Raw genomic sequence first — 144,179 nt, forward strand, 5'->3', positions numbered from 1 at the left:
TGTGAGCATTGGATAAAAGTTGCAATAGTGCAGATTAACTGTAGTAAATGTTTATAAACTGTGATCAGCCAGACCTCATTGAACTGTTTTAAAGAAGATCAGATCATCGGGATTCCATTATGGGTGCAGGTCATTTTATTTTAGTTTGACTGCGTCTCCCTTGCCATGGCTAACTGAATTTGAAAGTCTTAATTTCCCCAACTCTGAAGGCAGGATACACCTGGACACAAGACGTCTCAGTAGATCTATCCTGAATACATATTTTAAATTGCTTAATTTTGACATCTTTGAAAGGATCATCATCATTAGTAGGGTAAGATAAATGGCTTTGCCTAACAACAGCATTTCAGTAAGACCTGTCATTTCTAGCCTCTGATTGCCATTAAATACTTCATGTCTAAATTATATATAATTATGCCTGAAATGTCTTAACTTTTCATCATCACAGACTTTCCTTTCAATTTTTAAACAAGCTAAATTTATACAGCCGTTTTAAATTGATGTATGTTGAAAAAAGGGGAGATAATTTATTCCAAATGCTGTACTGATTACATTCCACAACCCCTATACAGCTTATATTTTCAATATGCATATCAAGTGCCTTCTGGAATGTGTTAGGAATATATATTTGAAACCACACGAGGCACATTACTTGTTTTCCCTACAGTCTGGAATTCAGTTTCTCTGGATCTCTGGATCTTTGGATATTGAGTAAAGCGTAACTTATTTTGAATAACATTGTGAGAAGGAATTGGATTGTGGTGGCAGTAGAAGATGCCTGAAAACTGTTAAAAAAACCAAAAAACATTTGCACAAGGTGTTGGTGTTGAATGTACTTCTCTTTGTGTGTGTGTGTGTGTGTGCATGTTTATATCTTACCAAGGGTTGTCATTCTGTTCTGACTCCACTGCTACCTGGCACTCTTGGCCTGTAGTTCCTGTAATTCAGACACATTTAATAGAAGCATTGAAGTCATGCTTGCTTACCATGAGCACTCTGTTTGTATTTCACAGTCTTTATAGCTGCCAGTTGTTAACTTGTCAGACTGGGTCACACAATTTCAGCAGGTACACATTTGTCATGCCCCCGCCATGTGTTGAGGGATCTGCGTTCCGCTGAACAATTTTCAACTTTAATGCATATTTTAATGTCTGAGTAACTGATGGACAAATCACTCCTCCCAACCAGGACTTATTCAGACCAAACATTGTAGTGATTTATATGATGAAAAAAGCAACTGTAAAGTGTGAAATATAGAGGATAGTAGTGGAACACGTGAAAATAATAATGTTGAAAGCTGCAATGTCCTGCAACAATCATGTTACATTTATTCTGTGTACGCTCCTTAATCAGAAACAAGACCTCGTTGGCATTCTGGTTTGTTTACATGCCCAACGGAAGCTTCAGACAGGTAAACATCGACTCATTTGTAACCTCAGTGAACTAAGCAAACATGGAAATTATGACTATAATACATAATTTTCAAACATGTATAGGGCATGACAGCCTTTGCCAACTCTCTCTGTCTATACAGTATATACATAGAGTAGGTGGTGCTAGAGCTGATCAGGAAGGCTGTTCAGTACTAGCTCTCCAGATTCAAAGCAGCTCAAAGCCAAGTCAAGTCAGATTTAGAGAAAATGATCATAACTCAATGAATCAGGATGATTGCAATGATTAAATGCTGAATGCAAAAAGTTTATACAACTGTATGCCATTTTATAGTTTTTGAAAGGTCTTGTGCAAGTGCTGCAATTTAAAAAGGGTGCTGTTTATCCTAAGATAAAGCAGTGTGATGTCTGTAATGGCTCTAGCAATTGCTGTTGTAGATTAAAGTTCACTCAGTAAAGCCACACCGCTACATGTGCTTGTCTACAGGGCAAGGTTGTTAGATGCTTCCTGCTAGGAAGCTGTGTCCTGTGTTAAGTGCTGATATTTGTCCTGATTAAAGGAGGCAGTACACTTATGAAGACAAAAGGCCAGATTAGCCACAGTGCATTTTGCTTTAGTCTACCATTTAGTTCCCAAAGGAACTGATTGTATTTCAGCAGTGAAAACAAACTGTGCTGTCACAATGCTAAATCATGCTGATAAGTTGTTGTTTTTGTTTTTTTTTAACTTTGCTTTAGAAAGAAAATGGTACTTAATATGCTTAATGTGCCACCATCTTGCAGCAGACTTAATTGTACTTTTCTTACCCATATAAATTGTACAATTTATATGGGTAAGAAAAAAAAATACTGAACAATTTAAAAGAACTAAAGTGACAGAAATAAATAGAAATAAATAGAAACCTATTTATAACTTAAGTACTTCAGACCTTGTAATATCCAGAATTTACTATAAACTGTTTTTTGTTTCTTTGTATGAATCAGATGATATTTTTAATGACCCCTGCCGCCGTGTTACTCATAATTAGGGATTCTGTTCTATGTTAATTTCCCTTTTCTGGGTTTATTTTGAGCAATTCCACAGCTTTTTGCAGTTGGCCACAAATATTTGTTCATTTGGCCTTTTATATTTTATACCATCTAAATAGTAAATTGACCAGTTCTTTCTGGTATTGCCTAAGAGTACTCTTGAGAACAACTCAAATTGTATTTGTTTATTTAGCAGACGCCTTTATCCAAAGCAATTTATAGAGACTAAGATGTGTGAACTATGCATCAGCTGTAGAGTCACTTACAACAATGTCTCATCCGAAAAACGAAGCACAAGGAGGTTAAGAGACTGCCTCAGGGTCACACAATGAGTCAGTGGCTGAGCCGAGATGTGAATCGGCGACCTCCTGGTTGCAAGCCCTTTTCTTTAACCACTGGACCACACAGCCTTGGAAAGTGTTATTAAACTGGAAAGAGTGGCTGTTAAAATTAATTTCTGCTTGACTTTATTCTTAGATGTAAATATTTGGGGTTTGCAAAACAATCGGCACGTGCGAGAGTTTCTGTATTTGCTTCAGGGCATCGCGTTTAGCAAGAACATTTCTTACATTCCACCAACAGTGACTTATACCAATACTATTAATGCTATGCACTTGGACAGAAACTGTTTTTTATAAACTCCTTACTCTCCACACTGGAATGCATCATTCAGTGCAAACTTCAGCATCAGTCTTCCTGCCACGGAACACACTATCATGTACCCATGTACCTATCAGTCAGTCTATCTATCATGTATCCATGTTCCACATCTTTCTTTTTGATAGTTCTAACTGTATTCTGTCTCCACCTGTCTTTTTCATTCAAAACTGGGTTGACAGCTTACAAAAGCAGTTTGATTACAGCTGGATTGTTTTACTTATGTCTTCTTGTTTTCCAGAAAAAATGGAAAAACACCATTGGGATGCCACTGCAATACCAATGTAGTACTAGAAACCACAGCAGAAAATCTTCTATATGCCATGAATTATGAGTGACCAAAAGACATGCAGTATCCCTCCACATTGTACAGTAAGATGCATTTAGAATCTTTTTCAGGTCATGCTTTATTTTCAGTTAACTTTTTAGTTTATTATCCATTAACAACTCGTTTACTACATTATGTTACGGTTAGCTAGTACAGTATATAGTTGCATATTTTTTAACTTATAAAAAGGTCAGCTTAAAATGTTCAGCAAACATGTATCCACTCCAAGTCAATGGAGTTACATTTGTTTAAAGACCTGGCGTTATATTGTAATATTTTTTTAATTAGTTCATAAAGACTTATTGTCAAAATGTTTGTCATATAATAAAAGTGTCTTTTAATTTATAACATCGTATATAAGCTAAATGATTACTATATATTTACTATTAACACAAAAACGTTTGTTAATATGTTAGTTAAATAGATAACTAAAAAACATTTCCCTTTAAAATGAAGCTTGACCCTTTTCCAAACCATACTGCAAAAAGTAACCAGACAGCAGACTCACTGTCGCAGTGTATTGTCAGTAGCAATATTATAAAGAAATAGCATAACATATGATTTAAATCTAAACACTAGGCCTATAGATTCAGCTTGTTGTTTTCATTGTAATGACAAAACCATACAAATGAAATTGTAGTTTCCTAGCATTGGCAACACAATAGATTTTCAAAACGGAATGTCCCAGTGGTCAACTGATGTAAGGTAGTGGCTGATCAGTGGATGAAAGTTCTGAGGTTTTGAATCCGCTGAACTAGCTGTTCTGCAGCTTCCTATTATTGCATTGCACAGGGGCATCAGTCAGCACCTCGGGCTGCCAGGCAGGAGGCCCCTGGGTCTGTGAATCAAGGAGATCCTTCTTTCAAGTAACATATACAGTATCAGGCTCAGCCACATGAAAAGTTACAAGTGCAGAACAAAGGATTAGGTGTGGGGAGAGGGGAATAATGTGCATGTAATGATCCGAATCATGGCTAGCAGCTATCATTACTGTCACTCTGTACACCTGCAAGGGAGTCAGGGCTCAGCTTAACTCTGAACAAAGAAAAATATCAGGGATATTAAAGAGTGACTTTTAAAGCTGCAGAGACCATGAGGTCATTGCTTGCAGCAGGTGCAGGGGAATTAAGCAAAGTTAATTCAAGCTCAATCTCTGAGTAGTCAAAGCCAGTATGCCGCAGTATGCTTGGGTGACTAGTCCTGTTTGATAACACCACACTGCCTTCAATACACTTAAACTGCTGCTTTATCTATCATGTTGGTCACAAATACTTCAGATTTGTTCACTAATGTTAAACTGCCAACTGCTTTGGCAAATGGGTGAGTTTAAACTAGACAGCAAATGTACATTGAAGAAAACTATAGTATATGCCTATCTGACTGAGTTTCTTAATAGTTTTACCCTCTGATTATTGAGCATATTGAAGTTATAGATGATTTTACTTAGGAGCTTGACCCAGAGGTCGCATAATGAGGTTTAGTGCAGGATTTTTAGGGTAAAACCATAGTAAACAGCCTTGAAAGCACAGTAGTGGGATGTTCATCTTGAAATAATTAACATCTATATTCTTTTTATTTCTACTTTCAAAGAGATATTCTTTTGTATAAAAAATTATGAATGCTCATCACAAAAGGCACAAGCTTGTGATTATAATTTTCCCTTTGTGGTGTGTAGGCAGTGCTTGATGCTGGCAATTGAAACAAAACAGGAATTCGGTTGGTCTTGGCTGCTACCCTTTGACTTGTGATAAGATCAGACCTTTTTTATTATAAGGTGCTGAAGGACAGAGATTGAGGGTAATGGTGATTAACCGAGAGCCTGAAAACAGCTGCTCTCAACACAGTCTGGACTCCATTTCTCCAGATGAATCAATGGTGTTTAAAGGTAGTATTAGTTCTTGGAGACTGAAAGGAGAATAAAGCAGATCTACATCACTTAATTTCTCCCCTCCCAAATGACTAAGGTCATTCCTACGAGCTGGAGAACAACCGTTTGAAGTGAGATTTGGTCTTTTATTCCTTAAATCCTGGAGGGAGTCAGATAAAAAGGGTGGTTTAAAGCTGGTTTCACTGTCCTCATGCCATTGCAGACATGCTGTTCAAAGTTGGCCGGTTCTAATTATGAGATTAAATAAAGATACGGTATGTTTATTTTAGTCGAACAAAGGTTTACTGTGAGCTGTCAATATTCATGACATTTTCACTTATTATTTGAACTGACTTTTGCTTTAGAGGAAACAGTCCATAACAATATGTATTGGTCTTATATCCCCCCATGTGATAGTAAAATATATAACCCAATTGTGAGGAAACTTGGTCAGGACATTCATAGCACAAGTTAATGGGAGAATCTGGATCTAGGCATATGCTGAAGTCCCTATATGGCTACTTTTTTCATGCTGCTGATATCTCAAACATGGCATGGGCGTATGTTACTAACATATTCATATGTTAATAAGAAATCCTTTTAAGCTCCGTTCAGATTAACAACAAGTATAACATGTTTATTTTTATGACTTGTAAACAAATAAGTAACTTATTAGAAAATGATCCCTACTCCAAGTCCAAAGTTTTATTGCAAAGCTTTTAATCATTTTTTAAAATGTATTGTACAATTAAAATTAAAATAGTAAATGATACACTTTTTCATGATGTTCTGCAAGATAATACAAACCATCATTCACCCTGAGTGTTGTAAACACATGACAGGCCTGTACATGTTACTTAGCAGGCCAATTCCAGCTTGTAAAGTGTTATGCCTTCTCTTCAATAAACAGCTGATTGTACAACATTGCAGACTGTTTATGCTCTAGTGAATGTTGTTATCTTTGGTTAAGGGGGGTTAAGGGTGGAATGACCTGCATTCTAATCTAAGTTACATTCATCACTGTTAAAATGATGTGATATTTGTTGTTTATGCTGTTTCTTTTCAGTCTGAACCTTCTCTGGCACAGGCAAAGTCTATTGCAAACAGGCCTCTTGCCTGTAACCCCAGTGGGCTTGGTTACTAATTTAGTACCTGGTTGGAATAAATATCTGGATTGGAATGGATCCGAAGGGCCAGAGTTGGGAATCACTGCCCTTGTGTGTCTCTTGTACCTAGGGAAAAACAATTCAATTTTACCCATTTCCATGTCCCCTTAAAAATGTTTTGTTCAGCTTTTCATATTTGTTACATTTTGAAACATCTGTTTATCCTACTGGAATAAAGACTCAGAACTTTCAAAAAGTTTTGTAAAATATTAAGAGATACCCTACTTTTAGAATTCTTACATGGCCCTATTGTATTTAATAATACGTACCCTTATTCATGTAATGAGTAAAAAAAAATTGGCCACCGTCTCCTAGATTAAACTGTTTTTGACACACAATGAATACATGTTATAGATTGTGTGGATGTTTAATACATTCCACCCACATGACAACACTGTTAGAGGGAGCCAAGCATTGTTTTGTAATGTGGTATGTGTTATAAAGGCCACAATAGGATTGAATTCAGTTTCAATGTAAACTGAATTAATAATAGTGCTATTAAAGCCTTGTCATGTGGGAGCTTACAAGTTATGGAGAGCTATGTTTTTAGGGATGTATTGTGTTTTTTTTGGTTTTCTATATATCATTAGCCACATACACCACTGAATGTAACTAGGCCAATGGTTGAAGAATAAGTGGTTAGATATATTTGATCTAAACTGAATCTTCAATAATTTTAATTCAAGTAGCTTAGATGTGGTGGTTGAATGCATTTCGGTTTGGTGCCACAACCCTACAGGGAGTTTCACTCATGATAAGAATGTGGTTAGTCTTCCAAATTTAATCATACAGGTTCAAGCTGGTAGGGGGAGTCTAGGTATTACCCTCCTTTGAGGTCTTTAGAGGCAATTCAAAACATATAACATATTGAATATAGGGTGTCCACCCATCCCTAATTGGGCGGGACAGTCACGAAATGTAAAGATCAAGTCCCAGTCCCAGGATTAATGCCTCCGGGACAGCATTTGACCCGAATTCCTAGACACAGTGCAATCTTACAGTTTAGCGCCACAGTCAAACCATAGCACCCCCCCACCACTTGCTCGCTTGCTCTTTGGGGGAAACAGTAACAACACCTTTTAAAAAAAAAAAAAAAAAAAAAAAAAAAAAAAGGTAAAGGTAAAGGTAAATATACCCCAGCATAACAAATGGCAGCTGTCCCATTTTTGCATTTTGAAAAGGTGGTCACCGTAATTGAAGAATTTGTATTTTTTAGCCATGTGTATTGCACCTTTGTATTTGAGGCAATAAGAAGTTCAGTAATATATTTGGAAACTACGCAGAATTAACAGAAAAAGTCTGTATTTTTATTTGAAAATAATACGTTTATAAGGCAGATATTTAAGCGCAGCTCTGTTCAGAGGGAGTTTTAAAACAAGGCAAAAGTGGATCACCATATTAAACAAGTGCATGCACATACAGATGGTTCCCATAATCGCACAGTACCTGAAAGGTTAGATATTTTGGAAATTCAGAGTTTACTGCCAAAAGCAATCTGAAACAAACAAACAAAAATAGAGGCACAGGACGTGGATGGGTGCAACCCAGGGAGCTTTATTTCTCTGGAAAAACCCTTTTACAATTCACCAGCCTGAAGAAAAATTACAGGCTGAAATTGCACACTCCTTAAAAAAAACAAAAACAAAACAGGTTACGCTTCATACATTTCTGTCATAAGAAACAACTTCAAACTGTACATCAAGCTTTTTACAAAGCACATGGGACTTCTCCTACAATGTTCTTTCACATTAACCTCAAATTTACACAATATACATAAGCAAATGCTACATTCGTATTTCATTAAGACCTCACAAATCCATCATTAGTAATTTAAAAAAAGTCTTAAGACATTAGAGTTTAAGAGGTCCAAGTTTTAAAACTTAGTTGGCTTTAAAAACAGTCCAAACCTGTTGTTTAGCAACATTTAAGAGCTAGTACCGCCATTTCTTGATAAGTGTAACAGTGTGCTATGCAATGCGTAAGGGCATTCCGACGGAGCAGCCATTTTGTTCATCAGTTTTTCGCCAGCTCTGTCCTTCCGCCGGATGCGTTTCTTCAGCTCCCTATTCCAGTAACGCCCAATCAGAAACCGGTTCAGTTCAGCCAAAGCACCACACAGCTTCAACGCCACGCGCCTCGCTTCTTCAGTCCGTTTCGATTTCACATGGATTTTGCCCTTTGTCTCTCGCCTCTTTGTATATTTTTTGGAAGTCTTTGAAACGAGGGGCGCAGCCCAGTCTGGCCTCCCCAAAATGCATGCTCCCCGTGAAGAGGAAGTCCCCGTTTCCGGGGTTCACCCCGCACTCCAGTGGTGTCCTGATCTGACCCAGCCAGCGCCGGCTCTTCCCTGCGGTGCGGAAGATTTTGCTCTTCTGTCTGTACAACTTGCTCACAGACACTCCTATTGTCGACTCCCGCAGCTCAGAGTCGTGCGTCACGCCTCTGATGGTGCCTCTTGCCGCTAAAAGGAAAAAATGTAAGCAATTGTCAAAAAAATAAATAAATAAAAATCTCATCATATTCACTTATTTACCTTTAAATCTATTAAATATTCTCAGCAGGACTCCTTGCATGGAAGTTATTACAAATTTTTGAGGCCTAGAATGCATTTAAAGTGGAAGTATGTGTCCTTGTACTGTGTGTTTCAGGTTTCAAAACTCAAGCTTATTGGAGGTTGTTCACTCATATGAATATAACACAGTATGTCAAGGGCTGTGAACTGTCCGAGACCAGATTCAAAGGTCCGATGGGTCTGACAGAATCCAAAAGAAGCAATGCCAAACAAATATCTGGTGTTCTTACTACTGAAGCACTCTTGATCACCAATACAGAAACAACAAGGAGACAAAAAACACGACAAACAGAGGATCCGAATTCAGAGGATTCACATTTGCATTACTTTCAAGACTGCTACTAGTACATACTTTGGTTTTGTGGCTTTTTCTTTATTGTAAGCCAGCAACAAAAAACAAAACCACAGCCCCAAAGCCACTGTACCGAAATAGCTGAATTAAGATAGAAAAAAACAATAGCTCCAAGAATTCAATGAGCCTGTCCAGACCAGTAATGATTCTTAAACCTTCTCTTTATATGAAGACCCTATTGAAAACTGTCCCTTTGACCTTTTTGCTAGCTGGCTACTTAAGACATCAAGGGGAAAATAGCATGTAATTTGCCATGGGAAACCTTTGAACTCCTGTTCCTCTTATCCCTGTTGCTAAGTCCATTCTCCCTAGGTGGTGAAAAATGAACTAATTACAATCTCATAAGATCTGCCCCCATTTATTTCATCCCCCCACTTAATTGGTGTGACCGTTGATGCTGCTGCGTACTGCTTGTTTACAGTGGCTCGGGTAGATTTCCTGTTTCCTGCCGACTAGCCTTTCTACCTAAACTGGAGTAGGATGGGTAACCTGACAATAACAACAAGAGCCACAAGACATTTATTTACTTTTACACTTCAGGACAGCCACATTAGAAATAAGCTTAAGACTAGACAGCTTAGTCTTAAAGTTGTAGACCCTTCTAAATGGCTTTCTTTACAATAAAACAAATACCTATAGTTTTATATATGGTTTGGTTTACCTTTTCACAGCTCTCGTGGAATTTTTGATGTTTGTTCCCTGTCCCTTTGTTCGGAGGTGATGCAAAGCACAGTTTTTTTTTTTTATATCCCCAAACATACTTTATTAACAGTATAGGAATTACAGCAGTGAAATGGTAAAACTTGAGGGGTCCACCATCATGTTTTCGTGCATATTTCAGGGACCATATAATATAAAAAATATAGAAAGTCTCTTACCAAAGTCACTAGTGCAGACAGCCAAGAGAATCTCTGTATCACTGCATGGGCGACAAGGAGCTGGTGAGGGGGAAAAAAAAATGTAATCAATATTTTTATTGAATCATTTCAAAAAGGAAAACTTGATTTTTGACAGGACCTTATCTTGTTCAATTCCAGAAAAGTGCATAATGTATACTGGAAAATGATTAATTAACCCTTTAGTTTGAGAACAATTAATAATTTAGTTGCATTTTCTAAATGTAAGTGAAGGCTGAAATTCCTTCCAAAGTGTCTTCACCTCTAACTCACACTTAAACCAATGTACATCACACATCAACCTGCGTCTGCTGATGGCCCCCGTGTACAGGTGTCTGATTGCGAGAGTTGGTGTGATGACAAGAAAACACCAGAATTGAAATTCAGCTATTCTGTTTAAACAAAGCACAGCAGTTTATGGGTTTGAGTTGACAAAACTACAGCTTGCTTTAAGGTAATGCACCTCAGTTTGGTTTGTTACTTCTTCTTTAAAATATTTTAATATTGTGAAATTGGAAAGGTCTCTGCTTAACTAGTCAGCGCACAGTACAGGAGTCCAAGCAGCCAGCTCATCCAGAGTAGGCCCTCAGTAACTGGAATGAATTTGGGGGGAATTTGAGACTGTCAGACAAGGCACTGGCTACATAAGCTTCTTGTGCCCCAACACAGGCAAATCTGTCCCTGTACACTCCCCACAGCCCTGTCAGTCTGCAGGGTGTTTATTTATTACTGCCCTGCAGGCTAACAGACTGTGGCAACCTCCAGGCATTAGTCTCCTGGAGGGCCCCCTGTACAGTGCGGCCCAGACAGTTCCCCTCACAAAGCCACCATTGTCCGAGTCTGCTGCCTGGCTATTCAGGAATTCCTCACCACAGACCTGGGCCGGCAGTACCCTGAGGTAACCTAAAGCAACTGACTGCGCACAGTGAGCAGTGGTTCAGAAAGCTGGCCCCGTTCAACCCCTCTGCTCTCTCCACACTAAGATGCAATTACATCATTTCCCGTGGGACAGCAGCAGCAGTCATGTTCCAGCTGCTTTGAGTGATTTGCCCTCTGAACTCGGCATTACTAGCCAGAGGATGGAGACATTCACAGTAGGCCACACTTGTTAGCAGACAGCCTGTTTACAGACTGTATAAGGATGTTGCGGGAGGACTGCTTTGTGCCAGCATACCAGGAGAGTGGCGGATAGAGTGGTGATCTCTTTCCAGCCCCTTTCCAACACTCTCATTCAGCACCTGTGTGGCAGTTTCTATTATTCCATTGCTTGTCAGTTCTGTGGATGGGGTTTTCTATGTGATTTGAGGGATGTGGCACATTTCAGCCACACAGTGCGACAGGAAGCAGGCATTCGAGACGAGGAATCACCCTTCACGGTACCTGACTCAAAAACAAATGCCTTCAGTCAGTAAAAGGACGTCTTTATATGTGTTTAGTTACCATACACATCCAAATCTCTGCTGTGCCAAATTCAATTAGCCCTACGAGAATCAGCTTAGTGAGCAAGACACACAATTGCTCCAAGTATCCTGCAGCCTTATGCACACACAGTCTTTATTCCAGTTAAAATGGGGGGGGGGGGGGGGGGGGTAATTACTGTTCAACAACTTTGTGGTCTCAAAATATCGCAATACCAACATGCAAACCATCCACTTTAAAGCAATGACCACTTATCTGAAAGGATCATTCTAATGTTCCAAAAAAAAACCTAATTGTTTGTTTTTATTATTTCCAAAATATTGGATTTCCCTTCTTTCAGAAAAATGTGCCAAAAAATAAATAAAAACAGGAGGCCAAATCAATCTCTGCACTGGAAAAAAAAATATTCAGATATTCAGAAAACACCAAAAGGATGGTATTTAAAAAAAAAAAAAAAAAGTACAATTTTCCATTTTTCAGATAACTCAGGCACCGCAAGCATCCCCTGATCCCCACACTTAGGGATCAAAGGGCTGCCTTACAGCACACTTGATAATCCTCTGAAAGGGACACTTAACTGTACTGTCACTTCTAAGCTCTTATCACCAGCTATGCATATATTATGCAGCTTCCTTTACTTTGGTACCCCATTCACACCTACAGCAAAGTGGTATTAAAATACAGCACTGCTTTCCACTTGTTATATTTCAGCTGATGTTAGCTAGTGGTATATGGAAGGAGGCCAGATGGGCATACTCATGTATTGGTTTGTTAAATTGCTTTTAAGCTTTTAAATACATTAGTAGGACTTTAATTAGCCAACATATACCATTACAAAGGGCTAATATAATATAAAAAATCAAACTGCAATACAGGAACATGTGTTTGTCATTATGTACTGTCATTCAATTGTATTCTTTTGTCTGCAGTGTTTTTACACTGTTGTGGAATGACCCTTTGGTAATTAAATGGCAGTTGCCACTGAAAACACAATTGACTGTAATGGCTTCAATGGTTACCATTACAAAAAATATAAATTTTGGTCTGTCTTTGCCCGAACCATGATGATGAGTTAAAAACTAATATAAAAACTGTTGTCAGAAAAGGCAACTTTGATTGACAGAAATACATCATTAACTGAGGTTCTGTCTTTCAAAATTCAGACTGTGTTGCTGCACAGACACACTAATTGGAGCAACCAGAGTAATTACTACATTTCACAATCAAGACTGCTGCTTTCTCTCCGCAAACAAACCAGCAATTGTCCCCAAAGCATGGTTCATAGATTTAGCAAGATAAGTCATTTCTAGGGAGAGTGGGGAAGGGTTAGTACTGTAGAAGGACTAACCAACTCCAAGGGCAGAGCTAAAGAGAGCTGAGGAATTCTACTGGAATAAAGTGTCTGTACACAAAGAAAAACCCTCAGCAGAACAACAAGGTCAGCTCAGAGCCGAAGGTGAGGGCCACCCTTTATGGTTTATTAGTTTCGACGGCCCGCTGGGATGAAAACTCAGCACATTCAGGATTAGCTCAGTTTAAAAATGAAATTGTGCACCAAGACCTCTTTTCTGTTCTTCTATCGCCGTTTCTTTACAATTACGACTCCATTTCCACATCGGCTATTAGAGAAGAGCAAGGGGAGAACAAAAGACATGGACATCAAAGGGGGCCTAGACACACAGCTGTGAGCCTGGGGCTAAGCGAGGGCCAGTTTGGACAACAGACAGGGAGGGAACGAGACACTAGTTAAAGGCCACTGCAAACGAGCGAAGGATTTTAGAACACCTCTGTCTAGAGGAGAGACCTGAGACAGGAACAAAGTTAGAGAACCAGCTGTAGCAAATATTATTATGCTTTTAAAATAAGAGGTATTTTGCTTTGCCCAAGGATGAAATTAAACCCTGGTCTTAGAAGCTGAATGTCACAAAGCAGACCTTAAATAGTGCACAATAATTAGTTTGTAAGTTAGCATCCAGATATTTGGCCTAGGTACAAAGCAAAAAAAAACAAAAAACTTTACTTAACAGATTTAAAGCCCATTTTCTAGTTTAATTTTATTAATCCATAGCAAAATGAGTGGTAGTTATCTAAGTAACACATGTCAAAGTGGTACACAGATACAAGATAAGACCTACAAAGCTATGCAAAATATATCCTTATACAAAAGAATAATTCCTTGGATTAGTTCCAAAGCATGTGCATTGCAGTAATTTTTATACAAGCCTGATGGGAAAACAATTAGGAAATGAGACAGAACGATGAAAAGCTCCAAAGCAGCAAAACCTGCATCTCAAAAGAGCCACCTGTGTCTCCCTCTATCCCCTCGGCAGGCAGGCAGGCACTTCGCACAAACAGCTGGGACAACGTCAGAGGGGAATGGAACACACAGTCACTGAATGCAAACTGCTGTGCGACTCAGAGTTACCAGTGTGAAGGACACATTCACTCAACTGTTCCTTTTCAAAGACAAAGTCTTGGAGTTTATCCAGAAAAACACATTCAACACAACTCCACTACTTTCCAAACGTGTCTCTTATCGGTAAAAAAAATTTAAAATAAATCTGACTAGTAACTTCCCTTAGGGTTTAATATGTTTAAAGCACTATCTGAAGAAGCAATCATGATAAAACATGATGTATTACTGTACCTTAACTAGAAGCCTGCACACATTTGCTTAGTTAATCCCCATTTATCCCCATTTACCTTAGCATAACAAATTCACTGGGGTACCAAAACAGGAAACTGAAACGGTTTACCACAAGAGCGACTTTCCTATGCTTTTGGAAAGGTACTCACCTGTTATTCTTTTATAGCACCCTGGTAATAGGTCTGCAGTTATAGGACTTGTAAAAAGAGATACATAGATTTCAGTTTATAGACTTGTAAGAAGTAGTAGTCTGTATTGTATGCACATCCCAGTATACCCATAAAAACTACTGCCGCAGGGCCAGGTTTTTGTAAGGACTACTAGCTGTGGTCAAATTACAATGAGTTGCTGAAGGGCACTATAGACATTGCAAGGTCCAATGGAAGACAAGTTTTGAAAACCTGCAATTAAGTGACAGCTTCACAAAGGGAGATAGTTAGGACTAGATGCTATGTAACTATATACAGCTTCTAAGGGAACAGCGTCACTAGAACACTCATTATTCACAATAGGGGGGATTTTAATTTGGTGTTGGTGTGTGAAAATACTGTTTAGCATTGTTTATCCATATAATGTTTTTGAAGCAATTATGCAGAAAATGTGATTCATCTTTTTTCCCCAGCTTTGAAAATAACCTCTGCATCTACCCAACACAAAAATCCAAAACGCACACATGTACGCTCCTGAAATTGCAATGGAGTATTTTTTTCACCAAAACTGCTTTTTTTTTAGCAGGGCAATCAAGCAATTTATAACAAGAATCGATCACCACAATAGCCTCCGAGCTACCCCTGGCAACTTCATTACCAACTTCCGGACTTTGTTTAAAGAGTGTTGCTCAGCTTAGACCCCCACTGCACCTGAATAGACAGCAGGCAGGTACACCCCCCACCCGCCACCCCCCGCGCACAGTTGACAATGACGGAACCAACGCATGACTTCATTAAAAAAGAGATTTGTTTCTGTTTGCTTGCAGGCAGCTCTCCACAGCTAGAAAACTACACAACAGGGACCACTTTTGTTTCACTGAAAAGCAGTTTCAATTTGTTACCTGTTGTTACATTGTTAAATTGTATGGATTTCATTCAGCGTTTGTGTGTTTAACTGAAGAACTAAAGGACATCCGGGAACCAGGGACGGAGACTGAACCCCAGTGGTCCTTTAAGCAAAACAAAGACACTTTTAAATGAGTGCTTAAAGACAACATGCACATATGGCACACACAATATCTGCTTGTTACATTACAATACATATGCACTAAAATAGAATTCCTTGCCGCCTGTTTATCCCAGTTAAGGCCTTCTATGCACTGTACTTTGTTGACAGCTGTAGTAACACAATCTTCCACCCACCCGTTGAAGCCTGTTTCACACCATGTCAGGCACAAGTGTTCAAGAACACAATTAGTACAATCAGCTACTTACCAGAAAGAGTGTGCAAATCAGAACCAGGCCTCTGGTTCACTAGTTCATACTGGAAGGCAGTAATCTTCCTGCTAATGTCTTGCTGTAGGGTTGCCTCTATAAACAGGGAGCCCTCATCCATCCCGTAGCAATAAACCTGGTTAGGGCTATAGTCTTGCTCCCGGATTAATAACTTCAGGTCCCCAGATTTTTCTAAATAAATATTAGCTCCTTTGGAGTCCTTCAGTGGCTTGATGCACACAGTCAAGTACTTGTAGGCCGCTGTTAGGGTGTTGGGTCTCAGGTTGACGATTAAGGCTCCCGTTGGGTAGAGCCACTCCAAGTTCCCTTCTGAACAGCGGAGGTAGACTTGCTCCACGTCCCTCGTGTGCGATTCGTGTGTCAGCCCACTGAAAGAAATGACAGGAACATTGGTAGTAAACAGGTACAGCATGAGGATTATCAAGAAAGTACCAGACTCCCACATGCATCTTATGTTTTTTAAAATAACAATGACAATTTAGTCTCACTATTGCAGAATCCTACTTTAAATATATAAAGGTAGAAATGTGTGTGTGTGTGTGTAATTATATATATATATATATATATATATATATATATATATATATATATATATATATATATATATATATATATATATATATATATATATATCCCTAAAAATATATACAGGTCTATTCAGTTCAGAATCAGGTCTGTCAGTGGTGGTCTAGCTGCATCAGTGTACAGACAATAAAAGCACCACCTAGTGGACACTACAGGTGGCGTTAAACATTCCTCTGCATTTTCTTTTCTTTTTAGGCCCTGATGTTAAACACACACACCTGTACAAATGTAGAACTGGTAGTTAAAACCCAGAATGACTGGTTACTCAAAGTAAAACACTTTATTACATCATCATTCCTATAGCCGTTACAGCTAGTACATGTAATTTTCAGCCAGGAGACAATCTGTTTGCTGACAACTACAGTGAACTGAACTCAAGTTGTTATATAATGCAGCACAATAAAAGTTCCCTGCTGATTCACCCTTTTAAATTTCCTGAAACAGGACTTCATTGCCAATCTCAAACCAAATCCTTTTGACTAGAGCCAAGACATTATTTATTTTGGAAACTTGACAGAGGTAAGTGGGGCAGTCAGTTTTACTGTCTAATATATATATATATATATATATATATATATATATATATATATATATATATATATAACTGGTTTACTTCATCGTTGACAGTCCAGTTTGTTTACATCCTCAACGCTGCTTGTCAATACATCAGACCACGTGTAAAATTGGTATGCTGATATTCTTTGCTGGAGGTTTTAAATACACGTATGTAGACAATGAACTGTTCGCTGAACCCGTGGTGCTCGTATGTAAATGAGTAACAGACACACAATGACTGTACCAATGTTATTTCCTGCTTGATTTGATAACAATCTTCTAGAAAAAGCGTGATTTCAAAGAAATGAGAAATACATCAATGGAAACAATTTTGCTCCACTCAGTGAAAATAATTTCCCCTCCGTTTTCGTGTAATTCAGGGCAGGATACTAATCGGTTAAATGACAGGATTTAATTTGAATTCAGTGCAAATGTTCACTTTGGATTATATTTAAAACAGGGCTATTTCGATTTTCGTAATGTACATGTTTGTTTGTTTTTTTAGAGTTAAGTGGTTTGTACTTTATCAATTGCTTGCTTATTTAAAATACAGTGCTATTAAATCAATAACACACTAAATAATCTAATTTAACTTATTTTTGACACTGAATTTCCAAGCGATGTGTGTTCGGGTTGTACACAAAACGTACAGGGGTTTCAAAATATCACCGAAACAGCAAACTCCCCTAGGCATTTACAGTAAGAGATCTGAGTCTTAGCAGGGTAAATGCCCCAACCATTTAGGCTAACTGACCACAATGTACCCGATCCACTCAAATACGTCATGTGTTTCTTAATTGGGTATTTACAATATGATTTATAAACAATACTTTAAAAACTCGCATGTAAAAATGCCAAGGGCAACAGATTTATATTTTTACTTCAAATCAAAAGTAGTACATCTGCCGTTTTATAATGGCATGCAAAGTCCAGCCCAAAACGAACTACTGGAAATTATTCCGATGTGACGGTTGGGTGGGCGCTAATTCTTTTCGGAAGACGCTACGTGCATTTAATAAACGAATAAACTGGAAGTAATTAACTTGCTTAGATGCCTTTAAGGCTAATAGGTTCTTAATTAAGTAAGCATGGAAATTGAATTACCCATTTATCCCGCTAGATGGTGATTACACCAAGCAGGCGCTGTCCCGGTGAGGCTTTGTTAAGCGGTGCTGCTGCCCGTCTACACTTGGCAGCGGGACGTGGAAATTAAAATATGATGACTCAACGGCCAGTCTTTTACAATGATCTGAATACAGAGCATCATTCAGAATGTTTATTTCAGAAATTTAGCAGTAGCGTTTCAGGGAAATCATGAGGTAGTTTTTGTTCTAGAGTACGCATTGCCATACTGCGTTCTTTCAGCGAAAGACATCAGTGTGGAGTAGTGGTTAGGGCTCTGGACTCTTGACCGGAAGGTTGTGGGTTCAATCCCCAGTGGGGGACACTGCTGTTGTACCCTTGAGCAAGGTACTTTACCTAGATTGCTCCAGTAAAAAACACCCAACTGTAAAAATGGGTAATTGTATGTAAAATAATGTGATGTCTGTATAATGTGATATCTTGTAACAATTGTAAGTCGCCCTGGATAAGGGCGTCTGCTAAGAAATAAATAATAATAATAATAATAATAAGCAACAATAAAGTTATAAAAGAGATTTAAACACTGCACAAACACACTGTTACCACAACCTATTGCCTTCAATTATGTTAAAACTAGTGTAAAGAAACGACATGCTGTAAAGAAAACTGCGGGTAAACTTAACAGACTATTCCCTAAAGAATGTAAAATAAACCAGCAGTTACAAGGCGGTTGATTTGCAGGTGTTTAAATGCTGCAGTGAATCGGGATACGCAAAGCAACCTCCAATTTAGTAAAACCTGTTACTTGGGTGTTGGGTTACACACCGTCCGATACCAAGACGGCCGACTTCAAACGCCCAAATTGGCATTGTATTTTAATGCGCAGACAATTTGCTAATCTCATCCATATACCCTGGTAGTAACCTATTTAAAACATGTAGGAGACTAATTCCAGCACGCGTTGCGCGTTCGTTATCACATTTAGACACTTGAGAGTATTTTTAATCAATCTTACCACCGTTGCCTTTTGCTCTGTTAATAAATAAATAAATGTGTATAACACAGGGCCTAAATGAAACCGATATGTTATAGGGCAGCAGTGTGGAGTAGTGGTTAGGGCTCTGGACTCTGGACCGGAGGGTCGTCGGTTCAATCCCAGTGGGGGACACTGCTGTTGTACCCTTGAGCAAGGTACTTTACCTAGATTGCTCCAGTAAAAACCCAGCTGTATAAATGGGTAATTGTATGTAAAATAATGTGATATCTGTATAATGTGAAATAATGTATAATGTGATATCTTGTAACAATTGTAAGTCGCCCTGAATAAGGGCGTCTGCTAAGAAATAAATAATAATATAAAGGGTTTGAGTTTGACAATAGACAGTTGAAACAGTAACGCTTTATAATCTATCTATATGAGAATATTAAATAAATAAATAAAATATGAATATCTGATGCCGTAAAATTAGACATATACATTTGTAATACTTTACACACAACTACAGTCGCCTATTCTATAACTACTTATTAGGAGGGTAATTACCGACACCTAATTTTACTAAACTTGCTTTTAATTGAAAACAACCTTTACAGACTTTACATTACACAGGACCCAGTTATAAGCAGCAGCAGAACTGAGCACACCATCATTCTAAGTAGATGTGTTCATTCTAACACAATGAGCAAATAAAAATCATCGTGTCAATTCTTCTTTTTATAATAACATCCTTACCTTCCTCTCCAACTGCACTGATCACTGGAATACTGCGAAGCCGCAACTCGGCACAGCAGCAAAACTGCGATTAAATCTGTCAGAAACGGAGTTAGCATTTTATCTTCCACTTGCTAACTTTCAACGCCGCTCTGTATTTAAGATTCCCCAAGCAACAATTCTGCAGTTAATGTATTTTTTTTATTTTTTAATTCACCGCTACATTGTAATTTAAACTCTACAATTATCTTCAATGCAGGAACAAGTAAACCCCAAAGAGACCGGACCCGTGTCTGTGGCTCTAACAGTAATCCATTCCCCTCTTTCTCAGGGTCGCATTCAGTCAAAGTGAAGCGGTACTAAATTGTAAGGAAAGTTTTACTCAAGTTTGACTCCACGTCATGGCTTTGCAGTCCAGCTGAGTAACAACTTGCTGTCCCAAACCACGCCTCCTCTCTGACGCGTTGCATACTAGACCTCGGTACAGGAGTGCGATATTACTATCGAAACTATCAAAACAGCTTGCAGGCTTTTTGCAGGCTTTTTGGGATTCATTCTCAAATCCACAGATCTTAAATTCTCAGTGCTTTCACTGAATGAATATATATATATATATATATATATATATATATATATATATATATATATATATATATATATATATATATATATATATATATATATATATTTACGATGCATCTTTCAAAATCCGGATTCTAAAATCCGTATTAAAGCTGGCGTGATCAAATAGCTTAAAATATTTGTTAGACATTTAAAAACTATGATGTCTCAGAATTCCATGTTGAAAACATCAGCCATAATTTTATAACTGCTATTTGTGAAACAAAACACAATTTTGCCAAAGTAATGGGGCCCCGGCAGCTGTAGTCGGTGTAGTATTATTTAATTTCAAGTACAAAAGTGGTCTTGCTCGCGCATGCCTAAACAACTTCTGCTAAGAGCTGGCAAGTGCCCATTCAAAGCTGGTACGTTATCTTTTACGTGTTTGTAAATGTAATTGATCACATTTTCCAGTCTTTTAAATCGTTGTTAATTAAAATTAATGGTAAATGTACCACTGTTTAACAATAGGAAAACACCCATCAAATCACAAATCTGACAGCGTACCACTTTCAATGTGACAATGTATCGCTATCCGACATTACACGGACCAAGTTTTGGTACACGTACCAGATTCTGACGACGTACCACTTTATAACACTACACCTGTGCTAGCAGGAACCAGCCTGTTTGGTTTATACGCAGATAAGATAATTTATCCAGGAAATGTATTTTAAATTTAACAGTATTTTGAGGCGCTGCAGATTTAATGCTACAAACCTACAATAATTGGCGCGTGTGTTCTAACATGTTGTCAGGCTCCTAAAATTTATCACGAAAACAGTGACTTTTGTTTCTTTACTACTAGATTTCAGTAAACTCGTGCTAACTCAAGTTCTATTGCATTTTGCAGCCGTGCATAATCACGACGACCTGATTAACAGTACATTCTCCCTCTGAAGTGGCCAGAAACTAATTGTTTTCTCAAGGGGGCGGGACTTAGCGTCTTACAGGGCACGAGTTGCGGAAGCCTGGTGCGTTGTAACTTGTCTCTACAGAAGTGGTATTAAAGCGTGCTTTTTGGAAAAATATATATTGAGTTCTCTGCATTGCCAAGTATGTAAATATAGATATACTCAATGCAGTCTCGTTGTTGCTAGCTTGTCTACAGTCGAAGCAGTTATTGTGCTGTAGCCTCTATGTTATTTACATTTGTTAAAATATATATTTTTAAACACAAGAAAAAAAAAATGCACGGGAACTAGGTGCAGCAACAGACTGCTCTTCCTGATAAGCGACGAGCAGCATTCTCCGTCTGAAAGCACAGTGAAACCCCGGACAGCGCTAGGATGTAGTCGGGAAGGAGATTGCAAAATTGACGTGGTGTGTTTATGTATATTTATATTGAACATTAATGGAGGATATTTTTGTAGCTACAGGGTAGGTTTTGCAATAGAAAAAAAAAAGACCTGGCCTTAGATTGCAGAAAATGTATGAATTATCTGTGAAAGATGCACATCATTTAAAGACGGTTTAAAATTAAATACCACAAGCACTTGAAAGTGGCAGAACCTTAGTTTTTTAATTCATTATATAATGCATCTTATATCAGCAGTTTATTAATCTTGCAATTTTCTTTTTAATTAAGCTTTTACACCTATGTGGCAAATGTGAGGTACTATGAGTTTTCCCCCCAAGTTAGTCAAATGAAATAAATACAGTGTATGCATTTCTGATGTCAGATATTTAGTTCCTTTGCATGGGGGGGAAGGCCATGTAATACATTTTTTGCAGACCAAACGGGAATATGGGAGAATTGCAATTTTGTATTTTTATATGTAATCAAATAAAATGTCATCAAAGTCTGTTTTTATTTTTTAATTTAAACACAAAAGAGTTTCAGGTCATTTCAAATGCTTTCCTCGGCTTTAAAACTAAAATAAACCTCTGTTGCTTGCTCCTTTTTTGAGAAGCCACCATAGCAACCAAAAGGCTTTCTTTTGACAGCCAACAAACAAGCCGTTAAAGACTGACCCTTTCTTCTTGATAACGTGCTGCTGTAGTACCTAAGGGGTAATAATGCGGCCAGTCCATTTTAAAGAGACACTGGAAAGACATTGCTAATACAGTTTAAAGCTGGCATGGCAGGGCATCCTCTGAGCAATGAGTTCATATATTGTGACCTTCTTTTCCACAGTCCATTATACTGCCAGTCCACAGTGCTTCCAGTTGGTTGGAGGAATGTCTCCAATCAGTTCTTGAACAAGATTTCTCTGAGAACATGGAACTGTCCATTTTCAGTGATGCTAGTAAGGTATGGTTCATATTCCTTTTTGCTTTTTTTTGTGTAATGTGTGCATATAAACCACATATTCAATATATAATGGTACTCCTGCTCCTTAAATATTTCACACAGAAGTAAGGTGTTTTGAACCCGTGTTACATCACAGACTGGTACTTCAGGTTTCCCAAAGTAATACCCTTCATTAGGTGTCAGAACACCCAGTGACCTACGACGTTGTCACTGCTCCACTGTAGCTGCCTACTACAAAACAGGCTCATCATGATTTACAGCTTTACTGGGGTTAATGAAGTATAACACTTCTAAAGGTAGCATTAGAGGCCATGTCACAGACAGAATATCATTATTTTGGTATGCCATATTGAAAGTTACAATAGGGTTGTCAATATACCCAGAGTAGCTTAATGTCTCATCCAAGTCATTGTACCCAGTACTGGCCAAGTGCCAACTTGCTTAGCTTTTTGATAAAGTGGAATAGCTGTTAACTACTAGTTATTTGCACAGTCTTTGCTAACTAGGGATCTTTTAATGTCAAGAATGCTCTTAAGTTGTGTTTTTTTATGTTTATCTGTGCCTGCTTTCCACATAATGTATCTAACGATAGCAGTTCTTAATGTTCTGTGTATTGTACTAACTAATTGTTAGGTATGCTAACCCTTGGAAGAACAGTACTATGTTCTGTGTTGTGATGACTATTTGTTTATACTAACCTTTAGCTGCAGTACTTTCTGCTCTGTGACTTTAATTGATAACACAGATGTACTTTTGTTCATTTGTTTATCCTTCATAAAGGAATATTTTAGGTTTACTTTCTATTTAGGTTATTTTCACTTGGAGAATCATTTTTTATTTATTTTTTCCAACTTGGAGAGTGAAGCTTTCCATCGCTCACATAGTACCAAACCTTGACCATATTGGATCTTTTCGTATAGACTGAACCAACATTTTGAATCATTAGGAAGATACCATTACCTTTATCTCTATAAAACAAGCCAATGATAATTGAAAACAAATAAAAACATTACAATAGAATAAAAACAAGTACAGTTTTAAAACCATGCACATGTTTTTTCACCTGAAGTGGACATTTTCTAGTAATGAACTGCAGGGTTATGGAATGGGTTAACCAAATAATTACAGTCGATCTCACAGAGGTAGTTAAATGGGCTGCATTTGTTTTTACCTCAGGATGACTCTGGTTCTATTTTTGAAAAATGGACACCCAGACTCGAAAAAACGGAGCAATCGCCATAGTAACCAGTGGACACAATTCCATTCAACCAAAAGGAGGTTAGTGCCTCTCCAGTTTCATCTTCTATTACCATAACTGTGTCCTGTCAAAAAGAAGCCTTCACAGGCCACAGCAATGCTAAATAAACACATTCAAATACTAGGCCTAACACTTGACTTTGAGGTGCATTCAATGAAAACACATTACTGTTCTGTGGTGAAATTCAATCAAGGTTTCCAGAGGGCATGGCTGTGTTCAGTTAGGGGCATATTAGAATGTTTAAGTGTGTGGTGAGGGCATGTCCTCCTATGTCTAGAAGTTTTATTAAAAAATGTAAAGTTTGTACATTTTTGTAAGACTCTCAGGTTTTTTTTGGTTTTTTTAAATATAAATGTAGTTGTCGGCAATGGTTTTTTACCCCGGTTTTTCTCCCCAATTTGGAATGCCCAATTATTATTTGTATCCTGGTTCACCGCTGCAACCCCCCGGCGACTCGGGGAAACGGAGGCTGGAACACGCGTCCTCCAAAACGTGTTCCTGCCAATCCGTCATTTTTCACACTGCGGATCTCCATAGCGAGGCCACCAGACGGAGGACAACACAGATCTGATGGCTCCACTGCAGAACCGCAGGCGCCCTATCGGCCACAGGGGTCTGTTTTGCAAAAGGCTCCTATTATTCATCACTTTTAAAACTCCTAATATCGTCTCTCTGTCAAAATCAGTCATATTTACTGTCTTGTCTATCTTGACTGAAATTGATAAAGAAGATGCTGCTTACAATCCTTAACCCTTTAATTAGAGAGCTGCTGTATAAACCGTTTGATAGAAAGACAAATCCTGAATTTGCTGTAACCCCTTTTTAAAAAAATGGTCTCTTTAAATCCCTTTCGGCTTTGTTTTGAAAGAAAAGTCAGCAAATAAAACTACGGCAAGCTACCCATGCTACAGTGCTCATATAGTGAAAGAATGTTAATAACTTATCAAAGGCTTAGAATTTGCATTTGGTAGCCATGACAGTATTCCGTTTTCACAAAGAAGGCTTTTTTGGAATACAAAAAAGAAAACCTGGCTCAGCAAATGAGAAAAAGTTTAGGTCTGATTTCTTTCGCCATTTTAATATGCTACTTATTATGGGAACCGTGTTACAGATTAAATGTTATCCACTGAATTTTATTTCACTTCATATACAGATTATTGAAAAGTCCATTTTAATAACATAGCTAACAGTGACTTAGTATACATAACCTTCTGGTGAAAACCTGCACCCGGTTGCATAAGAGCAATATGCAGCTGTAAAAATAAATTGTAACAAGAATTTAATGGAAACTTCTTTACCAGAAGTAACCTTTTGGAGCGACAAAATTGCAACCTTACTGAAATGGAAACTTTGTAAAGCACCTTATTAAAATCACTCAAATAACACAAGCCTGTTGCTTCTAGTGCTGCCTGTTGTATTTTAATAAAATAATCACTTTGACCCTTATACTGGGTTTTAAAAAATCAAAATATTTAACAAAGCTCCCTGAGCCTTGGTAATCCACCCCCAGGTAGTACGTACCTGAACGTATTACATATTCCTGTTTGTGTTTAATATACAACCAGTCAGAGCAGCAATAGAAAAATCCCACTTCAAGCCAGCTTTGAACCATTAGATGCATCAATGGTGGTCTGCTTTGTAGAAACATCAGGAGTTGTACTTGTGAGTTGGTCATGTTGTAATAAGCCATCATAAAGCTGCAACTGGTCACCAAGTCATCAGTAACATGGAAATGCTTAACATTTGGACCTCCTTCTGGAAACAGAGCTTCTGTATTAGCATTTAATGATCAATGACTTTGCCGTGTATTGCTCCTACTCTGGAATCTGAGTCTATGAATGTAAACCAGAAATCTTAATAAATAAGATGGAGTTGGTGGTTTTCCAAGTGATGTAAGCACCTTCTCAAAGTCTCACTTTCAGTGTGTTTTTAAATGTCTTATTTTTAAAATCTACTGTACAAATGATAGGTGAATCTCTCGGGGGCCTGTAGTTTAGTGCTTTTGTCAGCCAGTCTGTTTCTTTCTTATCATTCTTGTGTGCCTTTGGATTAAATTGCACCGACACAATGGGAGGCATAAAAAATGTTAAGGGGCCATGTTTCAAAGTGTGCACAGTTCCAGAGGGCTTGTGTCAGATGTCACAGATACTCAACAGATACGGCTGTTTGTGTACTGCAAGTGACATCTGTGAAGAGGCTTGCTAAATATTCTGAATGAGACTGGACAGCTTTTGACGGCCGGTCTCTTTGAAGACAAACACACCTATCAAAGCTGCTTGAGTTGAGATAGACCGATATTGGTTTTGATGCAGTACCTTTTTATTTGTTTGACATTTAAACATGTAATGGTAGTGGTAAGAGGCATGTTTAACAATGCTGTTGCTTTACAAGCATCATTTCTTTTTGAGGAGCAGAAGCTATATTAAAAAGTGTGTATTTCATACTGTACAAGACTTCATTCTCTCATTGACCTGAATTAAAAATACATCAAATACTACACAATAGTACTTTAACATTATTTAGAGGGGTCCATTTTTGACAGAACTATCAAGTAGTTTTTTTTTTTCATGTTGATCTTGGACATATATGACACAGTTAAGTAGTTTTGCAAAATTAATGTAAATGTTTGTTATTGTTGTTGTCAGTGGGTAAAATACAAAACAATTAACAAATAGTCATCCATGTTTAAGAAACGTATACAAAAAATGTGACCAGCATTTCTCAACCTCTTCTGCCATTACTACATATTTGACCATTTAGTGTTTTATATTTCTGGGTGAAAAGAATTAGCAAGATATTTTGGGAAATCACAGCTGACACACTGTCACGTTTTAAGCGCCAGTAGACAAGTCGACTGCTAAACACAGAGAAGTTGTGTTGGGATATTGTTAGGGTTCTGGCTGGGCATAATCAGCTTGGTTTTAGATCAGTTGTGCTGTGCACGTCTGCTAAACATGTAAGTTAAGGGAGACAGATAAGTCTGGCATGTCAACCTGCCAAGACGCGGTACGTAGTGGCAGTACAGTACCTTCTCTGCATTTCAGAACAACGTCAACATCTTTAGTTTATAAGGTGCCTTTCATGTCTTTGCAAAGTATATTGCAGTAATAGTGGAAAAGAATAAAGCAATTGTTCTTAAACTGTAGGTTGTGACCCCCAGGGGGGTCACAGAGCGGTTGGACATATGCAACAAATCTATGAAACCCTTCTCTACTAAGAATATATTTTAATGAAAATATTGGATATATATCTATGTCAATGCATTATTATTATTATTATTATTATTATTATTATTATTATTATTATTATTTGAGCAAAAGAAAAAACAACAGAACACACATAAACCTGTACATTCGTTTTTATATTAGAAAGCTTGCATTGAATCGCACAGTCACATGAGATTGCAGATTTCAGAGAGATTACACATGCAGTGTCGTGACATGCCACAAGGACTTTTTTTTTTTTTTTTTTATAAATTTAGTCGTTGCCAATTATTTTTATTATTTTCTCCCCAGTTTGGAAATGGCCAATTATTTTTTGGCTCAGCTCACTGCTACCACCCCTGCGCTTACTCGGGAGGGCGAAGATGAACACACGCTGTCCTCCGAAGCGTGTACCGTTAGCCAACTGCTTTTTTTTCACACTGCGGACTCCTGCGTTGTCCTTCTACAGCGTCGGAGGACAACGCAGCTCTTGGGCAGCTTGCAGGCGCCCAGCCAGACTATAGGGGTCGCTGGTGCGCGGTGAGCCGAGGACACCCTGGCCGACCTAACCCTCCCTCCCCCCAGGTGGTGCTCGGCCAATTGAGCGCCGCCCCCTGGAAGCTCCCGTCCTCGGTCGGCAAAGGAATAGCCTGGACTCTTAACTCGCAACGTCCAGACTATAGAGCGCATCCTGCACTTCACGTGGAGTGCCTTTACTCGATGCGCCACTCGGGAGCCCCACAAGGACTTTTTGTAGGAAATTCGAAGATCTTGTGATGATTGCTTGAGGTTTATTTTCATAACCAAACCCATATTCCCATCATAACATCATAACATTAATTTCTTACAATATCCCAGGGGGAAGGGAGTGGTGAGTGTCTTGGTGGATTAATGAGTCATGGCCCGTAACCTCATCAGAGTTGTGCCATCCCATTTACTGAATTAGTTCATTAGCATTAGGATTCTGAGTATGAATAAGTTTTTCAGACACATGAAAAAACTGTATTTGTAAGTTATAGGTTAATACGTTCATATGCTATAATTATTATAAGACAGAATGCTGACGACAAACAAAAATGCAGCGTTTTAAGATTATTTTTCTTTATGAAGTAAACTTTTTAGGCAGTAATGGTCACATTTATAAAGGTCTGTCAACTTACATATGGCTTTGAATATAAACCTTCAAAACTTTTTTTTTTTTTTTTTTAACATTGATTTAAAATGCAGCAAATTGCATTTTGGCCTAAAGATGTGGCTTAAATAAAACTAACAAGCACATCCCCAATTAAACTGTATCTAGTCCAATCTTGTATTAATGCTTCACGGGAATTTGAGTAAACAATGAAATACAAAGCTTATCACTATGATAGAATAATATGTTAAACCTAAGCCATGGTGAGTTCTGATCTCGGACTGATTTGGCTTTTGAAAGCCTCTGTATTAATCTTCAGCATCTTGTCCAGTATAGATGAAAATAGGCATAAGAGCTTCTTATCAGATGTCCATAAACATGAACCACAGTGATTAAAGCATATTTTAAAAACTCTTCAAATGTACTTGTATATTGTATACTTCTTGATTTCTGGGGTAATACAGAATCTTAGAGTAGCAGAATGTTGGCAATTGTGTGATCACATAATCAAGCATTGGCCATTTTAATTGACATTTTTAATCTATTATTTCCTGCTTAGGTTATAACCTGGATAACTAGAAATGGAGAGTTTTGGTTCTGATTTAATATTGCATTGCCAAGATAAACTTCACAAAGGTACCTGTAAGAGACACTCTTCTGGAGAGATCCGGTGCCATTGACGACATGGCATTCTTTTTTAATTTTAATCTGGTAATATAGTTCACTTTACTTACTTCATGAAACAGATACAGTATGTCCCTATAAAGTTAGAACAAAAAAACAACAAAGTGCTAGCTTGTTTTCTCAAATAACACGGGTCAGTGCTTCAGGAAGGCTTCAGGTACCTTTTTAAAAGCTTTGTGATTTGCAAATTCCCAACCGTTACTCTACCTTTTTTTCAATTAGGCACACAGCACTGTTTTTGCGTTGTTTGCGTAACCTCCATAACTTGTTATTCTTGGCAGGCTGGGTCCACATTAACTACCAACCAGTAAAAGAAAGGCGCCTATTAAAGATAAAATACGACCTCTTAGAATTGATTAGCCTCAGAAATGAAAAGGCCAGGCTGGCCTGCTTTCTCTCAGCATTCTTGTTGGTATGCTATTAAAATTTAACCATTTCAAATCTGTTATTTCAGTATTGCATGTTCTACTCACAGGTGCTCTGAATTAACCCTTCGTGACTGAAATCGGAGCTGCCTTGTGGCTGGTTTAATGTTTAATTTCCAGTTAAAGTGGAATATTCCCTGTTGAAGTAGCTTTGATTGCAAGAGGAAAACAGAAACAAATCCAGCAATATTATATTGAACACAGAAGCAGCTTGAATCCCTATTAAAATGACACATGACTTGAATTGAACGAGGAAGGCTGTTCAGTCCCAGCACTTAGGGTTCTCCTGACAAGCTCAACTGTGGTGTAAAATGGTGATAACTCAATATGGGAGCAACAGAACCACTCCGAATGATCACAAAGACCATACAATAACACAGGGAAGTATAAAAAAAAGACATTTGAAGATATTTAAGATAAGGGTAATGGTGGGAGGATTAAACATTTGCTGTTTTAAATCTTTTATTGATGGTCCCTCATCTGAATAATGCATGAATTGTTTTGATGTGTGCAGTGCTTGTTAGTTTGCACTGTTTATGCCTGCGCTCGCTACTGTTTGCAGGACAATGACCCTCCTCTCCTCCTGTGAGAGGGATCACACACACTGGCCCTACTAAACCAGCTAAGTGTGAAGTTTTTAAGAGCTTGCAACCAGCTGGTGGTGGTCCTGAAGGTCTAGTTCTTACAAACGAAGGATCCGTTGAAGAGTAGCTGAGGAATGCCATGTCACTGGCGGACAGTTTTCAAGTGTGTCTGTTACTCCCCCTGGGGTATCATAAATAACAGAACAAGTCCAAATATTTATTCGAAGCCTTTTTCATGTAGCAGTCTTTGACCGATAGGAAGACACCCTATTCAACAGATCATGTGCATTGGATTCTGAGAGATTGCTCCACTTATTTATTTAGTCACTATATCCTAAACAAGAAGCGATGCTTCTCCTGACCTCTGCATTTCTTTTACATCTACCAATAAAGTATTTTTTTTTTATTATTATTTTTTTTTTTATTAGAACTGTGTTTCATCATACAAACATGTAAAGTGTCATCATACTTTTGAGTTCATTTTCTTTACTCTTTTCTTTGGCTCTCAGTTTTCTTTCTCTTATTTTCAGTTTGGCAGGCAAAATAAAATGCACAGCACTTTAATATAAAAAATACAAAAAACGATTGACTTACTCTTTAATGTTGCCTTAAATGTAGCAAGTCTTTAATAGTATCGTATTTTTTTTTTCTTCTATTTCCAAGATCCTGAGACCACCCATGATCTGTGTAGTTGTGTATAGTGCTGATGTTATTTGCGCCATCATTACTTTGACTACTGTGTCTAAACTAATAAGATTCAACAGATTCAACTGTCACTCGGCTTCCCGTTCATATTGCACAGGATTTTACCTGAGGGAGGGGGTTGTTTTACCACTGATAGAGCACTGCAATGTATTTTCAGACCATGTAAAGGCATGCATCAGGTTTGTTGTACTTGTTCTGTAGTTCTGTGTTATGTAGGATTTGTTTTATTTGCTCATTTATGTGCTGTAATAAAGGATGTCCTGTTTGGCAGGCTTATGTTTAGATCATGTGTTTTGTTTTTTTTTCATTCGTAATGAAAACGTGTAGTATCTTCTGTGAATGTGAAATAATAAAATAACAATAAAGTACAGTACATACGATATGCAGCCCAAAATGTATATATAGTTTCATGAGCACAAATAAATCACAGGCAAACAACGCTGAATAAAGCATTAACCAAAATGTTTTTGTACTTGACTTTGATGCTTGTAGATTTACCCCAGAATTCATTGTGTGTTTAAAGTTAAACACGATAAGATAAAAAAAAAACAAAAAAAACTGACCAACATTTGAAAGGTGGTAAGAGAATTAACATAAGTAAAGAACAAAAAGGGGAAAGAGTAAGGAAATGATTGAGATTGTTTGTTTTAGGAAAGGCACGTTAACAAGGTTTAGAGGCATTGCAGTGTTTATTTGTAAAATCCTCAACTAGTGAACTCAGCAGGAGACTAATGGTTTCTTTGCCTTCTAGGCAGCCCATCCAGCAATAACCATTAATTATCATAAACTGAGCCCCCTTCGGGCCTGCCTGCCCGCCTGCCTGCCTCCAGCAGTGGGGATCGTTTACAAGTGCACGTGCAGGCCGAGTGCCTGCCTGTTGGGAAGGTGATGCAGTTCATAGGCCTACTACTGACAGGAATCATCTGGCCCTGCTTAGGGAGAGGGTGGAAGGTGGAGGGGGTCAGAAAGCCTCACTCTGAATACAACAGGGCCTCTTTCTTTCCAACATCTTCCAGTAAACGCAGTGCTGTTAATTGGCAGGGCTGTGTGCAGCCTAATGGAAAACATAGCTTCTAATTAGCAAATACCTGCACATTTTTATCATTTGTCGTGCCCCTTCCCCCCTGTATAATTTGATCTCTCTTTTGGTGAGGAGCCTTTTGTTTTAAAGCCAGGAGATGGCAAAGTTTTTTGGTTTTATTTTGTGTTAAAAATAAGATCATACGTTGTGGGTGTTTCGTTCAATTAAAAAGTGTTTAAAGCTATAGAAGTTAAAGATAAGTAACATCAGGTTACTGTGAAAAAAGGTTGGCAGGGGCTTGTGGGTTTCACCAATTGGTTATCAATGATTATGTATTGCTATAAGGCATTTTTAGACAGTGGTAAACATTTTACTGACAGTAGGTTAATGCAAATACTTACATACATGTGGTGTAATATGAATATAAATGCTATACTGTAATTGGGGTAATCACCACTGCTGACATTGTCTTTTTCCGAAAGCAGTTGTTTATATAAAATAGCATAATCGACAGTTAGAAAAGCAAATGCCCTTTTTCCGCACAATTGCTATGCGGGTTTCTTGAATTATAGTAATTTGATAAAAAAAAAAATGTAGTGCAATCATAGCTGAAGCGTTGGCTAATTGATCTTGGCATTGTGTGCTATAAAAAGTGCCATTCATAACAAACCGCTGTGTGTCACAACTGCAAGGCTGTGGGTCAGGGTAATCAGGGGGGTTTATTACAAGGAATTCGATATTCTAGCACTGCCCTGTGGTTCTATAATGGAGTCTTCTCTGTACAAACAACTGAGTCATGAACAAAAAGAGTGTTCTTGGCGAAATTCTAATTGTTAACATTGGTATGCTACAGGAGAACAAAACTGGAGATGGCCATAACAGGGTGTAAATTAGTTCTTTTAATTGTGATATTTTGTTTTAATTGATTTATCTTTACATATTAATGGCAGACTAATTGACTGAAGTCCCATTTATTGTAAGGAAGTGTATCCCAGTTTTCATGGAGATGCTAGATTCCGTTTAAGCCTTTAAACTGTAACATAATATTTAACATAAAATAACTAAGCACTTTTGTATAATGCACTACGACACTGATGTGGACACAAGACTGCTTGCACGCTTTTATGTGTACATGGAAAAATGTATATAATATATGGTTGACATCTATATTTGACATGCATGATCCTGTAAAACGTTTATAAAAAAAAAAAACCAAAAAACTAGCGTGATTATATCTAGAACCCTATGTCCTAATGTCCAGCTCACATACTGAAATATTAACTGCTGAGGCGAGAAACTCGGTAACCTGTGCACATTTTGTTCCCTCGGTGCAAAAAACTGAATGGAATTATGGAACGAGAGGGGCTGTAGCTGTTTGGATATAGTTTTTAAAGATTGAACCCATCAGAATTTCCGTGTTACAATGCAGGTGTATTATTTATAAGAGTCACATTTCAATTTAAATTGGAAGGGGCACAAGTCTTATGCAGTAAATATGCACTGAATGCATTGTTAATGTTCCAAATCCTGTCATTCTGGAGCAGGCCCAAGCTTTAGTTAGTATACTTTCTTATCATATGGTGAACCAACAGTTCATTATAGACTCTTAACTCCCTATTTCCACACAATTATGACCTTGAGAAGCTTCTGGTTCTCAAGAATAAAGAGAGCACTCATTATTTCTTGATACCCATTTTTATCTTTAACTTTGGAACCAGTCATCATTAAGGAGTTAGACTCAATTTCAAGAGTCTCTTTGTTTTGGTTTCACTGATAAAGTGTGGCGTAGGCCTTGGGTGCCGAGGCCCTGCTGTAATCCCAGACATACTCCCCCGTGCGCTCACATCCTTGCCTGCTGAAACCCAGTCTGTTTCTTTTCAGTGTTCTATAGAAAACATAAAGCTGTAGTTTGTTAAACAAAGTCATTTTTTTTTTTTTTACTTGAACCATTTGTTTCATAATTGGAGGCAGTATGATCCAGTGGTTAAAGAAAAGGACTTGTAACCAGGAGGTCCCTGGTTCAAATCTCGGCTCACTCACTAACTCATTGTGTGACCCTGAGCAAGTCACTTAACCTCCTTGTGTCTTTTGGATGAGACGTTGTTGTAAGTGACTCAGCAGCTGATGCATAGTTCACACACCCTAGTCTCTGTAAGTCATCTTGGATAAAGGTGTCTGCTAAATAAACAAATAATATATATTGTTTTTCAATTTGTCCTACCACCACACAATAAATCAACTACCCGCTGCACACGGAAAGTCTAAAAGTGAAAAAATCTAAAATGATTTTGCAGGATGGTGTGATGATGCCAAAGAGGGTGAGGCTGCAGTATGAAGCTTCTCTAGAACGCCCAACTTGTGTAAGTCTATATTTCAACTCCAGGTTGATTTTACACATTAGAGGAGTCAATTCAATGTCACTGTTGTTCTTTTTATTTTAAAGCTATGGCATACAGCCCTATTGTGAGAGCAGTCAACATTTTAGAGAAGAATAGTTTGAACTGTAAAAACTGTGTAGTACATTATTTTTAAAAGCACATTGATTTAAAAGGGGGCCCAGATTCACATCAAGTTCACATCTGATTGGATTTGATGATGCCGCTTCCCATTAGATTATTGACTCCCCTAGGTTATGCCTTTGTAACCTATGGGAATGCCAGAGCCACTCCATTGCTCCCTGTGGAATACAGGGACAGTCAGGACTCAGTCCCACTCTGACTTTGTTCCTTTACCAGGTGAACCACTCTGTGACCCCATAAAATCTTTTTATTACGGGGTACATTGGTAAAAATATAAAGATCATTCGCTATCTCTTTGTGTGTGCATGGTGGGTTTAAAGAGCAACCTGTGAACCGCATCCTTTTTGTTGCAGCTAGTTTTGTGAAGAAATTATTCAAATCCACTGCCAACTTTGGGAGCTTCCACTGAGGTTTCCATTGGTGCTGGTTGCTGCCGAGCCCAGCTGAAGACACTGCTTCTCAGGAAGGATTTTTTTTTTTTATTTTACAGGGAGACAAACCAAAGTACTCCCTTAGTCTAATCAAACCAGAACTGCAGAGTTAGTAACTCCCAAAAGAAGCAGCTGTAAGGGAGATTTACATTCACTCCCGTGTTCCTTTACTGTGCTGTCCTCAACAGTCATCTATTTCTCAGCTTGCTGTTTGCAATGATTAGTGTTAGTTTTAACTGCGGGTGTCACACAGCACCAAACTACATTAACACACCAGTTGTGTGAAGCCACCCTGCTCTTGGGCTGTTTAAAAGCTTCCCAGAGGACAATTTATACATTTCCAAGCATCTACTTCCTCAGATTAAACCTTAGGACACTAATGCAGCACATCTTGGAGGCATTCCAAAAGCCATTTAGAACAACGTGGCTTCTCTTCTGGGTAATGTTTAGAAACCTTCAGCTTGAAGGTTAGTTCCTGTAGGACTTCTTCTGTGTAATTGGTGGTACTCCAAGGACCAAATGTCTGTCTAATCATTTGAAACCGTACTTAGGCAGGCAGCACGGCTATTGTTTTGTATTGTTATTGGGGTTTTTTTTTCTTGAAAGGATATTACAGAACAAGAGCATGCTAAACAAAAGGTGGTGTTTAGGATTTCATGTTTCTTATACAAGGAAAAATAAAATAGAAAAAAAAAATAAGGATTTGGTGAGAAATGGCAGATGAAACGACACAGCAGACATATAAAAGCAAATGAAGAATTATAAACATTTAAAATACACAACTAACTAACTAATAAAATAACAACACATAATACACAAACACCATAGAACAGCCACAAAACAGCCAGTGTCCTTTCCCGACGTTCTTATATGATCTCTGCTGCTCACACAGGCAGGGTAGATGAATCCGTAGCAACCCTTAATCAGAGGCAGCAGAAACAGGTGTGTGATGACCCAGTGAGGCGCTATGACGCGCAGAGAACACTTGCAATGATGTTGTTATTGTTTGAATGAGAATTGAAAAGAAACAAAACAAATAATAAAAAATACTCTTATTGCCACCTGTTACCCCAGAACAGCCAGTGTCATTGCCAGATGTTCTTACATAATTACACAAAATACATTCATGTTACAAAACATAGAAACAGGCGACTTGAGAGTACTAAGACCTTAATTGTTGTTGTTTTCTGGCAGTTCAGTGTTAAAAAATGTTTTTATTCCTTTAAAAAAATAGGTGTTACTGTAGTATTTTATTTTTTTTTAATAATTTCCTGGACACCAGGATAGAAATCCTGCTCTCCTAAAGGGTTCGTATTGTGTACTCCAGTCAAACATCTTTGTTTCAGTCTGCCAAAGTGTTGATACAGAAGCAGCTGAATTTCATAAACTTTAGACCTAATGTTTCTGTAACAGCGTTTTTTTTTTAGCAATAAGAATGACAATTGTAAAATAAAAAAAACGGACTCTTCCTGTTTTAAAACTTTTATTACACTTCTTAGCAAAACCTCTTAAAAATGACACTCTGTTTAGAAAAGGGGCCCCGAAATTTGTAAAACCCGAATGGTGTAAAACTCCCAGAGCCCAACGCAGAGGATGTGAAGTGGTGCAGTTTTCCCACCATTTGAATAAACTAATAAAGGAGAATATAAGGACCCCAAGTGATCCATTCTCAGATGACCCTCAGAGCCAATAACAAATTGGATTGAGGCCCACAGAATGGAGTGTCCTGACCCACGCATGAGCTGGATAAATTGTATTTATCCATAATTACAGTAGAAAACTAAAACAAAATAGACAGTGAAACCCATTATACGGTTAAGTTTATCACAAACTAGCTTTCAAGTCCACACATGCCCCTTATTTTCGTGTAAGTCTAATAAAAATATTAAGTAAGACCGTTGTAAAGCCACAGGCAATCGACTTTAAATGAGGGTTGAGTATTGAACTGATTACAATTGAAACCATATTGCAACTTTTGTCTTGACAATGTGTTATACTGATACAAAGCCTTGATGAATTGCATTGTTTACATTCACTCTGGGATTTCTTAAAGGAAGTAAATGCAGTAGTTTAGTTTTAAACACCTGATTGATAATGTTATGTGCAGAATACAAAAACGTAGGAGATTGATTTGGCACCAGAAAACATGTCTAAACTAGCAGAAACTTGGTAGGGTAAACACATTATCTGTGTTTGGTATTTTCTGTCATTGAAAGAACAGTGCTTTAAATGTGTGTATAGAATTGTGCAAATGTTATTTTAAGACTGTGAAAGGTTAGCAGATGTTTTGTACTTAAACTATAAGTTTTCCAGCAAGAGAGACTAAACCCCTTGCTATTTCTCTAGTATATATAAGATTTTCTTTATTAAATAAGCGTTTTACAGTAATTACATTACATTAATCTACAAAGGGTTGATGACCTTAAGATCTGGATTTTGCTACACTGGGATTATTGTGCTATTTATTAAAGCACAAAGGGACCCTTCAGGGGAACAGCTAACTAAATTAAGTATGATTTTGTCAGGTTGTCATTCATCCAAAATAGTGTTAACTAAGTCAAGCTGGTCTTGTGCACAAGCACAGTGCAGCCATAGGTCAAGACAAACAAGGTCGCAGCATCTGGAGATGTTATAGGAACTGCTTCAAACTTGATACTTTTAATTGGCGCATCTATTTCCCCAAAAAATAGTTCTGTTGCGATGCTGTCTTGTTGCGTTTGGTATCTTATTATTATTATTATTATTATTATTATTATTATTATTATTATTATTATTATTATTATTATTATTATTTATTTCTAAGCAGATGCCCTTACGACTTACAATTGTTACAAAATATCACAGTACGAAGTATCACATTACAAAATATCACATTACAGATAAGAGCAGTAAAGTACAATAAAATCATAGCAAAATAAGAGCTGAAAAATAGAGGTTACAGTAAATAATTACATGTAAGAGCAGGTTCGACTAAGAGCAGTTAACTTATAGTAAAAATATTTGCTTATACAAGTGAAGTCCAGAGCGATTCATCAATCAGTGAGTGTTTAATTGAGACTTGCAAAAGTAATCCAAAAGTTACCTTACTTGAATGCACCCAACAAAAGTATAGTACAGGCGTAAATCTCAAAAAATAGATGGAAAGCAGGTAGAAATAGACATTTGTGGAGTTCAGCATTGCAGAGAAAGTGAGAGTCTATTTCTAATTGAGGCTTCCAAAATAAAAGCCATGTTGATCAATAACAGATTAATCAATTAATTGCTACATTCCTAGCAATCACATCTAAAGTAAACCCATATGCATATGAGCCTATTAAAAATTGGCAGCATTTGAAGGCTCTTTTTAACTTTTGTTATACTTAAATATAAAACATCAATAATAAATACAATTAAATATTTTTTTTACTCAAATGCAAAAACACCCAAACACATTGTCAGCTGTTAATAAAAGCCTACAGTGCCACAAGTACATTTTATTCAATGTTTACATTGTTTAAAACATTTTTCACTGATATTGGTAACGTGCCTCTGATAACAAAATATTGGCATCGAAAAGAGGTCATTTAAGAAAGCAAAGATCTAGTAAACAGATTACCAGCTACAGGGAGGAAAGTGTATTTGGAAATTGGACATGTGCCAGTATCCAAAATGCATTCATAGGTCTTTCAGCAGTTTAATTGAAGAAGATTGTGATAACCAAGGCTTTACGATCCATTTCCATAACATAGTGCAACATTGTAGATAAAAATAAATCAATAAAAGTGATGCTTCCTGTTACTTATTGCTTCATATGCTGTAGGTCATGAGGTCAAATTGATTGAACTATGGGTATTTCTGAACATGTCGTAACTGTGGGTGCCTTCTTTACCAGCTGCAGCCTCATTATTCAAATATTTCAAGTGAGTTTGTACATCGTTTTATGTAGGCAGCACAGATTACGAACTCAGAGGTGTGCTTAACGCTGTCATGCATGACATATTAAAAATAGCTGACAAAAGTAGTTTTGGACACTTAATAAATATGTATTTCTCCATTGCTTTGTAGGGGGGAAAAAATTGCGTCCTCATATATGGTCATCATGCATTTGTGTTTTCCTTATGTCCCTGTAGAAAGACTAGCCTTCCCCATATGAGTCTGCCATGCATGAAAAGGTTACAATATTTTTTACACCTTGTCGTAAGTATCATTTGACCTACTATTTGATCTAGGTTTTTTATTATTATTATTATTTTTTTTTCTGTGCTTTTCATGGCAATTAAAAAAAAAAATCATCAGAAAGGTGTCAAATAAATTGCCAGGAAACACACTTAAAGGTAACTAGAAGAAACTTGTTGCAATGAAAGTGATTATTTTAGAAATCTATACGATGTTAGCTGTCATTCTCAATGGTGCTGCATTATTTAAGGGTCGTTATTTAGATCTAGCATTCAGCTAAATTCACTGCTGGCTCTGGACCTCTGACTTCCTTGTGTTTAATTTCCTCATTTCAAACTATACTGTACTGTACTAAACACTATGCTATATGCTCCACCGAAATGATTGCAATCATCATTACAATTGAAAGCAGTTTAAGTTATTCTTAAAAATCCATGCACGGTAAGATTTTTTCTGTTCAGGCTGTGTGTGACTAGTCAGTGCCAATTGCAGTCAATAATAGAGTCCAGTATTCAGTTTCCTAGTTGATTTCTATTACAGACTTTGTCTTCAAGTTCTCCTTGCCGACCTTTTCCATCAGATGGGACCATTTTCACTCTTCTCCTCATTGTGAATGAAAACATTACACACCTGAGACTTTTAACAGTGACCGTCTATCTCCTATCTATTTATATTACTGTGTGGTTCAATTGCACTGCTTTTAGTGCTCTAGAAATTACTTTAGCTGCAAGTTGCGACTGGTATTTTAAGAGCAGGTGTGTCTCATTGTGGCAGATTTTTTGGTCTTCATGAAGACAGAGCTTTTTTTAGGTAGCAGTTTCAAGCAAAGATCACAGGCTCTTGGAAGAAAAAGTACAACATGTGCTCATTATGCAAAGATGCCTTGCACATCAAAACTGCAAGGATTACAAATGATCAAAACTATGAGGCAACAACAGCAGCAGCAGCAACAATGCTAGGTCAAAGCAGTCTTTGGGAGGTCCAGGTTTGGGCAGTGGTTTGTGGTTCTTAGTCCATAGTCCATGGAGCTGCTGGCATTGCACACTGATGCAAAACAATCTATACTGTTATGGGTCCAAATGACTAAGATCCAAAGGGTCACTGTACTAGCCTTTCACTTCTGGAAGCCTGTGTGCCAACTAACACAGCCACCAGTGAGCAGTAGTTTGTATATTAAAAGGTTGGGCATGGGTACTGCTCTCATATCCCCAAGAAGTACTGAGGATCAGTGGGAAGCTACTTAGGTGCTCATTTTGCTATCCGTGCTCTGTGGAGAAATAAGTGTCTCAAGTGTCCAGGTCACCCAAGATCTTCCATGAGATTCAGAATTCAAACTATGCAAATGTTAGATAATAATCAAAATACACTGAATCACATTTGTTTTGTTCAAACTGGTCTTTTAATCGGAAACGCCCTGTTTTCGACATTTTAGATATGCTTCATTCACCTGTGCTTCAGGCATAACCATACTGTTAGGATTAGATAGCTGAAGCACTGCAAGCAACGTCTCCCTGATAAAGTTATAGGAAACCTGTCATACAGGACTTGCATGCTCTCACAATGTCTGGATCAACGTGTTGTTCTATTTTATTCCCCTTGTGTTCTCTTTGCAAATTCCAATTTCTGGTGAAGAGGTCTGATGCAGGTTATCTGGGATAATGGGCTGTTTTATAACCAATCAGTCTGCGTTAGTGTCTTCTTCCCATATGTATATAATTAATCATATTTTAAAAGTCACAATATATGTAAACCACGAAAGAAAATTATAAGTTTGTGTGATAAAAGGAGGAGTGAATGTGGAGAGGTATTGCCAATAAACTGTTAGTGATCCATGTATTTGAGTAAAATGCTATTCAGTTGAATCTTTCATTACCATTTCTAGTAAAGAAATAGAAATTTGTAATCACCTAACACTGTAGTTAACTACACATTCCAGTCAGTTTCATTTTAATTTTTGTTCTCTAAAGGGAAGTTGGAGGCACTATTTATAATTTATATTACTTCTTATATTACTTGGAGGTATGCAATGTTCATACCATTACTATATAAGAAAATCCATGCACAGTTACATAGACTCTGCTTAGCATACAGTATGTTGGATAGGGGATCCTCAACTGCTTAGGGCTCTTCTTGTTTTGTGCATTTCATGCAGATTTAGTCCTTGTTTTAAGGATCGTCTGGGTTAGATTCTGAAAGCTATTTACTCCAAATCATCATTAGCATGGTTCTTTCAGAAAGGCAAAATGCACACAGTAAAATTAACAAACCAGAAATAAACAACCCAGACTAAGGGTTCTAAGTAAGTTGTCCTCAGTTGTTGTTGTTTTGTATTCGTTTTAGAATTATTGTAATTGGCATTTGGATTAAAAAGCTTTGAGAATCTAGACCATTGTATCTGTTTGATTCTCACTGATGCAAAACATAAATACACACTTTTGTTGTTTTGGGAGTAAAGTAAAAAAAAAAAATGAACATATGATTTCAATGTGGCTGGACACAGGGGAGCTGTATAAAAAAAGACTCCCAGATTTTTGACAAATTCAGTCCTGCTCTTTATGCTTAAACTTTAAGGGTGCATGATGAATTGCTTAAAATCAAAGTTTAGCTATCAAGGGAATAGTTTAATATCAAACCAAGACAAAAATGTGGTTTCACATTTCAGAGGATAATTTTATCCATTTGCCAACACCAACCCAGAACTTCTGAAATGGGAATGAAATATGCAAAATGAAGAATTATTCGGACACACAGGGCTTTATTGTAATCTCGGTAATGGCACAACCAACTCATCCACTAGAAGTGTGCTCTAAATATTCAGAATAAAGCTATAATAATACTTAACTCATTTCAAAACTAAAAATAAATGATGAAGGCATTAGCCAATACTTTTTTTCTGTTTTGTAGTTTGAAGTTTGAAGTTGGGAGAAGTAAAAAGGAAACAGGAAAGTGTTTTTGTTGGAAACCTATCTGCAGAACTTGTCGAGAGAGAACAGATTTAGAGTGTTCGTACCCAGTGTATTGTGCTCTGAAGGGACTATTAACATAAAGGTAAGTGAAAAGGGGAGCACACTGACTCAAGAAGTCTGGACAATAAGCATGCATTACATGTTGGCACAAAGGTTAAAGGGGACCACACACTCCCCTACTGTTAAATCAACACCTTATTTTCCTGCAGAACAAAAAATAAATCTGTGGGGTATTTTTCTATGTATGAACTTGTCCTCTTTACCTCCTCTGAGGGACTGAACTGTTGCTTAACCCAAAGCCTTTCCTTGTGCTGCTGTATGACGTTTTGTGAAGCTTTTGCTACAGTATTCTAACAGGACGCTAAATATTGGTTTTGTACAGACATGACATGGCTGTGCACATGCATTTGGTAGTTTTGGCAGTGAACCGCGACAAGATGTAGTTCTTAATGTTTAATAAAGACAGCTCTTAATAGAGATTAAACCATTAATCTAACTTTTGCTGATTTAACTTTTTTTCTTCTTTGACTTGAGGAAACATGACTGAAGGTCAGTGAATGTACAACTTTGGTTATATATTTTCAGTTGGATGGGATAAAGCCACTTTTTTCAAGAAGCTGATTAAACATTTGCTTTGGTAAACACGCTAGTCCTGAGGTGTAACTCTTTCTGTGCAAAAGGGAGCAGCATTTCAAAAGTGGGTAAAACATCACATTACAAAAATAACTTTTTAGGTTAAAGGTTTAGTAGAAAACAGTGTTGTTTTAGGAACCTACAGCCTTAATGAATCCTGCAGAGTCAATTCTTACAAGACGTCATTGCTCTTAATGTAAATGTATACCAAGGTGCACTAACATCTGACTGACTGAGCTATTGAAGGCTATATCTTGGCTGAACTATTTGTCCAGATTTGATGAATATATGCATAGGAATTTTTTTATGAAATGCTATATCCAGTGGATGTCGGTTTAGGTGACCTGTACATATACACCCTTGTCCAGACTAAGGGTTGCTGCATTGCTGAACTGAACTCGATTGAACAGACACACCATCTGTTTTGGGAGCTTGCTGTCTGGTTATGTTGTCCACTGGCACATAACGCTGTAGGTGCTACAATTCCAGAACAGAGTGTCCTATTATGTGCCCCGTCCATTGCCTTCAACCAATATTTGTTCTGGTCGATTTCGAGGCTGACTGAAGTTGTAGTGACTTGGCGTCAGGTTTTCATTGTGCATTTTTCCCACACTAGCCAGCCAGCCAGCCTGTAACCACCTGGATTGTCTCTGACTCTGGTGCTGGATTAGAGTTGAGACTGTAGTCTGTCTGCAGAGAAGAGTTAACACAAGCAGGGTTGCAAGTAAGCTCTGCCTAGGCATAATCCATACTTGCAATGATTTAGATTGCTAGGATTGTAATATATGCAAGTGTATGACATTGCCAGAGCTGTCCTTAGAATAAAGGGGGATTCAACCATAAAATCCAACACCCGCAGTATTTACCCCTTCTATAGTGACTCACTTTCCAGTGTTTTAAATGAAGGGCTACTATTACAAACCATGCTGCTAATGCTTTGCTAATGTACATTGGAGTACAATGCAATTTTGTTTTTAGCATTGAATATATGGTAATACATTTATAGTGGCTTGCTAAGCAATTAGTTCCAAATACACTTGCCCAGAATGACCCAATCTGAATATTTTGCAGAGTCATCTGATTTGGAATAGTCAAGCAGACAGGCATATTATACTGTCTGAATCAATTTTGCAATGCCTTCCATCTTTGTATTTTTTTTAAGGAATCTATAAATAGACACAGTTATGCAGAGAAGTTCATATTAGCAAGACAAATAAAGCCACCAACATCTGTGCGCCTGGCACGCGAGGTTCGTCTATAAAAGAGATAGCTACACAGGCACAGATGGCATCCTGAAGTGGGTTCAAAACTTGATTTCCTTTGTGCTAATAAAAGACTTGTCTGAATTAAAACATGTTGCTGCTTGTTCAAAGTCCCAGTTAAAGTACAGCTCTGGCCGAATGTTTTGCGTCACCCTATAGAACTAATATGAACTAATTTTGCTTCATAAAGTGGAGTGAAACCTGCTGATTAATATTACGTTAACATACTGAATTACATACCGCTTTGCAGTTTTCCATATACTTAATGAAAAACTGCCAAAAAAATAAATAAAAAAATGACATTTTGAAATCTAACATGGAATACTGTACTACTATGGCTTCCAGTAGACTTTTGCAATATCATTTTGTAATCTTTGATTACATGATGATAAATAAAATATCTAAATTATGTTTATATTTTTATTATGTCTCAATCCTAAAGTTCTAGGTGATGCAAAACATTTGGCAATAGCTGTATACAGTAGTTTCTTTAAAAAGGTTACCCAACAGTGGCATCATTTTTGTGCTAATAGAGATCGAATAGATTAATAATGACAATTGAAATTGTGTGGGCTGATTGATTTCTTCCCTGATGGATCAGTAGTTACTTTGTAGATGTTTGCCATTGTTTGTGTGACACAGTGGTCCTTATATTCCCTGCTGCAGTCTCAGATAAAGATGCTTAATATACCGCACAGACAATCATGTGACACGTCATGTGGCTACTGTGGCTACTGTAATAAAGTGGCAAGATGTGTGGTAACAAAATGGGCTTCAGTATGTTTAATTTCAGGGTAGTAATGCAAATGGAGGTTGTTCAAATGTACTGTACACAGATGCTCATGAATTATCCAGTACAGATAATGTTAAAAAACACTGTTATAAAGTGTAATAGGTCACCCAGTATCTATCCGTAACTGGGTTAAACTGGCAGAAGTAGTACAATTTGAAAATAACTGACAATTTCTCACAAAAAAACTAAGTAAAATCGTGAATAGGAAAAAAATAAAAACAATATTTGTGTAGTAATACTAAAAATCTTTTTTTTTTTAAATGAAATGACAAACATTTTGACTATGTTATCAAGTGGTTTTATTAGTTACAGCGCCTTTATTAATTTGTGCAACAGTTAATAGGAAAATTATGGATTAGTCAAGGTAAAAATGTCAAAAAGCATGGCAATCATACTGAAACAATCACATGTTTTGTGGTAAGGAAATTGCCTTCATTTCTACTTTATTTCTACATTTCTATAAAAACACAGCAACAACAATTAAAAATGTTTTTAAACTGGGTCCCTATGGGTTCACTAAATTAGTAAAAATACACTTCAGGGTTCATATCTTTAACATTAACCATAAAGATCTCTTGATTGATATGGTTATTTTGAGAAGGCCTCACTGTGACCCGGTTTTCCTGTTGACCCAGTGAACTTGTCTTTTGCGATGTCCTGGAACAAGGGGAACTGTCTGTGTCAGGGTGCCAGTTAACACAGGAGTGTTGAGGAGACGGCCTGTTATTTGATGTCTGCTTTCAAAGCCAGGCAGCCTCTGGGAAATATTTTGATTAAACTTGCATTAGTCTGTATTAGCCAGGGCGGACAAATAAACAAAAACATGATTCCTTTTGAAATCGTTACACAAAAAACAAACAAACAAAAAAAAAACATGGAAATAAAATAGGATAAGGAAATTATTTTTAATAAAAAACATATCTGGTCGAATTATGCGTAAAAACTGGAAAGATGATTACAGACATGTCTGAGGACCCCTTGCGGTTTGCTGTACGTTATTAAAAACTGTTTTTACTAGGTCCTGTTTTTGGTTTGGTTGGTTTACTTTTAAAATACTCTCTTTTTTTTAAAGTAGGTCTTGTGCTGTGAAATTTATAATGCATGACATAAAATAATATGTATGTTATGTCACTGTTCGTTATGCAGCACCCATCCCCTAAGAATTACAGTCAAATAGATTACAAAAAAGTAAATAAGTAACAAATTGGGAAGTATAAGTAGGAAAAAGACAAGTTTCTAGATTTTGGATATATAGGTCATATATATCCGTCAGACATCCCACCTATCAATCCACCAGAATACCAAAATCGGTTATTGGGCAAATTAACCAATAACATTGAATGGGCATGAATGCAATTCAAGCCCACTAAATCAAGGAGCATCTCTATAATTAAAGGCAAAGTAGTCGATAAAACATTCTTCATTAATGGTGAGGCAATACCAACAATGTCTGAGAAGCCAGTGAAGAGTCTTGGGAGATGGTACGACGGGGATCTAAAGGACACAGTTCGTGAGGGAGAAGTTAGACAACAAGCAGTGGAAAGGTTGAAGAGCATAGACAGCTGCGCTCTACCAGGCAAACTAAAACTCTGGTGCTTTCAGTTTGGTCTGCTGCCGAGGTTGCTGTGGCCACTGACTGTGTACGAGGTTTCTTTGACAACAGTAGAGAAGCTGGAAGCTCAGTTCATACATCAGGAAATGGTTTGGGAGTTCCACGCTGCCTCAGCAGAGTGGGACTTTATGGTAAAGGAATACTGCAGCTACCAGTCTCCGCTCTAACCGAGGAGTTTAAGTGCGCCAAGGTCAGACGGGAAATGACATTAGTAGAGTCACGCGACAAATGCGTAAGGGAGGCAGCACCTGAGTTGAAAACTGGAAGAAAGTGGGTGGCAAAGAAAGCTGTGGAAGATGCAAAGGCTGCCCTTCGAATTAGTGATATCATGGGGCAAGTTCAGCATGGAAGAGGGGGTCTTGGTCTCAGTTCAGCTCCTCCTACATGGCACAAGGCAGCCCCAGCTCAAAGGAGGAAGCTGGTAGTCAACGAGGTGCAAAAGCAGGAGGAGAGGATGAGGTGTATAAAGGCCATTTCCCAGGCCAAGCAGGGAGAATGGATGAGATGGGAGAGTGTGGAACAACGCAAGATTGGCTGGCAAGACCTATGGTCAATGGAACAGAGCAGGATCAGTTTCCTCATCAGGTCAACATATGATGTTCTCCCATCACCACAGAACCTAAACCTCTGGGTAGGAGAGGATCCCACATGTCCTTTGTGTTCATCACCTGCAACATTAAGGCACATTTTGACAGGATGTAAGGTGGCTCTTAGCCAAGGACGGTTTACTTGGCACCAGGTGCTGCAATGTTTGGCCTTAGCATTGGAAGACAAGCGTAACATGACCAATAAGTTGCCACCTGTTCCATCAAAACATTACACACAAAAGACAACATTCCTCCACCCAGGAGAGCAACCACCAAGAAAAGGTGTTAAAACCAATCCCTGCCCAGGACAACTGGAAGCTGCTAGAGACTGGAAAATGCTGGCAGATGTTGGTCAACGGCTTATTTTTCCACCTGAGATTGCCACCACTAACCTTTGACCAGATATTGTCTTGTGGTCTGGATCAGCACGCCTTGTTCACCTGGTAGAGTTAACAGTGCCATGGGAGGATGCTGTAGATGAGGCGTATGAGAGGAAGAAACTTCGGTATGCTCAACTAGCCACTGAAGCGGAACAGCGAGGATGGAGAGTCCGGGTTTACCCAGTGGAAGTGGGTTGTCGAGGATTTGTGGCACACTCTACAACCCGGTTTCTCAGAGACGTCGGATTCAGTGGCCAAGAGTTGCGTCGCACAGTGAAGAACTTATCTGAAGCAGCAGAGAGGAGCAGCAACTGGCTGTGGTTGAGACGGAAAGATTCTGGCCGGGGATCTCAAGCACAATAGAAAGAAAGAAACACTGATGTACAGGTAAGTAAGATGGGCTGAGTTGAGTGGGGGACGGAGGGGGGTGATGCTGGGACGCCAGAATCACTGTCGAGCCCTCTTGAGGTGTCGTGGGCTAGTGGACGAAATAATGAGGATGGAAGGTGCCCACTTGAAGACCCCAGAGATGTACCCTACTTAGCTCAATCCAGACGGTTGTCATGCTGATGCGCTGGGGAGGCCGCACTGTGGTTGATCCCCGGAGCCAGCATCGCAGCCGTTGTGTGTGCTGATGCACCAGGGAGGCAAAATAAGCTGATCCCTGGAGCCAGCATTACACTTCAGCCATTAACACCAGACAGAAGGATATCTACATCATCATATGGAAGGAAACGTAAATGGATGGAGACACATATGGATCACATTAGTTTACTGTAAAGCTACGTCTTAGTTGGTGCTTATCTTGGTGAGAGCCGAGTTCAAATCAGCATGAAGTTTTAACATCTACTCTCGTGTAATGGAAATAATAATAATAATAATAATAATAATAATAATAATAATACAGAATTGACAGCAATTGTCTCTGCACTGCAAATCTCAAAAGAAACCAGAGCAGAAACTAATCAAATCTCATCATGGTGAGTCATACAGTCATGGGAGCGCAGGTTCACGTCCTGACTGTGCGAAGTGGGTGTTAAAGAGGAAACTGGCTTGCTCATGGGATCGGAGGACACCTTTTGAACCTTCAGTTCTCCTGAGCTGTGTGGGGAACTGCTGCAGTGAGGGGAAAAAAATAATTGGGCATTCTAAATTAAATAAATAAATAAATAAATAGCTTACAAGGCAGTTATCAAAGCATTTTAATTTGTTTGTTTTTTGTAGATTATTGGTTGCCAGGTCAGGAGGGAGCCTGAAGGATCCACTGAGCGCTACACCCGATGGATGAATGGACTGACTCAATCACAGCTTCTGACGCAGGTAAGGCACCATTTCAGTGTGTCACCGCTGTGGTGAATTGATGAGACTGATAAAGAATGCATTGCGACATACAAGCTTCCTTGCCTATACTAGTGTTTGCCATGTACAAACCAAAAGGTATAGATTATATGGATAATCCCAGAGGGGTTGAGGGGATTTATAATATAAATATCTATGGAGAAGGTAGATCGTCTAAGAAAATAAAATATGTTTATGGTGATGTTATATAAATCGGCAATAAAAAGTAATAGAAAACCTGAAAAAATATTCCACAAATATGTATTCTTCCCGGAATGCATGTGGAGTGAGCAAAAAAATAATAATAATAATTGGCTCTGGTATTTCCTGAAAGAGGAAATCCAACATGTCTTTCCCTCGCTGTTTTAGTGCTACTTGCTTTGCAAACTGATACACACAGATAGTATAACACTCTCTTCGCTGTGATTCACTCCTCACTTATAAAGTTGTCCATGGTTTGGTCCTCCCTGTTCAAAGGAACTTCTTGCAGTCTCATACTGTAGTTTGAGTTAAACCAATGATGTGCTCTTGAAAATCCGATTTGGGCGTTTAGCAGTCGTGCCCCTTTTGTATGGAACTCACCTCAAAGTTCTGAAACAGGTGATGTTTTCGTCATGGTAGAGTTATAGCTTGGTAGTGCTGCACAGAACGATAATCCGATTATTCGGATTGAGCTGACAATCAGATGAGGGTCATTGTTGTCTATTGGGCTAATTTACCATTCAAAAAGAAACAGCTGCTTGGATTTGTGGTGATTGCTGCTTTTCTTAGACTGTGGACAACAGGAATCATCAGCTCCAAGGAGGAGGTTTTTCAGTTGTTTCACTTGGAATGGTAAATTAGCCCCGTCAACACCAGTGACCCTCATCTGTGGTGAGCTTAGCCGAATAATGGAATAACCGGTTTGTGCAGCTCTAGTGTTTAACTAGTTTTTTTGAAAAGCGTATTTTGCTGCTCAGTCTTCTGTTCACTGGTATAGTTTATGGCTGTAAATTGACAGATGTGGATATTCTTTAATAGTAACCACCTTCAGCCATTGGTTTCTGACTTCACTACGACTACACCTAAACAGAGTTAGAAACCAACTTACTGCATGGGGCATGTTACAGCAAAATACAAATACAAATAGAAAACTGACCTTGTTTAGTTTTCCATATTATACAATGCCATAATTGGCATTATTTTTCCTTAGTGGGATGGTACCGAATTGAAGTTTTGGCATCGGGGAGTCTGTTTGCCTTACGTCAGCCTCAGTTTCAAACTGAAGCAGCAACTTTGGCAAAAACAAACCCTGATTAGCAAGAACACAGCTCAGCTGGCAGAAAAGGAATTGAATTGGCAGAGGCCAATAATGACTCACTGTGGTGAATACTTAAATACTAAGGCAAAACATTTTGAAATGTTCTTCATTTCCGCCTAAAAATTCTATTTTTGGGTTACTATTTTTTTTATAGAAATATGTAAGGCTTACCTCTTTTCTGTGTGTAAGGCAGTCATGACTTTGAAATGGAGTGTAATGTATATACTAGTTTGCTTAACGTAATTCAGTGACTGAATCATTAAAGTGACCTGTTGTCAATGATTCATGGTCTTGCATTAACATACTTGGTGCCCAAAACTATACAGATTGCAGTTCACATGCCAATGTTCAATCAGTCAAGTCAGTTTCAGTGAATTTATGTCAATGCAGCCTTGGGGCATTTTGTAGATGGATTGTAGATGTATCTGCGTGAAGTATTACAACTAATGCAGTATTCCCAGCTTGGTTAGAACTTAAATACATGTAGTTTCTGCATTGTTTGCATTTAATAATGGCTATAACTGATTATCAGTAGCAGTTGTACTGTACGTGTATGCAAACGATCCTGGAGTCTTCCCTTTGCCTATATTTCCTGTAGAGTAAATGGACCATTCCCTGCTCAACAGTAAGAAGTCTGTCCGTTTCCACTCCCTCAAAATGCTTTGGTTGACCATCAGAGCACTAGCGTGACCGTTTTAAACTGTCCTATCAACAATGAGATTGCACAAAGATTGTATGCCTGTTTTATAGCTGCCACCAACACTGCTTTCTGCAAATATTGTACAGTTTGCATTGCAGCAAAATAAGTCTGCAGACGTTTACCATTTAAGCCATCAGTGCTTACAACAAGTAGCTTAAAGTATGCATAGAACTGACTTTCATGTTTTTACCTCTGTGACTGGATATTCCAAGTGATTGTACAATAAGCAGGGACAAAATGGTGGCCATGCTCAGAAGCAGTAGCCCCCTTAGTTGGAAAGTAAGTGCATTTTATAAATGAAAGTTCCGTTCCATATCTGTGCAGTTCACTCATCCCCTGGAACCGGGTAGGTGCCCACTGCAATTCGAGGGCAGTGTGCAGCCACCTCTAGAACAGCAAACACATATTACACGGTCACAGCTCTCCACATGGGCCGGAAAGCCAGGCAGCCGCAGTCCACCAGGAAGGAAGTGTCCCACATCTGGCTGACTGATGTAGCGTTTGGTCATGTGCCACATGCACACGGTTTTTCGGATGTGGGCGGATTTAACCCCATGCACGCTGCCCACAGTTTTATTGCAACATTGTTTCTTTTTCATGATGACTGACAAGTAATATGCCCACCTCCACTCCAGCTATCTCTGAGTTATTTAGGTAGAATCCTCATCTCTGAGGGACTAAACAGACAGCTAGATTCTAGATTGTGGTATTGGTATTGGTATAGCGCCATTAAACAAATAAATAATACAGATTCATAAAGCTGGGTTAAAACCACCTCTTATTAGAGGTGACAGTGCAAACCTGGATGTTAAACATAAATCAGCAAGTACAAAAACTACACTTTGAGATAAGGACCCAGCAAGCCAGCCAATGATGACACATATACATGTTTACTGAAGTAAATTGTTGTCTTTTCGCGAGTAATGTTTTCGTGTAGCTAAGCACCCCGAATAGACTCAGGAAACGGGGGCAGGATGCATGCGGCATATGTGCTGCACTGCAGTGACTTGAACCGAGCAGATCGTTTATTTAAAGATTTGTACAGGGTTTGTACTCGGCTCTTGTTTGCGCCGTCAAACGCAATTATAGTTGCACTGATGCAGTCAGTGAAAAATTACATGAGGTAAATTAATAGGACTGGGGTTTAACTATCTAATGTAAACTAAGTCAATAAACTCCCTTCTTTCCTGTATAGCTATTTCTTGTTCTTTTCAGTAGCTGCGATGCTTACAGCCAGAAAAACCCAATACAAATACACATATTCCCATAAAAAAGCATTAGCTACCTTGAAAATAATCATTCAAAAATAATATGTTAATACAAAAAAAAGGACTAATTCCTTATCTTAACATCGTGTGTACACAGCCTACAACTCAGTCACATCTTGGAATGACTCTACAAACTACTTAAGGAAACTAGCTAAAGTTTGTTTTTCCATTGATGCAGCTGTGTACAGCTGTTCTCTATGCAGCCTTTGAAAGGGTTAAAAAGTTTTGGCATGCTCACACAATGCATGCTGCCTCAGTGTGTCTGTGCAAGGCCAGCTAGAGTAAGCAGGTAGCATACACGCATCTGAACTTTACAAGCTGAACTTTTCCTGAATCTGCTCACGCTCACTGGCCAAAGCTATGGCTTCAACACAGCTGCTTTGTTTTTCCTTGGAGTATAAAATCAGCTCTTTATGCTGCGATTTATGTATCCCTTGATTTCTGCTGTTCAAACCGAGGCTGCACGACAAAAAAATCTCTTTCGCCCACTGGCTGCCTTCTTCCAGATCATAAAATGTCCCCCTCTATATTTTCTTTGGAATTGGAAAAAAAAAATCGGATCGCCCCCAGATCTCGCCTTGAGTTTGGGCTGCTCCCTGAGAACAATGAAGGTCTTTCTGAAGCAGTGGTGGTAGATCAATGGATTTTTTGAGACCTCCAGGAAGAAAGACATTTTTCTTCGCCTTCTGTCATATGTCGTGTATTTAGTTTTGTTTTTTCACAGTGCTGCTGAACTGATGCCAATTTGTTTTAGAGCCCGGTGACACAGCTGTGTGTTCTCCTGGCCTGCTTCTCCGCACGTGGGTAGATAAAAGTAGCCATTTCCTGTTCGCCTGGAGTGTGCGAGATTAACACAATGGTTTATTGTGGCCTGGTGGTATCTAGATAGTTAAAAAAAACTGACAGATAAAGTGTAAATATGTAGGAAGAGGGGACAATGACAGAGGGGACAGTATTTTCATACTGTGTTGGTATTAAAACTGAGTTTATTGGGACACGAATCAATAAAAATAATAAACTGTAACTTAATTTTTATATATCCGTTTAAACTTACTGACATTTTTTCAGACTCGTTCGATTGACATGCTGTTCTAGCTTATATTGAGACACATATATATTCTATTCTTCAAGGTAATAAGTTTGTACTATAATGGTATCACAATGATTTTTTCAGACGTTTATATATGGGCTAATCTAATCTCCCAAAGCAGTTTAAAAAAAAAAAAAAAAAAGTCCCTATTCCTTTAAAACTGTACTTACCATTTCCTGTTGATGCAATATAGTGCTTTAACAGTACGCCAGTCACCTTACTTTGTAATTATTCATATTTCATAAGTCTCCACTTTCCCTATGGTCTGTGGTCTGCAGGGGCTGCAGATCGACCCATTCCTTCTGTCTTGAGACCCACAGTGACAGGGGATTTCCCAGCCAATTGCGTGTTTGGGAACTGCGAGATTCACTGCGTCTCTGTGTTCTGGTTTCGAGAGGAGGGATTTTTATAAAAAGCAGTGGGGCCAAACCCACAGCTTTCTGATCTCCAAACCAACCACTTAAAGGCATTCAGAATTCCATGAAATCGCCGTGGTCAGCTGGGTATTGATCTAATAACTAGCTAGAAGTAAAATCTAAGGAATTCAGACATGAGATTTCTTTTATCTGAAGTACAATAAATATTTTTTTCAGATTAAATTTGAACCACTGAAATCGCCCTTTACCGTGTTCCATTTATATACCTAACCAAAAGTTTAGCAACACTTGACTTCAGCATGTTGCATTTACAAAGTATTGAATTTGTGTGTCATGTCGCTGATGTGCTATGACAGAGGTAATGAAAGTCACACCTGCAGTACTGCAAAACAGTTTAGAATATGCACTGCCTAAAAGAGTACAGTATATGACTCTATAATGCACCCTGACACCTTAATAGATCTGACAGTGAGCTAGCTTATTTGTGTCAGAAGCATAATGCTCCACTTATTTTCTACCAGTGCCCCACTAGGCAATTATAATTAGACTTGCTATAGTAAATGAGCACATGTTCAATTACAGCCATTAGTCAAACCTGGTACAGGGCAGTCAAAAAAAAACCCAAGTGGAGTCTTGAGTAGAGTGTATGGAGACCTGTTCTGTTGGTCAATTAGTCCAGTTGGTAGCTATCTAAAATTATTTGCAATTTCAAAAGCGTAACGTGTTGACTAACCCACGTTTTCTTTTTAATTGCATGGCGTGTGTATTTGTGACACTGTGAGTCGCATGGTATCGTGACCTGCAGAAGACCTGGCTCATGAGCCCGCTGTGGTTGTGGTGGGATGGTGACAGGAAGGAAGGAGGTTAGAGCCGAGTTGAAGAAGCGCTGTTAATACACAACGCGCTGATGCAAACCAGTTTGAGGCAGTTTTGTGTTAAAGGGATCTTCAGCACAGGAACCTGCATTGCAATGATGTACCAGACCTTTTTTTTTTTTGCTAGTGGACCAAATTAATTCTTGGAGTTTAGTAGGGGCTATAATTATGGAACAATTTTAGCCCCGGAAGATTGTATTCTTTTGCTATGCAGTGTTTTTGCTGGCAAATTTGTTCAAGGAATTTGTCTCTCAATTCTGTTGTATTCTACTTTTTTCTACTAGTTTTTAAATGTTAATAAAGTTGTATTGGGTATATATATATAATATATATATATATTTGTTTTCAATGGCTTTGCTGCATATTTCATTGGTATTAGTATGTATTTTTTCAAAACTGTGTTATACAGAGATAGATTAATTTTTTTATTGTCCCTGATTCCAGCAAACTCTGGTGAGCTAGAGACCATCCAAGAGTTGGGAATTGGAACAAATACAGTATTTATTGTCCTCTTACTGGGGATTTCAATGGTACTGTTTAGACTCCTGAACCAGCACGACCAGTTGAAAACCAGAAAATCACTAGATCTGTCCGGTGCTGGAATATTCATCTGGGGTTTATGAATGTCCCCTGTCCTTGGAACTTGACAAGTTTTCATTCATATGCTACGTTCCTTACATCATCACAATTCTGTAAAAACAAACAAACAAAAAAACTGTACCTGTGACAATACAGCTTTGCTACCATAACAGGGATTTATGTTCAGGTCCTACTGTATTTATCTGTAAACAATTCATACATTTCCTGTTGAATACACTGGTATAACCAGAAAGACATGAATCAATTGACAGTTTAAGACTTGCTTGCTCACTTCACTGTGGAATCAGGGACAATAGAAATATCAGAACATACTTGGCACAAAGTATGAACTGATAGCAACCTGTAAATTCTTGTGCCTATAGCCACCCTGGTAAGAAGCTGTTTTTTTTTCTTTTTTGAACTTCGAATCGCAGTCCCTTGTTTTTAGTCTAAGTACCCCTGTTGTCGATATCTTGACTTTTAATTCTCAACAGATTAAAGTATGCATTTATTAAGAAACCTGAGCTGATTTGTTGCTCTAAGCTTGTACTGTGTGGAAGTCTGCTTCATAGTATCAAAATAAATTCACCTCTGTCAAAAGCCCTCCTCTTTCTGTCACTGATTGTTTACTTGACTGAAACAGGGCTCCTTATTGGCTGTTTATATGATTGCAGGCTTGTTTCAATACATTTTTATCATCTGTCAAAAGCCTTCCTTCCGTATCATTGAGTGGTCTAGCAGGAGAATCAGGCTTTGTAATTGGTTGTACCGACTGTCGAAAGAACAGGGGGGAAAAAAAACAAACAAATATCAACACATTTAAAGTATATAATACCATTTTAACCCCCTCTTTATTTTTTGTGACGTGTGCTATCATTTTGAATGCAGTCCATGTTTCTCTTGGGTTCTGTTCACTCCACCCACTACTGTACCTGCTACTGTATCACAAAGCAAAGTTGAAATGATTACCTGTATTACATGATTTCTCAAGAATCAGGAACAAGACAAACACATGCCTGCAAGGAAGATGGAAGCCAGTTAAACACAGCAAAATAAAAAAAAACAGCATAGAAAGTCAGTTAAAAATGCTGTTTAAAATGACATTAGTAGCTACCGGTGCTTGTACTTCAAATGCTCTGAAGAACCAACGACAATGCTGAATGATCCATAAATGTTGTCTTCTTAGCACATTAAATATAATTTAATAAAGAAGTGCTTTATGTGATACATCAAACATGCTGTTCCCTAGCACAGATACCATGTGGTTGAACTGTACGTTGCCAAAAATGAAATGTTTTATTTTTTATAAAACTCAATGCAGCTACCGTTTTAATCCCCTCTTAACCTTTTTGTCCTTGTAAGAATGCTTGTTTTGTGAGTGCTTTGCAAAGCCAGAGTCCATAGAGGAAATGCCATGCTGCCCTACAGTAGTCACACAGGGGCATTGCCTGTAATCAAGCAATATTGTACAAGAAGGTGTGTGATAGTTATGATAGTTAGAACAGTAGGACTTACAAATATTATCATGGGCAAGAATCCACTTGGATAAACATTGACTTACAAGTTTTGCTCAGCGCTGGTTGGCTGTTTGTTGAAACAGAGGGATGCAGGAATAAAAAAAATAAAACAGTATAAGAATAACAAAAATATTGAATGTTGTCCATGATTTTAAAGACATCTGTAGTAGCTTGCCTCCATTTTCTCTGTTCGCACAGGACTAGAAATGCTTAGGTTAGTACTGGGTTCGCCCTTTTAGTTACATTTATTGCCTGAAGAAATTTGGGTATGGAATCTGTGAAGGTCTGTATCATACCAGTGTTGTAAGAGAATATATATATTTTTTATGTAAATGATTATGATAATCACATTTAAATATTTACAAAGACACACTGTTTTTTTAAAGTCACCAATTAATTAGGTATCATAGTTTTTTCAGAAATTATTTGAAGTAACATGAAAATCCATAGAAAATATGATTATAATTATTGCTTTCCTCACCTGTAACCATTAACAGACCAAACCTTTTATTAAGTTGTTATGTCAATGTCACACATCAGAGCATTTCTCTTTTTTGTCAGTTTGACAGTATTTTACTTACCAATATTAAGAACACCTGGGGATCCTTCAGATCACAAACAAAACCCCATTCAGGACATCAGTGGAACAAAATTGTGTTCCTACTATACGTTATTCTCTATAGCGATACAGCTGACCAGGTCACCTGCTTGAAAGAAATATACCTGCAAAGTGGGTTCAAAACAGAGGCATCACAACAGTATCTCAGCCACTTTACACTATTCTCTTCATCAACCTTTTGCCTTTAATGAAAACGAGAATAAAGGTTTGTTATGAATCGAAACAGTTGTAGTTGAACTTATATATTAACAATAAAGCAGTATATGATATAGGAAAAAAGTAGATCTTCATCCTGTTTATAAACATGTAAAAATGTTTGACTTATACCCCAAATTTTGATGCTCCCAATAACTGGAACTAAATTATTGTAGAGAGATTCTATTAGATTCTTTTGTTGTTTGATCAACACAAACCACAGTCCCAGTGACAGAACATTAGTATTTTCACACTGCCTGTCATTTTACTTGATTGTGTTGCCGTGAATGATTGATTGATTGCTGCAGGACTGGAAACAGGATGTGGAACTGGTGACTGTTGTCTCCATTAAAAACAGTGGCAGTTAAGAAAAGCATATACTGTCTGTGTTAGGTGTGGCATCATCTCAGATTTAACAATGTTATTGGACCCAATCTCTGTTGTGGAGTGTGAATGTCATTTTCTCATTAAAAAAGGATACCAATTTTCTGGTTATTAAACACAAAAGCAGGTCATTTCTCTTGGACTTTCATTTGTCAGTCTGAGGCGATTTCCTTGGAACTATTAACATAGATTTCAGAATGGCCAATCAGAACAGCCGGTTGGTGTTACGTATGCAATGACACATCGTAAAGAAACCTCCTCATGACATTGGCTGAGTGTTCACATGATTAATAATTATAATATTTGTTTAATGCAATAATTATTTAAAAAAATAAGCTGTCGGTTCTGGTGCTGCAGGTAGAAGATTGAGGATGGAGTTAGGATGAAAGGGCAGAAAGCTGAATTCAGCTGTACCTGCTGAATTACATTAGGCCTAGATGTGAAGGCCCTGCATGGTGTGTAAAACTGTCACTTCAGGTAGGAGTATATATGGCATGGTCAACAGGTTCTGTTATATTGCCAGCAGATTTTGGAGAATTGCCAGGCTGTGAATCTGTCTTACGGAAAGCCTAGGCTGTTTCAACAGCTGTGAGTTATCTTGATTCAGCCCGCTTTTGAGCGCTGCTCAAATCCAAGGACTGAGGAGAAATATGGGTTTCATTACAGTAACCATGGAACAATTTGTGGTTTGACCTGGGGTTAGCTGTAGGCCTTGGCTTTCACAGGTATTGTTATTATGGGGGTGGATGAGGGGGTGGATCTTTTCAGCTCAAGGCATGAGAATTTTCTTTAAAAAATAAATAGCAATCACATAAATATAAAAAGAATGCTTTTAAATCGCACCATTAACTTACACTGCTGTTATGTTCCACTCTTTGAGCGCTGTGTGCTTCACTCGCAAATAAAAAGGAATTCAAACACCCTTTTCCCATTTATTGCAAACAAATGTTTCTCATATAAGATGCTGTAATTAGAAAGAGTTTGGCTGTTTTGGGGGGTTTTTTTTTATTATTTTTTACACACAAAGTGGAAACATTTTTGTGCAATCTTGGCATTGGTTAAAGTCTGGTCCCCTGTTCTCTTCCTGATGGCTTTAGCATCTGTACAGCCAGTCAGCTGTTCCAAGCACAAACTTAACACCTTAGCAGTAAGAAAAGAATGGGCTGCTACTTCAGGTCACAACTATTAAATATGTCTTAAAGCGGGTAATAAAATGTGCAGTGTTGATGTTTACAAGAATTAAACTATTGCTCTGCTAATTAAACTAAGATGTTGTATACTTGACAATTTGTGTCTAAACCTGACGTTTGCTTGCCACAGACCAATTTTCACATGTCCATTTTAGATGAGTAGCTGTACTTTATAAAGGCTTATAATTCCTATGTGAACTCACACTGTTGGCTGTTCAGTTGATTTAAATGGTGCTGGACCTAAATACCAACACCATTTAAAATAATTGAAATCGGCATGGAGTTATGTTTTGATTTACTAACAAATCTAGCATGTTTCCTAGCAATTACAGAACAGTACTGTCAACTCAGCACAGTTTTAATTAACTACCAAGATAATTCAAGTATGCAGATTGAGTGTAATATAAAATAAGCACAATGCGCTAGATTATCAAAGCTCTTTCCTCCAAATTATCATTTGCAAGATTTTTTTTTTCCCATAAAGGAAAAATGCACCCAATAAAGTTACCAACCTTTGGGGGCCTGTAAGTAGCCTTCGTTTCCCTTTCTCATTTTAGAATTGCAACCGGTGTTTTTCCTTTCATAAAGAAATAGCACTAATGACAGTTTAAAGGAAATGGCTTTAAGAATCTGGCACAATGTTCTGCTTTAATATTTAGCATGTGATATTGCATTTCTTGCTGTACTCACTGATTATTACCTGGTGTGAATCCATGGTTATGATAGCAAAGGGAAGCTGTGCATAAAGAATGTCAAAGTTTGTCTAAGCTTTAGAACTACAGCTGATACTAACACCAAGAATCATTCAATCTCTAACACAGTAACATATGTAAATATTATCAGGGGCTCAGTGACCGAATACTCGGTCTTAAAGTTAACACAGTAACAATCATCCGTTGTTTATTGATATCCTGATCAATCACACACACTCTTTCCAGACAGACGTGGGTGGAACTCAAGGGAAACTAGCTTATCATATTTATTCTAGTATTTTAAAAAAGCAATCTGATATGGTCCCACAGAATTACTTAGATCAACAGAATCTGAAAACGGAGGCTTGGAAAACATCACTTTGAGCGACTCTGTGTCAACAAAGAAATATATGTTATTACAGACATTTGTCTTTGTTATACAGTGCCTGCCCTGTTTTCTGTACAGAAGCAAGTTGATACTGGTTAATGTCAATAATTAATCCTAGGCAGCAGTTCTATGGTACAGGAAGTGGCCTGATCTGTGCAATAACCTGAATCATACCCATTATTCAAAACATCAAGTAAAATGGAGCCTGATCAGAGCCTTCTACTTTTCTGCTTCTGTTCAATTAGCGAACTCTGATTAAAGCGAGCAGACCATGTTTTGTCTGCTTTGCATGACAGGAATGCATTAATCAGTGAATAGGATTATGAAAAAAATGTTATGAACCAGAAACTTAAAACATTGGTACAAATTGCAACACATTTGTATCCCTGCATTCCCAGCTTGTAACTTTCCTTTCTTGGGTCCCTTGAAAGTAATCAAGTCCGGATCTAGTGAATGCACAAACAAGTGTGTGTAACCAATCAGAAAAGCCAGGTATCACTTTATATAAATTACTGCAACATAGCTGGCCCCGAATTTCCACAGTGGGCAAGTTGCCCGTGTGATACATTGCCTGTGATTTGCCCATAGGGAAGAATATAGGCCAGTATAATGACTGCATTTAATTGGAAAATACTATGAAGAAATATTTAATAGCAAATAATTGTCCTACATTGCACACTTACAACTGTGTAGCAATATGAGTTTTAGTGATAAAACACAATGTTTTTTACTGCAGTGTCGAGGGAGGATAGTACTTTCCACTGAAGAATCCCATAAAACAAAAGCTTATGAAGACTCTTTTTTCTTCTGCTTTGACGTTGTTTGGAGTTACAATAAAATATTTCTATATTGTGCTGTCTTCTGTAATCAAGAACTGAACTGTTAGGACCTTTACACTACGACTTATTTAAGGTGGTATTGCAGAATAATGTTGTAGGTTTTAGTAGTGGAAAACATGCTTTTTTTCTTCAATCATTTACCATTACACAGAACCCACCTAACAAGGGCTGTGTGCAATCCTCAGAAATGACATTGAAGCTACAGAATGCCAAGAAAAAAAAAAAAAAAAGATTGACAGAATTTTGGCTATGTGCCACTTGTTAACAGTCACTGTATGGCAAAACAGAATCCGTTATACACTGATACCCTCAACAGCTCTATCTAGCTGTACTGTAATGTGAAATGAACTGGTGTTAACATGACTTGTTAGGCAAGAACAGCTTGCAATCACAGAGTGCTGTTTCACAAAGAAAACCCTGATCTTCCAAAGAACGAGAACATTGCATTCTGATGACAGAGGCTGCAAAGTGACCCCATCCTAACAAGCAATAATTGTGCAAATTAAGCATTGTTAATTATGTGGCGTAATCCTAATTTGCCCCTGGATCTCGATTTGCAGACAGGACGTGTCATTGCACTATAGAGATAAAGCACTAATGAGTACAAGCAGGAAGAATTGGCCTGTGGTTCAGCAATAGGGTCTTCTTTGTTTCCAGCGAGCTGTCCAAATTAAAGCGCCACTTGCACATGGTTTATTAAGTTTGTTAAGGGGGGTTGGGGGGGTTATAGCAGGTTGAGAGCAAGTATCCGAATTTGCTCAGTATCCTGCAACCCTGAAGCAAGTTTTATATCCATAGTACAAAGATGCAGAACATTTGGAAAAGATGGGAATTTTGCCTGCAGGCGATGGTACACTTTTGATGCTGATTTCCACCATATTGATTTTCTTGCTTCTGTTTCCCATTTGCATTGTAAATAATAATTGACCTGAACTCTAATGCAGTCGTGAGCCAAAATGATCCTTTTCTTCTTCTTTCTTTCTTCGAAAGTCAGAATATTCCAATTCAGTCAATCTGAAATAGCTACATCACTTGGTACTGCTGCTGTACCCTTGAGCAAGGTACTTTACCTAGATTGCTCCAGTAAAAAAAAAAAAAACCAACTGTATAAATGGGTAATTGTATGTAAAAAAATATAATGTGATATCTTGTAACAATTGTAAGTCGCCCTGGATAAGGGCGTCAGCTAAGAAATAAATAATATAAAATAAGTTCCTAGGTTCCGAATAGAATGGCGGACACGACTGTCTGATTCCCACCTGGTTACAAAAGTAATACCAAACAAGACCCTAGTGTAAAAACTAGATGTAATTTTAGCCGACCTATTTTGGCAATAAATGTATACAGAAATGGATGCTGAAAAAGGCTGGAGAATCCTTTAATGCTAAATGAGGGCTGTTTTTATTGTTTTCAAAGGGTAAGTATGAAGTCAGGTCATATGCTCCATTTGGTGTGCTGTTCCAAAAACATTGTTTTACTTTACTGCTGGGTAATATTAGTGACAATCATGTTTGGGAACGGTGCTTTTTATAAGAGAGGGGCTGCGTCTTTCTCACACTGAGCCTTAAACTGGCCTAGGATAGAACATCTTTAAAACATCTCCTCTCCTGCCCGGATTTTCTTTACTGTGTTGTTATCAGTTCCAGATGTGAGGGATGAGAGAAACGGGGACTGCGTTTCGACTCAGGTAATGAAATATCGCCCTCCGAATTCCTCAGGCATAATTTGGGGTGTTGTCTCTCCGAGCTGGTTGCAAGAGGTGGTGAGCACGGTGCCTCATAAATAAAACGCCACCCTTATCTCTCTCAGAGTGGCATGTGACTGATAACAGGAGGCTCTGGTTGTCTTCCAAGAAAGAAAAAAAGATTAATAGGAAAACTGGCATTTCATTAACCCTTTGCGATCCTATGTCGGACCTGGTCCGACATTACAATTTTCCCTTTCCGGTCATCAAAAAGACGTATAACACAGGTATCTAGTCGTTTTTTCTCCGGAAAAAGCTGAGAAAACCATTCAATGGTCAAGTGAGACCGAAAGGAGCTGAGAGAAGCCGAAAAAAAACAAAAAAAAAACAGGGGGCGGATCTGAGCAATACACATAGTCTCGGCACCAGAGAGATAACACGGCCATAAACAAACAAGATAGCTGCTTCCGCATCTAGCGCTCAAAGAATATCACAGACATTTGCAGAGCTTTTTGAGATGTTATAGTAATAAAATAATGACTTGGATCACATTATTGAGGAGTTTGGTGATAAAACGAGTGATCAGGAGATGATTTATCAGCATGCACGACTATGAAGAAGTATGTGAAAAATACAGCGAACAAAGGGTGGGGCGGGGCTGGAGATGCAGTACTGAGTGTCCTGTTGATATGCAGTGCCTTTTAAACCTGTTTTACTGTGAAATAAAATACTAAAAACTAAAAACAGCGTGTCTAAAATAAACTGCGTGCGAAAATAAATTGGACCTGACGCGCCTGAGAAGCGCTGAATAAATGGACCGCAAAGGGTTAATACATTATGTTTTCATCATTCGCCAACCAGAGTGCTGTATTTTATTCCCAAAAGGAATTTCTATAAGTGGGTGCTGTGGCACAAAATGCAACTAAAACCTACGGCTGGTCACAGATCCTGATTACCACTAATCTTGTGCTACCTTACTGTACTTAGGTAACATTAGGTAGTCCCAATTGGGTTTGTGAAACTAGGTATTAGAGTTTAAACTTAAACTGCCAGGACAGTATGCTGATAACATTTTGAAAATAAACTTCTGTCGGAAATGTATATAAAAAACATAGACGTTTGCCCTATATACATAACAAGGATTAAAATTGCAGCTGCACCAAACCAAGTTAGTGCTAATCTGGTATTAGGTTAGATAGTTCAAGGCTAGTGCTAATTGGGCTGACAGAGATTTTCTGTTTAATATTCCCCAGTGAGGGGATCATTGAGAACCCCATTGAATGGTTGTGATTAGTAGGAATGTGCATAATATCAGGATATTATGGCTAAAATATATCAGCATATTATGGCTAAATTTTTTTTTTTTTTTTTTTTTTTTTTTAAATAATTGTGGCAAGGGTGCATAAGAGAAAGTGTTCTCCTAATTTGCTGTTTAACTGTTCGTTCAAGAGACTGGTTTACTAGTTTAAGGATGGGGTATATATCATTTGTGTATGACTTCTTTCAATATAAGACACTAGATTGTCTTTATGAAAAGTTGTTGTTGAAAGAAGGACATGCAATGTTGAATGAAGTGATATTCACATACTTGTCTCAACGCCATTGGAAGAGATTTTATTTTATGTAGAAAAACAAACCGTTACCAAGAAAGACAACACAGTTTCTGCCCAGGACACATTTACAAATGTAAAGCTGAAATGGGGCTAACTCTGGGATTAAATGGTGTTTACAAAAACTATGATGAATGCCGGCTGCATGAAATGGCCAAAAACCACCTGATACCGTTTATTAAAGTTTTCATTTGTTTTTGTTGTTTGGTATTTTGAAAAAATGCTACAAAGGATTGAGGTGCCATGAATAAAATCTAATTTTAGGGTAAGATCATTTTTTTTGTACCTTACAACATCTCCCTTTCTGCGGGGTCCTGCATCAGCCAAGTTTGATAGCTGGGAGAAGTGGTGTCTCTGAGATTAAACAATGAGTCAGTGTCTGACCCTGGGTACTGAGCCAAGACCTCCTGGGTCTTGATCTTCTGCCCTCAACTTTACACCAAGACCCCCTCACAAAGAATCATGTTAGCAGTCAAATACTTTGGCTGACAAGCCCCCCACCCCCCCACCTCCCAATCAGGATACATTATTTGCAGATATCTGGCTACAGTTATTTGTAATCTAACTGAAGTAGTCCAATCTTGAAACAGCTCTTAAGGAATGTTAGTTTCTTCAGGAAATTTAGTTCTTCTTTTGGTATGGCTGGTATTGAGTTTCAGGTGGGCTTATGTTGACATCATTTGAAGGTTATCCAAGTTCCACATCAGTATTTCAAGAAGTTCTACATCTTTAAGCAATTAAGGAATTCACCCTGCAAACTGCTCAATTGTGTTGGTCTACTTTGATGCAGTAGGTTTATTTTTTTTCAGATTTGGACCACAAAGAATATGTGAACTGCCCTTGACTGGCTAAACTCTGAAAGGACCGATCACAAGTTTGCTGACCACACAAGAGGCCACACATACTTGAAAATAGGAATGTTTTGTTTTGTTAGTTTTATATATTACACAGCAGTATATCCATGTTCAGTAAATGAAGTTATATATATATATATAGAGAGAGAGAGAGATAGATAGAGATAGAGAGAGAGAATGTGTTCAAAGACCCTGCTGCCCAGGTTGTGGTATTCCTTGCATACCTTTCTCAGGGGACTGCATGTGTGAAAACCTTATAGGAACTTTATAGTATGATAACCATTTTTGATATTTGTATTTTAATCTCTCTCTCTCTCTCTCTCTCTCTCTCTCTCTCTCTCTCTCTCTCTCTCTCTCTCTCTCTCTCTCCACACACACATATATAATGTCTTGTACACTCAAACTATTTAATTATCTTAGTGATCTTTCAGTGAAGTTACTTAATATTGAAAGTTACCAAGTTACCACACAGTTATCCATGTCTAATCTCCACCCACACTGAAACACAGCACGCTTATCAAGGGACGGGCCTTTATCCATTTGACTTCACTGTAAGGAACTCTAGGTAGGGTGCATTGTCATCCTTACAATACTGAAGTGACTGTCAAACTCTGGTCTGCAGGCTCAGAGAGCAACAAGTCCAATCCGTTAGCTCCTCTAGATAATACTCAACACAGTCTACTAATAAGTCCTATTTTCTCAAAATAACATCTGTGACAGATATGCTGCTTTTTTATTTGTCTCTCCCTGTGTTGGAGCCCTCTTATGTATCAAACAGAGCCTAAACCAAAAGATGAATCGAGAGATTTGATTGTCAGCATCTATGGTTCCAATATTTCACTTCAGATACCCGATAACAGTAGAAGATTGATAAGAGTCAGGTGTTGTCTTACTTGAACATGTACAAATTAAACTAGACCCTGTTGACCCTCTTCGTCACCTGCATATAGTGAACAACCACATCAAACATTCCGACTAGCAGCAGCCTGCTGTCGATACTGATGCTATCATTTCTATCTGTGCTACAGAGCTGTTTTTATAACACCTAAAGTTTAAAAACACAACGTGTTCATAGTTGTTAGCCTGTGCTTTTGAGTTGTGCAATTAATGTAATTCACAAAATAGCTTCAGCTACCAGTTAGTTTCCATGTCCATGTTGTCACCACCGTCTGTCCCTTAAGATAACCTAATCACAATTGTATCTTTTATATTTTTTGCAAAACAACCTACAACTTGGTAAAATGTCCCCACTGAAAAGCTGTTGGATGGCAAGTTTTTCATGGGTCAAATCTACCTTCACACGCAACCCTGTGGAATAAGTGAATACATTGTTTTATAGGGTGTCTCCTAGTACAAGTGATGTAGTCATTTGCAAAAAAACTGCAATGCAAAGCAAAGCAGTACAGGCCTGGCTACTCAAACTGTGTCTCTTGCAATGTATTTTACACACAACATAGTCTATTATTAGAAATAACTGAAACAAATATATAGTTGGCTTCCCCTTCCTCGGTCTACACATTGACCATCTGTTTAATCCCTAAATATCTTGTGTTTTAGTGAGTGTGGTTGTCTGGAACTGCTATTGAACACAGAAGTGGTTAATTTGTATCACTTGATTTATAATCAGCAATCATTTTTAACTTGTTGATATGGGGGAGGGGGTGCGCTATATGTGGTATATTTTCTTTATAAAGTTGTAGAATAAGCGAACCTGCAACCCGCAAAGGAACTTGCTGTATCAAGCACTGAAGAGAGAAACTAAGGTACACCGCCTCCAGCTCTGTGCATTAACAGGACTTGTTCTGTATTGAAGGTAATTGGGACCTTGGTTTTGCCATCATTGCCCTGCACACGCCTGCGGGCTCCGTGGTTTGAAGTAGGGGTAGGGCAGGCAGGGAGATGTGCATAAATCCTTGAGTTGCAATATAATTAAAGAATTTAAAAACCAAAGACCCTGTGTGTCATGCAGTATAAAACACAAAGCTCCATAATGCCACCTAAGACTATGCAAACATATCACGTCATATGACTAAGAGAATGACTGCAAATCTGTCCGGGTAGTGATGTTGCAACACGCCTGTTTCCACAATCACCGAAACCTCAGAAAACTTTAAGGTGTAGATTTTATTGCTGAGCTTCTCTAAATAACTTGTCCAATGCAAATTCAGAAGGAAGAAACTTTGCATATTCAAAGCATTGTTCACAGCCCAAAAGTGGGAGTCTGATATTTTTTTTAGGTTTTGGCACACCTTATAAATACTGGTGTAAGGTTACAAGCAATTTTATTACTATGCTTTTTTTAAAGCTATATAGAAACAAATGAGTAATTTAAAAACACACACAAGTTATAATTAATAACACTTTTGTTTGTGAGGAACATTGGATAATGGTTTCCATAAAGGTTTCCAGCTGCAATCATTACTTACAATTTCATATTCATTTTTACAGTGAAGTATAATGATCTTATCTGTTTAATGCATTCTTTCATATCATTTCAACAGTTCTGTTCTTTCTCCTTGTTGACAATCTACAGCTCTGGCCAAAGGTTTTATATAGACTGAACTATTTTATATAGAATGAACTGTTTTTGCTTCATTAAATCGAAACCTGTAACCTGCTGAATAATGTTACGTTAATATATTGAATTACTTACCGCTATGTAGTTTTCCACATACTTAACGAAAAACTGACAAAAATTGAAAACTGTGACATTTTCTACCACTATTATGACTTTGGTAGACTTTTGTGATATTACTTTGTAGTTTCTTTGATTACATGATGTTAAATAAAATATCAGAATTATGTTCATATAGTTTATTTTATTTATTTATTTTTAATTATGTCTCAATCCTAAAATTATAGGCGATGGAAAACCTTTAGCTATAGCTGTACTTTACATTACTCCAACCAAAAGTAGCTTAACTGTAGCGACAGACACTTGAAACCCACATTCCCTTGAAACCTACTCGCTTCTGCGTCACCCTGTCAGCCAAAAAATGACATTTCAGTATACAGCATGCGATTATACATATACACCTTTCACCTCTGTGATAGCCGGGAAAACAAATATTTAAAGCTGTCTTCATAAGTACGTTAAACCTATTTAAGGGCAACTTGGTATGGGTATGAAATATTAGGTATTAACTATTGGATTCTTCGTGTTGTCCAGATTCATGTTGTTTTCATTTGAACTGTTTTAGTCCTCACATCCTGGTGACTTTTTAAAACAAAAGCATACCAGTAGCCTCAGTTTTCAGAATCATTTATAAACTTTACAGCAGGTATACCAGAGTGTAACTATTAACCTGGCCCCTGCAACTCTGTCCTGTTTGAGTGCAGGAAATACCACACTTGCTCTATCACTAACAGACTCTCTGAGCAACACTAGGTGAATCTAAACAACAAATAAAAAGAGAACAGAAATCCCTTTTGCCAGGAAAGACCAGCTTGTTACTGTATTAGTAGCAACTACACTTTTAACTGTGAGTGGTGTGTCACACTCCATGTCATACATAGACAAAGCATTTTTAAAAGTTTAGCACATTGAAAGTTCTATATAAACAGACTGAAAGACGCCAACAAAAACAGTTTGAATCAAGAGGTTACTTTCCTGAGCACCCCCACCACTTTGACCTTAAATGAACCTTTTCTATAGGGGAGTTTTTGTTATAAAGGAAGGCAGAACTTGGCAACCCCTCCAGTATAAATAAGAAAGTTGAGAATGTTCTTCTTAAATGTAAGCAAAGTCAGTGAGAGAAAGCCACCTTGTCAAACTGAGGGGCGCAGTCTGGATCCAGGCTCCGTGCCTACTAGCCACCTATAAGCAGATGTGTTTCGGAAGTGCTGCGCATTCACATAAACACAGAAAAGGAAAATAAATGAAAACCAGTGAGCTGGCGTGCCACAAGATTGCTGCCAGCTGGGGCAGAATATGGATTCTTTCTGTTTACTGCTTCGCGAGGGTCTGCCTGTTCCTCTCCTGCTCTCCTTCTGCACTGCAAACAGTTGCAGGCTTCTTTTAAGAAAAATGAAGACATGCTCAGTTTCTGCCGGCAAACACACTTACTGAAACACAGTTTTGTAGGATTTAAACAGATGGTCAAGAATGGGTAAATCCATGTGTAGACCAAGGAAGGGTGGCCAACTACGGTGTCTTTCCATTTCAGGTTTAATATGTATGATTAAAGTGTGTTAGGGCTGTTCAGAGGTTCAGTTGATCGAATCTAATAATTATGAACAGGGTAGGCATAAAGACCGAAAATGAAAGTGCATGCACAGCCTACCTCTTGTTAAGGGTGAACAGTGGTTCATAGCTACACATCTTTCAGTAGCTTATACGGTAGACATGAAATTTAGGTTTAATGTACCAAGGAATCAAACTCCTTCAAGCAAGAACCTGTTTAACTCCATCAAGGCCTGTCCGGAACTTCAAACACTTATTTATATTGGTTTTAAAAGGGAAAACCTAAAGTATTTGTCCTTTTAATATTACCCTCCTCCCCAGCTGTGATTTATTGATCACTAAATGCATTATAGAGTAAAGCGGTCAGAGAAAGAGCTTGCTTCTACATTTAAGGGCAGTATTCCAACACTTGCTTGGAGTTCTGCCTCCATTGTATTGACAAAGTAATCAAAAGTATTTTGTTTTAGAGAAGACATGGCATCAAATAGGCTGCTCCTGATATTTTTTGACTTCAATATTAGGGCATGCCCCTCTGCACAGGTCATTCACTGAGAAAATCAACTGGGGGGGGGGGAGGAGGTTTACTAAGCCCTGTTTTTGATCAGATTGGAAGTTTTCAAGCTATTGCCATATAATTCCCATTAACACATGGGTCAAATCAAGATGTAGCCAAGCAGATTGATGATCAACATCTTTTTTTACTTAACTGTAGTTGGCTGCTTGTAGAATCCTGATTACTGTACGCTGCCAGCACAGGAACAGATGTGCGGACGTAGTTGTAACAATCCAGCCTGAAAGGAAAAAAATAATGTAAGCGTGCATTTTGATTTGTGCTCAACTACTCTATCAAACTAATTAGGCATTGCTACCTCCGGCAACTTGGGTTTGAAGGCAGGCATTCAATGTTTTTTAATCACAAGCCCAAGGATTACTTATAGACAGCATAGTTTTTTTTTGTATTACAATAAATACCAACTTCAGTTTCAAAATACATAACCGGGTTCCAATGAACCTAACACCTAAAATGCAAAAATAAAATAATAATCTTACCTCATTTGCACAACAATTTCTCAGAAGTATATTTTAGTTTTTGTTTTATTGAACATTTCAACAGTTTCAAGCGGGTCAAGCCTGCAGGGTTGTGACAAGACTTGCTACAGTGTCTCAAATTGTTGCCCTTTAACACCAGAGAAGACACACCTGCTTCCTCACAGTGTGCCTAGAGCATTGTGGGATTCAACTGCAGGTCACTTCTGATATAGGGAAGGTTACCAGTAAATTATTTTAGCTTTATAGATGGTTGTTTAAATTATCCATGGAGCCAGTCATTCAACTGGTGCAGTGACCCCAAACAGGCCAGAGAGACCATAAAATTAGATGAATATGTTATTCACAAAGCTGGGGGCAGTTTCCAACTGAGCAGATGAGCGCACCAGGCAAAATCCTGAACACATCATTGGAATCAATAAACACAATGTGAATTTCTCTCTCCTAATACTGGTGTGTTGGTTTGCTGTATATGCAGTAGTGTTTCGAACGCCCAATGCAAAAATGGTCTTTAGGTTGTATGAAATCTATATCGACTTTCAACACTGAGGTAAAACTGCAAGAAACTAGAGATGACAAACATCTTCCAGTCACGGAAGGCATTAGGAAAAACTTTTGTCTGCTTTGGTTTCGTCATTGAATTGTTTTTTTTTTCTAATGTAAACCATAACATAATTTCATTAAATTATTTGCTTTGATACATACTTTTTAGCAGGAAATGTTTCCTTTACTGGCATATCACAACCTTTCCTTGAATACAGCAATACCAGTGACGTTGTGTGCTCACAACATTATGATTTCTGTGCAAAATTCTAGATGACTCATCTAATTAATCTTTTGCTCAAGGGAAGAATGTTTTTTCTTTAATGTGTTTTAAGATGTCCCAACATTTTAGATTAGTTTTAGTTTATTCACTTTGTGCCCACAGGGCCAGCACAGGTACATCTCAATAGTGAAACACTAATACAAAGAGAGACCTAAGTAGACCATACTCAATAATAAACAATACAACAATTATTATACTTCCAAAGTAATATCAGTACAATTGCACATACACACACACTCATACAGTACTGTGCAAAAGTTTTAGGCAAGTGTGAAAAAATGCTGTAAAGTAAGAATGCTTTCAAAAATAGACATGTTAATAGATTATATTTATCAATTAACTAAATGCAAAGTGAGTGAACAGAAGAAAAATCTAAATCAAATCCATATTTGGTGTGACCACCCTTTGCCTTCAAAACAGCATCAATTCTTCTAGGTACACTTGCACAAAGTCAAGTATTTTGTAGGCATATAGTCAGGTGTATGATTAAACAATTATACCAAACAGGTGCTAATGATCATCAATTCAATATGTAGGTTGAAACACAATCATTAATTGAAACAGAAACAGCTGTGTAGGAGAAATAAAACTGGGTGAGGAACAGCCAAACTCAGCTAACAAGGTGAGGTTGCTGAAAATAGTTTACTGTCAAAAGTCATACACCATGGCAAGACTGAGCACAGCAACAAGACACAAGGTAGTTATACTGCATCAGCAAGGTCTCTCCCAGGCAGAAATTTCAAGGCAGACAGGGGTTTCAAGATGTGCTGTCCAAGCTCTTTTGAAGAAGCACAAAGAAACAGGCAACGTTGAGGACCGTAGACGCAGTGGTCGGCCAAGGAAACTTACTGCAGCAGATGAAAGACACATCATGCTTACTTCCCTTCACAATCAGAAGATGTCCAGCAGTGCCATCAGCTCAGAATTGGCAGAAAACAGTGGGACCCTGGTACACCCATCTACTGTCTGGAGAAGTCTGGTCAGAAGTGGCCTTCATGGAAGACTTGCGGCCAAAAAGCCATACCTCCAACGTGGAAACAAGGCCAAGCGACTCAACTATGCACGAAAACACAGGAACTGGGGTGCAAAAAAATGGCAGCAGGTGCTCTGGACTGATGAGTCAAAATTTGAAATATTTGGCTGTAGCAGAAGGCAGTTTGTTCGCCGAAGGGCTGGAGAGCGGTTGGAGGTTCCTTGCAAGTTTGGGGCTGCATTTCTGCAAATGGAGTTGGGGATTTGGTCAGAATTAATGGTCTCCTCAATGCTGAGAAGTACAGGCAGATACTTATCCATCATGCAATACCATCAGGGTGGCATCTGATTGGCCCCAAATTTATTCTGCAGCATGACAACGACCCCAAACATACAGTGAAAGTCATTAAGAACTATCTTCAGCGTAAAGAAGAACAAGGAGTCCTGGAAGTGATGGTATGGCCCCCACAGAGCCCTGATCTCAACATCATCGAGTCTGTCTGGGATTACATGAAGAGAGAGAAGCAACTGAGGCTGCCTAAATCCACAGAAGAACTGTGGTTAGTTCTCCAAGACGTTTGGGCCAACCTACCTGCCGAGTTCCTTCAAAAACTGTGTGCAAGTGTACCTAGAAGAATTGATGCTGTTTTGAAGGCAAAGGGTGGTCACACCAAATATTGATTTGATGTAGATTTTTCTTCCGTTCACTCACTTTGCATTTTGTTAATTGATAAATATAAACTATTAACATGTCTATTTTTGAGCACGTCTGTACATACAATACACATGCATATATTAAAAGATAAAGATATTTATATTTATTCCAATCGCTTGAGTTAGTAGGTTGCTTGAATAGGTAATGTGAAATTGAAAAACGTGTGGTTAGTCATTACTGTTGCAATGGGTGCGCTGTTTTATTTATCAGACCGTGACATCATGACATGTTGAAAACAATGACGCAGATGTTGGAACCCACAGAAACACTTCACCTGTAATGTGCACAGTGAATGAAGTACAGTAATTGGAATATCAAGACGTTCTTTGATTGATGCCAATTTCACCCTTGCCTGTAGCCTTTTCCTGTTGTATCATTCCACACCACATCAAACTGCCGCAAACCACCCAATCAATAAAACAGAAGTCTCCACGTTGCATTATTAAAGCCCTGCATTGCAGTTCATCAAGTGTATAGGCTAGATTTCCACTTGCAGCCTGCCAGCAATAATCAAATGAAATCATTCCTATTCATTACAAGGGCTTAAGAGCAAATAGCTTCCAATTATATTTGAAAAGGTTTTTACATCCCCTTCCATTTTTATGACATTTTCGAACATTTTAAGTAGAGTGCTGTTGCCCAAATATCGAGTTTTATTGATTTTGTTTTTTTATCAACTTCCTCATTCTGTTAATCTCCATGGCAACGGTAGCGTCCCTTTAGTTTGACCTTTTGCTGCATAAAAAGCCCACAGAAAGATAACCAAAACAATAAAGTTATTTGAAGCTACTTTAATATCAAACCCTGTTTTGTTGTGTTACAAAAAGTTGTCCGCCTCAATCTGAATCGGCTATAAAGTGAACAAGGAAACAAATGAAAAAGTCAGGCTAATTACTCATCATTTCTGATACTTCCCAGAAATATAAAGTGATGGCATTTTCTATTTACATTTCATGAGACTGGCTGAGGAAAATGCAGTTCCCTTTTCTGTCAAATAGATTTATAGTTGGATTGTAGTTCTCGTTTGTTATTTTCGGGGGGTGGAGGTGTGGTGGGGGATTAATCATTTACATGAAACCTTTCACCCAAACCCCTTTTCTCCTGCATCCCGTCTGCTTGTGTTCAAATGCATTTTTAGTTGTGAATTTTTAAGATGTCAAATGAAATGCTCTATGCACCAGTGGCATGTATAAAACAAATGTTTGGTGCCTTTTTTTAAGTGTTTAATGTGATTTTTCTTGATTTTTAAACTTGGTGCATCATGCAAATGCAATGATTTTTTTTTTTTAAGACTTCATTTTAAGATGAAAATGAAGGCAATGTATTATTTATGGCAAAATAGCTGAAAGAGTTAAACAGTTGTTTTTTTTTATGCATATCAGTAACTAAAAGCTTAAAACTAGAATTTGGGTTATTTTTCATAACTATACAAGTTAGCAAGTAATCTGTAGTGCCAATCTGTTATTCAGTTCTGAAGTTACTGTAGATTTCATTTCGACTTTCAAATGCTTGAGTGACATTGCCCTTTCAGGTCCCTCCAGGTCATACTAGTGTAATTAATTTTAAATTATCACCACAATTGCTTTCTCCCCTAATGTCTTGGCTCATTAACATTTGTATTTATCAAGCTATTTTCCTGTCTTAAATCAAATCATAATTAAAAGAGCAAGGGTGCCGTCTCGTTACTGTACTGTGGAACCGCTTTCATTAGAAACCTGTTATGGTTTTAGATGCAATGACACAAGCTTCTTGCCCCTCGAAACCAGTTTACCATTAGTCATTCTACAAGTAGCAGTAGAGGCTTATCATCTATAAGTCCTGTTGTAGCTTGATATAAAATTAAAAAGAAGATCTCATAACACTTACAGTATAGAGCTAATATTTTCAACACTGGTAAAAAAAAACCAAAAAAAACTACTAAAACGCTGAGTGGAGAGTTGTCCATTCATATTTAGACAGACGACTCAAATTCAGGCTTTGATATTGAGCCCTTTGTTCAAGCAATGTTTGTTATGTACAGAAGGAAGAGGCTGCCTTCTTTCAATAGAAATGCTGGCATGCTAAGGACTGGGAATTCAGGTGCCTGTTTTTGCAAATACCCTTATGGAGTGTAATAGGGTATTCCATGAGCAATGTAGGTGTCTTGTTAGCTTGTCACTACCAAAGTCCCTGATAATACATTTACTTGCACTGTAAACTCATATTTGTGAATCCTTCTGACTTCCTAACTGTGAGAAACTATTCTCCAAAGCCCCTTACTTAAACTTCTTGGACTATTTTAAGCAGTATCTTTCAATGGCGTGTCAGGCGTGCCTAAAGATTCTACTTAAACACTTTTGAGGCATTCAGAAGTTGGCAGGTATGTCAGCCGCGCTTGTTGACTGGCTTGCTCTACAGTACTGTAGGTCTTCTTGGAATCCTGTATCTGTGGGATTGAAACACACAGCAGGAAGGTTGCCAGAGGCTTTTGTCTTTTTCAGTTTAAAGAATAGATTTGGAAACAGGGTTCTGAGCGGCCAGTGAAGATCCTTGAATACTACTCTATTCAGAGAGGCTTGACTTACTGTGCATGCTCACAAAATGAAAAAACAGTTACTCTTCCCAATTGCTGTTACCAAAAATATAATGGTAATCCTATTTGTTTGTGAGGGGAGCTGTAGAATTGTTGGCAGTACTGTAAGAATAGCATAGAAATTATAGCCTAGTTTCTTACTGGCATTCTTATACCTGACCATGTGTTTCTTTGTCAGTTGGATACTAGTCATACTTGTTTTGATATCTTGAGAAATACATATTCAATTGTAATGATTAACCCTGATAAAAAAAAGTGGTTGATGCAATCTAGCTGGAGTCCCTGTTTCTGTATAATGCTTTAAAATATTCAAATGGAGCTTATCCTGGTGGGGTGTAGGCTGATTAAAGAAACGCTTAAGTCTTGGGGACAGCTTGTCCAGTTTTTGTATTGACACCTGCAATGTGCATATCATTGCTAGAAATACTGTAGATGTATGTACTTACAATGTACTTTATTTCAGTCCCATTTTTTGTTTAATCATCATGATACCGTGTACAAGTTATTGAATTCAATTGATTGTACCGCCAGTACATTTCCCTTATTGCAACATGAATGTGTTCTCGTGGTATTCCACATGCAATGAGCAAAGCTGGCACTGTCTTTGAATTTGTATCTTTCTTTATAAGCTTAGGATATAGATCTGATTAAATTGTTGCTAAATATTGTCTTGGGTGTGAATGGGAATCTACATTTTTATAATATGTGTTCTCATATTTTCTTTAGCTATTCACAATTGTAACTAACCCAGCAAAAACAAATGTCATTTTTTAACCACTTCTAAAGCTGAATTTGTCAATTGAGGTGGTTTCACAAACAACCACCAAGGGCTGCAGCTGTAATTTTGTCATTTCTGTCCCCTCTCAAACTGTGATGCTGCATCAAGATTTTCCATTTACTGACTTTGTGTGCATGCATATTCATTGTTGGCAAGTAGACTACCCTGCGGAGGGGTTACCAGATGTGACCTGAATCCATTGATTTGGTTGCTATTGAAAATGTAGTGGTAATACCAACAGTTTCTGTTTAGGTGCTTTGATGTCTACATTCTCTTTTTACAGTCAAAACAAACTGATACTTGAACTATAACCCAGCTTTATTCAAACACCTCATATGAAATTGGGTCTATTTCACTGATCTAACAAGTGGCAGATGTAAATACTGTAGCTATTGGGTGATTAAAAATAGAGCTCTTTGTCTATTAGGGTTGGACAGTTTTGTTTTTTCAGGAAAAATTGTTTATTGCAATTTTTTAGAATAGCTCGGTGAATTCTTTGCAAAAAAACAAAATCTACTAAAATGGACAGAGTCTGTTTGTGTTTAAAAGCATCACCCATATGTTTAAACATTCAATCATATGCTATACAGTGGTGCCAAGAATGAAGACCCTTGTGATAGGAGGTTGTGGGTAATCCACTGACAGATTGGGGCAGACATGGAAGTGATGTTGAAGATGCCACTCAGGGTTTATTTATAATAAATCAAAAACACATCCACGTAGCTATCAGCAATGATATATCACGGGCGACTATACAACAGGTGTACAGAAAATGAAATACAAAAAAGGCAGAAAAAAACCCTGTGCAAAAAGCAACTAGACAGTAAAATGTCCTGTGAAAACAACGTGCACTGCTCTCGCTGAATAGTTTTGTTGGGATCTAGAAATCCTAAAACTAGTCCCTGTCCCTACAGGAAAATTGGTCAAATGCTAACCCTGGTTCCATATGCGGTGGTGAGATGTTAAGTATATTTTGGAATTCTTTAGTTTTCTTAGTTTACTGAAAAAAAAAAACAGTCTGTTCCGCTCCATGAGGGCATGTCTGTGGCTCCCTTATGCAGTGAGACGCAGAGCGTTTTACTCTCTTGTAACTATTTACAATAATAAACGAGAAAGAAAAACAAGCAAAATACAGTTGTAACTATATACTTTACACACACATGTGCAGGGCCTTAGCCCTGACACAGGCCCATTCACAACTTTCTTTGACAGTTTATTTCAGTTTGAAAGCAAATTTGAATGCTTGAAATAAACACGCAAACCGTGTTTGGTTTGTTTGTTATAGTGTCATTTTAAAATCAAGTTCAGTAAAATGTGGAAGTGAAAGTTCTATTGCAGTGACAAACCATATTTGAAGGTCTAATTTGCTTGAACATCTGTATTGCTTTTTTTTTTTTTTTTGTAGTCCCCAAGGGAAAACTAACTTTAACTAAAAATATCTGCGTTTTTAATTACCTAATTATCTCAGTTTGCAGAAAGGTTTGGGGTACTTTCCCTATATGATTTTTCTGCCTGACAGAGGAGAGAAAATAAGCGCTTTCTGAAAGCTTCTCTTTTTGTTGTCTAACCATTTAAATTCGATAGCTTAACCCCATTTTGTTTTTCTTTCAAACTGGACTGGCACCAACACTTTTGCCACTCTGTAATTTGAAACAGTTTTGTAAAGCTAATGCATAGCTGAGTTGTGGCCTTATAGAAGAAAAGAAAAATTAAATCATATCCGTTCCCTCCATTGGTTTGCTGTGCAACGGTTGGTTAAGAGATGATTGAAAAGCTGATAAAGGTGAACAGAGCTCTGTAGCCTTGTCATTTTTGATTGGGTATGCAGTAAAGAGTTCCAGAAACACTGCCCTTGAGGGTATGAACGCTCATTAATTTCAACAGCAGTGTTCTGGCGTTAACTGCAGTTCAGAAAATTACTTTATTATTTATTTGTTTTGCTCAACCTTATCCATTCATGTTTTTTTTTTTTTCCAATGTTCTGATTCTAGGCTATAACCGATAAACCGATAAAATGAAGCTGGTGTTTATCCTTTAAGCATTGAAAGAACACATGAGAACTGCTTTTTTGTGTTCACATACAGTATCCCTGTTCGTGGTCCATCTGTGCGTTATTTGAATTGTCCTCAGGATACCTCAGCTCATCAAAACCAAGTTTTCAAATGGTATAAAAAATAAAAGCTACAATAAACACAGAATTTTCTCCATCTGCAAAAAAGTACAGAAAAATGGAATAGATGAACACTGAAAAACAGCCCTTGTTACAAAGCAGCATTGTTATGTTCTGACTAAATCATTTGGCTATCGAATTGAGTCCTGAACTTTAGGGTTTAGAAATATGGTAATATGCAGGTGGACCTGATTTAAACTCCTACAGAGAAAAATATGTACCATAGCTTTAGCCTTGACAAATAGCTCTTTGTGACAACATCTTTCTAAAACGAAAAAACATTTTAATTAACTTTAACACAGCATGTTACCTGATCATATAAAGGTAGTAAACTGAGCATCCTTACCTGATCCAAGGTAATACCTTGACCTGAACAAGGTTTGCTCTTTGGCAATAATACACAATTTAAAGACAAATGATTGTATGTCAACAGAGATATAAAGGACATCAATTCCTTAATTTACTTGTGTATTAATCGGCCCTGACTTGCACTGTGTTAAAACTGATCTACTGTATCTTAAACTAATAAAAACCAAAGCCTGAATACTGAATATGTCCACTGAAAATATATTTTGGATACATGTTGTTATTTAAACCTTATTTTAACTCCATTTTGTCAATTTTTTCATGTTGTCTTGTACTTTTAGCTAGCAGAAAGCAGAAACTGTATAGTGACGAAGAGATTCCTAATACACAATTTAAAAGAACTGAACTTAAGTGAATCCTGAAGTCCAAGAAGCTATTCGGCCCAACAATGCTTGTATGAAAGGCAAATGTCATTATACCAAGGATTGTAAGATTAGAAAAACATTAAGAACACAAACCAAAGGGCCATTCACACTATAGTGTTTATTTGCTGCGTTTTCTAGGGTAAAAAAAATGGAACCTATGGAATCGAATACTACCTTTCATACTTGAGCGTAATCACTGCAGGAAAAAGAGTGAAATCGCTGCGAAAACAAAAATCGAAACGAAGCGATCACCACCCTGTCCTGCTAAATCTGGATATAATCTGAAGGCAATATGAATCGGGTGCAAGCTGCATACAGCAAAACCATAACATACAGCTACAGGATGGGTATCTCAATTGTGCATGGAATATATTTAATAATGGACCGTGGTAATCTCATGGAATGCACTTTCTAGAAGCTACACCCGGACATTTAACGAAAACCTGTAGTCAAAACAGTGTGTTTATTTTAACATACCAAACATAGTTCTTACCTGGAATTCCGATTTCCTCACTTATATTTACCCATAATTTCTATTTGTATTCTTTATCAAGATATTGCTTGTGCTGCTTATCATAAGGAACAAGATATTCTGCAGTGCTATAATCAGACGTTCCCCCATCTTGCCTGTAATATTTGGCGCGCAAGTCTGAATACAAAAATAGCAGCGAAACGTCGGCCGTAAAAAACACAACAAAAAAAAAAGGCTGTAGTGTGATTAGCCCTTAATACTGATATTTGTTTTTATTAATATGCCTGCACTTATACAGGTAGGAAACTGAGCATCTTTACCTGATCCAAGGTAATACCTTGACCTGAACAAGGTTTGCTCTTTGGCAATCTTCATGCAGTGTCGAAGTGAAAAGGGGCCAGCAGTTCAAAAATAGGACTTAAACCCTGGTTCTAAAGGTCATTGTAGGACATTTAAATACAGTAGAAGCCCTTTCTTCCCTTACAGGTGAAAAAATGCTGGGAGACCTATTGTGATAAGATACTAGGCTGGATAAAGGGGGTTAACCTACAGGACCTTTAGTTACCTAATAGACAGCCAGTATAGAGGAGCCAGAACCAGTGGGGCAGTGTATGTACCCAAAGAGACTGGTCTGAGATCTAGCATTAGATCTAGTCATTAACCATCATAAAGCCAACCCATTATATAAACGCCTTCAATGACGGCTCACCAAAACCTGATTGTTCCTTTCAAACTTTTTTGTCAGTTTGAATTCCACCCGATAAGTCAAAGTTTGCGTATGAAAAGCATTAGCATAGTTTTTAAAACAAATGTTCTGTGACGATTGGGAGAGTAAAGGCAATCTATTGTATGAAAGCCTGGTGTAGTCATGCAGCACAGAAATAACAGTGCTGACTGCGACGGCTTTGCTAACTCCATTTACATTAGTCAAGGATAAATAAGCAGTAGCCTGAGGCTTTCAGAACTGAGGTTGGGAGGTACGAGGTGGTATTGTGGCTTTTTGTTAGACTGATCCCTCCAGTAAGCACCTTTTAGTTTAACTCTCCAAAGGCATTATGGTCTATTGGCCCCAGTGACTCACTATATCTAAGACCCATCTTGACACATTTTTTAGATCAATCAGCTACTAGGGAACCAGACGAGCTTAGAAGGGCAGAATATTTTTGGAGATTTTATATCCGAGTGTCATGACTCTGCCTCAGTATTTATTACTAACCATCTCTGAACTCAGTAAATGACATGTATTTTGATTATGTCACTAGTATTAATAAGCCTTGGTAATAGCGGAAGCCTTGGTTTGTCTGTGGTGGAACAGATTGCTCTCCTGAATACGTGGAACAGGTAAAGCTTCTTGCTTTCTTTTTGCCTTCTTGTCTGTGCTGCTGCATTGTCCCTTATGTCATTTTACTTGGAAAATTACATAAGGGACAAGTGTTTTGGACAATCAATATTTGGGAAAGTTGCGGGTGATCATTTTTATTCAGTCTCACTACACTGTGTAACAATTTTTTATTTATTTTTTGGTTCCTGGGTAGTAAGTGTTCCTAATTGCTTATGCCTCAAAAGTATAGAAAATGGCTATTATTCCCCACAAACTTTGCTTTTGTGACCAGGACAGTGATATTTTGAAATTGACCTATTTTCCAGAACATTCCAGATAGATTCAGTGCTGAGTAAACTTGGAGTAACTTCTAGAACTTTCTAGAACTTTCCAGTAATATAAATAGTAGTATAAATACAGGGGCCTTAAGCCCACCAGTTCAGTTTAGTTCCAGCTGCCTAAGTGGATACATATCTGCATTTTTCTGAGATGGCATCAAGGTCATAGGAGACTTCAAAATGGTGGCATTCCTGATGGGTCTCCAAGGTGGTTTTACCAAGTTTCCCTGCTATCTTTGCCTTTGGGAGAGCAGGGACACCAAGGCACACTACCACAGACGGGACTGGCCACAGCGGACCGAGTTCTGTGTGGGGAGGAACAACGTCAAGTGGGAGCCACTGGTGGACCCCCGGAAGGTGCTGATGCCACCACTGCACATCAAATTGGGCCTTATGAAACAATTTGTCAGAGCTCTAGATAAGGAGTCGGCAGCCTTCAAGTACCTTCAAGACTTCTTCCCTAAGCTGTCTGAGGCAAAGGTCAAAGCCGGTGTCTTCGTCGGACCACAGATAAAGAAGATCCTGGAGTGCAATGAATTCCCCAAGAAGCTCACTAGTAAGGAGAAAGCGGCTTGGAACAGCTTTGTCGCAGTGGTTCGGGGCTTCCTGGGCAATCACAAGGCCGAAAACTATGTGGAGCTGGTTGAGACTCTGGTGAAGAACTACGGCACAATGGGCTGTAGGATGTCCCTCAAAGTCCATATCCTTGATGCTCATCTTGATAAATTCAAGAACATGGGAGCGTACTCGGAGGAGCAAGGCGAGCGCTTCCACCAGGATATACTGGACTTTGAACGCCGCTACCAAGGACAGTATAACGAGAACATGATGGGATACTACATTTGGGGGCTGAAATACTATGTGTTGCATAGTGCTATCAGGCGTCGCTGTATAAGAGTATATTCTCATACTGCATTGTTTGCTTGTTGTTGTCGGAGCTTGTCTGCACACTGTATATTGAACGTTGAACTGGAGAGTGAAAAAGTGGTTGATATTAACAGTAGACGCGATGGGAAGCTCGGCTTAAAGGTGCTTAAAAGCTACAAGATATACCTCCACATGGAACCGAAGGGATAATTAAATTCTTGCCTAAATTCTACTCCCACAATGGGGACTGTACACAACAAGACAATCAAGGTTACATTTTTGTAAAGCTACTCCCTGACAGCAGATTCTTCCTCTGAAACTTTCTGAAACCGCTCTTGGGTTGTGCTGAGTGAAAGACTTGCTGCTGCTCCATTGTGCTTTTGCTGAATGGCCCCTTTGGCTTGCGAAAAGGTTGGAGGGGCGATTCTCTCTGCTTTACATTACAAGAGCTTGGCATTCCTGAAACGGGTAGGTTTAAATAATGGAGTACTGCAAGGACTGAATTTTCTTCTTTTTTTATTTCTTTTTGCCATCGGAAAAGAGTGATGTTGGCCCATTGAATCTTCCTATAAATGCAGCTCAATGAAACCCCTCTTCATCTATCCCTTTCTTGCAAGGTTATTGTGCTTTATCAAAAGTTTTCTCAGAAAGCTTTGTACCTGCTTCACAAGCGTTATCTGGGGTCAATTAAAAAGGTCTTCGCGTCATATGCTAATGCCAAAGTCTGCCCAGATACTGTGACGTATCAGGCAGTGACATATCAAGTGGTGTATATACCATGGGTACTGTAACTATAATAATTTTAGTTTGTTTGCTTGTCTGGAAGCAGCTTCTATGTAAAATATGCTGTATATTTTTCTGTATGCGTCAGCATTGGGTGAGATACGTATTTGTTACACTTCTATAGCAATAGCTTCTGTAGCAAGACAGATAGTTTATGTTGGTAAGGATTTCTCATGGTTGCTCGCCAGTGTCAATAGTCCTTTTAAAGTCTGCAGGCATGGAGGTACAATGGAAAAAGGTGCCTTGTTTTCCCCAGTGGTTCACCTAGGTGTGGCTCTACTGTGCAAACTGTAGGGTGAGTCATGCAACTAGGAGCTCGCTGGATTAAATTCTAGATGCGCTGTTGCCTATCATGGCAATAGGCCAAGAAACTCACCCGGGTATAGTTTGCTTCAGTGACCCCTATTGGGGCCAGGTGGAGGCCAAGTGGAGGCTTGCCTGGCTGGGCTTCAGTGCCAGGGTTTTGTAACATTTGCTTGGCTTGATAGCTGTAATGCCGTCTCCTGTTGATCCTCAGTCCTCCTGATTGATAAGTAGGACATTCGAATTGGCTTTTCAAAATGCAATAGAAAAAGTGATGTTTAGTAGTTTCTTTTCTCTCAAGCTCTGTTTCTTTTCTCTTTCTGTTTTTTGTGTGTTATATGTTTATAACAAAGCCATACCACTGCTTTCTCCCACAACAGAGGAGGGACTGAAAGTAATTTTCTATTGCCCAATTACTTTATTATTTAACAACCAGAAGCTCAATACAGACAAATCCAGGACAAGTAGATTCATACATGCCAACAGTCCCTATACACTGTGGTCTTCGTGCGGCTGACACATCTGGTGACCACTAACATACAAAGGTAAGAACGCTTCATTATGTCTATTTTTACTGTCATGATGGTCGTGTCGTGTTGAGTTGGGGGATACGTCTATTATATGATAATGAGTGTTTTTTGCGTATAACTCCTCCCTTGTGTATGATGCGTAAGACCTCCCCCCCCCCCCCCCCCCCCGGTCCCACTGAACAGTTTATAAATATTGGCAAGTATGTAGATTGTATAAAGAAAGAGAACAAAACACCTCCGTAGCATATTCTTTTAGACAACTGTCAGAATACTGCTCATAACTAGATAGTCACTAATAATTTCACAGTATAATAAATAATTAAGAAATGAATGATCAAATGATTATTGTTTCAACCCTGAACCCAGTGTGCAACAAAACCTTTTTTTTTTTCCAAACAAATTTGTTTTGTAAAGCCTTTAAAGCAAAGAAAACCAAAACCAAAAAAGTTTTTCATGTGGTTTTCGGCATAAGGCTGGGATGAAAAAAAACATTATTGGACATTCAGAATGAAACTAATAGGGAATTATATGCAGAACTGGACATAATTAAGGAATACAAGATATCATTTGGTGTTTTTCGTTTTTTAAATGTAATTCTTTATTCATTTATATCGTTCTGCTCTTATTTAAAAAAAAAAAACCCAAAAAACAAATGTGTAGACAATAAAAAGTAGGACTAAAAATTATTTCAAACATGTGGTGTGTTTTGGCAAAAGTCTTTGCTACATTGTAGGCCTTTGTTTTGAATAATTAATCACAGGCACACTTTTGTTCCTGGAGTGGTAGTAGCACTAAAATTGGAGGGGTATACAAACTTCTTAATTTAATCCTTTTTAAATTCAACGACATGTTTGATTTTATTTAGCAAAGCTGTAAACAATTGCTGGTAGTGTTGGAATTCTTTTTAATGTCATTTAGTGAAGGCTGTAGCACTGATGTTTTTTTCTTCACCACTTTCTCATGTTTTTTAGAATCTTTGACTTCTTTCAATCTCTGCCTGGATTACATGCATTTTATGTTCTATGGGCTTTTAGTTTTCCACATTTAAAGAGGTTTTATGTCACCCAAGTTTAAAAAAGCTATTAAATAATTATTCTCAATTTTTGGTTTAAAATGAATTATAAATGAATTATTTTAACATTAAAAGTGCATGCAATTGGATTATACACATTAGCACGAATGTGCATTAAATGAATGCATTTACAATGTAAAGGATTCATCAACCTAAATAGAAAAAAGAATACACTTCTTGCAATTTTGATTATAAAACAAAGATTGTAAGGAGAATACACTGTGAATGCAAAACTAGTATTCCTATTTTGTATGGTCATGGTGCACAATAAGACCTTGCCCCCATTTTCTATGTATTAGGATTGAAAAATCCTTTTTCCTCCCTCTTCAAGGTCATTTTACCTTACAATTGTCACTCTGTTCAGATCACTCTCTGTCTGCCATTTCAATTTAGAGACAGTCTGAGATCTCTATCAGGTCCATCTCTCTACACACAGCATCATAAGGAGTCCCTTTGGTGGCAGAGGCCACTGTAATAATAATTGCCAGAAATTGCACCATGTTACCCAATGAAATCTTTCAAATTACAACATAGGGTTTTTTTTGGCTTAGGTCATTTTAAATGTTTTGCCAAATTCTCTGAAGAAACAACAAAATGTACAAAATGAAGACATACAATCTGATACCAGGTCCATATATCAGTATCAGTTTGTGTTTCTAGTATGTGACACATCAAACAGCACCTAACTAATCTGAAACAATTTAAACAGGATGCCGTGAAGAATAAATGTTCCAGAATCAAACACTTTGAAATGTTTTTAATAGGACACACATGCTACAGACTGTCTACGTCATTTTGGCCAGGACTCCCTAATCCGTCAGGTTGGGGTGGGTGAGAGATATAAAAATACTAGAAAAAACATCATCATCCCTCAGTAAGGCGTTTTATTGAAGGGCCGTGGCTTATAACACTCATACCAAGTCCAGCTGTTTCCGCAAAGGAATTCAGATCTGGATTTGAATAGGCTGGTGTGACCTCCTTCAGCGATGATGAATCATTTTTGATCAAGAGATGACACATCTTAAAAAGTCTGTTTTCACAGTGTGGGATGTATTATTTCGAACACAGCCAAGTGATGTTATCTAAATCGTATGAGGGCGATCCAGAACTATTACTTAGTTACTTCCTTGTGCAGTTTTATTTTGTGTTTGTATTTACGCTTTCAAATGAAACTTTGTATGGTTAAAATTGTTGTAAATATGCAGGGTTTGTACATGATGTAATTTATGCTATCTTACAAATTCCAGTAGTGCTCAGTACTGAGGCCGATTCTTGAGGTAAAACATTTGACTGCTATCTATAGTAAAAAATGACTTTGACATTGTTGTTTCTGTAGACCGGTGCTATAGGGTTTTACTGTGTCATTGGTTTCTTTTAGTCTGCACTCCATTCAAAACTGCAGGGTGTTAATGCAGATCACGTCACTCAAAACAGCAGTAAAATAACCTTTAAGCATGCACATATATATAAATGCCCCATTTTTATAGTATAAGTCAGTGAGAGTTAGTGATACGGTCTAATTAGTTATCTCTCTGTAAAATTATTTAGCTCTGAAAGAGTTCATTGCCAGCTTTCTCAAGAAACCCTGAAATGTTCCAGTTCCCATGCACTGTTCAGTCGAGGGCAAAACCCCCAGTTGAAAACAAGTATGGGTTCAAATTCCATTCTAATGCAAAACAGTTGCAGAATGATGGTAAGTAATACCGATTAATAATGATGAACACGTTTAAGTTAACATTCTATCTTTATAGCCCCCAAATCCTATGGTTCCCACCTTGTACTCTCACATTTGTCATAGAATGAATGTGTCCGCGCACCACGCTGAATCTTGAAAGCAGCATTCTGCTCTTAGTTAAACAAGACCAAAGAGTGTAGGCCATCTGAAAGCTCAGATTAATATTTATTTGTTTAATTTTATTTTTATTTTAAGTTTGCCAAAAAAAATCCAGCTTTGCCAAGGCTACAGCGAACCTTCTCGGTAGCGGATCAAATCTGCTTCAATGCCTTGAACTGTGAGACTCAAATACATTTGGATAGGTTTCACCTGAGAAAAAAAGGGAGTGGGAGACCTTTTGATATGGAATTACCTCAAAGCAAACAAAGACATCATTGTAACACTTAGGTCTCAAGCTCTGGAAAATCTTATTGCGTTACTTACCCAGAGAGGGTCTGAGATTTCGTTAATCAGAATGCAGACTGAATTCTTTGCTCTGTTAGAAAATCTATCCATGGATTTCATATGTACAGTCCAGCATGGTCTTTACTGTAAACTGCATTGTGCGCAAAGGGGAAGCAAACTGTGGTACAGGCTTTCAATTTTTATAAAGCTGCTTAGTGCTTTGCATGTGATGTAATAAAAAAAGAAAGAAATAAAGAGAACATCTCTAAGAAGAAAACAATATCCTACAGTAGGCTGTGCTCAATGTGGTCTGATCTGAGGTAGTTTTTGGGGTTGTGATCCTGCTAGGCAGGCGAATGAACAGAAAACACTTTCAGACAGTGAAATGAGTAAGGTTGCCAACACAATGCTTGGTGCAAGACTGGCATACACATATGCAAGTTGAGTTTTGAAATAATTGTGAGTGCAGCTGGCACAACATTAGGCACTTGGAAAGCCAGCAGACACAGTGGGTCCCCAGAACCAGGGTTGAGAACCACTGACTTAAATCACTGCAGGAAGAGCGATTTAAAAAAATAAATAAATCAATAAAATAAAGCATAACAGGTGCTCTAGCTTTTCTGTTCCGTACCACATCATGAGGGCAATAATCCTAACAGTACACTAGAGCGGACATTTTGAAAAGAGCTTTGAAACAGACTTTAAAGTTACACGTGTAAAAAGTTGTCAGGATGTTAACCATGAAAAGAGAACTTACGGCAACGTTATTTAATGTGCAGTGCTATATTCTTCCAGAATCCCGCTATTTACTCTTTAAGAAAGTGATAATCTATGACTTGAATTTCTAATTCCAGGATTTCAGAGTGATATAAAGAGATACTGTAGAAACACACTTAGGATTTTGCATTAGCATAGCAGGTTACAAAATCGTGTGCAGGAAGACACTTTTTATGATTTAGGCCTATCAACATACACAGCATTGCCAGTCATTATATGTTTTGGCAGTAAACATGTTCAGCAAATATATACCGTATTTGATGGGACAATGTATGTTGGTAACAAATAAGGAATTGGTTCTGGGTTAATAGAATTTACAGCACTAACACTTTCTTCTACTGTAGGTGTCTGCCAGACTACGTCTAACTCTATGAAGTACTGCATGTCTTGACATGCAATATACATGTGTTTCCCAAGTTATTAAGGGCTTGTTTCTCCATTAAATGTAAATTATAATTGCATGATCTGACGATACAAAGGAGGTAAATCCGATGACAGGTGGATACTTGATGAGTCTAGCAAATACAAGTCCCGTCTTGAGGGAGATCAGATATCAGAGCTTATATGAAGAGAAGCACTTGGCTTTAGCAGACAAAATGGGAGTTAAATAGAAAGTAGGCTGCATTTACAGGATAAAGTCCACTGAGGTTGGGTTTACTGTGACTTTCTGGGTTGTGGCACTCAAGTTTTCAGTAGGAAGGAACAGGGGGACGCAGTGGGTGCTATTATGAGGTTGTTTTATCACAGCAAAATGTACATGTGAAGTCTATGGCAGGACAAGGGATACGATGGTCTTGTACCAACTGCCCATATTCAGTTATTATTGCTATTTGTAATAGGGATGATGAAATTCTTGCTTTGACCAGAAAGACAGCTCAAAGCATTTTGGTACATTAACACATAAAGGTGCAGTCTACTGTTTAAGCCACTTACTGTAACTGCAAGTCATTGGTAACTCAAGATGGTTTCAATTGAATTGTTACATACAATATGGACTGAAAAAAACATCCACAGCTGCCAGAAAATTAAAAAATTGCAAACAATTCAGCAACTTGCTGAAATGTAGAGTACATTTTATGAGCACAGCCCCAAGTGTTGTTTTGACCAAAATGCAAAGTGTCCTTGGAATGGCGGTTGCCTTAATTTTTTTCTTTTAAACAGGTGTTAGCGTTATTGAGTATGAAAAAACTTGCTGGATGATAGGATAATGACATGTTGTTCTAAGCCATTAACTCATTAAGTGAAACTATGACTTATACTGTCATGCAGAAAATGTGCTATTGTTTAACATTCGGGTTTGGGTGGATTTTTTAAAAAACTTTAAGTGGCCAGTAACCCCAATGACACTAAATTACTAATAAAGTCTAGCTAGAAAAGTCACCAGCCGAAACAGGTTTTACCTCGACTTTTCTACTCTCCTTTAAGAATTCAATTGATACCTGTTAAGCCATTTGTGTATCTCAATCACAACTAAGAAACATGTTAATAGTAAAATTGATGTAATATACCTTTTTTTTTCTGTGAAACAACTAAATTGGCTTTTAAATTGGCCAAGTCTTAATTTTTGATTAACAATTAGAACATACAAATGAGATTGCAGTGTGTTAATAAGCGACTAATCTTTATTAAAGCTATAGTGAAAAATAAAGTATTTTATGCTGGACACACTTTGTTACAATTGTGACTGTGTTTACATTGATAAAGATGAGTTGCTTCTGCTTTGAAATGAAAAAGTAAGACTTACTGTTTAAAAGCCCATTTAGTTGTTTCACAGAAAACCCCTGTATATTAAATAATTTTTACCATTAACACATTTGTCGGTTGTGATTGAGATACACAAATGGCTTAACAGGTAACAATTGAATTTTTAAAGAAGAGTAGAAAAGTCGGTGGAAAACACAGAAAATCAGAAGCCCTAAATATAATACAGTAGGGTTTTTGTGCTATATATATTTTGCATTTTTCTGGAATACCAGGATGTCTGGCTAATGTAAAATACCCAAAGGATGTAGGAAAAAGCCAGATGAATGTTTTTATATGAGGCAGTCATTCCAGTATATCAGTACAACATAAATTATTATTATTATTATTTGTTTATTTAGCAGACGCCTTTATCCAAACATGTTCATCAGCACTATGACTGGGTCCAATTACTGTTCTTGAAGTTGTTCCATTATCAGTCAAAGAATTTACTAGCAGGAGTTTCTTTTAGCATTGCTACTCATGCGGTGTCAAAAGCAGGGGTATTCTCTTTACAGAGTGCAAATCCGCCTTTAGGTAAAATGCTATCAAATGGGCTTGTTTTGAGAAAATGCAGCTGCTATTTATTTATTGCATGACATTGATCTTGTATGCGGTTGTTTGGTCATCAGATAAGTCAGTATCTGTTCATATAAGTCTCTAGCATAATGAGAATGAAGACACAGACCGCACAGGGAAGTAACTACAAGTAATGAGTTTATTATTAAAACTGCTCCGTAATGCTTTGATCTGATCACTCAGCTCTAATGAGTATCGCTCTTCCCTCCCCTCCAGGTCTTTACCTCCCATGGGCCCACTGTCATCATGCCTAGCTGGTACTGTGCCCGGGACTGGTTTGATCAAATTGGCAGGTTTAACGAGGGCGGCAAGGTAAGAACTTATTTCTGTGTTGTAAAAGAGCTCTGCCTTGGTAATGTGATTCCAGTGATAAAGTAATGAAATGGCTGTTTTTGTGTGGGTGTCTTCATGTATAAAGAGTCCTGGCCACCTCATGGGTGAAACCACCAGACGATGGACCACCAGCTGTTCCATTAACTGCATTGACATGGATTAACACTGACTGCTCATTATGGCAACTATTTGTAGCTTGCACCTATGGGTTTCATTGCTCATGGGTGTGTTGGTGATCCACAAAACTACCAACTGGCCAATGGTTTTTTATAGACAACATGTTTGTTACTAATACAACTTCTAGAATTATTTTCAGTCTTTGGGAAAAGGTACTATGATATTCTGTCCATACTTTTGAATATTATAATAGAGTAATTTTTAGTGCAGTTTTTTCTTTGAAATATTAGTCTGAACCATGGCGCCTAACCCATGGGGCAGAAGGGGCATGTACTCCCCCACTTTGAATATGGGGGGGGGTCAAACTATATACTTTTTTCGTTCATTATTTATGTATTATACTTTGTTGTGTTTGGCATTGGTTTGCTTTAAAATCTTTAAAATAAAATGGAAAAATTGAAAGAGAGGATGGGCCACATTTATAAACAATCACAATAAATTCTCCCTACACGCAGGAATACATTGGTTTGACCCAAGGTCTGCACTGTGGCTAACATTAGCTAACAGTAAGAAAAAACATCGTTAAGTGAATGTGAACTTGGCAGGCAGTCAGAGACGACTGCACGAAATATTAATACTTAAATATAGGCATATATTTTTTATTTATTACTCACAAAAATATCTGAATGAAGAGAGAGTATAAGACCATCATTAGATTAAGCAGTAGTAAATATATAAAAAAGTGACATTTTACAATCACACAAGCCTGATTTAACTTAAGTGAAAACGTTGGCTACAGTAGTATTTTCATTAAAAACGTGGAACTTAATTGTTCTTTGCTGATATTAATGTTCAGCTTTCATATCGAAACATGTGTACTTACCAGTAATTTAGGTATGTTATGTCCCTGAATGAGTAAAAAACTTAGAAATAAATGCTGATTGATAAAAAAGGCAATTCAATATCTGGTGGGGAGATGGGTGTGTGCAGCACAGGGCCCCAGGACAGGCAGTGCTCCTCGTGGATCTAATCTCATGGCTCTCCCCGCAGGGTGTCCCAGAAGACCTGCTCCTCTTCTACGAGAGCCTTTGCAAGGGAGGGGGAGTGTCCCACGTGGACGAGGGCCTCCTGATGTACCGCTATCACTCCCAGGCAGCCACCCACTCTGTGCTCGAGTAAGAACCCTTCGTTATCTTTGCGGTTTGAATGCTTCATCGCTATTCTGGAGGAGCCTGCACTAAATAGGAAACCTGTATTTCATCATGCATTTTCAGCACTCCAACAGATATACAGTAGTTATTTATTAGAGCAGCATACATGATGGTTCCATAATATTAATAATATATATTACTTTGTTTTGGCCCATGGCTTTATCCACTCTGTGCCACTTCTGCAGGCTGCTAGTTGAATGATGAACGGATGTAAGAATGAGTAAATGTCAGTGGGAAGGGCATGGGTGAGGCTTGCTGCCAGGTGGGGACAACAGAAGGAAGTGCGCCAAATGCCCTAGCAACAAAGAAGGTATGGATTTGCAGGGGAGTAATTAGAAACCTGGATGACGTAGCCAATTAAGGATGGTGTCTTGTGACATAAAACAATTTTCTAGCTCCAGTATAGCACCAATCTGCTGATTCATTCAGTTCAGTTCTTTTATCACCTTACAGGAGCGGCAACCAATCCATTTTCTTACTTGGCTTGGCTTGTCACTGGCTGTCTGCTAGTTAAGTTGATGTATTTTTATATAGATATTAAATAGAAGCAGACTCTTTGAGTTGGGTATGGCATCATGAAATCAGCATTCACTGAGCATATTAAAAATCATTCTGTAACAGAAGAGGTTAGTTCGTCTGTTCAGAACATTTTTGCATGTTTAACTTGATTATTTTACCTTGATTTTTAAACACTTGAGATGGATGTTTTTCTTATGCAGAAAGTATTGCATTATGAGGTGAAAGCATTCATGTATATTTCGTTGGTCAGACTCCTTGTAAATGGTTGTCACCACTGTACTGAATGCTCACTAGACATGTTTTCTGTAAAGGATGATGCCTTCCTTGACCTAGAGATAAAAGTATAAAAGTTGTTACATATATAATTCACAAGGAGGAGTCTACCAGTGGAAAATCATGACAGTAAGACATGCAATCCAAAAACTTTTAAAATAATTAAAATCAACAAAAGATATATAAATGCTGGTTTAGGGGGTTGAAAAAAAATTCTGGCTTGAAACCCAAACCTCACATTTTTTTGTCCTTTTTTTGTTGTTGATGGAATGAATTGCATTGGTTTTGTTTGCTTTCTTTACATGGACACATTAATCTGACTGTGAATTTGGTAACATGCCCTCAATAATTTATATTAGTTACTGACAGAAAAAAGTGTCTCGGCAGCCACTACTCAGACACGATGGAATTCTTGGTTTGTTTACTTTTTGTCATAGTTTAATTGTAAGTTATGACCCTGAGGACAGATATGGCCGAGCAGCCACTAAATAAGGATTTCTAGAAGTTGAGTATGCAGGGCATTCCTGTGAGGTCAGTGCAATGGAAGAAATCCTGTTCCTCTGCATCACTCAGTCACAGCGACAGAGAATGTGGCCAAGGTGACAGTCTGTTATGACAGCACTTGGCGCAATTCTAATAAGCCGCCATTTCCAGCCTTCAGTACCGCAGGGAGAGAGTGTAGCCTCTTGGTTAGAATAGAACTGGGATGCTGAAAAACATGGGTTTAAATCACAGCATCTGTGAACTTTATTTATTTTATCATCCTTTTGTTTATAACTTTTTAAAGGTGTCCCATACATTATAAAAACACTTAATGAAATTTTCAGCTAGGAGTTTTCTAATACAATTTCAATATCGTATAACAAAATACCAGAAAATATCAGACAAAAATTACATTTCCAAAGTGTATTTATTATACTTTCCTTTTCTTTTTTTATAATGATTACTCATTCTTTGGTACTTTTTGCAATTACACATATATAGTGGCAGGTCAGATTGAAAAAAGTAACAGCCAGCGCCACCTAGTAAACAGATATTTTTTGTATTTCTGGACGTACACAGCTGTGCTCTAGATGGTGCTGACTCTTACTTTCATAGACACTTTAAATGATCAGTTTGCTTGAACAGAAGAGCAGCACCTGAACACAGCTCAAAGTACAGGAAAAAAAGAGGTTAAAAAAAAAACACTTTGTATGGGAAACTTTTATAAGGGCCTTAATCTTTAATTTGTTACCAAAAAACCTCTTGAACTCAGCAAAGAGATGCAGAAAGATAACGTTTCTCTCCCCATAATTACATTTGAAAATAAAGGACCTATAATACAGGGATGTCTGCTAAACACATCAGACAAGAAAACATATCCAGGTTAATTAACCTGCAGTGGATTTAATAAAGGAGCTTAGTTCAGTAAGTGGTCTGTATTATCAAATTCAGGGAAAATGTATAGTTGCATGGTACCCTCAGATTTGATACTAAAGGCTTGCCTAGGGCAATTAGTTGCAGTCTTTGGCGTTCAGTTTGATTAATGTTGAGGCAAAGCATGCCTGTAGAGAAACAGAATGTGCTTCATGCATGGTCATGAGTTCAAAATAAACTTAACATAACAGGAACATCAAACATAGACATCACAACATTTCCTGTTAGTTATCACACATCAGATGTTTAAGGCAGGGCCTGTTTGACCTTCCCTAAAGTTATATACGATTGGTTATGAGTGTGGCTCATTTGCATGAAAACAGTTTTATTGCACACAGGATTGCCTTACTGCAATATATGTAGACCTTTAGCACAGTATATCACAATTACAGGCTTGGTTCCAAATAGAAAACAGTGTGAAATATTGTATCAGTAGGGTGAATAACAGGTCATAAATTACTGAGTTTCTCCTCTGTGGATAACCACAATCTGTTTACCATTCAGGAAATCAGGAAAACACCCCAGAACTGATTTTTATTGATAGGATTTTGCTTATGTTAATATGAAAACCATGTTAGATGGAACTGGCTTTAGCAGAGGACAATTGCCTGGCCATGTAGACTAGGCTATCGGAACTCCCTATTTGAGTAAGTCAAGGGTGGAGATGGGGAGGTGGAGGGGTGCCATATGAAATTCAAAAGGAGGTGGGTATTGGCTGTTTTTATTTTCAGCTGACCAATTAGCTAAGTGAAACATGAACATACTATGGTCCTCCGAATTCCGTATTGTAAATATTTGTGAAATGTGTATAAAATCAAGGGTTTGTTGTATAATTATACCCAAATTCAATCTGAAGGATCTAGAGGAGGTTAGGAGTTTGTGATAAAAAATAAATAAATAAATGTGGAGAATATTGTAATGGAAATGTTAGCCGTATTGGTCCAGGGATGAAAAAGTCGAAATAATATTGATACCTTTTATTACAAGTTGCAAAGAAAGTGTAGACTGCAAATTCAAGGCAATGTTCACCATGCAGACAGACAGACAGACTGACATGACCAGTATGTCAGGTTGCTTTAATTGGAGGACAAAACTGAATTTTTGAAAGTATGTTTTCTTTTTAAATGTGATTTGAATTTGCTGATAGACCTAACGTAAACATAAAAAAATCTTAAAAATGTAATTACTATATTGTATCAGACAAACAGAAATGCAAGTCCTTTCTGTGGAATAAATACAATATGCAAGAGCAGCACACAGTTGCCAAAAACAATTTGTTAGGTTTTTTTCACCTGTCAACTGCAGTAAAATATATCTTTGTTTCATTTGGATAGAGAAATTAAATATTGACTAAGACAGAAATTGAATTTGATAAAATATCAGGGAAAGCAGGAAACCATATTAATGTCAGGCTCAGGCATAAATTAATACATATTTTTAAAAAGCTATAGCAACAAAAAAAACAATAGTATTACTCACAGTACAGAGTATCACATCAATACTTGTTAACATTTAGTAATATATATATATATATATATATATATCAGTATTGTTTTTTCTAGCCAATAGTGTCTGGCTTTGGTTATTCGCTATTATATTAGTGGAATAATTTTTATATTTAGTTTGGAAATATTTTAAATATTTTTAGGGGATGTTTGACAAAAAATACAAGTTATGTCAATGGGACTTTTCTCAGTATTCTTAATTGATAAGGCTTTATTTAATGCTGTTTTACAAAGAAAACACAAAGACTAGCAGCAACATTGACCTCATCGATGTTTCATATCGCTGGGGGATTCATGGTACTAGATTTTAAATCAACACATAATAAAGACTGACTAAATGCTTTGCCAAATGTAATGTTAGCAAAGAAATATAGTACTAAAAGTTTTAAGCTTGTCTGACTTAGACGTTGCACACTGATAAGAGACTTTAGAAGAGGTGGCTGTGTTCTCTTCTTAACCAGCAGGGCTCTCACAAGCCATTGCTGCCCACAGAAAAACCACTTTATAATGGGATCTTGTCTGAAGTCAGGAGCTAAGCATGGTTGGTCTTTGTTGGCATTTAGCTGGGAGACTTCCAGGGAACTGTGGTAATGGCATGGGTGTAATAAGGGAACTCATCCGAAAGGCCAGATTTGATGCGCCATTAGGACTACGTTAAGTTATTCAACAACATTGGGGGTACATTGGACATTGGCTTAACATCTCAAAGATAAGTTTCATCACTGAGAACGGAGTCGTGAGCATTCCAAAGTGTCAAATTAAATAAAAAGACACCCTGTCAATGGATCCAGCTTTCCTGTGTCATTAGCAGTGACCTGGACAGACGTGCTCTGTGAGATGTGGTTTCTCTTTGCAGATAATAGACTGATTGCACTAAAGTAGTTGAGCTGCAGTTAAAACAAACCCTGTGAGACAAGACTAGAGAGCCCCCCGAGGCCGGTGTACAAGCATTAAAGGGATTTCTTATTTACCCATCCCCACTGCAGTACAGAGATGTTCCTGTTTTAAATGAGTTGTACACTGCCTGGAATTCATAAAGATCACTGGTGCTTTTTGGCATAATTGCAGCGTTATATTTAAAAGTCTTGTGTTAACATTTGATATTTCAAAACAAACTGTGCAAAGGCACCTCGACTAGAGGAGTATTGTGTTATTAGATAAACCCCCATATTATGATAAAGAAAGCAATCCCAACTGGACAAACAAACTGCCCCACTCCTTTCCCAAGGATCATTGTCATGTGTACCGTAGTTCTTGGATGCAGGAAACTTACAGTTTACACTCGGGGGATGGGGGAGGGGCATTCTATATAAACAGTGACATATTCTGAATTACTTTTGAAACCCACCATCCATCTTAAAATCCCTTTCTTCCTCCACATTGACATTATCTGCAGTGGGGATTAGAAATTGGCACTATCAATAACCCTAAGCCAAACAAATGCTTGAAAATTCAAACAGAGTTGTAATCGATCTAATTAAAGCTTATCATTATTTCATGCTGTTGTCATAACACATAGGAAGGCTTCGTCTGAACTATGAGCGATTGCATGACTTGGTATGGCAGCTGGGAATCAGATGGAACCCCTGCATCAAGGACTCTGCACCTCATCTCCATTTGCATGTGCCAGATGTGAAGTGTTTATTATGTAACATTTGATGTATTAAACACTGATTAAAATTTACCATTTCCTTTAGAGCTCCTTGACTTATATTTCATCTTTATGCATTTCTGAACTGGAATATGTTGAAAGAGAAAAATAATATGATGACTGTTAAGTAAGCATGATTTCTAGCTAGCCTTAATTATTAGTATTTTAGAATAACTTTGATATTTAGATGTTGGGTTCCTCTTCTTCGTAAAACAGTAGTTTATAAATAATAGTAGTATTTTGTTAATAATAATAATCATGATAACTTCCAATCCATTTAAAATAATGCTATTAAGCAGCTGTGGTGGAAACAACATATCCTGAGTGATGAGATTAGAGATAATATTTGCCTCTTTTTGACAAGCTCCAGAGAGCACAGTTAAGAGTGTGGTTCCCTGTTTTCAAGCCCATCCTGATGAATGGCGGGTAGCTCATGACGAAACCTCTGCTGTTCAAGTTTCATGGGCACTGCAAACGGTGTTACTGAATTTAAAAAATGTGCCAGCTGCAGAAAAAAGAAAAAAACGTATCGTTGCCAGAAAAAAAGCCTTTTTTTAAACCACACACACCTCCTAATAATGACTATTATATGGTACACCCCATAACATAATTGGTTCTGTCTGGAAGAGACTCAAAAGTTGATTTCACTGATTGTGCAGTAATAGTCCAATATTGCACAAATTATATATTTTTTTAATATAGATGTTTTTATTGCAGTGAAACAGAGGCCAAATGTTATATAGCATTTATAACAAAGGTTTATGTAAAACAATGGCATGCTAATGAGTCACGACAGTTGCTGGAAAAGGTTTCCTACCAAATGGGAGCAGCAAACGCAATTCTCATGGAATAGTAATTTCGTTCTCCTGGGACAGTTAACAAGACAATGTGCATTGTGAAAGAGCAAGGCCTGCTTTGCAGTTTCAGGTCAGGTTCTAATGGTTTTTTAAATACACATGGTTGTTATACAGCTGGATCCCAGGGATCTATGCTACAGTTGAAGCAGTGCACATAACAACATTATCTACTAATCTAGGTCTGGCATCTCCCCTGGCCAAAAACATCACATGTAGTTTGAAACAAAAATGATCACTCACTTTCAGCTTCCATTTTGAAAATATTGGTGATAGTGTTTCAATATTTAAGAGAAACAATTGTAATACAAATGTTAATAATACATTTGTTAAAGGCTGACACATAGATAATGTCCTTCATAGAGAAAGAAAATGCCTTGCTTGTCTACAGCTCTTTTCTTTACCATTGGTTCTTCTGGTCAGCATAACTTTGTATTTATCTGATGATGTCCTCTATGAATGATACACTAGTTTTTTTTTTTATGTCTGTGTCTGAACTGGACATGGTAAACAAAAACATCATCTAACATCATTCTGGGGTGTTGATTGAATGCTGACCATTGAGGAAAGTTCCCTTATTAAGCCACCAAAACCATTGCTCCCAACCCAAGATGGTATATCTGTAGCCGGTAATGGGTTTTGAGAGCTCTTGGCTGTTTCTATGTGGGAAATGCTTAAGGCAGTTTTTAACTTGCATATTACCGTTTGTGAACCTTGTTTTGATTAACCCTTTAGTACAACTTGTTTTTATTTTCCTAAAGTAGAAACGGTGATCAACTTGTTAGCTGGTGTCCCAGCTTGGCCCAGTGAGGTGGGTGCTCAGATCTGAGCAAACAAAACAAATGCAAACACTGTAGCACCTGGTGTTTTGTCGGAGTTTTGTAGTTTTGATGTTTTGATATTTGATGAGATCAGAATCCAAGATACTGTAGTGAGGCTTCAGGTATAAGACTTTAATGAAATACAGTCCAATGTCTTACAAACCATCTGAAACATCAGTCTTTGAGCCATCTTAGATAAGGAATCATATAATTAGAATATTATTGTGCTCAAAATACAGTAATAAATCACTTACCTTTTACAGTAACATATTTGTTTTGCGTCGATTAGGGTATTTTATTGTGAAATCTGTTAGTTGTTTAGTTGTGCAACAGGTTGCTATTGATAGTGATATTTCAACCAGCTGCATTAAAAGCTGTGCCTGACTGTTTATTAAAGTAGTTTAGACAAAAGTAAAACTAGAAATATAACTGTTAATTGTGCCTAACATTTTTTTCAACTGCAATATAATATTGTGCAGGTTTTATAGGTCAATTTCCTGTATGAAATCCATACTATATATATATATATATATATATATATATATATATATATATATATATATACACACACATACATACACCTGGCTCTAATTGTGAATGAATGCCACATGCCTGCAGTTAACAGGCAGATAAATAATTAAAGTCTCGAGATTGTGAAGCGAGGCTGTTACCGTGAAGAAACCTGTGTGGTTTAAACTAAAGGTACTGTGTGAACCTTTTGGCTTGTGTGTGTTGATAGTGTTTGGTGGAACCGGTAAAGTTTAGTGTGGGTTAGGTTTTCTTTTGTGTTTGTTTTTGTTAATAATAAAAGTGCGCAACGGCACTAAACTTTACGTTCTGTGTCTGGGTTAGTGTGTAAAAAGGGCGAAAACGAACCTGAGCCGTGAGGCTCTGTTACTTTCTATATATATATATATATATATATATATATATATATATATATATATATATATATATACATACATACATACATACATACACACACACACACACACACACACACACACACACACACACACACACACACACACAAAGACAGCTTACACTAGGTTATAATGACCAGAAGTTGCATCTGTGTCATTTCATAACCTCAGCAGCAGGACTGGGGTCTTGAAATTCCAAGAATGGTAAGTTCCAAGCTAGTAGTGTGTTGTCCTTGAAATGCAGAGACAGGTTGGCTCCACTATAGAAACACTGTCACAAGGCTTCTGAGATCACCACTGAGCCAACAGCGGGCCTGGCTATTGCCAAGTGCAGTCAAGTCTGCAGCTTTTAGACAGAGAGACATCAAAAAAGATCTAAGCAAGCCCATCTAGTTTCATGCCAACTGTAAAATCTGTACACCCACTGACTTAAACAATGACCAGGTGATCGAGCTTTTTAGCAGACAGAACCATGAGTGTTTGCACATTATGGCAAGTCTAACATGGCATTGCAGATGGCATTGGCTTTTACAGTGATTGCCCTTTGTGTTTCAGTCAGTTCATGTAGAGTACCGAGGTCTATGAAAATATATTGAACCAGGTAATAAACCTGTCCAAAGCATGTCTATTAACATATAAAAAACAAAGAATCCAATTATTAAATAAAACCTGGTCAACAGATTAACTCTTTCTCTCACACTGGTGAGGAACTTGCATCGTATTCACTTACACTTTTTACAGTTTTCTACCAAATTATCTTCATTCCTGTGTCGTGGAAAAAGCCACTTGTTGAAACGTTTGCCTCTTGCACTGGTGTGGGTTGGCAGTTTGGTGTGAGGGTGTAAAGGACCCCATTCTTCAACAGTGTGTACATGACTGGATGGAGTACATGTTTTCATAGTCACAGACAGGTAGAGATGAAGACATGCATATAGGTAACTTGTGTTGAAGTTACTGTAAAAGGTAGGCTAGCACTTAAACCTTCCCAGAAAACTCTCCCTTCCTGGCTTAAATGAGTCAACTAACAAGCTTTTGGCGAAACATCCTCCTAACACCAATCCAAATTCCTCTGACACTCTGTCAGACGGATGGCCTTGGCTGGACATCACTGGAACTCTCGGGAGGAATGGCGAGTTCACATTGTTTATTTGTCTTTTGAATTTTTGTGGTTGTCTGAGCTACGATATTATCAATAAAGAAGTGAAGAAGCTTTTTGTTGCCTTATATGGAATCAACCAAGCGTTAAGTCAGTCACAAGCAACTGTCCAGAAAAGCTATCCTCAAGACAAATGAAATGATATCAGCATACACTGAGCTCCTTCATGGACTAATTGCATACAGATACAATTATGAACCCACACTCATCCCACGCCTGTGCTGTCGCACTCCAGGGGTTAGGTTGCACAGCATACATCAGTGAAAAGAGTTGCTGAGAAAATGTCTAGAAAGACCTCCTTGTGGGTTGTAGTCATAAAAGTAAGCATTTCTTTTAAGTTAACTTATTTTTAATTTTTATAAAATATAAGTGCAGGAGTTTCCACTGGGTGTGTGGGGCTTCTGTCTGCAACAGTGATATCCTGCTGTTCCAATTACAAAGTTATTAAAAATTGTACTAAATGCTAACGTGTTATCCTACAAGACTTCTTGTTTTTAGTATAAAGCCGTACAACTAAACTCTTTTGTTACTTGCTATGTCATCGGCAGCCCACTTAAACTTCACTTAATGCTGCAACAAAATATTGTTAATAAAAGGTGCTAAAATATTTTTGCAAGTCACCACAGTTGCAAAACAGTAAAAAAGCACATTGCTGAAACATACATTTATATTAATATGGCTTGTTCGAGTTAATATTTATTTATGAAATGTGCTATATAAATGCAAATCCTATTCATGGCCACCGCTATAAATATTATCATCCAGAAACCAAAGACAGTGCTTAATAATATCACTAAAAAATTCATGTCACAATAAACCTAATAGCAGCTTTGGGATTTTATTACTGTAATGTGATGCAGAAAAGACTTAGACTGGCTTAGAAATACTTTATTAAAAGCATTCCCTTGCTGTTACTCAGATTTTATTTTACAAAGCTTCAAATTGTAGAAAATGCAGAACCATTAGATCTGGTTGATTTAAACAAAACCCAAGAAGGTCATATTTCTTTTTCATGTTTTCCCAGATGCAGGAGAGTGAAAACAGAATATGACTTCAGATTTCCACTTCAGTTTCATTGTCTAATGCCAGCACTGTCAACTCAGTTTGGCAAAAAATCACACATAACTTACAGCAGAGCTTTGCATGTTTGTTTGTGATGGATTGGGACTGGAGGAATCTTCCCTGCTTTCTAAAATTAACTTTTAAATGAGTTCCAAGTCGAATATCAGAAATGTTTTTGAAGTGGTTTTATATTTAAAGGCTTATGGCTGAGACTCCCAGAATTTTTGTTTCCTATTCTATCAGAGTCTCAGAGTAGCATGGCTGAAAGGGCAACTCTATGGCACTTGTAGTCTCTTTGGCATTTTCTGGCAAAATCGATCAATGCTCCCTCATTGTGATCCGACATTTTCCCTGTCCATCTCTGTTAACGGTGATATTATGTAAAATTACGCGTCTCATTGCGTGGTGATATGTTTTATATGTAAAATTACGCAGGTGCGTAATTCCCTGGGGTGTAACAGCTGTACTTGGAGAGAAGATGTCTGAGAGCTTTTTTGAGGCCACAAGGGTGCTTTTACCTTCTAAGTTTTAAAACATCAACTGGTTGACTAAAACAGAAAATTTCAAGTTGAAGTCATATTTGCAAGTACACGCCACCTCAAGTTATTCATGTAAGCTTCATGTGTCAATTTATGGACATGCAAGGTTAATTACTTTGAATTACTATAATTACTCATATGGATGGATGGCTGACAAATAATATTTTATCTCAACGTGACAACTAGACAGAAGTTGGTAGGTGCAAAATTGATGAAGGTGATTAATTATCTACATTGTCATGTTTTTATCCGGCATTTATTCGAACTATTCCAGCAAAAAATGCTTCTGAAAAGAATACTCAAGATTAATTGTGGGATAAATGTGTTGGGGAAGCATATCAGTGTTGCGCAGGCCCAGTGCACAACAGTGTATCTATGGGCTCTGGTGCACAACTCTTATTCTTCCTCTCCTCACTTCCAGCCCTATCTTTTCAAAAGCAATTTTGGGACAGTTAGTAGGAATGACAAATAAGCAGAAATAACAATATGGAATCATACAGAAGACACACAATAGAATATTAAACAGCTATGAAATTAAATGTTATGAAAATATAGGTAAGGTACCCCTTTAATATTTGGAAAATATTCAATTTTATGAATTCATTAAGTTGCCTCACTTGTAATGAGAAGGATACAGTTGAATGAGTGGAGAGAGCGAGAGATTTCACATAACATTGAACATATACAAATTGTACCTTGAAGAAAACTTTACTGTCTTCAAAACTATGGTACACACTTCTCTCTCGTGTGTTTGTTTTTATCTATGTGTGCTTTGTTTTCACAGAGGCCCTTAGCAAAGGAATGCCACATATTTGAAGTGCAGAATTTGTTACATCTGGAGTACACTCAGTTTTATGGAAAGTAATGTTGTTGTGAAGAAATACCCTGTAATGATTTAAACATTGAAAGGATTTATTACATTCCTGGTGTAACTGCTGAACGAAACAACTTTTTCCACAATTGTCAGAGACAATGAGGCCCTGACATCTGCCTGACACAAGAAAACAAAAAATAAGCAACTGGATTTAAAACAATTGCCTGCTTCAGAAGGAGTTGGTTTTTAGTTTGAGTATTTGGGAACCTTGGATCATACATAACATCAAACATTCAATAATAACTGCTCAGGTAAAAACCTTAGACACTAAAGCTAACTGCACACTAGCATTCGGTTGTATAAGACATCTTGGTTGGATTGTCTGATGTGCATCGACTTATTTATGAAAGATCATCTGTATCGAGCACTGCAATTCCATTGGTTGAGACCTTCCATAGGCTTCTATTTATGTCTAGTATGGTCTGTCGTAACAGCCAATCAGGTACTTGCATGCAAGGCTTTGAGACGGAATAGAAATGGCGTTCTGTATCATGTTCTGGGTCTCCTCAGTTCAGACGTTTCTGTGATGTTAATTAACTGTTGAAAAGGAAGAGGGCACCAATTTTGAACCCACTAACCCTAACCCTAATTATGGTTGTTAGGACCAGAGCATTTGTGTGTCTGCCTGTATTTTACAACAAGATGTTACAAAATGTAAAAAAGAAACAGTATGTAGAAAAATATCTGTGAATTAACTACAAAACAAAGGATGCCAAATAGCAGTTCAAGTTAAACGTTGCTTTGTTTATTCCTGAAATAAACACTACATAAAGTTCACACTGCATTTTTACTTTTTTTTCATTCCTTGCCATTGCCGTTTCTTCACAGTAAACAGTGGCCATCGACACATTTTCATAAAGTAATAACATGAGGTTTACTTATGCCTTTTTTTAGTTGGACAAGCAAATGAAAACTGAAATGTAACTTTAAACACTTCAAATAAAACAAACATGGAAACAGCACTGTAAAATGAAATGGAAAAAAAATCACAGTTTTGGTTCTCATTTTTAATTCATTCCACATAACAGAAAGTGGCAACAAAAAAATATATAATATTACAATCTATATAAAAATCACTACACTACATTTCCAGCAAGGTGGGCACTGTTTAATAATGACACATTTGCCTTTTTTCTGTCCCATGAGATTCGCAGTAAAGCAGCACAATACTTTTTTTAACCCAGATGGCTTTCTTTAGAGATCACTATATGTGCGTGTGGATTATCTGGTTTGTTTACTTTTTGCTGTCTAAAACGTTTAAATAATAGGAGGCTCAAGAGCTACTGTGTTGATCCTGTGAGGTGTCCGTGTTATTGTACTGTGTAATAAGTGTTGCTGCTAAAACTAAAACTGAGAGGACATTGTTTGTATCCTATGTTAATGTCATGTACAGCGTTTCTTATAAACGGCATCTTGTGCAATTTTTAAGAGACATCCTACAACCTTTATATAAATCACAGAAAAGCAGGCCGTACTTACACTGGGAACTGCTATTTAACATGAAAATATTAGTTTTCTTTCTTTGATAAAGTATATTCTGTGTAGAATATCTACACACTGGGTAAGATGTACTGGTGGTTTGACAAATCCGTAACTGTGATTGGTTGCTTTCTTATACTTGATTTATAATAATAATTTAGACTATGCACAGAAACTAGTGTAAAAACAATACATTCTGCAGTCATGGTAAGCACTCTACCATTAATTAAAAAACAAACATACCTAATCTTTTGGACTACTTATTTTAACACTAGAATATGAGGCCTTGAGCCATCGGTGAAAAATACCAGCAATAACTGTAAATGTATTTAAAAGAAACCTGTTCATCGTGCAGTACTAACAAGAAGTCATGCTTTCTACATACAACTTGAAATGATAAACATATACATTTGGAACAAATGTGGTTGCTTTGAGTACCAAAAGGTGCTACATAAATTGAATAAGTTGTGTTGTTGTTAAACCAGTTTAATTTATCATACAAAGTGCCCAACTACGGTATACACCCCTGTGCTATGTGCTAGTTTTTCTTCTGAGTTTATGATTGAGTGGCTAAAGTTATTATCATATCTTAGTGTTGCAGCTCAGTTTCACTGGCCAGGCTGGAAAGAAACAGGACACTCTTTACTGAGTTGTATTTCATTTTACAGCTTTGGAGAGGATTCATGGTTGATTTTTTTTGGACATGTGCAGTGTGTCCATTTACTGATCTCCATCTAAATGTCAAGAGTTCTCCAACTACCTTGTACCCTTGTTAATAAAGTTTCTTTTTTCTAGTCATATATTAAACTGTGTGCTGTATTATTAATGCAGTTGACCTTTTCACTCTTCAGTTTGTGCAGCTGGCAGAGGACAGGGAGTGGGCTGAGGGCTGTAGGCTGCTTTGTACTGAGAGAACGTGGAAGGAAATCATTCTTTTTTCAATCAGCTCATTTGGGGCTTTCCACATCCATGTTCTGTTTTTAATTATAATCATGCAGTCAACCATTTCTCCTCTTCTGACTTGGTAAACGGCATTTGCTATTTAAGTGAGCAGCAGTTTTAGAATCAGTTTGACAATAGTGGTTTGGATTTGTTAGAGGTAGCCTCAACTTTATTTTCTCTTTCTTATGCGGTACTGGTTTTGCCAGTTGCCATTGCAGAAACCCATTTAAAAACAAGAGCAAATGCAGCACTCAATCTGCATTGGTAGTAAATGGATAACATATGGGGTTCCACTGCAAGGTGTTCAGTTTTTGTGACTGAAAAGCTGCTGTAGGTGGTCTGTGTGTGCTAAAAGAAAGAGTGCTTTTTGTATGATCCTGTATTTAAAATTGGAAGTGATGCATCATTTATTATTCAGTGGACAGGTTCGTAATGTGGACAAAAGTCTTTGAGTGGTGTTTTCATGAAGAATCTTATAGAAACTTGTTAGTTCATGCAGACACACATTTCGGCACCTTGCCTACACTTTATTAAGTCTGTTCTTAGTTACAGGTGAAATATACAGCAGAATTGAGAGGTGTCCAGTTGTTCTGTCATTGTCAATAACTCTCTGCTCTCACTTTAACCACAACAGAACAGAAACCTAACTGGAATCCAGATGTTCAAAACCACTTGCTAGGACAGATCCTGTTTTTCTAGTACAGTATTCAAGACTTGTTATGCTTATTTTGCTTCATGCTGCGTTTAAAGGAATTGAGAGTGCAGGGTAATGAGAACTTCTGATCTTAAAGGTGTAGTGTATCACTCTTTTTAAATAATGTTTTGCTTCCTAAACAGTAACTGAATCTAATGGATGACCTCTTACTACAGAATAATTGCTGTTTGGTTCAGAGTGATTCTTCGTGGCTAGCAAGCTTCAAGGAAGAATGAAGTTTGTGCCTCTACAGATAAAACTATATTTAGGGACTGTAACAAAATGCTTTAGAATGCAAACACGTGATATCACAGCATGTTTTTAATAGTGTACTTTGCGTACTGCACTATTATTAGCTAATGGGGACTTTTATGTATTGATCTATTTTCTTTGAAAAATATGGTTTTGTTTTACCCAGAATTCACAGTACATCTATTTCAAGGAAATGTTTTAATTTAGTGCGTGTTAGGTTACTATGAAAGGAACAGCTAGCTCTTCTGTTGTCTTTCTTTTTTCATTAACACTGCTTGATAAAGGGGCTACGTTAAAAATAACCTTAACATTTAGAGAATCTACAGATCACACCCCACTGAAAGAAAAAGCTCAGTTTACAGACAACATAATTCACAATGTAGACACATGCAAAGGGGGTTTTACCAACTGTTACTCAATAATAATAAATAAAAATAAAAATTGAGATCTCAAAGGGGAAGATGTGGAGCAAAGTTTAGCTTTAATATATTGGAAAACAAACTCTAACCGCTAAATAAATACACTGGAATGATATGTTGTTTGGACAGTCAAGCGGCTTGGAAAAATACATTGGTCCTAAAAATACAGCAACAAAAAATTTAATTTTGCATGCATTTATACTAATTTGTGCCAATTTCATACTGCCACTTTTACAAGTCCCTGATTACATTTTATGAAATTTGGGATACCCCGGAGCTTCTCCTGTCTGTTAAAAATTACAAGGAAATGTAAAGGTTAGGATCCTAGCCAGTACTTAAAAAGCTTGACCTCTGGGTTTAAGGTGAGGGATTGCTGCAGGGAGCTTGTGCTGTTTGATTAGCTGGTTGCATAATCACAGTTCTGTCTGTGTTATTGTTACACACAGGAAAAGTACTGAGATTCTATCTGAATAATCCAGTTAGAAATGGGTGAAAAAATGGAGGCTAGCATTTTTTCTGGGCTACACTGAACCCTGTTAGGGGCCGTGATATCACATCAAACCGCTAAATTAACGTTCAAGAACAAATATCACACCACAACTATGGCTATTAAACTGGAATGAAACCGTTTCTAAAAAAGGCATGAATTGTCGACTGATGAGAGCTATCAATTAGGTGTTGCACTTGGTGTTTTTTGTGTACATTTGTATAAGACTGACTATTAATTTGGTGACGTTGGTGTTTTGCAACTGAACTGAATCTCGTTAAGCCCCGCCCACGCAGCATTTGTTGACAGGGTGCACAAAATGTCAGTTTATCAGCCAAGATGATTACTGGTTGTTAGTTGCGTTGGAAATTAATTATATCCTGTGGATACTTAATAAAGCCTGGCGACACAGCATTTGACAAGCTGCACAAAACGAATAAGCGGGTTTGTGAAATGATATTAGAGAGGTAATTTCTCAAAAAACCTATGGTGCATGGCAAGCGGTTTTTCAAAAATCGTGAAGCAGGAAGTGAGTTTTAGGAAGCACTTGCACACAGAGGCAAAAAAAATACTTACTTAAAATTAAAAACGCCATAATCCACTCACTGATAACACTAACCCGACCCGAGCCTGAACCATATACAAACTACACTCGACCTGACCCGAACCTGACATTTCTGTTGGGCTCGGGTCGGGTAGCAAGGCTACAGGAGTGTTTTTTGGATTTATGATCCAAGTGTTGAGTGAAGTTATGGAGGAGTTAATGTTCAAACTTCCACTGAAATCCCTTCTCAAGCGCGGGGCCTGGCTGTGTTTGCAGTGCCGTTCGAGGGGGATGAAAGTGAGAGGGCTATAGGCCTAGTCCGCCGTGGAGAAAGTGTGTCAGCTGCAGGCAGAAGTGTTGCCAGTCAACACTCCTGCCTGCCTGCCTGCCTGCTCCAGGCCTGCTTCTGACAGCAGGATTTCCTGTGCTGATAATGTTATTACCCTAGAACCTGACTGCTCTCCGCTCTCCAGGGACACCATCTGGTACCACCGAGTCACGTTCCTAGAAGAGAGGGTCCTGAGCTGCTGGGCTTCCTTCACGATTTGGAATGCTGGGAAACAGGGGCGGAAGCCAATCAGAAAAAGGTAAGAGACATCCAAGATGGAAGGCAGTGTACCGTTGTCACATTCTGAAGCTGACTGCTCGAATAAGGGTACTGTATGACTGTCGCTAATCTGAACTGACCTAGAATACCAACCATACTATCATAATGAAATACATGCTGAAAACAAGTTTCAATATCATTAGTCTAACTGTAAAGCACTTAAAGGCTCATAAAACAAAGACTAGGTGTTTTTAGTATATTTCAGATTATGATCAGTAAAAATCACTAATCTGAACAAGGGTTCACTGTACTTGAAACACATGGTTTCACAGACCCTGATTGCCAACTCTTGGACTACCTTATCTATGGTACTTTAACATTAGATAGTCCTACGTTAGTGCTAATTGGGGTCTATGGAACCAACTGAAAATCACAATCTCATTTTTTTTCCCCTTTAGAGGGGAAAGTAGAGTGACCTGCTGCTCAAAATCTCCTTGTATTGTTTGTGTAGGACCAGATAATATCAGCAGCACCACATATAATGGGGAAGAAACAGGGTTGTGAACCACCATTTAACAAAATTATATCCTGATCGTGACTGTGTATGTTTCTCGAAAGCAATCAGGCACATACAGTAATAAGAAACTTTTTATGGCCTGGAACCAGCTTGTCCACTGCAGCTGGAATGAACGGGTCGGATAAGACAGATAGGTCTAGGAAACTCTGGCTAGGTTGGCAAGGCTCCAGAAACTGGATATTTAAGTACCTGCTGCCACGCTCACACAAGCCTCACGCTGGGTTTGCCATTACTCTGATGCACTCGAGAGAAGCTTCCCAGATTGACTGTACATGGGCCATTCCACAGTACTTTACTTGTATACAACTCTATTCGCTTACAATTTAAAATAAAATGTTGCTAAAAGTCAGCTCAAGTTTTAATACACTTTTTACAGCAGTAGTCTGTTGCAAACTAACAAGAATAGTGGAATGCCCCACTATACTGAATCTACTCTCTTGTACTGGATCGCTTTGGGCTTTAAGCATTGAAAAGTGAGAGCTGTATTTAGACTTGTAGTCTTATAATAATGGAGCTCCTAATGGTCCCCCCAAGACTGCCATTATGTTTATGTTACTAATCATTCAGTAAACCCAAGGATGCTGAGAGAACCATATTTATCGTGGCAAGCAGCTGTTTAAAGAGAAAAAAAATGAGTGTTATTGTTGCATAACACTGACCTGCCTTTCAATTCTAAAAAGGAACTGCACAGATTTGTACACCATTTGTATAGTATGTTTGGACAGTCTAGTTTCTGGTTGATAGGTGTGGCCCTCACAAACACAGTTGTCATTGGTAAAATCATTTCAGGAGATCAAGAAAACGCCCCTTGTATGGATAGAATTGATTTTTATTGATAATAATTTGATATTAGACAGACATTTTTTGTGCTTGACTGAGGACTATTTGCTAGCCATTCGTACAAGGCAACTGTAACCACCCAACAATGTAATCAAAAGAAGGAGGATAGCTGGCAAGTATCAAGTACAGTAAGTGGTTCGTTGAAGAGTCGGCTTGTTCTATTGTTGATGCAATAGCATTTTTTTTAAGGCAGTCGTCAAGGACAATGTGATAAAAGCAATGAGGGTAACCTGGTATGGATGTGGTTCAGGAGCCCCCTTAAAACACACAGACACAATTGAATGAAGCATCTACACCAGAGGTTCCATGTTCCTCTTCATACATGTTAGAACCCTGGGGTTCTTATTTCTTCATTATGGAATATTACATTGTTTTTAACAGTATACAGCATTTTAACCTGTAAAATTCTGTTTTGTTCCATTACAGGATGTGGCTTTTTGTGATGTCGATGAAAATAAGATAAATAAGAGGCTTTTACACGCACGAGGGGTCAAAGGTTAGTGTACGCAAAAAGTTATTGGTTGTGCATGCTAAAAAGTTACATTTTGTATTTATCGCACCAAATTACAATAGAAAAGACTGGAATACGGTGAATACAGAAATGCACTTAACTGCTGGCCTGCGTATTTCTCTAGAAGTAAAGATTTGAATCCAAACATTACACTTTGTTTATTTACCAAAGCATACACAGATGTGGCACACTTATTCTGTCATATCCTTTCTAGGAGAGACCCGAGCCAAAGATTCCAGTCAAGCATTTCAAAGATGCCACACCGCCATACATTATCTGTGTGAAGTTGTTAAGTATTGTGCAAGTACACGACCCAAGATCGGGCTTACTTTTTCCTATGCATGTTGCAAAGACAAAGAGTAGCACAGGCGATTCAACTTTTGTGCATATGTGTTCCCTGCAATGTATTCAGTTTCGGTCACAGCGATCTGACACCTAGCTTGGTTGACTACTGTTTCACAAAGTACAGTCTGAAATGTGATGACTCTACGGCCCATTCTGGAGAACACAACTACTCTTTAGATTTCCACCCCAAACTCCCTTAGATAATCACTGAGAAATGGTCACATCTCTCTCCAGCACAGTTTAGATCCCTTGTAGACATCGACAGTGTTTTTGCCTAGGCCCTGTACAGTATATGCCAAAGGTGTAAGCTACTGTTTTTACTTGTGCTGGATACATTTTGTTTTAAACTGTAGCTTGACTTTCTGCTTCATTTAGCTGTGGATCTGAATCCACAACTCTCTCCTTTGTGGTTTAACACAGGCAACCTTTTATTGCAAACACGCAAAACCTGCAACCCCAGACCACTGCAGGAAACAATCTGAAACCAGTTCAGACTTACACAGGAAACCCAGATCTCAGTCATCTGTGGTGACTGGTCTGTGGTGAACTGATAGAAAGCAACATTTGAACCAGAACTGCTCTCCTCCGGCTTATGTTTAGCAGGAACCTAAACCAATCTCATTGCCCACATCTTGGGGGAACAAGCAGTCACACAAAAAACGAATTGGTCCTAATGACTTAATTACACTTTCCCAATGTTTGGCTGCAGTGCTTGAGAGCACACATGACTCTTTGCAGATAGGACTCAGGAATGCAGGGCAACAAACCAACACGAAGAGAACAGCCCGCTTGGAGTCTTTGTTCCTTCTGGTAAATGCAACTTAAACCTGGATTGCAAAGCGTTTAACTGCAGGCTATTCTCTTCTCTCTACTCTTCCCAGCACACATGCTAAATGCATAGATCTGAGACCAAAGTTCTTTTATAAAAGTGCAGTGCATTTGGGATTTAAAATCAATTTCCTAATTAGCTAGCTCTAGCAACAATATCACAGGTCTTATATTCTGTTGAAAATCATTTGTGCCTTTGCTTGTATTGTATAATTCACTTTGGAATATGTAGATATTTCAAAGGCAATGCTATAGATGAAAAGCTGCTGCTGTTTCCTGGTAACTAATCACTTCCTGTGTTTTAGTTCCAACTCACTTTAATGGTCTATCTGCAATCAGACCGTGGGACCTACAGCAAAGTTAACATTTTTGCCAAATTTTGAAGAGTTCTACATTTAATCCAAGAACTACTCAATTACCAAAGTATCTACAGTGGCAATGCAGTTGGCACTACAATGGCAAGGTCATTTTTCTATACAGGGTGTCAATGGCTGTGCAAGGACTGTTGTCGTTTTCACTTAGCTCGCAATACGTTGAGCAATTTCCTTGAGTCACAGGTTATGCTTTTCTAATTTTAATCATCTGCTGTGCAAGGAATTCAGAAAAGCATGATCATGTTTCATAGCTGACTAAAGGAAAACATTATGTCTGCATTGCTGATTTGATCTCGTCACCAACTTAAGAAAATTCTGAAATTTGGTATTAGATTTTAGTTATTTCACTGTTATGTGTAGTAGAAGTACAAATGCAGATTGATTTTCAATATTCGTTAGATTTTATCTAGGATACCCAAAGCATTCAGTTACACTAGTCCATGGAGAATTCTGTTACGTAATGACCGTTTTAGTGCAGACAAATATAATTGCAAGAAAAATACTTCAGACCTATACCAGCTGTCAAAGGATTTGATGTAAAATGGTATTATATTACCTATAATACAAAGATTAGTTTGGAATGACACATTATACTGTACTCACTCAACTGAAATATTACACCTAATTACAGTAGGGCTTATTTTATCCAAATTGCCTCGGGAACATAGAAGAGAGTGTATACCTTGTAAATGCTACTAGTAGACAATGTTGGGAGAACACTGCTCCAGCTTGAATAATGGGGGTTCTACTGTAGTAGTGAACTTCTCATTTATCCAGTGATTTTCAATGGCTATGCAGTGGCAATACAATTGCAATAGGGTCTGCATGCGTATGACAGCACAGTAGTTACATTTTAATATTGTGACATACCAATGGTATGATCCAATACACACTCTCCATTGCAGTACCATGGTACCGCATCAGTACCATTTTGCAATACTGGTTCCAAATTAAATGATGGTCAGTGACCTTTCAAACTCTCTGTGGGCTTTTGTCCTGTAGTCCTGGTACAGCAAATTTGGAAAATATACAGTATTGTAGCAGTGAAATACAGCAAGGTTAGTTTCATTATGAATGACAGAAACTGGGGTGGAGCACAATACCAAGGCAACACTCAAACTAGACTAAACTAGGAAAGAAGAAGTTACTACTCATTACTCACATTATGACCGTCCATTCTGTGCTGGTTTGTTCATTTTTTTTTTTTTTTTTTTTTAAATGGCGACCTTCTGACCCCCAGTTTTAGATGGGTACAGTGTTTAAATATATGATCTTACCTTCCTTCCTCAAATTGATATCTAACAGATTGAACCCTAGATTTATGAGCTCTATAAACTCTCAAAAGGTAATAAACAGCTTGAAGATATTAAGTTATGCAGTGACATCTGAAAATCATTGGCTTTCACTCTGACAGACGTTAACTTTGGCTTTTGGTTTTTTCCCTTGAAAACCAGCATTGTATATTACATATTATTTTAAAAAGTGGAAGTAAAAAAGTATTTTCCCCCCAAAATATTTGAACAAATACTCCTGGTAACTTAATAAAATGTGTTTACCATGAATTCAGTATATTGATAAAAAATGTTAAATACAGAGTTATGCAACTTTTGCTATTTTAAATCTATGAACATCAAGTCAGGTCCTTGTGTTACAGCTAATAAGCCTTTTTGTAAGTGAACTGTAACTGAATTGGATCCTAGGAAGGAGGAAGAAAAAAAAAAATTAACTTCAGATAATTCTCTTATCTTTATCGTGTGGTCTCGGGAGGCACATGTAATGAACATATCGGTGTCAGATCCTACAGACTGTTGTTTGTGGACATCTTTCAGGATGAACTGTAATTGAAAATAAATTAATAATTATGCAGGAATGTTGAGGATTTCAAATTAAATGTTACAAAATCTAACCAGCCTAGGGGAGTTTTATCTTTTTAATAAGCAATTAAAATCCAAACAATAAGGTGGGTTAGCATCTTGGTATAACCACTGGTTTTTAAGCAGAAAAAAGGTTGTTTTAAAAAATATACATTTTTGAGTATGATAAACAGAAAACATGATTGTTTTGCTAATTTCCCTGTTGAAAGTCAGTTTAAGTCATGATAGGCTAGACAGCACATTGGACCGACTTTGATACAGTACTTGGAACAGGTTATCCGGAGCTTTTGCCTGCAAGAAGGCACATATTAATGATGTTGCACAAAGAAAAGTCTTTGAAGCCATTCTGGAAAACAGGCTTGCAGATTTCAACCAACAATTAATGAGTAGAAATTATTGATGAATGGTCTCTTGTGCCTATAGAACAATTTGAACAGCTTTCCCTCCCTGTCACATTGAATTAGCAGCTGACAAATGGTTCCCCCATTGCTGTCTAATCTAATGTACTGGAACACAGGCTCTTCAGTGGCGTGACCAAGTCACGGCTGTTTTTTTTTAGTGAGGCCAATACAGGAGCTCCTGAATATGCTAAAAACTGCAGACCCAGATAGTTTCACAATAATTAATCAACCACTAAAAACTGCTGAACTTGTTGACAGCTTAATTGTTAAAATCCTCCAAAGTTAAATGATCAAAAGGCTGAGGAGAAACAAATTCATCAAGCTTGATCTTCCCACCCCCCAACCCCCTTTCTGGAATATGCGTGTAAAGATGAAGATTGATTTATGGGCTTTATAAAGAATCCCACGGAATCCACAACCCCACTATCCTCTTATCTACCCCCTCCCATCTTATGCCTCCAATGCAATGCAGCTTTAGATCCTAGGAGATGATTCACATTCAGTTCTATCACACTCAGAAAACACTGAAAATAAATTACTATCTACTTCTTGCCAAGTTTTTTTTTTTCCCCTGTGAAATAGCCTAAAGTGCAATCATTATCTAAAAAAAGTTTTGTTTTTTTTTAAATGTGAAACCTAAACGTGTCTCGTTTCTCTTCTTCTAGGATATGACAGGTGGCGGTTTGGAAGAATGCCCGTGTTCCCTCAACCTGAAGGAAGGACAGGAATACTTTAATTTCAACTGAGAAAAAAAAAAAAAGAGGATTGTCATTACTCATTTGGGTAGGGGTAAAGAGTAGCCAGCCACCAAAGCCGTAGGCTGGGCATGACACAGATAGCCGTTATGCCCATTCCATTCCGCCTGTCTGTCTTAGTGGGGACGTACATTGACCCCAGCACAGACCCAAAGGACACCTTTCTGCCTGTCCATGTTGGAGATAGGTCTGTGGTATTTAATAGCAGGGCAAATGCATTTACAGAGAATGGTTATGTTTTGATGTGTTAGGAGAGTAAAACACTCCAGGGGCCTTTCTCAAACAAACTAAATATAGTCAGTAAAGAACAATTATTTATATTGAAGTTTCCAAACACGTTTTATGTCGTTTTATTTCATGCTGAAAAAAAATATATAATCCTTGAATGTAATGTTTTTTTTATGTTGCAGTTCCTTCTTTAGTATTAATCCTGGTTAAGCTCTGAAATAATAAATAGCTGTCATTGCTCTGTAGTCCATTGGAATGTATTAAGAATCTATGGCTATTATGTAAAAGTTATAGAACTAGAACAAAGATATCCAGATATAATTCCTACGAAATTCTATTGGAACTTGGGTAGCACAGGGTGGTATTTATCACATCTGAGTTAAAACAGACAGACATCAAAACAATGCTACCTGGAAAAACAAAATAAAAATGCATTGAGTCTTTATGGATGACTTGTAGTCTGGGTACGTAATTCTGACTGCTGTTTGTTATGCTCCTGTCACTCATGACATAGTTCATAATTATTATTCCGTGACTGAAATTGCTGTTGAATGAAACGGAACTAGTGGAGCACTTTGTATTGGCAGAAAAGCGTATCTACGGCAAAACAAGAGAAGGAAACATAATAATTTGTAATTCAAGCCAGAATGAAACTCTTCTGCTTGTTCAGGTTTATCCAGTTTTCCTAAAAGTAGGTAGATTTATTGTTGAATTAGTTTGTATGTTGTTTATCAGGATAGCTATTTTGAGATAAAAGCTTTTTTCTTGTTTTAAAAGTGTCCAAAATAACTGGAGTTTCCAGATTTATTTTTCATTCAAAAGCTGCTCAAAGTACATACATAAAAATAGTCACCTTTAAAATCACACGCCAAAGTTGAAATATATATATATATATTAACTATTCACCTTCTCTGTCATCAGGAAACCTGATAACACTTGAGTCAAAGGGAAGAAACCAACCAGCCAATGCATGACATGAATGTCCTAGTTTGGCAGGATCTCAAGGTGCTGAGGAAAAATCCTATATAATACCACACACATGCCTTGCCCTTATGTCATTTTGCGATTCAAAACAGCCATTCTCCAGCTACAACTTGCATTAGTAGACTTTAGGCAACAGCCTTCTTTAACATCACAAACTATTTGTACTATCTTGTACTGTGTTCAATAGCCTAGACTTCTTTCTGTTTTTGCTATTTTGGGAGGAAATCCAGGGAAGGATTAAAACAAGTTTCATTTTTAGAATAACTTCCTGCTTTACCTTTTTGTAAATCCACTTCATTCAGCTTGAGGTTTAAAAGCTATGTTTTGGCAACAGGCGACAAAATGCCCTGCCAGACGAGCAGCGTTTTGTTCAGTGAAAGACATTAGAAGAGTGCATCCTTTTATTAAGAAAACCTTCTTTACTTGGTCACTTGCCATGCAAACCCATACAAAGTAGCTTTGGAAAGTCCACTCCAAGCTACGGTTGCTTAGTCTCAAAATGCGCCTTCCTACCAATTTTTAAAAAAAAAAATACATACAAGGGATGAGGGAATCACAATCATGGTATCCTGTACATTTACATAAATACCTCTGCTTTGACTAACTTCACATAAAGACTACCCTAGTATTAAACAGTTTCAGTGCATTATACTGCACATTTCTAATAAAAAAATTGACATTGATTAGTTTTAGGGATCTGCTGTTTTGTGTGAAGTTATATTTTTGTAGCCTGCAGTTTTTACTTACTTTTGCCAGATGATCTATTGTGCCCATTGTGACTCAAACTGACATGCAACAAGGAGCTGTAGCTTTTATATAGTACAGAATACACATCAGGGATGACATCTGCATAACAAATTCATCAGTCATGTGAGGGACAGTTCATTTACACAAAAGCATATGTTTTAGTGTTTGTCCAACCTGTATTTTACCATAACTCTCATTTGGGCTTTGGGTTGAACTGTCCGACGAGAGAAAGATGCTGTTTTTATCACACAGCAGACGAAGTTTGCACAACACATTTCAACAATGCAGAACTGGCAGAACAAACAATATTTAAGATGCATGAACCGAACCGATCTGAAAATCAGTGTGACCTGCGCATACCTGTACGCAATAAAACAACAGACAGCAAAACAGATCTGTCCAAAAAGATTTTCAAAAGTCATTAAATCATCAACTTCGGGGAACATAGTTTAATTATTGCACAGTTAAGCAGTTCAATTAGTTCAAACAATTTCAATTAGTAATTCACCTGGTGGTTAAACAGCCAACCTCACTAAAAACTGCAGCCAAGGCCGGAGAAACTTTCACATTGCTAACTACGTTAGTTTACTGTATTACTTAGAAGCTGTTACAGTAACTGTATTTACAGCCCTGACAGACACAGGGCAGCCCGAGAAAACTCTCACTTCAAGTTATCACTTTGTTTTCAGGTTCTGTCATTTGTCCTGTCTGCTCCTCTGTCTTACCATGGTGTTTGCATTCCTATCACCTGCTTGTTTAAGGCCGTCTCTGACCGAGATGTTTGCTGTCACTGTTATCACCCCTTGGATGTTTAACAGATCAATATGAGGCTCCGTTGACGAACTGAGCCAAAGCATCCAGCTTTAGTGGGCAAAGCTCTATTTTATCCAAAGTGCCCAGGCGGTTCTAATAAAAGAGATTCTCTGTATTGCTTTAGTACTGTAGCTTTAAAAAAATCTAAGTTTGTTGAAATTGTTTAAAAAGTCATTTTTTTCTTTAATAACCCATTTCTAAACCCACGCATTGTTTTCCCTGAATGTATCTGAATATAGGCTAGATGTATACTTGGCCACATTTCATTTTCCTTTTGGGATATCTTTTAACGAAAACATTGATATACTAAACTGTTTCAATGTTGAAAACTCAAAACATATAGAAGTAATTTTAGGTAAAACAAAACCATGTGTTAATGGTGGATACAGTACATAATAATATAATGCCTTTTTATTTTAAACATGTATTGCAATTTAAATAAGCTGATTGGCGCTGCTTTGAAAAATAAATCCTGATCAGATATCAGATAATTAAACTGTTTACTAAATAAAAAAGTGTCAACTTTTTTAATTCAATTACAATCTGTTTTCTCTTTTTTTGCTAAGAATCTTAGAAACATAATATAAAATTCAGGACTTACATAATTCTGTCATGGGCTACTGTGCATTCCCAGGGTCTTTAAAGTGACTACGCACAATCACTATTATTATTATTACTGCAGAGAATTCATTTTTTAATTACATGAAAACTGAAATACTAAAACCTACTCAATTAGTGAGAACCTTATCAAATCATTATAAATTATACACTTTTATACAAAACAGGAAGTCATTTTCTAACCGTTGCCCATATGAACATTGAGATATATATAAAATTGGGCTTTCCAAATTGGGGAGAAAATGAGAACATAATTGGCGATTCCAAATTAAAAAACAAACAAACAAAAGAAAAAACACTAATTACACAATAAGTGTTTGAACAAAAGATGGTCAAAAGTATTCATGTTAAATCACACACATTTATACTGCAATTATCTAGTCAGTAGAACATCTGGTTGTTTGTTTAATCAAATCCTGGTGATATGAGGCGGGATAAGGAAAGTTAAATAACTTCTTTGACCGGGGTCAAGATTTCTAAATATTTGGGAGAAGTAAACATGGTGGCTTGCAGGCCAGACACCCGTCACCCCCGATTTATGATCGAACAAAATATATATTAAAAGGATTTTAAAAATACAGTAGTAAAACTAAATTAAACTTCCCACATACAAAAGTGATTTATTTTCCTAGTACAATTTTCCTTATTTGACATTTCCTACAAACCTCTCCTCGCCCCATTTTTTTTTTTGTGGAAAAATCATAAACATCTTCAAGTCAACACATAAAAAGAGTATATATTACAGTTAATTTGCGATCCGAGAACAAGGTCTAGTAGGGACACTGACACCCAGGTTGTAGGTGTCCCCTATTGTAAATGTCCTCCTTTTACACATTTAACACATGGAAGGTGTACTTTGTTTCTCACCACAAATAAAGAAAACCCAGATGAAATGTAGCATTTATGTTGACACTATCAAAGCTGTACTTATAAAGGGCTTTTGACTCATTGAGGGAGGTGCTAAACTAAGAACCCTCCACCCTGCAATGAACAACTGGCTAATTACACGGTATGCAACAGACACACTACATCACCATCCAAGCACAGCCGTGGCAGGCATGAAAGATTTGTACTAAATATTCCACACATTTCTTACTGTCAATTTTATAGCCAAATCAGGTCATTTTTTGGTGATAAAAACTCAGAGAACTCCCAGCTTGACATCCTCAACCAATCACAGTCTTTCAATTTCAAATTATTTACACTGGCCCAGTGCATAACTCAACAGTCTCCTCTTCTTGTCTAAATTAAATTACTGCCTAAATAAAGAATAAGGGGCCTTTATTTATTAAAGATTATATAAATCACTTCAATTAAAATTAGCATGTATTATGCACAGCCTTACCGGCCCACAGCAAAAAATAGAATATGTGGTCGTTTTCTTTTTAAACTAAAACTACCACAGACCATAACTGTAAAGAGCTTATTATATGAAAAAAAACCCACAATATTAAGTAACGCTTAAAAGAGTTCTGTTGTAGATTTGATCTGTCACGACTTGCCTTGCATTAGCACTGACATACAGTGCTGCCTCACTGGCCTCAGCCAAGTCATCTCCCGGAGTGGATTTAGCCTCAGTTGTTATTAATTTGCATGAGACTTTACTGGCTTGTAACGCCTGTTCTTGCTTAACTGTGGGTTCAGGTATCTTGCAGAGTCTCCTAAATATCTAATTTAATCTATTAAACTTTACTAGTAAAGTAGTTTTACTTTTAGGTTTTTCTGCCCCCTATCATTAGCTTTTATTGTTACTCAGATAATCTAGTCCACATATTTCATTATATCTTAAAGTTTACTAGTAATTTGATAAGCATGTTTTAAATGAATTTCTAATCTCGCACATCAAAGATCAAAGTTCACCAGAGAATGTTTTTGGTGCTTCTCTTAGACACTGCGGCTAAACAAACATTAACTAGAATTTGCAAACCTGCACCTAATAAAATTCCCTGATAAATGGGCTATTTTATGGAAGCCTTGAGGGGAGGTTATCTCGGAAACCATACTTATTCAATAACAGTAAAGGCAGATTTTAAATTGCTTAACTAAACCCAGATATCGATGCTGGCCAGACATACCGCATGATCAATAATGGAGATTTATGAAACAGACCACTGGAAAGATTGATAGTTCTGTTGATAGTGGTGCATCTAAACTCTGCTTTTTAGCTCTATGTTAATGCTGCTGGATGACTTATTGAACTCATGCAGTACAATAACAAATACAATGGAAAGAGGTTTGCAGGTTAACTCGTTTTAGGGTGCGTTAAGTTCTGACCCGGTTAAGATCTTTGAAATAGCAGACTCCAATGTCATTTTAGAAAGGAATTACAAAAATGATATTCACATGTTTTATTACATCAATACAATACAAACTTACATTTTCATAGTTCCTGTCATGTAGGCATCACAGAGTGTTTTAAAAACAATCTTGTAATCTGAAATCTCTGTCACTCCAAGGAACAGAGTTCCAAAGAATTAGAACTAAATGCCCTGGCTCCAGCCACAACCTACAGGGACTACATGGAGACCAGCATCCTGAGATCGCACAATACGAGCAGGGAATAGGGAGGGAGCAGGGCAGGGGTGGAGGAAGGTCCAAGGCTGGAGAAAGCAGTGTTAAAATCAATTCTAAAAACAACTGGCAACCTTTTAGTAAGACACCCAGTAAGAGGTAAACCTCCAGAGACACGGCTCTCAATCTGTTAAGAGCAGCCCAGTGTATTGGTCTGTCTGATGAGGTTTTAAATTATCAAAGGCAGCAGAAGCAATGCCAGAGAATCATAGAGAGCTCACATATTAAACAGGTAAGAAATGTGAACATGAATGTAGGAGTTTTAGCTATGGACTCTAGATCTAACAAAGAAAGGTAAAAGTTCAGAGAATAAAATACTCAAGCTGTCAAAGGGTATGTACATAGATTTTAAAACTAAGCAATTATAAATATAGGAAGATATAAGCAATCTTCTACAAAATCTGTAAATAACCAAGACACACTGCTTCATGCTATACAAGCAACAGTGTTAAGGATAACCTTGGGGAGAGAAAATAAAGGTCTGAGTTTGCATTGCATCCATCAGCCATTACTAGAAAAAAAACCTGTATGAGTTAGTCATTGAGTGCCAATGGTTGAGCATGTGTCAACATGTGTAATTACACTACTTAAAATAGGATTTAATGTATAATGTATTGTAGTAAGTAACTTAAAGCAAACCCCATTATACATTCCTTTGGGACCTCTGTACGAATCAGTTACACATTACTAACCGGTTTCAATATATAAAACAAATAAAAATACTATGTTTGTAATATAAAGTATAAAATGTCCATTCCCTTGGGGTCAGTAATAATACTGCATGCCCAGGAATTCGAATTAATAAATATTGTAACAGACTGATAATCCACATCGATTGTATGAACTATCAGGGCAGAGGTATAGAACTTTCAATAAAGTAGAGGTGGAATCAGATACCCAATCTCTTAATGGAATATCACACATGTAATGTTCTACAATAATCAATGTATTGAGCACAATTTATAACATCAAAAGCATGAAGCAAAACGAATGTCAAGAAAGTCTTTTCAATTTGAAGGAGGCATTTTGTAATCTGATCCTCTCCCCAAATTGAACCAGTACACATTTCAATCAAGGGTAATTGCTTCCAGTAGTTTGAAAGTGATCCAGTCATTTTGAAGATGCCACGAACCATAGGGCTGCCCCAAGGGTGTATGTTACATCTGCAGTGGTTCAAATTATAGAAAGAATTAAGAGACATAAGCAATGCACTGAGCCGAGGGATGCTTCAGTATCTAAAAGGCACAGCAGTGACTACAGCCAAGTTAGAATGGATGGAGAAAAACCACAACAGCCTTCTGGAGAATTCAGGTGCAAGATGCAATATCTACAAAGGATGCTAACCAGATGCTTTTGAGCTAGCTTGGTCCCATTCTTAATGTCTTAAATTATATTACATAGGTTCCCAGAAGAGGATAGAAAGTAATTTGTTTTGACGAATTAGAGGGGTTGATTTTAGCACCAGCTGTACTACTTCCTAAATGTAAATGAAAGCAACGTTACTGTCCTAACTGAGTTTAACAGAAACCTTTAAATTCTATTGCATTTCAATCCAAAGGCATTGTTATTTGCAATCTATTGTATTCCCAATTGAGTGAGTTTGTTGTGCCCTCTAGTGGCCAAAAGTAAAAGTGTTCCACTGATTAACTTCAATATATGTGCCGGTGACTGATTTTGACCTTGGGTGTCTATATGATAACAGTCACATATTTTGCATGAGCTTCCGGTGCACATACTGTGTTCATACATGGTCTTGTATGGATATCTGTTTGTTTATATGTGGATGAAAGCTTGTGCCAAGCCCGTGAATGACTTGGAAGAATGATTTGAAAATTCGTACATGCCGTCATAATGATGGGGCAACGAAACTTGCTCAGTGGCAGATTGCTACAACAAAATGTTCCCCAACACTGGCTATTATTAGATCTGTGAGCATAACAGTTTGGAGTAATTTGCAGAGTAAGGCATCCTTATAGTTGGTTTGTTTAAAGGTTTTGTTTTTAAAATGTCTGAATTAATACAGTATAACAAATGTGGCTGGATCCTGGTAGTTAAACTGTAAGCGGGTAAGTACTGCAGCCCTTGGGTTTATCATAGGATCAATAGAAAATAAATATTTGCTTTGCAGGTTAATCGTGTCACTTGTTTAATCAGAAATAGGGTATCACTGGATACAGTAGTTGCTTAACAGATAAGAGATAAAACAGACTGGTACATAAGCATACCGAGGTGTCCTCCCAGGAATAAACAGATCTGCCTCAGCTATCCAGTAATGATATAACATATTTTTAACACTAACTTTGAAGTACTACATCAGGCAATACCCATAACATCTATTACAGATGTTTGAATGGTCCAATGTTCAGTGGAGCACCAAAAATATTCAAATCAATTGAAATGGTATGCCTGTAACTAACATTACAAAGTTGTTTTAATCTTTAAAAGCAACAATGCAATGACCACGATTTTAAATATGATTCTATATTACTATATTATACTTTGTATAGCAATACCCTCCCTCCTTATACTGACAGCCTTGGTATTTTCTGGGAAACCTTTGAAAACTGTATCACATAAGTAGTAATAGAGAACAGATACAGTGAATATCCGCACCGCAAAAACACTTACCGCTCTATAGAGGTCACGTGACTTACTGGAATTAGAAAACAAAAGACTATAGGAAAGCAACTCTAGAATTCTACAGTCCACATTAATTCATATAAAAGCAATTTAAAAAAGACTGCTACAGGGAATAAACTCTGTATTCGAGAAACATAGCTAGGAACTGCTCAGAACAAGAACTATAAAAATCATAGAAAAGGGTTGGAGAATGGACTGTGTCCAATTTGTAAGAAACTTAAGTTTCTCCAGTATTGCCGCAGTATGATTCATAACAAAGTCTACAGACAGGTGCTGTGCTATTTCCAACACCACAGAACATATAGATAAGCGAGAAAATCCCTTCTAATCTTTGGGAGTTTCACAGTACAGACTTTATTCAACACAAATGCTTTAAAGACAGTTTGGTCTCCTCAGACATACGGGCAGATTACCACACTCTTTCTCTACTGACTAATTAACAAGGCCCACCTCAACTGAGGGATTGTGAAATAAAAAAAAAAAAAAATGAATTCAACCCTGCACCTGAACATTATGACACGCTGGGGGCTCTGCAATAACGCAGAGGATCAAAAACAAGTAGGAATGGCTACAGAACGTTCCAAAACAGATTCAGGCAGCGTTGAGATGAGGGCATAGCTTTGTTTTTTCAAAAGGAAGCTTGTGAGTGTGGTGATGTTTTCACGACTAAGTGGAAGGGACTCGAGCAGCTGTTATTGCAACATAGCTTTCATTCCGCTGAGGTACTGCATAGAAATTGAGTAAAGTTTATGGTTGCATTCTATACCTAAGGTGATAAGCTTTAAAACATACATATATATTTTAAAACCTCTTATTAGCATTAGCAACAGGATTACTTACCATGTTGAAGTGCTTTTGGTTCTTTGTTTTGGGAGGGAAGTCTTAAACCACCGTTTCCTGAAACGTAAGCGCTTCCTGTGCTGTAGGTCAGCCTTACTCCCAAGGTATGGCTGCACTCATGGAAACATTTCAGAGAATGTATGCTGGTATAATGGATATAATTGCTTCAGAGCACTGGAGGTTACAGTTTGTTAGTGGAAATGCTGGCTGATAGGTGTAGCAAATCTCACAAACCTAACTAAGCTATTAAGGCATAATGAAGTACTTTTCCAGATACATGCTTTTAAATTCTGCAGATACTGTTAGACATGAAGATTAAGACTTTAAGATTAAGTAATTTGTTATTTCTGCTTGGATCATTATTTAGTATGCTTAATATTACTATATTGCTATCAGGAAAATGTAGCTGCTAGATTACATCTCCTTTTAACAGTGTTTCTAGTCAAATACAGAGCTATGCAAACCACAATGTAATAAAATGACTTAATGTCTTAAGATTTGCTAGGACAGCATCGCTATGATTCAACCATACCACCCTCTTCCACAGGGTCCACTGTCACTACCTGACAAGCTTCAGCAATCCATAGCGCATATGTATCTACCCTGTATATATTTACAGTATATATTAAATAGAAGCAGAGCTTATATTTTTAGTTCATGCAAGGGAGGAGAAATCTTTTTTTTTTTAATATAAAATTCCTGCACATCATAACATTGGTGCCAAAGAGAAAAGGGCAAATGGGGAATGCCAAGTTTCACATTTCCTCACTTAAACTTTCCAGATGGTAGTAATGGGAGACTGTGCCAGGCTGTTGGTGTCTGAACCATGGCAGAGGTGAGGTGTTTTGGATTCTGAGTCAGAACATGCTGAAATCCCACCATTGTCCCAAGCGGCCGCTGCTGAACTTTGAAAGACATTGACAGCTTGAGTAACATGCTGTTAGCAGCTATAAGTGATACATGATTGTACTAAGTAGATAATGCAAAAAGAACAGAGGAATGCATAAACAAAATGGTATCAAGTGCTCACATGGTCATGGTTGTGTTTTTTTTCTGATACATGCTTTATTTTTACATTACCCATGCAGAACCACAGTATCTCTATCTCACTTAAGAAAAATGAATGTTTAAAACAGCTTTCCTGTTAAAACTACAGCTGTTACACCACAGGGAACGGGCTTAAGGGAGGGAGAGGGGAGAACTGTGTTCCTTCTTCGGACATGGTACTGTTTCTATTACTATATTTTTGACATGGTACCGGTTCTACACTTCGGACTAGATGCATTTTAGCTGGGGCCCCGGTTTTCAGCACTTGTTTCTGAGGACTGCACAAAACACCAATACTTTAGTCACCTTTTACTTTCTGTTTTGAGCCAGCTCAGATTCTTCTTTAAAGCATCCCTAACAATAGTTGTACAACACGTGCTAGCAGCGTTGTTAATTGATTGGGCTAACTGATTTGAAGAGTTGATACAGTTGATTTTCAACTTCTACTTTTGAGGTCTTGAAAGCAGGTGCTTGTATAGAACTGTTAATCTACATCTACAATATACATTTATTGGGATAACTTTCTTTGCTTCTGAACAGGGTGGAGATCCAAGTTCAGGAACAGTAGAGCACATGTAATGAATCTTATTATATGTAATATAATATGTAAATAGCCACAGTGTATAGGTAACAAGCTCAGGTGTGTCTTATTAAAACCAGCAATGGATAAACTGCTATGCAGTCTTATTTCCATCCCTGGATGCAAGAAGCGTTTTGCAGTTTTCTTTTTTTTTTTTTTTAACTTGAAACTGTCAAATTCCAAATGCTTCCAGTATATAACAAATGATACTGTTCGAATGATGATTTCAAAGATTTTTTTTATTTATTTACTTACTGTCATCAATGTTATCCGAAGGAAACCACAACAATCAGGCATTTGATTTCTCTTCTGCATGTGTATTTTAGGTTTGCAGAACTACATTTATGTCATTGGTACATTCTCCCCTTTGGTCTACATTTTTCGTTCATTTGAAAACAGTTTATGCTAACTCTATGCCAAACAAGATTTTGCCCTGCCAATACTGGGAAGCAATGCATGTATTATAAAGTACAGCACAGATGGGAAACTTAGCCTGGTACAATAATACACACCATGAACAAAGTCAAATAATGAGCCACTTGCAAAGGCACTGAAACGGTTAAACACCTGGCACTGGGTTCCAGACAAGCAGACCATCTTGTTCCACAGTTTCGGGGGATGAGGCAGAGCCCTTTCAGTTTTCCACGTTCAGCTAGAGACAGCTGTCTGGAGAAGGTCATTTTTGCACCTGCACTATAACAGAAACAAAAGCCAGGCTCTTCCTAATCTCCAAGCCAGTGGTGAGCTCTAGGCTCATTCCCAATTACACCAATGGCTTGAACCCATTAGACAAAGCGCAACTCCTACATGTCTGTAGGCTGAAGCCTCCTCTGATGGTATAAACACATCTCACAATGTTGTTGCCAACTTCTATAGAATTTGTCATGCTGGTCTATCCCTGAAGAAATGCAGAAACTCTAGGCTAGGTTTACAAGGTTAAAAAAAAACAACAACAAAAAAAAAAACTACACAGGCCGCTACGGCTGTAAATACAAAATTATTAAATGAAAAAGAAAATCACAATTGCCAACAAGTACAATAAGCACAGGAGGCCACAGACCGGGCACCCCCACTATTTGCGAGGAATAATAAACTGTATCTGTATGCAGGTTACACAGCTGTCTTCTTATACTGAGGAACTGGTTTTAAGGTGGTATTAACCTTTCCACCATCATGTCATTTGCTGTGCACTAGCCATTTCTCTGAAATCACTGAACACAAAAAAAATAAAACCACTTTCCCATGTTTTTCATCTCAGTGATTTATATTCTGTATATTTTGTTTGTATTTGTAATGGCTATCCGCTTACTTGTTAGCTTCTCAGAGATCAAATGATTGTAATCACTCTAAACAAATGAATCATTATTTATTTCATGAACAAGCAGGGCACAGGCAACGATTTTATTTTCCAGCAGTTTCCCCACACACTGTACATGTTGAGCAACAATCCTTTTCCTCCTGTTCACAATTACAAGCTGGCACACAGACCACAGCTCAAATAGGTAAGGAAGGACATTCAGATGAGTTACAGCAGCTTGTACATAATACAGTTGACATGCCTGTTTACATATGGGGATTGCTGTTTTATTTTCTAGTACAACCAACATTCATTTCTAACTGAGAGAGAGAGAGAGAGAGAGAGAGAGAGAGAGAGAGAGAGAGAGAGAGAGAGAGAGAGAGAGAGCGAGAGCGCAGCTAGGTCTAGTATTTCGTGACGTGTTGGGTTTACAATTCTTTATTGCTTTCTATTCGCTCATATTAAACCTAACTGCGAAAGTTCGGTCAAAGTTTGATCTTTAAGCTTTAAAAAAAAAAAAAAAAAAGCAGCAGCTTAAAAAAACAGCAACTAAAAAACAAGGACATAGTGTACCCAAAGAAAAAAAAAAACATATTAAAAGAATTGAAATAAATGGTCCGCTGATTCTTCTGAAGAGTTAGTTTTCAAACATGAAGGCTAAGTAGCTGGAGCTCAGTTGAGGAACACACTCAAAAAGAAGTACCCTTTGTTCCAGTTTGAGTATTTTTTTTTCTTCTTTTTAACAGTTAAGGGGTTCTGGCTGCTATGGCAACCAAATTAGCCTTCAAGGTCTTCCCCATATCAACATGCTATATAAGGAAAAACAACAAGAGAAACAAGTTAGTTAGACATTTGCCCATAAAAATTTACAGCATTAATTTAAATGAATCAGAGTTAAGGGTGTATAACAGTGAGGTCAATACCATGAAACTAATCTGAAAACCTGCCCGTAATCCTTGGCAACCAACATGAGACTGGATCACTTGGAGTTGCCCTGAAAAGGAATTGCTGTATTTTTGTTTGCATGAAAATGACCTAATAAACAAAGGGGTGTTAGGGAACCTCTTGTTCATTGGCTCATGTTCTCTCTGCTGCACGAAGGAGCTGAAGTTTTATTAACTTTTAATGCTGATTTAACCACAGCTTCCCTAGTCTGCCATTCCCCAGTTTCTTCTGCAACAAATCTGCAAGATATGATTGTATCTCACTGCCTCATGTCGATGGGTATTCTGAATCATTATATAATATACTGGAATAAAACTATATCCCTCCTGACTGTGCACTGCTGTGTCAGAGCAATACAACACAGACTTCAATGCAACAAAATAGCCTTTTGTTAATGAGGCTTTTCTCACATAATAGCTATAACTTCATGAATCATCAAATGTAACTGGGGTTTCAGTTGTTTATCCACTTGAGAGTGGGTTATTTCCCCAACACACCTAACTCTCCCATAAATCAGATTTTTACAAAGACATTTTACTTAACAAGCCTAGCTGCATACTGTTCCATCTCTTTACGAAGCAATACAGTTGATTCAATAGATATTATTATTATTATTATTATTATTTGTTTATTTAGCAGATGCCTTTATCCAAGGCGACTTACAGAGACTAGGGTGTGTGAACTATGCATCAGCTGCAGAGTCACTTACAACTACGTCTCACCCGAAAGACAGAGCACAAGGAGGTTAAGTGACTTGCTCAGGGTCACACAATGAGTCAGTGGCTGAGGTGGGATTTGAACCGGGGACCTTCTGGTTACAAGCCCTTTTCTTTAACCACTGGACCACTCAGCCTCCTAGATAGAATAATAATAATAATAATAATAATAATAATAATAATAATAATAATAATAATAATAATAATAATAATAATAACAACAACAACAACAACAGCAAATTGGTTTCAAAAGAGCAAGCTTTATCGTAATATTCATTACAACGCGTTTTGGTGAGCACAGGTAAAGTGGTAACTGAGGTGGTCTGTATGTAATGGGATTTTAAATTAGGAAAGTGATTTAACCTTTTTATTATAATGAACTAGGTTTCTTCGTAACAGTGCATTGCACAACTGCCTTAAAATACCTGTGGGTACTGATTAATAGTTAGAAGTATTTTGCATGCAGTTATCAGTGCGCTCAACAGTTCCTCTTCAAGCCATCCCTACTGGCTACTGGACCAGACTCTAAAGAGAAAGGAAAAGGTTACATTCATTAATAATGTCACCATTGATCTGTAATCACTTTTACACACAATTTTTTATACATGATAACGGAATGACTCTATTACAGTTGATAATCACTGAGGAAGTGTTGTGTATTCTTTCAGAACAATGTAAACATCATGCATATGTCGGATCAGCACTAATCTATCTGGACAGGGTGGCTCTATAACAACAGACAGTAGCCATATTTACTGTAGACTCTCACCAATCTGAACCCTGGAGCCAGAATTCACCTACAGAATGTGAACCACGCCATCATAATGAAATGCACACTGATAGCAGCTGTAGAAACCAAGCTTCAAACTGCAGTATTCTATGTGCAAACCATTTCCAGCAGTACTGTTATTCAAATAATTGATTTTTGATGAAATTTAAGTATCAATAACATAGAGACACTAATCTCAACAGAATTAGCACGAGTTTACTGGATAAGCACAATCTAATCATATTGAGGCCACCTATTTGAGGAATCGACTTCAGAATCATCTATATGATCAGATTTATATCAGATTCAAGTGCACACTGTAGGTTCAGAAGCATTGATCCTTCCAAACCCCACTGAGTTTGGCATGTAAACGCTGCACATTTGTACCCGAGGACTTCCTCTTTTTTTCTCCCCTACCACCTGTGAATTCTGTTTTACTAAGTAAGAATGCTTTTAGCTCAGTATTTACAGAACATGGGAGTGTACCATCTCCTGGAGCAAAATGCTGAACTTTTAGCTGGGGAGAACAGTGCACATGTGGATCAATTTCTGTTTTGATTCATCGCTGATGATGGGTTAATTACATCAAAGAAGAAAATTGCTCCACATTTGCTATATTAATTGGACAGATTCAAATGCTTTTTCCAGGAAAATGTTAATTGAATCCGCCCGATTGCTTTATTATTTCTGTACTTAAACCACTTACACAAATGCATTTTATATATATATTTTTTTTTTACACCACATAAACAGCTCTTCCGAAAGAAAGATGATATCCGCCATGGAAGCCCAGACCGGTTGTTCTGGTAACTTACAGTAAATGATGATCTAGTGTCGATGAAGTTTCAGAATATTGCCAGCAGAAACTATTCTGTTTGCTCAGACAGCAATTATACCATCTGACTCTGTAGCTCTCTGATATCTCCAAACAAATAAAAAATATCAGGAACCGAAAAAACTGGAATGTCACTGAACTACCAAGATTTGGGCAGATAAATCCCTGAACCTCACACTGCCTTGCTGTATCTGTATCCTTTAAAACCAGTAAACAGGATAGTTTGAAAAAGTGGGAATAATATGAGAGGTGGCGACTAAAAAAATATCAGGATGTTATTCCTATTGTTAAAATGTACCATGCACTGCCAATCAAAACTTGGACAGGAAAAAAAAAAAAAAAAACACACAGTACAGATTGTTATAAAACAAATACTCAAGGAACAAAAAATTAAATTGACTTTAATATTATTAAATACTGTATGACTTAAGTTATGGGTGGCATGTAATTCCGTAATAAATAGAAAAAAAATCCAGCGCTGGTACTTCTTTGGTATGGGATGGAACAGCTAAATCGTAGGCACAACATGTAAGATATTAAAACAATGTTCTTTTTCAATACATGCCATTCTGCCCCTTTATCTTATAATGCACAGAAAATATCCACCCCATTCATTAGGAAGGTCACCCACGCTGGAAATGAACTTTGGCTCCCATTCTCAAGTGTCTGGCCTTTGAACCGCCTTCAAAAAGTGAACTTTGACCCCCTCACATCCTGTCTTACTGGAGCTAGTGGCACCAGAAACCAGAAGACAGTATGAGACAACAGGTGGCCCAAATACACTGGAATTGCTGTCTGAGTGTCAGAAACTGTGGGTGCTCTAAACCCCAACTAGAAGGTGCACAAATGACTCTTCTCACAGATTTACTATTAGCCAGTGGGTAGGTTATCAGCGGTTACAATCAGCAACTGTGCTTGTGTTGTTTCCCGGTGTAAATCAATCCAACCAAGTTCCACAGAAACAAACATGTACTCTGGTTTGCCATGTTTAATAGTGCTGCACAAACCGATTATTCTATTATTCAGATCAAGCTCTCGACATGTGAAGATCATTAGTGTTGATTGGGCTGATTTACCAATCAAAGTGAAACAAGTGATGAAACAGCTGTTTGAATTTGTATGGATTCCTCTTCTCTAGAGTAAGAAAACCAGCAATAACCACAAATTAAAGCAGCTGTTTCTTCCCTTGTTTTATATTCAATCAACAGCAATAACCCTCATCTGATTGTCAGCACCTGCTTTCTGTGGAGACCTCAATCCGCTAATCGAACAATCAGTTTGTGCAGCACTATATTTTTTATGCCTTTCTGTGCTTTACAATGCTTTCACTATGTTTTATTACACTTTGCTATGCCTTTACTATGGGGAACATTTAGAAGGGTACTCAGGGTAATTTCATATTGTGCTTTCTTGGCATGTATTTTGAATGTAATATGAATGCTTTTGAACCCAGCATTACAGGTCATGGGCACTGATCAGTTCACCAGGGAGGTCTTACAGAAATACTGGCCACCTAAGGACCTCAGAAAAACAAGCAGTGCCCACTCCAACAGCTCACATGCCAAGAGGAAAGGGTTCATATTTTAGTTCATAATAAATTAGAAGGATTTTTTTTTTTTTCTCCAGGAGGTGTTGAAATGTCTGAAAGCCCTCTGAATCCACCCAAAGAATTGCCTCATAGTCAAAACACTGTACCTTTATTGAGAGATGGAAAGAATCCTGGAGAGATGACAACAGATTCCAACTCAAGTCATTTTCCTTCTGGGCTTTTTAAACATCTGTTTTTATTTTGTGTGTTTGGCTTAATATTTTGTTATACACCCTTCATCTGAACCGTTACTTGTTTAGTTTTGTATTCCAATTCACATCCTGGCTTTACAAATTAACTTATACAAGTATCGGAAAACTTTTTAGGTTTTTAATCCAAGCTCTAAAGATTTTAGTTTTGAACTCATAAATAGATAGAGACTGCACAGCATTTTTATATTTGTGGTCATGTTTTTTTTGTTTGTTTGTTTGTTTTTTTAATATTTATTTTTCAAGCAATTCGTTTGGTCTGAAGTTTCCACATGAAAATGCTTTCCCCTCCAATTCATGCTGGCTGAACTCGCTATGGGGTGAGATTAAAGCACTTGTCCTGACTGACAGGCCTAAAACTATTACCTTGACAACCAGTGTAGGCTTCTGGACACCCAGCAATTCGCACAGCTGATTCCTCTGTGTTCTTACTGTGGTCAGCTCAGCTTCCCTGAAAAGACAAACAAAACAAAAGACAGTGAAGGAAGATTCATACGTGCTAGGGTCTTGTTAAGTGTCCCCAACCCAAGACCTTGAGGACCCCTAAAAGTACAGTTTACCATGGGAAGTAGTAACAGCTAATACTAAGAACATTAAAAGACAACTGGAGACTAGATTTCCTTGCAAGGTACAAGCATAAAAAGGGCCAAACTGCAGCCTCTTGTTCCCAGTATTTCTAACCATACATATGTTATTAAAATCTTTTCTTCTCTCATACTAAAAGCCCTACAATCACAAACTGGTTTAATAAAGTCAGGTGCTTTCCAACTTGTTGATCAATTCAATTTTTTTTTTCTTGTATGGCAATGTCAACACTAATACTGTGCAATTTTATTTATTAGGCAGTTCAGCTTTCAATGTCAATGTTATTTTATGTATACAGTCAACCCTCTTTATACGGCCTGGTAAGGGCCATAGGCAAAAACCGGCAATAAGCGAGGGTGGCGTTATAGTAAGGGTCACACACACACACACACACACACACACACACACACACAACCTTCTATGTTTGCAATAAATTCAAACGTTTTATTTTGTTAGTTATACAATTACAGTATCTCCAGGCCATTTTAATAAAACATTAATCTTTTTTTTTTTTAAACTACAGTAGGTCTACTAGTGACATTTTATCATCTTTTCCCATCTGTATGTAACATACATGTTTACTTCTGAGGAACAGTTTATACTTGAACAATGCCATCTATTTATTTCACAAAGCAATTTAAGCTCAATAGCATTCTTTTTTAAGCAGTTAAAAAGAAAACGCTGAATATGTACAGGAAAACACTTTTCTTAAAGTAAAAAAAAAAAAAAAAACTATTCCATTGTTTACAAAACTGATACTTTAGTTTAAGTTAACTTTTTTTTTTTTTTTTTTTTTTTTTTAACTGTGGTTTTTAAAAGTCACTGCGTCAAGCCTTTGTCAGGTTAAACAAATCGACCCATTCCATCACAGTAAGCCATTTGTTTTTATCCATTACAATGTCTTCAATTGTCCTTCGAGTAACAGCATGCCTCACTTAGGCGAAAAAACATTTGCAATGTCTTGCTTTCTTATTTTCAGATGCATACATGCAGATTTTTGTTCTTTTGCTCTGGTGTTAAATATAGGGGAGACTAGCCATTTTGTACTTTCTGTTTTGCTTTGGGAGCGGCAGTGTTGATGACATTGGTATGAATGTTCAGTTAACAACAAATTAGGAAAGTGAGTCAAAGGTTATCTGCATAACTTTGTTGTTTTAATTGGCCATGATCATTTCACTGGTGCTACAATGAGGGAAACTACAATGCTATATTTTCGTTTGCTTAACTTGGGAAGTTGGCGGGTGGCGGACAGCGGGGGTGGCGATATAATGGGTAAAAATAGCACTGTTTTTATATTGGTGAAATTTGTTCAGAGAGAATAGCTGGCGGTATGCGAGGGTGGCGTTATAAAGGGGGTCAGTATAACGTGGGACAACTGTACTGGAAATCAGTGGGGCAACATATCTATCCCCTGGCAAGGATATGAACACATATATACAGGTGTTGGGATCAGTAAAGTTTCAAGCTTTTTCATCAAAAGAAGTATCCCTGATATAGCTTTTTATAGCTCAGACAATCACAATAGGAAACACCTACAAGGTTAAAAGTGACGCGAGGTTTTTGGTTTCATGATGTATTGCACAAAACAAACACAGATACTGTATATGAATCAGGCCTTGTTAGTCCCCCCAGCACGCCAGTGTCACTGCCCGCATTCATGGGAGGCCAGCTTATTGTACTTGTGGCTCCATGTGTTCAGCTCTTGGGGGGCAGAGCACTTATGCACCCTGACTGTGGAAGTCATTACTGGAATATATCTGTCAATATGTCAGCAACAGACATCCACCGACAATACTATGCATTCATTAGAGCAGGGTGATGAAAAAATAATGATCATGACATATATCAACAGACTGTGCAGCATAGTTTAGAATAAGAACGAAAATTTAATGAAAATTGGATAAGTGGTATTTAGGTCCTAGATGTAATGAGGTGTTATCATGGTATCTTATGAAGACTGATATACAATAAGCGAAACAACTTATTGTGTTCTCAAGTTACATGTAAAAATGTCTGACAAACAGATGGAAAAACGTATGGACCCCAGAATCTTATACTCTCAATAGCATATGCTAAATGATTTTAATACCAATCATAATTGTTTTTTTAGATCTATGGAAACATGTAAAGTGTGACATGCAAAGGTATGTAAATACACTTGCCTCCACTATATCACTTATGCCTGTGGGGGATAAAAGGGCTTGGAGATGTGATTTTGTCTACATGTAACTGTTGAACTCTGTTCAACATGTTAATATTTTCTAAGTGTGAAGGTCCTTTTCCAGTGCTGTGGGTGGTAGATGCACATCACTGAAGCAAAGTGCAAGCCTCACCAATGTCCAATGCTGTCAGTTACTATGTTTCACATTCACTCATTCATTTCAGCACCTCACGCACGCCAAAGAAAGCAACAGTTGATTTCGACAACTGGTCTGTATAACAGACTGGTCTTGAAATGGGCTGATTAATAACCGTCTGGAGAACAAGGCAAAACCAAGCCACTTGTTAACTACTCAGCTAACGTTATTGTTTTTATAAGCTGGAATTACTTGCTACTTTTAACAAATAGTACAAATGTCATTAATCACTTGCTTGGTCTGCTGGTGTATTTTGGAAAACATGAGCTTAGTGCTTGTTTTTCAGCCACCGCAAGGGTCTGCACCGTTTGGGTTTGCTATTACATTCACAAATGAGTGTAGTGTTAAGCTTCAGGAATTCCAATTAAAACACCACTTGTTATTTCTGAGTATGTTAAGGTGGGGTCATTTGGTGCAGAGTGATTTTTTTAAGCAAAATGGTCAGTACTTAAAGGGCTTTTAGTAGTCACATATAATGAGAAGTTATATAGTTATATAGTATTATGAGTTATATAGTTGGTAATATACTGCAGTAATATACTAAATAGTAGATGTTGGTTAGGTTAGGTAATGCATTTGCAGAAAGTCTGTAACAAATATATTGTTTATATATAGTATATAAATTTTTTCCTAAGAGTTATATAGTATCCGCCACATACACCGTACAGGGTTATTTGGGGCAGCCATTTATATCGGACAAACAGAGTTTGCCGTTTGCCATTCCCATTGATTTCAATAGCAAAGGCATCATCTATACTGTGTTAAGCACGCCATATATTTTGGGCAAACTCAGCTGTTTGGATCTCGTTATGTGCCATTCAGATAAATGTAAATAACAAACACACTTATACATATATATATACACACACACAGACACACACATATATATTACACTAAGAATCCACATTTTTCTAATAGGTAAATCAGCTTACCGTCATCGACACCAGTTCTGCTCTGTTGCATTTGAATCACAGACAACTGCGCATGCGTTTATTCATATATAGTGTGTGCCTATTCGGGGAGTTTTCGGGTATAACCCAAATGCAGAAAAAAGCATATTGGGGGGGGAGAATCGGGTAAAACCCAAAAATCAGACGCCCTAGATATCATCAAGGTAAAACAGTTTTATCTTCAATCCTCCTGTACAAAATGAGATGGTGAACATCTCAACAATACCTGTTTGTAATTCCAGTAGCATTAATCTTCTCCTTCAAGGTTAAGGGTTCAATAACTTTGACATTTTGTCTGTAACCAACATTTTGGCACAATCCATCATTAGCCTTGCAAAACTGTAATTTCACTGTATCTTCTCTGTCTTAGCAAAAAGCCAGCATTTGTTCCAGTGTAAACAAATCACCCTTTTCTTAAAATCAGAAAAAATTTCCATTCAGCTGAAAAATATATAAACAAAAATGAAATTGACTTATGCCATCTGAAACTACAGATGGAACATGTTTGCAGTAAAGTAACACCTGTAATTTTTGTAGCATTTATTTTAAATACATTTTCTGTGAGGAACTACTTTAGGCCTCAAAAGGTGACCAGACATCCTGGTTTGACCAGTCCTCTTTTCCCACCAACGGTCATGGCGTCCGGACGTATTTAAAAATGTCCCAGTTTGCAAGAGCGCACAATTGTCAATATGGTTCCAGAATAATACTTTTCAAATAGGTTACTATACTAAATTAAAAGTAGGCAAAATGAGAGTTAAGGGTAAAAATAGCAATACATATGGTTATAACATCTAGTTAATCATTGCCACAAATTGGAAAGGGAAGGTGCAGAGGTTGTGCAGCAGTCAAGTTGTTGTTTTTTGTTAGTTTAGGGTAAAAACACTAATAGTGATAAAAGCACTACATTCAAATAAGAAGTATTCTTCTTTAAAAAAAAACAAAAAAAACACACACACAACATTGCATAGTTTTAAAACAAATCTGTGTGTCCCAGTTCTGAGCTCTGGTCACCCTAAAGCTGCCCTCATCATTGATGTTATTGAATCTGATGAGTTTCACATCCCTTCAAAAGCAAGCAGAAGCTAATGCCAATCTGATCTGTAACAGAACTAAAGCGCGCTCAAAGCCATTTCCAGTGGAACCAGTTTCCCAGGCCTCACCAGTTGGTGTCGCTGAGCATTGTCATCACCTCCTCCATCACGGCCAGGTCAATGACATCATCATAAATCAACAGCATTTCATACACCTGGCTCGCTGTTGTTTTTCTTATCTGAAGTGAAAAAATGGAAAACATTAGACACACTTGAAAAGAAAAAAAAAAATTATATCAGAGGAACACTATAAATACAGCTGGTTCCACCGAATTTGGCTACATTGAGTTAGTTCCAGTTATGCATCACAAACACACGTCAAACTGGGAGGGCAATAAATCCCGTTTAAAGCTGAAATGTTATTGAATTGGATGTAGTTGGATTTGGTTTATCCCCACATAAAGCAAGGAAAGGCATTTTTCTAAAGCCTTTATTCTGTGAAGCATTATTGGTATTTAGACCCACAATACTGTTAAATTTCACTTACTGCAAGTGTTGAGCAATGGTGACACTGTACTAACTAGATAGACATGCTTTCAAGAATACATGTTCCCCTAGACTGGGTAAAAGAACATACTGTGAAGCAGTAATACACAACACAGAGGGTGTTACATCACACAATGGACTGATTCGTCAAACCAATACAATGTTCTGGTTATTTAACTACAATTCTGAACTCCTTAGCTTCCATGTTGTGCCTTTTCATTGTACTCGCTGTGCTAAGTCTGAAGTGGTAACCTGGCTTCACTAACCAGGGATTACAGATCGCAAATTGTACATACATTGACTTATTATCCGTATTACGAACCGTATTATGAAGGTGATTCACTTTATACATTACAACACGTCAATTGTCAGGAAATCAGAATAGCTGTTGTTGATTGATGAGTAATGTTTGTTACTAATACTGTATCACATTTGATTGCTATTTGCCATCAACTATTTGGAACAAGACATAAAAAGATTTGCTCACTCATTTACGTAACTTTGTATCAACTAAAAAAAATCGAATTGAACCTTCAGTAACACACACTGGGGTTTATTTTAGTTAGTATGCTGATCTATTCAGGAATTAATATTTCATGCAATTGGTGCAGAGAGGTGGGATTGTGATGACAAATGAGTCGTTCGAGTTCGTCCCAGTGGCCATGGAAGCGGCCTGACGCTGCTGTCATGCTTCTCAAACCATTCACACACAGTTCTGGCACGGTGGATTGGTGCATCATTTTCTTGAAAGTACAAGTGCAATGCTGTTGGGTGGACCTGATCCACAATGATGCTTAAAGTAAACTACAGCATTCATCCTTCCAGGGTATACCAGGAGAAGATTCCCAACAGGGCGAAGCAAAATTCAGTCGGGTAGACAGGTCCGAATAAAGAACTAAGCACTGTATTTCCTTCTTAACATCATAAATACAAAAAAAACTGTGATAAAAGGACCACGATTCAGTAGGTTTAAGACTAAGGGTGGAGGTACGGTTTAAACCCCCCCAAATGCCTATAATATAAAAAGCCTCAAAAAAAGGGGAAACTGTATTAGTTTTGTATTGGCCATAAATTCCATACAGCTGTCAACCAAATAACATCTCCTCACAGACTGTGCAGACCTCACTTCCTGTTAATGATCTCAACCACAATGTTACTGTTGGCATCAGAAAACCAAGTCTTGCCATACGGACCCTTATAAAGGCTATATATTGTTCCAACGAAACTGAAAACAGGAAAGAGAACTTTATGAACTTGTCTGAAAATGTTTTATTAAAAAAACAAGTATGAAATGAGTTGGAACTTAATGCAGGACCCCATGCTCCAAAGTTTAAAGATGAAACCAGGGTGGCAAGGAAAGTTACTTCCAATCTTAAAGCTTTAGCAATACTTGACTCCACTTCATGATGCTCACAGTTCTTGTTAGCTACTATCTTCTTTATACATGCTACCGCTGGGGGAGATGTTTTGTAAACATAGTGTACACTTTCACAGCTATCCTGATGACACACAGCTTTATATTTCTGTGAAACCTGGAGAAACCTCTGCGGTCTCTGATTTAATTGAGATGTAAAAATCTGGATGTCTCTATTTTTTGCAGTTAAACTCAGATGAGACAGAAGTTGTGATTTGGGGTTCTCAGCAACAACTGGAATTTGCCAATTCTCTAAAAACAGGAATTTAAATTCAAACCAAAAATGTCAGAAATGTGGGATTCATATTTGATTCTGAAAGTATATACGAAAGTATTATATATATATATATATATATATATATATATATATATATATATATATATATATATATATATATGAGCACTCGAAAGAAAAGGTCAATACGGTTCTGAGTTTGTCACAAGGAGGACAGAGTGAGGAATCTAAAGTTTACAGACCAGGAGCTAAATGTATTAGCAGGAGAAGTGGTGGGGAATTATGTAAGGCTTTTTGGTGCTGAATCAGTGAGAATATTAACTACAACAGAACATTAAGGACTAAATAAATGCACTCCGTAGGAGGATGGCGGGGGTCTTATCCCAAATCACAGCGTCGTGGGAGACTGTCAAAGCAGAGAAAGTAATTGTTAATGGAACATTTATGTTTAACTCTGCAAATCAAATACATATGTGTTTGTGCAACTTGATCTCCCGGATTTAATTTGTAATTTTAATCAAAAGTCAGCAAAGCACTCTCTCAGTCAATTAAAAGTTCACTATTTACATTTCAAAAGGTGTTTGGCGAAATGTCACTTTAACATTAAATGTTTCATTGCTTGTATTTATGACTGCACCTCAACTCGCACTCTGTGTATATATATTTATTGGACATTTACAGTTTATTTTGTATATTTTACGCATAGCCTCCTTAAATATCACAAGTACATGGTGACTATATAAATATATTAACATAGCCGAAAGTGTTGCATATACACCTGCCTCGTAATCGTCATATATCCCGGACTGTCTGAGGACGTACGAGTACATTGTAACATTGGAAAGCAAGCGGTTATTGAAACAATCTTTAAAAATGAAACAAACTTTTGCTGGAAACAAGAGTTGTTTAAAATGGACTGTGTTGGCTGCAAAAAAAAGTAACAAGCAGACAAATGTTTTTAAAACAACCTTGAATGACATATTCAGCAACATTTTCAAGTTTTGTAAAACTTTAAAATGTATGTTCACACATTAATTACAATGACTGTGTAATTCCCAAAGACTATTTTGCTGCTTTTAATCCCAAAATATTAAACTCATCAGTGTCCTTGTCACATATAATGCAAACAGACTCAGAATTGTCCATTTTCACATTTAAATATTCGTGTGCTGCATACAGATACTCTCGTCTGAGTGTGTCACTGTTAGGCACGGCTCCACAATTCAGGATTATTTTCATTAAAAAAATTGGTAATATTTCATTGACCAACCATTGTATCGGTATGTTCGCTGCACAAAGGCTTTTACTAATTCAAACATGTTGACATTACATGTTGTTCCACTTTCTGTGCTCTTTTTAAACAATCCTGTGATTGTGACCTGCTTGTTCGGTAATTGCTTAGCCTGATCTTCAAGTTTGATTATCTTGTTTTTGTGTACTCCGCTGTCAAGATGCTTGTCAATAGTACCTTTTCTTAGATGATCCAAAGATACAAGTTGAGCAAAATAGAATCCCACCATCTGCATGCTCTTTTTAAACAATCCTGTGATTGTGACCTGCTTGTTCGGTAATTGCTTAGCCTGATCTTCAAGTTTGATTATCTTGTTTTTGTGTACTCCGCTGTCAAGATGCTTGTCAATAGTACCTTTTCTTAGATGATCCAAAGATACAAGTTGAGCAAAATAGAATCCCACCATCTGCATGCAACGTCCCCTCTTCGTCGCTCTGAACGCGATCTTCTGTTGAAATTAATTTAGCTTTTTTTGATTTGTCAGCTGCCTGCATTTTTAATGTTAATCATACACTGCAAGCTAATAAACCAACAATATCTAAACAACCATTTTAAGCGTCCCGCCTCTGACTCAAATGTCATTGTACAGTATGAGGAATTCACCAGTGATGAAGCTGGTATTTGTTTGCCCCGTTGCCCTAGTAACCAAATGCACGGCATTGACGCTGGTTTGTTACTGTTGAAATGAATAGGGGAGGTGAAGAGTAATGTAAAATACTGAAAGGAAAATAAAATGCCTATTTTTCAGGATAGGCAGTCAAATACACGATTTCTGTAAAATCTGTGATATCGTGAATTTCCCGGGGCCCTACATATAAGTCTAGTATGATCTGTGCTGTATCTGTATCTAGTTATTACCTCCTCCTCACACAGCCCTAGTAACGTCAGCCTGGTCTGAAATACTCTCTCCCTGACTCCTCTTCTCGCTCTCCTGTGCAGCTCTTCTGCTGGTTCTGTGACACCGCCTGGGTTTCAATAAGCGTTACTTTTAACACACATTGAGGCACCTAGTAAAGTTAGCGCCCTTAAGTGAATATGGTTTGAATATCAAATACCTCCCAGGCGGTATTTTGTGACGTGATTTGCGGACGTTTCCACACATTAACATTATTCATTATATTTAAATGACGCAGTACTTTTTCCACGCGCTGGTTGCCTGCCACTGGTTAGTGAATACAGCAGGTAACATGCAAAACATGTTACCGCTGTTTAGTGAATGAGGCCCTATGCCTTTTCAGTTATAGATTGTTCAAAATGCAGTGGCGCGGGTGCTTAGTATAAAAAAGAAAAGTGACCACATAACCCACCTGCTGACTTCTCTACACTGGCTTCCAGAAAGATATATAGTTGATTAGAAGATTCTACTTTTGACTTACAAAAAACACTACATGGCCTGGCACCTGGTTATCTAAAAGAGCTTTTGTCCTTATATGTATATATCTAGACGTGATTCTGGTCTTCTGTCCCTCCCAAAGATTAAGACAAAAATTAAAGGAGATTTTAGTTACAATGCTCCCTGATTATGGAATAAACTACCATCTGACATTAGAGATGCAGAGTCATATTTTTAAATCAAGATTAAAAACTCCCTTTAGACTAGTGTTTTATACAAAATGTTAAAAGTGTTCTTTTCTTTTTATTTCTCTACTAATATTGATGTCTTTTGGTGTTTGATTTATTTTACTGTAACTTTTTCATGTTCATGTGTTTTTTTTATTGTTTTAATTAATTTTATTGTATTTGTTTTTATTGACTTGTAAAGCGCTTTGAGATACTGTTGTATGGAATAAATACACTTACTTACTTACTATCTAGTGGATATAAATTGTAGATCAGTCAAATACTTGATACTGCTTTGGTTAAAGAATGTAATAATATTAATGACCACCCTTCCCTTTACAGTATTTTTGCTGCCCCTGACTAAGACTCACAGCGCCACCTACAGGTAGCAACCACTTCCTCATAAATCAGAAAAATGCCAAATGCTCTAGATCAGGGGTGCACAATTCCGGTCCTGGAGGGCCGGTGTCCCTCCTGGCTTTTGTTCCAACCTTGCCCTAAATTACTTAATTGGACCAATTATTACCAATTATTGGTCTAATTAAGTAATTTAGAACACAGTTGGAACAAAAGCCAGGAGGGATCCGGCCCTCCAGGACCGGAAATGTGCACCCCTGCTCTAGATACTTGGTCTGTAACATACAATGTTATCATATTAGAAAATCTTGAAACAAATATTCCATAGGGCAGTAAGTTTTGATTACGGCTGGAACAATAATTGATTGTTGTGATATTATGCATAATTTGTCTTGATTACATACTGTACTGAACAATTATCAGCGTTTCTGACAGTCATTTAAAGCAAAGTGCATCAACGCCAATGCTAGAGATGTTCCTTTCTCTTCCTTTAGACAAACAGTCACAATAAGATGTTAGGGGGGTAAAGTGCCACATAATTAAACTAAGCATCGGAGTATTACTTTACTTTTGGTGTGAGAAAAAAAAAAAAAACTACTACCGAGGGAGAACATTTCATTACAGTTCAATCCAGAAACATCAAGAACGTGAATGCATCATGTCCAGACCCCTTGCTCCGCGTCTAAACAATGCAGCAACCAGCTGGAGAGCTAACGGTTAAAAACTAGGGTGCCTACCAAGGGAGCCAAAAACAATTAAAATGCAACCCAGGCCTCGCATTACTCAGACAAGAGCATATCTTAAACACCACCCCCTTATCTGTATGGATTCCTCAATTTACTGACTCATTGGCTTCCTCATTGCAGATTTTTTGCTGGATGAATAAAAGCTGGCCTGCTTCCAGTTTCCACATGACCCAGCTAACAGCTGCCTCAATGGCCACAGACAATAAAACAATAGAGGGCTTATATTCTACAAAGCTGTTAATGCCTCCGGGAATGTTTAGGGAATTTTTTTATTGGATCAAAATGCACTAAATCAATTCTAGTTATTGGCTTATGATGATCATCCGAGTGTGATTTAAAATATGGCACCATTTCACCTGGCCACACTGTAAATCATAGCTGCAGATAGAAATCGGGTGGGGTAATGACAGGGTCAGAACTTTGGTTAGACATGTGCCATGTACTTTACTGATGTTATCCAAGGTCAAAAACACCACAAACTTCAAAAATATATTTTTCTTACCACAGCAGAATGCGTGTGTGTTACTGTCTGTGTTGTGATTTAATCAGCTAAGGGTTTTGCCCCTTCAGGTGCCACTGCATCTATTTAGAGATATATAAAAAATATCCAATAATAAAAAGGCTAACCATTTACATTAGCTTTAATTCCGATTTATTTACTGTAGGGATATGAACAAATTTAGCTCTGACATTCTTCTTTGTACTATAGTTCATTTTACTATAGGGGGCACAGTGAGTAATGCTGGCCACAGAAAACACATATAGCACATTCAATACATATTTGAGATGCATAATGTTTGTCGTATTTGAATGTATTTTATGCCTGGATACTCACAACAGGGAACAGGTGACAGAGCAGCAGCAAAAGCTGCAACAGAACCTTCTTCCGGATGTCCCCTTGGAACTGAATCAGGCCGCAAAAGCTGTAAGAACACATTGCTTATTATCAGATCAATAATCTGAATTATCACCAATTTGTTAAGTTGCTTACAGTAGTGAATGACAACACGGTCGCAGCCCACATGCTGTCTGCTATACACTTTCTTTCTACAGTCGGAGAATTGTTCAGCTGAATAAAGCAGCTGTAGCAGGCTTTTTTTGTTGTCACAATACACTGCACACCTCACTGCTCTCTTGATGGGCTCGTTAGTAAATGCAGCCACTGCGTTGAGTGACACGTATCTCACACTGGCTCTCGCTATCATGCCCCTTGTGAAGCCTCTGTGATCATT

At 37.6% G+C, this 144,179-nt stretch overlaps 2 protein-coding genes and 1 pseudogene across 3 annotated transcripts; 1 reads left to right on the top strand and 2 right to left on the bottom strand.

Annotated features, from left to right (window-relative positions):
- Positions 1-7,967: 7,967 nt before the first annotated feature.
- LOC117423702 (meteorin-like protein) lies at positions 7,968-20,097 on the bottom strand. The gene is made up of 4 exons (XM_034039792.3): positions 19,725-20,097; positions 15,749-16,137; positions 10,241-10,300; positions 7,968-8,899 (listed from the first exon to the last, which is right to left on the bottom strand). The coding sequence occupies exons 1-4, from the start codon at positions 19,820-19,822 to the stop codon at positions 8,583-8,585; spliced, it is 864 nt and encodes a 287-aa protein (XP_033895683.1). The 5' UTR covers positions 19,823-20,097; the 3' UTR covers positions 7,968-8,582.
- A 1,248-nt stretch (positions 20,098-21,345) lies between these two features.
- LOC117423613 (UDP-GlcNAc:betaGal beta-1,3-N-acetylglucosaminyltransferase-like protein 1) lies at positions 21,346-117,753 on the top strand. Of its 2 annotated transcripts, none has more exons than XM_058989888.1 (8): positions 21,346-21,647; positions 22,462-22,578; positions 48,153-48,248; positions 89,539-89,634; positions 90,823-90,947; positions 107,867-107,980; positions 109,784-109,853; positions 114,356-117,753. In XM_058989888.1, exons 2-7 carry the CDS (start codon positions 22,546-22,548, stop codon positions 109,818-109,820), a joined length of 501 nt encoding a protein of 166 aa, XP_058845871.1. In that variant the 5' UTR covers positions 21,346-21,647; positions 22,462-22,545; the 3' UTR covers positions 109,821-109,853; positions 114,356-117,753. The 2 variants fall into 2 exon arrangements, with proteins under 2 accessions (XP_058845871.1, XP_058845872.1); XM_058989889.1 differs by lacking the exon at positions 21,346-21,647 and adding an exon at positions 23,755-23,856 and having other exon boundaries at positions 22,485-22,578.
- A 9,101-nt stretch (positions 117,754-126,854) lies between these two features.
- The window catches only part of LOC117423287 (tubulin-specific chaperone D-like), a 115,155-nt pseudogene continuing 97,830 nt past the window's right edge, over positions 126,855-144,179 (bottom strand).

The sequence above is a fragment of the Acipenser ruthenus genome, chromosome 17 (assembly GCF_902713425.1).
Source record: "Acipenser ruthenus chromosome 17, fAciRut3.2 maternal haplotype, whole genome shotgun sequence".
NCBI lineage: Eukaryota > Metazoa > Chordata > Actinopteri > Acipenseriformes > Acipenseridae > Acipenser > Acipenser ruthenus.

Coding starts and splice junctions, on each gene's coding strand:
- LOC117423613 (XM_058989888.1), top strand. CDS start 22,546: ATGGAACTGTCCATTTTCAGTGATGCTAGTAAG. Junction 89,635..90,822: donor GGTTTAACGAGGGCGGCAAG/GTAAGAACTTAT, acceptor CTCTCCCCGCAG/GGTGTCCCAGAAGACCTGCT. Junction 107,981..109,783: donor CGGAAGCCAATCAGAAAAAG/GTAAGAGACATC, acceptor GTTCCATTACAG/GATGTGGCTTTTTGTGATGT.
- LOC117423702 (XM_034039792.3), bottom strand. CDS start 19,822: ATGCTAACTCCGTTTCTGACAGATTTAATCGCAGTTTTGCTGCTGTGC. Junction 16,138..19,724: donor CAGTGCAGTTGGAGAGGAAG/GTAAGGATGTTA, acceptor CATTTCTTTCAG/TGGGCTGACACACGAATCGC. Junction 10,301..15,748: donor TGATTTGCACACTCTTTCTG/GTAAGTAGCTGA, acceptor CCCCCTCACCAG/CTCCTTGTCGCCCATGCAGT.